A 144,179-nucleotide genomic window follows, 5' to 3' on the forward strand; every position below is an offset into this window, starting at 1 on the left:
TTTTAGGCAATTATACTTACTCTTTTGCACATGTGCTAAAACAAATTCAAATCTGATGTGAACAAGAAACTAATTGTTCAGAGATCTGAACTTATTGTTTTGAGAAAAAAAAAAAAAGTCTAATTTGAGAATTGAGCTAAAACTATTAAAAAAAAATTAAAAAAACTATTACATTTTAACTATACACGTCATGTGAATGTCATATATCCTATCTCTACCAAATTCATAACCCAATAACTATCCCACATCATTATTCTTACCCTTTTTATTGAGATTTGCTATTAATTCCTTTCTATCCTCACTATAACATTTACAGTAATATATTATAATATATCATATCACAGTCCTCACATAAATCATTCTCATGCACTAAAAGCACAATGATGCGTTCAGTTCAGTCGTTATTTTACCATCTACCTGTATAAACTAAGCTACAGATGATCTATAACCAACATTAAAAACTTCATCTTCACCACAGGCGGTTTTAAAGAACCGTCAACATCCATGAAACTGAAATTTATAGCGCAAAAAAGTTCTTTAGATTATAGTTATTCACAACTAAGTGGTTCTCTAAAGCAGTTTACTGAAAGGTGTCAATGTCAATACTGTGAAAACCTTTATTTTTAAGAGTGAAAGTGGATTTGCTTAATCTTTGACAATTTTAACAATGTTGGCTAAAACGATCTACCCAGTTCATTTTACGGCAGATTGTTTTGCCTGAAGATGTTCTAAACCGAACTGATCCTCAACTGGTTTTGCTTCAGGATCCAGATTTGGACCAGTAGCTTTTTCCACAAAATCTGAGCATGTAGAAAAACTATGTAACCATTCTAACAGATTAGAAAACACTGGACTAAATATTGCATTAGTATTAGTTGGATTACCAACATTAATTTGCAGCAAAAAACAAAGAAAACACTTTGACTTAAATAACAACTGATATATCTGATATGTTCATTTATTTATTAACTATCCTAACTACTGCATGCATGATTATATGCTTAGTTTGCTGAATAAAAGCGGATCCATCATCTCAGAACTGAAGTTAAACGCTGTCCACATCCACTAGATGGAGACAAACACAAGCTTCAACAGCACAAAGCAAACAACACACTTTCTGGTTCTTATAGTTTTAATTTCAGAATTTAAATTGTGTCTGTCATGAGAGAAAAAAAAAAACAATACAAAGAGATAGTCTGATTTCAAAGTGCAATTATTGTTTATACAAATAAGTACTATGTTGATCATCCTGTGAAATTCCAAATAACATTGAAAAATATATAGATAAATGTTTCCAAACTATTTATCAGATAAGTGTGGTCCAGGGAATGTATATCTCAGCAATATCCCGTATAATCTCTGTTCATCTGCGGCTGATCTGCTTTCTGAAGGCCTTCAGGGATTTGGCCATCATGGGCGCCACTCCTGTCAACATACAAGACAAACTCACATCACTGAGAAATACAGGACAAACTCAAACCTCTGAGAAATACAGGACAAACTCACATCACTGAGAAATACGGGACAAACTCGCACCGCTGAGAAATACGGGACAAACTCGCACCGCTGAGAAATACGGGACAAACTCGCACCGCTGAGTGAAACAAATCACTGAGAAAAACAGGACAAACTCACTGAGAAATACAGGACAAACTCACATCACTGAGAAATACAGGACAAACTCACTGAGAAATACGGGACAAACTCAAACCACTGAGAAATACGGGACAAACTCACTGAGAAATACGGGACAAACTCACATCACTGAGAAATACAGACAAACTCACTGAGAAATACGGGACAAACTCACGTCACTGAGAAATACAGGACAAACTCACTGAGAAATACGGGACAAACTCACGTCACTGAGAAATACAGGACAAACTCACTGAGAAATACGGGACAAACTCACTGAGAAATACGGGACAAACTCAAACCACTGAGAAATACGGGACAAACTCACTGAGAAATACGGGACAAACTCAAACCACTGAGAAATACAGGACAAACTCACTGAGAAATACGGGACAAACTCAAACCACTGAGAAATACGGGACAAACTCACTGAGAAATACGGGACAAACTCAAACCACTGAGAAATACAGGACAAACTCACTGAGAAATACGGGACAAACTCACGTCACTGAGAAATACAGGACAAACTCACTGAGAAATACGGGACAAACTCACTGAGAAATACGGGACAAACTCAAACCACTGAGAAATACGGGACAAACTCACTGAGAAATACGGGACAAACTCAAACCACTGAGAAATACAGGACAAACTCACTGAGAAATACGGGACAAACTCACTGAGAAATACGGGACAAACTCAAACCACTGAGAAATACGGGACAAACTCAAACCACTGAGAAATACGGGACAAACTCACTGAGAAATACAGGACAAACTCACATCACTGAGAAATACAGGACAAACTCACTGAGAAATACGGGACAAACTCAAACCACTGAGAAATACGGGACAAACTCACTGAGAAATACGGGACAAACTCACGTCACTGAGAAATACAGGACAAACTCACTGAGAAATACGGGACAAACTCACGTCACTGAGAAATACAGGACAAACTCACTGAGAAATACGGGACAAACTCACTGAGAAATACGGGACAAACTCAAACCACTGAGAAATACGGGACAAACTCACTGAGAAATACGGGACAAACTCAAACCACTGAGAAATACAGGACAAACTCACTGAGAAATACGGGACAAACTCACTGAGAAATACGGGACAAACTCAAACCACTGAGAAATACGGGACAAACTCACTGAGAAATACGGGACAAACTCAAACCACTGAGAAATACAGGACAAACTCACTGAGAAATACGGGACAAACTCACTGAGAAATACGGGACAAACTCAAACCACTGAGAAATACGGGACAAACTCACTGAGAAATACGGGACAAACTCACTGAGAAATACGGGACAAACTCAAACCACTGAGAAATACAGGACAAACTCACTGAGAAATACGGGACAAACTCACTGAGAAATACGGGACAAACTCACTGAGAAATACGGGACAAACTCAAACCACTGAGAAATACAGGACAAACTCACTGAGAAATACGGGACAAACTCACTGAGAAATACGGGACAAACTCAAACCACTGAGAAATACGGGACAAACTCACTGAGAAATACGGGACAAACTCACTGAGAAATACGGGACAAACTCAAACCACTGAGAAATACGGGACAAACTCACTGAGAAATACGGGACAAACTCACTGAGAAATACGGGACAAACTCACTGAGAAATACGGGACAAACTCAAACCACTGAGAAATACAGGACAAACTCACTGAGAAATACGGGACAAACTCACTGAGAAATACGGGACAAACTCAAACCACTGAGAAATACGGGACAAACTCAAACCACTGAGAAATACGGGACAAACTCACTGAGAAATACGGGACAAACTCAAACCACTGAGAAATACAGGACAAACTCACTGAGAAATACGGGACAAACTCAAACCACTGAGAAATACAGGACAAACTCACTGAGAAATACGGGACAAACTCACTGAGAAATACGGGACAAACTCAAACCACTGAGAAATACGGGACAAACTCACGTCACTGAGAAATACAGGACAAACTCACTGAGAAATACGGGACAAACTCACGTCACTGAGAAATACAGGACAAACTCACTGAGAAATACGGGACAAACTCACTGAGAAATACAGGACAAACTCACTGAGAAATACGGGACAAACTCACGTCACTGAGAAATACAGGACAAACTCACTGAGAAATACGGGACAAACTCACTGAGAAATACGGGACAAACTCAAACCACTGAGAAATACGGGACAAACTCACTGAGAAATACGGGACAAACTCACATCACTGAGAAATACAGGACAAACTCACTGAGAAATACGGGACAAACTCACATCACTGAGAAATACAGGACAAACTCACTGAGAAATACGGGACAAACTCACTGAGAAATACGGGACAAACTCAAACCACTGAGAAATACGGGACAAACTCACTGAGAAATACGGGACAAAGTCAAACCACTGAGAAATACGGGACAAACTCACGTCACTGAGAAATACAGGACAAACTCACATCACTGAGAAATACAGGACAAACTCACTGAGAAATACGGGACAAACTCACATCACTGAGAAATACAGGACAAACTCACTGAGAAATACGGGACAAACTCACATCACTGAGAAATATAGGACAAACTCACTGAGAAATACGGGACAAACTCACATCACTGAGAAATACAGGACAAACTCACTGAGAAATACGGGACAAACTCAAACCACTGAGAAATACGGGACAAACTCACTGAGAAATACGCGACAAACTCAAACCACTGAGAAATACGGGACAAACTCACTGAGAAATACGGGACAAACTCAAACCACTGAGAAATACGGGACAAACTCACATCACTGAGAAATACGGGACAAACTCACGTCACTGAGAAATACAGGACAAACTCACATCACTGAGAAATACAGGACAAACTCAAACCACTGAGAAATACGGGACAAACTCACTGAGAAATACGCGACAAACTCAAACCACTGAGAAATACGGGACAAACTCACTGAGAAATACGGGACAAACTCAAACCACTGAGAAATACGGGACAAACTCAAATCACTGAGAAATACAGGACAAACTCACTGAGAAATACGGGACAAACTCACATCACTGAGAAATACAGGACAAACTCACTGAGAAATACAGGACAAACTCACTGAGAAATACGGGACAAACTCACTGAGAAATACGGGACAAACTCAAACCACTGAGAAATACGGGACAAACTCACTGAGAAATACGGGACAAACTCAAACCACTGAGAAATACAGGACAAACTCACTGAGAAATACGGGACAAACTCAAACCACTGAGAAATACGGGACAAACTCACATCACTGAGAAATACGGGACAAACTCACATCACTGAGAAATACAGGACAAACTCACATCACTGAGAAATACAGGACAAACTCACATCACTGAGAAATACAGGACAAACTCACTGAGAAATACAGGACAAACTCAAACCACTGAGAAATACGGGACAAACTCACATCACTGAGAAATACGGGACAAACTCACTGAGAAATACGGGACAAACTCACTGAGAAATACGGGACAAACTCACATCACTGAGAAATACAGGACAAACTCACATCACTGAGAAATACAGGACAAACTCACTGAGAAATACAGGACAAACTCAAACCACTGAGAAATACGGGACAAACTCACATCACTGAGAAATACAGGACAAACTCACTGAGAAATACGGGACAAACTCACTGAGAAATACGGGACAAACTCAAACCACTGAGAAATACGGGACAAACTCACTGAGAAATACAGGACAAACTCACTGAGAAATACGGGACAAACTCACGTCACTGAGAAATACAGGACAAACTCACTGAGAAATACGGGACAAACTCACATCACTGAAAAATACGGGACAAACTCACATCACTGAAAAATACGGGACAAACTCACGTCACTGAGAAATACAGGACAAACTCACTGAGAAATACGGGACAAACTCACTGAGAAATACGGGACAAACTCACTGAGAAATACGGGACAAACTCACTGAGAAATACGGGACAAACTCACTGAGAAATACAGGACAAACTCACTGAGAAATACGGGACAAACTCACGTCACTGAGAAATACAGGACAAACTCACTGAGAAATACGGGACAAACTCACTGAGAAATACGGGACAAACTCACGTCACTGAGAAATACAGGACAAACTCACTGAGAAATACGGGACAAACTCACTGAGAAATACGGGACAAACTCACTGAGAAATACGGGACAAACTCACTGAGAAATACAGGACAAACTCACTGAGAAATACGGGACAAACTCACGTCACTGAGAAATACAGGACAAACTCACTGAGAAATACGGGACAAACTCACTGAGAAATACGGGACAAACTCACATCACTGAGAAATACGGGACAAACTCACTGAGAAATACGGGACAAACTCACTGAGAAATACAGGACAAACTCACTGAGAAATACGGGACAAACTCACGTCACTGAGAAATACGGGACAAACTCACTGAGAAATACGGGACAAACTCACTGAGAAATACGGGACAAACTCACTGAGAAATACGGGACAAACTCACTGAGAAATACGGGACAAACTCACATCACTGAGAAATACAGGACAAACTCACTGAGAAATACGGGACAAATCACTGAGAAATACAGGACAAACTCACTGAGAAATACGGGACAAACTCACGTCACTGAGAAATACAGGACAAACTCACTGAGAAATACGGGACAAACTCACTGAGAAATACGGGACAAACTCACATCACTGAGAAATACGGGACAAACTCACTGAGAAATACGGGACAAACTCACTGAGAAATACAGGACAAACTCACTGAGAAATACGGGACAAACTCACTGAGAAATACGGGACAAACTCACTGAGAAATACGGGACAAACTCACTGAGAAATACGGGACAAACTCACATCACTGAGAAATACAGGACAAACTCACTGAGAAATACGGGACAAACTCACTGAGAAATACAGGACAAACTCACTGAGAAATACGGGACAAACTCACGTCACTGAGAAATACAGGACAAACTCACTGAGAAATACGGGACAAACTCACTGAGAAATACGGGACAAACTCACATCACTGAGAAATACGGGACAAACTCACTGAGAAATACGGGACAAACTCACTGAGAAATACAGGACAAACTCACTGAGAAATACGGGACAAACTCACGTCACTGAGAAATACAGGACAAACTCACTGAGAAATACGGGACAAACTCACTGAGAAATACGGGACAAACTCGCACCGCTGAGAAATACGGGACAAACTCGCACCGCTGAGAAATACGGGACAAACTCGCACCGCTGAGAAATACGGGACAAACTCGCACCGCTGAGTGAAACAAATCACTGAGAAAAACAGGACAAACTCACTGAGAAATACGGGACAAACTCACATCACTGAGAAATACAGGACAAACTCACTGAGAAATACGGGACAAACTCAAACCACTGAGAAATACGGGACAAACTCACTGAGAAATACGGGACAAACTCAAACCACTGAGAAATACGGGACAAACTCACTGAGAAATACGGGACAAACTCAAACCACTGAGAAATACGGGACAAACTCACTGAGAAATACGCGACAAACTCAAACCACTGAGAAATACGGGACAAACTCACTGAGAAATACGGGACAAACTCACTGAGAAATACGGGACAAACTCAAACCACTGAGAAATACGGGCCAAACTCACATCACTGAGAAATACAGGACAAACTCACTGAGAAATACGGGACAAACTCAAACCACTGAGAAATACGGGACAAACTCAAGTCACTGAGAAATACAGGACAAACTCACTGAGAAATACGGGACAAACTCACATCACTGAGAAATACAGGACAAACTCACTGAGAAATACGGGACAAACTCAAACCACTGAGAAATACAGGACAAACTCACTGAGAAATACGGGACAAACTCAAACCACTGAGAAATATGGGACAAACTCACTGAGAAATACGGGACAAACTCAAACCACTGAGAAATACAGGACAAACTCACTGAGAAATACGGGACAAACTCAAACCACTGAGAAATACGGGACAAACTCACATCACTGAGAAATACAGGACAAACTCACGTCACTGAGAAATACAGGACAAACTCACATCACTGAGAAATACAGGACAAACTCACTGAGAAATACAGGACAAACTCAAACCACTGAGAAATACGGGACAAACTCAAACCACTGAGAAATACGGGACAAACTCACTGAGAAATACGGGACAAACTCACTGAGAAATACAGGACAAACTCACTGAGAAATACGGGACAAACTCACGTCACTGAGAAATACAGGACAAACTCACTGAGAAATACGGGACAAACTCGCACCGCTGAGAAATACGGGACAAACTCGCACCGCTGAGAAATACGGGACAAACTCACGTCACTGAGAAAAACAGGACAAACTCACTGAGAAATACAGGACAAACTCACTGAGAAATACGGGACAAACTCACTGAGAAATACGGGACAAACTCACATCACTGAGAAATACAGGACAAACTCACTGAGAAATACGGGACAAACTCACGTCACTGAGAAATACAGGACAAACTCACTGAGAAATACGGGACAAACTCACATCACTGAGAAATACAGGACAAACTCACTGAGAAATACAGGACAAACTCAAACCACTGAGAAATACAGGACAAACTCAAACCACTGAGAAATACGGGACAAACTCACTGAGAAATACGGGACAAACTCAAACCACTGAGAAATACGGGACAAACTCACATCACTGAGAAATACAGGACAAACTCACTGAGAAATACGGGACAAACTCACATCACTGAGAAATACGGGACAAACTCACTGAGAAATACGGGACAAACTCACTGAGAAATACGGGACAAACTCACTGAGAAATACAGGACAAACTCACTGAGAAATACGGGACAAACTCACGTCACTGAGAAATACAGGACAAACTCACTGAGAAATACGGGACAAACTCACATCACTGAGAAATACGGGACAAACTCACTGAGAAATACGGGACAAACTCACGTCACTGAGAAATACAGGACAAACTCACTGAGAAATACGGGACAAACTCACATCACTGAGAAATACGGGACAAACTCACTGAGAAATACGGGACAAACTCACTGAGAAATACGGGACAAACTCACTGAGAAATACGGGACAAACTCACTGAGAAATACAGGACAAACTCACTGAGAAATACAGGACAAACTCACGTCACTGAGAAATACAGGACAAACTCACTGAGAAATACGGGACAAACTCACTGAGAAATACGGGACAAACTCACATCACTGAGAAATACGGGACAAACTCACTGAGAAATACGGGACAAACTCACTGAGAAATACAGGACAAACTCACTGAGAAATACGGGACAAACTCACGTCACTGAGAAATACAGGACAAACTCACTGAGAAATACGGGACAAACTCACTGAGAAATACGGGACAAACTCGCACCGCTGAGAAATACGGGACAAACTCGCACCGCTGAGTGAAACAAATCACTGAGAAAAACAGGACAAACTCACTGAGAAATACAGGACAAACTCACTGAGAAATACGGGACAAACTCACATCACTGAGAAATACAGGACAAACTCACTGAGAAATACGGGACAAACTCACTGAGAAATACGGGACAAACTCACGTCACTGAGAAATACAGGACAAACTCACTGAGAAATACGGGACAAACTCACATCACTGAGAAATACAGGACAAACTCACTGAGAAATACAGGACAAACTCAAACCACTGAGAAATACGGGACAAACTCAAACCACTGAGAAATACGGGACAAACTCACTGAGAAATACGGGACAAACTCAAACCACTGAGAAATACGGGACAAACTCACATCACTGAGAAATACAGGACAAACTCACGTCACTGAGAAATACAGGACAAACTCACATCACTGAGAAATACGGGACAAACTCACTGAGAAATACGGGACAAACTCACATCACTGAGAAATACAGGACAAACTCACTGAGAAATACGGGACAAACTCACATCACTGAGAAATACGGGACAAACTCACTGAGAAATACGGGACAAACTCACATCACTGAGAAATACAGGACAAACTCACATCACTGAGAAATACAGGACAAACTCACTGAGAAATACAGGACAAACTCAAACCACTGAGAAATACGGGCAGGGGCGTCAAACTGGGGGTAAAACCAGTACTGATTACCAGGGCCCCAAGGGGAGAGAGGGCCCTTGAAAAGTCTGGAATATATTTTATTTTACCTGTATATTTTCATTTCCTAATTAAATTTCCTAATGAATGTCAGATGAAATGTAAAGTTAGTGTATTGGCTGAATAACTTGGTTGATTGACTGACTGGTCCCACTCCTTGCTAATGTGCTAAATGGTTTAGTCCATCTGCACGCATTTTGTTTATGTTAGTTAGTTGAGCATCTGGTGGAGTGCAAACTTCTGCTGTAGAAAGCCAACTCAGGCCACCAAAAAAGAAATGAAAGACAGGAGAAGGAAAGAAAACAAAATGAGGGGAAACAATTGGTAACTGACTTCTTTTCAAAGAAAGGTGAGCACAAACTAGAACACGAAATCTATAGTGCTAAACTGCTTGAATATCTCCACGATCGTTTGTGCTAAAAATGAACTGAGACGACCCATTGAAAGAGCAGAACACACTTTCAGATGATCATTTGGTTAGGCTATACATGTAATCTGAGGTAAAGGCTAAATAAATAAACTGTACACTAACAATGCTGTTTGTATAAAACATTATAGTAGCCTAAATTGAAACCCGTTTATTAATAGGCTATAATATCTAAAATTAACAATTTTATAGCCTACATTGGGTGTTATACAAAAAAAATATTGTAATATAATTTAGCTTAACCTTAGTAACCACAGTAAAGTAGGCTAGAGAATGTTGGGAAAGGAGGTTTGAAATGTGTGTAGACATATGCACACACGACAAATTATCGGGGGTTGAGGAACATGGGAGCCCATCAGGACTGCCTATGCATAGCACAAAATCCTGGGCCCTACGCCCCTGAATACTAGCCTGGGTGCCAGCCCGAACCCCGCCCACAATATTTTTTGGTCGGGAAGTTCGGTCTGGACTCGGTCCGTTGAGGAGCTATTATGCCCGAACAAAAATTGTTCGGACCAATCAAATTGTCAGGGCGGGCTTTATACGATGATGGACAGATAAGCAACGGTAACGTCATCATCCACGTCATCAACGAGCGCTTGGGTTGAATTCAAATGACTGCCGCTGAAGAATTGAGATTTCACGAGTTCACGCTTACAAATAAGTCAGATAGAATAAATGCATATTTGGCGTGCTGTCTGAGGAGAGGCTTTGCGGGCTCGGTATTCGGCCCGAACGCAAAGTACTCCCCCCGTATTCCTGGCTGTGGAAGAACAAGCCAAGAGTGAGTGCAGGGATGCTGAAAACTGTCATGTTAGGTGAGTTGACCGAGTGAATAAATATATGCTTTCCTCTCATGCTGATAGACGGTTGATTGGATTGATTATTTGAATGTGCTCCTCCTGAAATTTGTTTATAAAACATCATGTGTAGATTCCGCCATCGCGTCTGTTATAGAAGATATCGACAGCGCATTAATTTTAAAAGAGGAACAGAGAACCGCGATCGGAAACATGAATGAAAAACATACGTCACTTACTCCGTTGCTCTGATTGGTTGTAGGTCTATCCAATTGAGTGCAGAGGAATTTTTTTTCCTGGTTCGGTTGAAACACGCCCCATAATCAAAGCTCAATGGAGAAGTATCAGACTCACATTCTGACTAGAATTGAGTATGACGACGTCAGGCTACCTGAATACAGGACAAACTCAAACCAGAGAAATACGGGACAAACTCAAACCAGAGAAATACGGGACAAACTCGCACCGCTGAGAAATACGGGACAAACTCACATCACTGAGAAACACGGGACAAACTCAAACCAGAGAAATACGGGACAAACTCAAACCAGAGAAATACGGGACAAACTCGCATCACTGAGAAATACAGGACAAACTCACATCACTGAGAAATACAGGACAAACTCACATCACTGAGAAATACAGGACAAACTCACATCACTGAGAAATACGGGACAAACTCAAACCTCTGAGAAATACAGGACAAACTCACATCACTGAGAAATACAGGACAAACTCACATCACTGAGAAATACGGGACAAACTCACATCACTGAGAAATACGGGACAAACTCAAACCTCTGAGAAATACGGGACAAACTCACATCACTGAGAAATACAGGACAAACTCACATCACTGAGAAATATGGGACAAACTCAAACCTCTGAGAAATACAGGACAAACTCACATCACTGAGAAATACAGGACAAACTCACTGAGAAATACAGGACAAACTCACATCACTGAGAAATACAGGACAAACTCACTGAGAAATACAGGACAAACTCACATCACTGAGAAATACAGGACAAACTCTCTATTCCATCTACATTTAATGTTAAAAGCTTTCAATAAATACACTACTAGTCCAAAGTTTTTGATCTGTAAGATTTTTAATGTTTTTAAAAGAAGTCTCTTCTGCTCACCAAGACTGCATTTGATTAAAAATACAGAAAATAGAAAAACTAAAATTGTGAAATATTATTCCAATGTAAAACAGCCGTTTTCTATGTGAATATACAGTAAAGTGTAATTTATTCCTGTGATCAAAGCTGAATTTTCAGCATCATTACTCCAGTCTTCAGTGTCACATGATCCTTCACAAATCAGTATAATATGATGATTTGATGTTCAAGAAACATTTCTACTTAAAAAACTTTTTTTAAGTACAGTAAAAAAAAAAAAAAAGATGCATTAAATGAGGCATTAGAGTAACAGTAAAGACATTAATGTTACAAAAGATTCCATTTCAAATAAATGCTGTTCATTTGAACTTTCTATTCAAAGAATCCTGAGAACAAAATCACGGTTTCCACAAAAATATTTAGTAGCGAAAACGGTTTTCAACATTGATAATAAATAACCATTATAAATAAATGAGGACCAATAATAATTGAGGTTCAAACTATCATATTAGAATATTTCTGAAGGATCATGTGACAATGAATATTCACTGAAAATTCAGCTTTGATCACAGGAATAAATTATATTTTACTAAATATTCACATAGAAATCAAATCAGTCACATTAAATAGTAACATTTCACAATATTGCCGTTTTTACTATATTCCGTATCAAATAAATGAAGCCTTGGTGAGCAGAAGAGACTTCTTTCAGAAACATTTAAAATTATTCAAAATTTTACCAATAATGCACAAATTACTGCAATTAGGACAATTAAAAAATATATATATTTCTTAGTGTTTTTTATATTATTTCCAGTCCAAATATCTAAATATTATCAAAAATCCAGATGCCTTTACTAGATGAGTAAAATAGAAAGATATTTTGTCTAGTTTTCTGAATAAATAAACAAGCAAAATGATCTACCAATTGTGTAAGAAAAATTCTCTTGTTTCTGTTTGAATTAAGATTATTTTCATTTAAAACCCCTTTTTTCCCCCCAGAAAACAAAACAATATTTCATACTATTTTACTCATCTTGTAATGCATCTCGATGTAAGAATGTTTAGATATTTGGAAAGACTTTGGTTTAGACTGGAAACAAGACAAAAACAGTAAGAAAAGCATTTTTCTGAAGTGTAACAGTATTCGCACATGTGTGTCAGAAGTGAAACTCACGCTTGATCTTGCGGGGGTCCTGGGCCTGACCGGAGCTGGAGCCGGAGCCGGAGCTGGTGTTGGTTGAGGCTTTTACAGCCTCACTGAAGCCGGATCTTCCCCGGATCTCAACCGGCTTCACGCTACTGTGGGATGAAGCGACACTGAAGGACATTTATCTGTCGGTGACGAGCGTCACACTGACTAGAGGAAGGGAAAACCCTTCATTCACACATGACTGAAATCTTTCCAGCAGAACCGCTCTGGCCCGAATTTATCAAGCTTCTCAACGTGCCATTTTAGTCTTAAGTTTGAAAGGAGGAGTACATTTCATGAATTCTCAGCACTTAAAAGTATAAAAACAAGTTTTCAAATGTCTTAAAGCGTTAGTTCACCCAAAAATGAAAACTCTGTCAGTAATTACTCTCCCTCATGTTGTTCAACCCCGTAAGACTTTCGTTCATCTTCAGAACACAAATGAAGATATTTCTGATTAAATCTGAGAGCTGTCTCACTCCTCCATAGGCTTCTCTGTTATTGAAACTTGCCGGTCCAGAAAGTTAGTAAAGACATCGTTAAAATAGTCCAAGGCTCATCCTTAAGTTTATCAAGCGACAAGAATACTTTTTGTGAGCAAAAATAAGACTTTATTAGACTCTTAATTTTCTCTTAAAGTTCACGAGACGCATGCGCGAGAACTGAGATGACGACGCAGATGGGTCTCGATGTAGTGTTTAAAATGGTTCTAAAGTGTGCATTTCCTACGTGAGAAACCGTAAAAGTGCCTTACCAATGCCGCAAAATTAATGGCTTACCTTTCACACTTTCCCATCAAATGATTGTGAGCGTCATCTTCTCAGTTCTCGCGCATGCGTCTCGTGAACTCACACAGAAGAAAATGAAGAGTTGAATAAAGTTTTATTTTTGTGCATACAAAGTATTCTCATCACTTGATAAACTTAAGGTTGAGCCACTGTAGTCACTCTGACTATTTTAACGATGTCTTTACTAACTTTCTGGACCGGCAAGTTTCAATAACAGAGAAGCATATGGAGGAGTGAGACAGCTCTCAGATTTAATCAGAAATATCTTCATTTGTGTTCTGAAGATGAACGAAAGTCTTACGGGGTTGGAGCAACATGAGCGAGAGTAATTACTGACAGAGTTTTCATTTTTGGGTGAACTAACCCTTTAAAGCTAAGAATCCCTCTTACTCCCCCAGGTAAGACAGCTCGAGAGGTCTCTCTAGTGGTTGTGAGTTGCCAGCAGGAGCTTGTGATGGAGACAGAGACGAGTGGATCTTTCTGGAGAGGAAGAATGAGTCTGAAATGTTTGACGACGAGCAGTCCATCAAACTGAGCATCATGTCAGCGCTGGGTAATGTTGGGCTGAAGCTTTTATAACATGTTTTCACTGTTCCACTAATTCAGAAAGCAGTCGCACTTCTTTCTCCCGCCAGTTCGGTTTTCTTTTGTTATCCATGGTGTCGGATTATATCATCTAGGCTATATCAGTGAACACTTAACACACCGGTTTAAAATGTGTAATTAAGACATGGTGGAAAACGTGTTTCTCTTTCATTTCCAATGTGTATATCAATGTATTCTCTTGAAAATTATTTATTTGTCAAATGTGTTGAATGTAAACTCTCAGGAATTACACCATTCAATGTGAATTTATCCGAGAATATTCTTAAATAAGGAAATCTATTCAGTGATTGGTCCATGCCTATGTCGTCATCCAAAACCCCGTTTGTGGCACAGCAAAGTGTTGTGAATCACTTAAGATTTAGTCCTACACTTCACTTAAAGGGGACATATCATGAAAATCGGACTTTTTCCGTGTTTAAGTGCTATAATCGGGTCGCCTGTGCTTCTACAAACCCAGAAAACGTGAAAAGTGAAACTCCGATCAGATTTCGCTCTCCTTCTGACGTATGAAGAGGATCTTATTATAATATTACCGGCCCTTAATCTGCACGTTTACACACACGACAAGAGACAACAGAGACCAGTTCTAACGCAATGGCAGAAGATCCAGCAGAGCCTGAAGCTGTTCTGTGGTTGAGCACAGACGAGCACTGAACACTATTGACCAGAACATGTCACCGCTGTCTTATAAACACCTCAGGAACTGTGGACACTTGTGGAGAAGTGAAACATGATGATGAGATGATCAATGTAACTCCACAACAACTACAGAAATGTCTCCACTAACATCCAGAAACTCTTCCTGAGTCTCTCCGTAAGGCTGCACTCGCTCCTGGTTATTCTGGGATTCTGGATGAGTGAGATTGGCCTGTGTTGTTATCGCCGGAGTTTCTGAAGCTCGTGTAAAGACTCCGCCCTCTTCTGAACGGAGGCGGAGCTGAAGCTCGTGTAAAGACTCCGCCCTCTTCTGAACAGAGGCGGAGCTAAAGCTCATTTGCATTTAAAGGGACGCACAACCTCACACCCTAAAATGTTTGTCCTCACACCCTAAAAGGGGCAAATTTGACAAGCTGTAATAAATTATCTGGGGGAATTTTGAGCTGACATTTCACAGACACATTCTGGGGACACCATAGATTTATATGACATCTTGTGGAAAGGGGCATAATATGTCACCTTTAAATACAGCCGAGATGCTTGATAACAAACTTTTAAGAGCAGCTTTGAGCCAAGAATGTTTTAACTATTAAGTCGATTGAGTTGTTGTGAGTAATTCTCTGAACGGACCTGGTTCTGTCTGTCGGGTGAGCTTGTGTCACGGGGCCGGCCGTGCCGTGAATCTCCTGCTGGATACGCACGTTTCTCGGAGGCTTAGCAGCAGAGTGAATAAACGCCATCTTCACCTGCCTTCCTGAGAGAGAGAGAGAGAGAGAGAGAGAGAGAGAGAGAGAGAGAGAGAGAGAGAGAGAGAGAGAGAGAGAGAGAGAGAGAGAGAGAGAGAGAGAGAGAGAGAGAGAGAGAGAGAGAGAGAGAGAGAGAGAGAGAGAGAGAGAGAGAGAGAGAGAGAGAGAGAGAGAGAGAGAGAGAGAGAGAGAGAGAGAGAGAGAGAGGAGAAAAAAAAAAAAAGAGTTGCACATGATCAAAATGTTTTGTTCTCTATGTGACCGCAGCGTGAAAACCGTTATAATGCTGGACTTACACAGGCCGTCACAAAACGTGTCCTAAATTTGAACCGGATGCAAAGCTATGGAAGCTTGTTTCCAACATGGAATAAAAAATAAAAAGGATAACTGGGACTTTTGATCTTGAATATACGGATTTATTGCTCTACTTGCAATTGCGAGTTCACAATTCTGAGGAAAAGTGAGATGAAGAGTTGCCCAAGATGGCTGCTGTGACCCCATATATGTGGAAAATCATTGCGCAAAGAATCAAATGTGCCAAAACAGCCCTTTTGTGTTAACGTAGATGCAAAAGAAAGATTGAAGGCATTATTCTAATTATTCATTATTAATCTATTAGAGCTGCATGATTTTGTAAAATTGAGATCATGATTCTGAATAGACAAAGAAGCAAAATAACATGTACTTTACTAGAGGTTCTGACTACATGTTTATTGCTGTAGTCCATTTAAAAATATATTTAATTCATTTGTATGAATTTTCAAAACAAGATTGGGTGTAACTTCCGTTAAGCTGTAACCAATCAGTGAAAGGCTCGCTCTATGAACACGTTTAAAGTGTCCCAATGAGATGACATTAATCTACTCACCCTTCAGCCATCCAACATTAAAAGGACATTTAAAAGTGTAAAAGCATCAACAGGGGATTTCAACAGATCAAATCACCCGCGCGAGTCTTTCCACAGCAATAACGGACGGGTTAGATATCACTGTAGATATCACTGTATATCTTTATTATGTAACTTATGTTGCCTTAATCAAAAATGTTCATTAACTTCAGCATTACGTGACACTATTTAAAGTGATTTCCATAATTTTGTCAGATTATAAATTGCATTTACCTGTGAAAACAAATCTGGAAACAGACGAGAGGATTTGAGGAGAATAACGAGAGATTCTTCGTGTATTCCAGTGAATTATTAATGGAATATATCGTACATTAAATTCGGGAGAACAGTCCACAAATGTGCAGGATATGTTGACCTTTTTCATACTTTTACAGCGGATTGTAAAGGGAAAAAAGAAAATAATCACGAGGAAAAGAAGCAGCGACTGAAAAGAGCTCTTGCCGTAGATATTCTCGTTATAACGTCACGTTAAAATACCAAGTACGACGTTATTCTCATGATGTCGGAACATAAATCATGAAGGGAAACTGACGATCAGCTTTATTTGTACGGCAAACTTATGATTTGAAATGATTCGTTTCAGTCTTTTTGAATGGAAGTTCCCCAAACCGGAAGTGCCTCCCATAATTCAACACGCAGTGAACGTTTGATTATATCAGAACTTTAAACTTTTATCCCAGTACTTTCGTCATACTAGAAACAATATTTCTGTGTGGTTGAAAAGACTGTTTGTGAAGCGGTTTCATATCCATTCATGACAACGGCTCTCTCTGGATCAGAACACAGATCTGAATGTTCCTGTGATCAGACTTATCACAGGTTTAACAGAAAGAGCCGAATCTCTGTGGTTCAGGAATAAGATCATGTGTGTGTTTGAATCGAGATGGCGATCTGTTAACGATTAATCGAGCAGATCCAGGATCTGTCCACTCTGGGTTTTGCCATTAACCCCTCAGTCACAGTTGCTCTTTAAGTCTATTCATAGCGTGAGCAGACAGATGGTCAGAGACGACCCGCATTTATGAGCCATCAAGCACACTTCGAGAGAAGGCTTACATATTACACTTACACATTATCTCCCAACAGTTAGTGAACGTCTGTCAGTACTGAGTTAGATATCAGCCGACAGTCTACAGGAGGACGAAGCAACTTTGAAGTATGAACTCAAATCAGCTAGCATGACGGATTTATAGACCAAGAGTTTAATTTATAGACCTATTTAATGTTTGCAAACAGCGATGACGTTTTAGTGGGCGGAAAATGACAGTTCTGCAGGAGCAATCTGTGCAAGCCACGGAATAAATGAACAAGTTAATTTCGAGTTTTTATCTTACAATTCAGACTTTTTCTTACAAATCCGAGTTTATATCTCACAATTCTTAGAAGGATAACCAGAATTGTGAGATGTACTCGTTATTCTGTCTTTTTTCCTCAGATTTGCATGTTTATATCCCACAATTCTGACTTTTTTACCTTCAGAATTGTGATATAAAGTCACAATTGCGAGTAATAAAGCCCGAACTGGGAGATATAAACACGCAAATGCAAGAAAAAGTCAAGAATTGTGAGATAAAAATGTTACAGGCCATGTTTAAAAGTTATGTTAAATGATATAGGTTTAAATATTATTTCATGCTGTAACTGCTATGCATATATTTCTCCTAAGAACTGCGTATGTGAATATTACATAGACTTACGGTTTACATCAAATTCAGGCTGTAATAGTAGACTAATCATTGCAGGTTTCATCAGTCCAGACTTACAACATAAACGTCTGTGTTTCGCTTCAAAGTGTGTCTTCAACGACGGAATTAAACGAAGACTGTATTTTTTGCATATCGATTCTGACATACAACGAAACATTTCTCTCCTATTCTGTGGATTTTGCCCATTTTCCTCCACTGGTAACCGCTATTGTTCTGCCACCACTATCCGCACGCGCAGCTGAAAGTTATGGAATGACAAACCTGACATAATAATAAATGAATAAATAAATACATAAATAAATATACGAAGAAATGTAAAAAAACTAAGATAAATTAGTATTTATACTTTTATTTCCTTATTTATGTATAATTGTATTTTTTTCCCACATTTTTTTTTCCATTTATTTATTTATGCATTCATTTATTTAGACATTTCTACATTTCTTCCTCTGTATGCTAATGAGGGGGGCGTGTTTTACCTCAGACATTAGCAATCGAGCTCAGAGTGGCTGAAGCTTTGAGGCCACAGTAGGCGTGTTTCCATTACAGATTTGCGCAAAACTTTTGCGTTTTTTTCTAAATGTCGACAAAAAACTAAATGACGACGTTTCCATTAACCGATGTTATGCGACTAAAACTTCTCGCAATAAGTAAATCCAAAAACCATGGCAACGGACGTTGCTAGGATTATGTATATCCCAGCTACTGCACTGGCCATTATCATTAATCAAAGGAGACGTATGTGTGTTTTCCAAGCATTAACGGTAAGGAACGACCCTTATAGGCTACTTGAGCGGCACATATGAGGAGTTTCTGGGTGTTTCTCCCTCAGATCTGCTTCGAGGTCTTGATTGTGGCATTTATTTGAGGTTTAGAATCCATTATTCCTGTAATTCTTCTGTCTTTTATGAGTTTAATAAAGAACACTGTCTCGTATTCTGTCCAAACACACCGTGTCGTCTACGTCAGGTGACTGTAAATGCGCAAAAACTGTTTCCATTGCAGTTTTGCGAAATATTTCTTTTTCGAATTGCCTGAAAAAACCTCCTCATGCGAACGGGAAAACTTGTTTGCGATAAATGAGAGTTTTTGCGAAATTGACCCGTTTCCATTGGGCGTATTTTCAATTCGCAATTTCAATTTGCGCAATTTGAAGGGTAATGGAAACGTGGCTAGTGACACCTTGTGGTTTGACCAAACGTGATGCGTAAGCTTCAGCAAGTGACGTAACGGTGACGTCGACTCCAGATTGGTCAGTACAGATTGAGCACGACGAGAACGCCACTACCTTTGGGCTTCCCGGAGTGAGCGGAGACGATGCTCTTGGTGAGCAGCTGTAGTTTTCTCTCCCTCTCCTCGGACATGCGCAGGTACATCTCTCTCCAGGACTCGTACTCCTCCAGCTGGGCGTTTCTGAAGTCTTTCACACAGTGTCTCTCCCACAGGTGGTCCGTCTCCCCAACATACACCTGGGGCAGAACACACGTTTGGGCACAAATAAATACATTCTGGAAAAAGTAGGAACAAGAAAAAGCTTCCACACACCATGTATTAATAATGTTTTTGTGCTCATGTTTTGAGAACAGCATTAAAGACCAGATCAATTATGTTGCTGGAATCACATTTGTTCATAACTTTACAGTTAGCTGGTTTATTAGTATGGTAGGATAAAAAATAAATAAAAAAATAAAAAAAAAGGGTTAATTAAACCTTTGGAAACTCCATAACGACACTTATTCGACTGTATATTTCTCATGATATTTTTTAACTAAAGGCTTACACTTATGCATATGCTTTCAATCTGTTTTATAGGCAAATAATTGTGCCTACACACATTTTCCTTTACAAAATTGAAAAAAAAATTGATGAATTGGACAAAAAAAAAAAGGGTAAAGTTTTAGAAAACTTTAATTTGGTGTTCACTAGATATATAGCTCTATTCAGAAATAATTAATCATTCTAGAACAGATTTTTTTGTGAATCTGTATAGAAAAACAAATTAAAAGTATAGATAAATACAATAGAACAAAGATACAAATGAAATAAACAGTGCGTTATGTTTTTCAGGTAAGTTTCCAGGTAAAGAAATTTAATAATCAAATGTAAAATAACACTGTATAGTCTTTTACTGTATGAATTTAATATAATTAGTCTTTATTACATCTACAAAATCTATTACATTCTTTTTGCATTTTGTGGTTTAACATTAATGACAGACGGCAGCAGGAATATTAGACTGTCACTTTAAGACTCCTCCTCCTGAAGTGATTTGAGCGATCGGATTTAAATCTGTCTCGTAAGAGTTTCGGAGGGCATTAACAGCTGGTCTTTCACCATCAGATAAAACACATAAGTGACCAGGTGTAAACAAGCCCATAAAACATGCAAAACCCGATTACAGTGGACGGACTGAAACGGATTTCCAGAAACGTGCTTTGAATAGGATTGGAAACCCTAATTTTGCTGTTCAAACTTGTTAAATATGATTGGATTCCTATCAGATACACTACTGGTCAAAAGTTTTAGATCGGTAAGATTTTTAATGTTTTTAAAAGAAGTCTCTTCTGCTCACCAAGGCTGCATTAATTGATTAAAAATACAAACAAAAACAGTAATATTGTGAAATATTATTACAGTGTAAATCAGCTGTTTTCTATGTGAATATACAGTAAAGTGTAATTTATTCCTGTGATCAAAGCTGAATTTTCAGCATCATTACTCCAGTCTTCAGTGTCACATGATCCTTCAGAAATCACTCTAATATGATGATTTGATGCTCAAGAAACATTTATGATTATTATTAATGTTGAAAACAGTTTTTTACATTTTTATTTCATGATGCTATGATGAATAGAAAGTTCAAAAGAACAGCATTTATCTGAAATCTAAAGCTTTTGTAACATTAAACACTACCGTTCAAAAGTTTGGGGTCAGTAATCAAATAAATCAATACTTTTATTCATCAAGGATGAGTTAAACTGATCAAAAGTTACAGTAAAGACATTTATAATGTTAGAAAATATTCTATTTCAAATAAATGCTGTTCTTTTGAACTTTCTATTCAAAGAATACAAAAAAAGAATTTTAAAAAAAGGTACACAACTGTTTCAACATTGAAAATAATAATGAATGTTTTTTGAGCATCAAATCATCACATTATACTGATTTCTGAAGGATCATGTGACACTGAAGACTGGAGTAATGATGCTGAACATTCAGCTTTGATCACAGGAGTAGATTACAGTTTAAAATATATTAAAATAGAAAACATTATCAAATAAATGCAGTCTTGGTGAGCAGAAGAGACTTCTTTTAAAAACATTTTTAAAAAATCTTACCGATCTAAAACTTTTGACCAGTAGTGCACAAAACTGGATTTGGACTGGCAGTCTGAACACAGTAGTCCACATCTGAAGTGGATCAAAACCTTTCATCAAAACATTTCATCAAAGCTATACATGAATTTTGAACAATATCTGTTCTTGTCTTAGGACAACTTTGATGAACTGTTTTGATCCACTTCAAATGTTGACTACTGTATATAAAAAAATTAAGTTAAAAAACAAAAGTTGCATCCAAAAGCTCAGTGTACATTTATTTCTCATGATCTTTTAGAATTAAAGGCTTACACTTGTGCTTGCAATTTGTTTTGTAGACAAATGAACTGTGCTTACAACCATTTTACTTCACAGAATAAAAAAAACTAAATAAATTAGACAAAAAAACAAAAAAGAAGTTAAAATATAAAAAAAAAAAAAATTTAACCTTTAAATTTCTTTAAATGTGTTTTATAGACAAATAATTGTGCCTTACACACATTTTTCTTTACAAAAATGGAAAAAAAATGGATGAATTGGACAAAAAAAAAGGGTACATTTTTAGAAAACTTTAATTTGTTCTTCACTACATATATAGCTCTACTTGAAAATATGATTCACACACTTTCATTGATGTTATTTCATAGATTTGATGACTTCACTATTATTCTAAAACATTAAAATCCTAATAAAAAGAATTCTTCTTACTGGATTGAACTCCTCGATGCGGAGGAGTTGCTCCGGCTTGCATCGCTCCAGCACCGGCTCCAAGATCTCAAACGGCACTCCTCCGATCTCATAGAGCGCTGCGAAACACACACCGGCTTTAAAAGCAGACTCACCTCGCGCACGAGTAACATCAGGAGGAGGATTACGTACAGTCGATGTTGTTCTGCAGCGCTCGGATACACTGCTGGTACAGCGTCATCATCGAAGGCAGAAACATCATCTTACTCCCAGAATACACTTGCATCTTATTCTTCAGCCTCTGGCCGATGAAGACCGGAGCCTCTTCCTCACACACTTCACTCGTCTTTCTGTCAGCTGGGTGTATGAGGAACAAAACACAATGTTTTATGGGATCATCCAGCTATAGAGTGAGAACACACTGTAGATGCAGAGCTTCGACCCACCTTTCTTTTCACTGAAGTACTGATACTGAGACACATCCTCACATTCAGGAAAACTCGTTGGCAAAGGAACGTTTAACAAGTCCATCACGGACCGCTCGGGAACCTGGAGTTAAAGGGAGAGTTCGCTCAAACATAGCTCATGTTAAACCTGTGTGTGGACTATAAACCCCAACATGACCTCACACATCTAGCCCCGGTTCCACAGACAGGGTTTAGATGAAGCCAGGGTTAGGCCTTAGTTCAGTTAAGTAGCTTTTATAAACGTGCCTTAGAAACAGATGGATGGATGGATGGATGGATGGATGGATGGATGGATGGATGGATGGATGGATGGATGGATGGATGGATGGATGGATGGATGGATGGATGGATGGATGGATGGATGGATGGATGGATGGATGGATGGATGGATGGATGGATGGATGGATGGATGGATGGATGGATGGATGGATGGATGGATGGATGGATGGATGGATGGATGGATGTAAAATGTGTGTTTTGGAGAATTATACTTTTAAAGAACAAAACAAAAGGCCAGTTTGGTAACAAAAGGTACCGTCGTCCTTGGCTCTTCTTCCACAGTCTTGCTGGCCTTCAGAGACACACAGGACTGGTCTGTGTGTGCAGGCTTGAGTCTCTTCTTCTGGCTCCGGGCCGCGCTGGCGGCTCTCCTGCGTTTGCTGGTCTGCAGGTCGTAGCTCAGGTAGGCTTCGAACGACATGGAGGGCGTTTCAAAGCCGCCGTCCATCGGTCTCTCTCTCTCCATCGACACGGATCCGTCTCCGGCCTTCTCACGCTTGCACGAGTCTCCACTCTTCTCTCTCTGCGTCTGAGAGGCTTTCAAGGGTTTTTCAAGTTTTGTGTTCTGCTGTTTTTTAGCTATGCCAGAGACCTTCTTGGTCTTCTCCTTGCCGTGGCCCGAGTCCTGATTCACACTCGAATCTTGTTGCGGCTCATCCTTTTTTTCCCCATTCAAGTAGAGTTTGGATTTACTGGGCTTGATTTTTTCTTTTTTGTCAACGGTATGTGATATTTTCTTCTCAGCGCTGGAATTGTCCACTCTTGGCCTCTTTCTAGAGTTCGTGCTCTCCGAGAGACGGCTGTTCTCCTGAACTTCTCCACCGAGCGGCTCGTTTTGGCTCAGGCTTTCCTCAGGCTTTCCTCTCGAACTGCAACACAAACAAAACCAAAACAAGAGAAGAGACTAAGAGTACAACACGCCACATGGAAAACGGCACTTGAATAAAAATGAGGGTCGATTACAGATTTTTAAGACCTTAAAGAGTCTTTTGGAACGAGCGCTTTCCATCGATCCACCAATATTTTTGCCAGCTTTCCCGCCTCATCATGCTTCCGGAAAGAGTTGACCACTTTTCCAATTCCAGTTTCCTGAAATATAAACATTGAAGGTTCAGATAAGATCAGTCACAAGAGGAAAATAACTAGAGAGTTAAATATGATTCATAAAAATACATTCATCTCTTACAGAGAGGATTTCAAGTGTAATGTCCAATGCTTCAAGTTTCTTCAAGATTTTCAGCAGCTGAAATGGAAAAGGTCAATTAAACAAAGCAAGACAAATAATTCACTGATTTTGGGCAAAACTTTGCCTATTTTTCCAATTCATGAGCTGGAATTTCAATTCCAACGAGCTGGTGGATTAGACTTGGGATAAAAGGAGGATTAATGCTGGTGTGGTAGCTGTTGTTTCAACAAAACTGGCCAGAACGAAACTTCTTGGTAGTTCTGGTTAAGATTGCCAGCTTGCAAACCTATTTCATGTTGTTTGGCTCCATTTTTGTAAACCAAGTAAATCAGAGCATTCTGGGAAATGAAGTGTTCTTCCGCCATGGTCCGTAAAATGAAAGTTAAAGACATGTAAATTAAATGGCGTTTCATACATTATGGTATATAACCTGTTTGTCAATGTTTGTACACTAGCGTTGAAATGTTTGAGATGTTTTTGAAAGAAGTCTCTTCTGCGCACCAAAGCTGCATTTATTTGCTCAAAAATACAATTAAAGCAGTGAAATATTATTACCATTTTAAGTATCGGTTTTCTATGTGAATATATAGTCAAGTGTAATTTATTGCTGTGATCAAAGCTGAATTTTCAGCATCATTACTCCAGTCTTCAGTGTCACATGATCCTTCAGAAATCAGTATAATATGATGATCAAGAAACATTTATGATTATTATCAACAGTTGTGTAAAAAATATTTCAGGATTCTTTGATGAATATAAAGTTCAAAAGAACAGCATTTATCTGAAATACAAGCTTTTGGAAAATTATAAATGTCTTTACTGTCACTTTAATGCAAAATTATTAATTTCTTTAAAATAAATAAATAAACAAATCATACTGACCCCAAATTTTGAACGGTAGTGTATAACGTTACAAAAGCTTTCAATTTCAGGAAAATGCGTTTCTTTTCAACATTCTATTCAAGTTTTTTCAAATGTTCTTGAATCTTGATCATTAAATCCACATATTATACTGATTTCTGAAGGATCATGTGACACTGAAGACTGGAGTAATGATGCTGAAAATTCAGCTTTGATCACAGGAATAAATTACACTTTACTATATATATTCACATAGAAAACAGTTACTTTAAATAGTAATAATATCACAATATTACTGTTTTTATTGTATTTTTGATCAAATGCAGCCTTGGTGAGCAGAAGATACTTCTTTAAAAAAAAAAAAACACTTACTGATGTAAAACGTAGCATGGTAGCATGCACACATAAACATGATTTCTGAAGGATCATGTGACACTGAAGAGGTCATAAATGATGTTACTGTATCAATCAAACAGAAATGAGAACTTCTAAACATGGTAAAAGAAGTCCCACCCATTTCCACACGGCCATCTAATAATCTGAATCTGCTGAGCGAGGGCTTTCTCGGGTCAGGCGCTATATATGGAGAACCCTTAGCTTTAGCCGAGGCACTATAAATGGGCCATGCAATAACACTTCAACACACGCCCAATATTCACATCATGGTTGTAAAACACTGCGCATGTGCAACTGAAGGGTCGATGAACTGTGCAATCACCTTAAACAAAATACTTTAGCAAACTACTCTCATTTTACATATTAAATAAAGTACTTTAATGATGCACTATAAAAAAAAAATTAAAACAACAAAATATTGCATAGCAAGTTGTTTAAACAACATAAGCATTGGCCAAACCGGCTGACAGTCAACATGAGAGACAACTGCAGGATTATTTATAGAAAGACCCTCTCAAACACCTCCCTCTTTCAACAGCTGCTGACATCCACAGCTCACCATTACTTTTATTTCACTACCATTTCTGTGCAAACACAGTAGTCAACATCTGAAGTGGATCAAAAAAAGTTCATCAAAGTCGTCCTAAGACATGTGTCATTGGTATTGGTATATAACATTGGTATTGTTAAAGATTCATGTATCAAAGGTTTTGATCCACTTCAAATGTTGACTACTGTATAACAGCCTTAAAACAGCAAAAAGGATCACAAAAACATATGGACTATAAAAAAAATAACTACAAAAAATAAATATATTATTGTTGCATTTGGGTCCTTTGCTTTCTTAAAGCAAACACTGCACAGGCATTTAAAGCAATGGTTTTCAATAATTAATCAAGCTTTAGGCTTAACTTTAGGCTAGTTGTTATACAAGCATTACTGATATTATAGGTTATGTATTTGGTTATGTAAACAAAAAAGCAAACATGGAAATGGTAACATAAGACACGTGACTAATCGCCCCAACCTCACATGAAAAATATTCCTCAGCAGTTCAAAAATGAACCTTCATTATTACATAGTTTCTAAAGACTTGTTTAAATGCATCCCAGTCGTCAGCTGCTACCCAACAGCTCTCACACACCTGGACTAGTTTTCATTAAAGTGTTCATTTGCTTAAACCCAGGCCTGCCGTTCCTCAGATCAAGCCTGAGTGACAACTTGCCCCAGAGGCTTTATCTTCCAGCCTGTTTACATTGAGCATAGCGATTCAAACTGTGTGTGTTGAATCCTACCGTGTGTCCTTCACCGGATTCTTTCAGCTGATGCTTTAATTGCAAAACCTTTTTCACATCAGCTTCGGCCATGTCAGCTCCTCACACGCACGCGCATTTCATGCACTTATTAAAGCCTCGCCATATTTCTTTCGTCACCTTTATATGGGCGGAGACGATGTAAGAGTGGATGTGGAGTTTCATCACCTTGTTGGACAGCATATTCTATAGATTCTAGAACCCGCGCGCGAGCTTTCGGATAAAACACTCCACAAACACAAGCAAGCACACTTTTAAACACTGATCACTGAATGTAAGCGATAATTTACAAGTTTGATCAAATTTGCAGTGCACTGAAAAAACTAAAACACATTTCCTACTGATTGCATTTAATTGTTTGTGGTATAATTTGTGCACGTCAAACACACAGGCTAATATTGGAATTAGTTGGGTTTTGGTTCTTAATTTCCAGGAAACAATTTGGATGAAGTAGCTTGCATTAATAAAGAAGTGAAAATAAATAAATAAGGTAGGCTTTTAGGTAGGCTGTAAAAGGTAACATGATATAAAAGTGCACTAGGTTAATTTACACTTCCATTAATGAAAACATTGATTTTTAAATGTCGGTTTTTAGCTACTAAACGATTGCATGTGTATTTTTATTTTATTTTATTTTATTTTATTTTTATTTTTTTTAGGATTTAATGATGCTTCATAGGCTATAACACAAATAAATTCAAACATTATGAGTATTTTATAGTTGATCTTTTACTGTTACTTTATGTAGCCATTAGTTCAGGCTATAGAACGTTAGAACGTTCCAAAGAACGTCCCACTAACGTTCCAATTTGGTTATTTTGTAGCGGGAACCAAATAAGTAGCTACTATTCAATACTGAAATATAGTATGTGTGTGTTTTTTGTTGTTGTTGTTGTTGTTGTTGTTGTTTTTTTTATATATATATATATATATGTTTTGGTGTGTTCATATTAGTTTGGTGTGTCAAGTTAAAAAGTAAATTAACCTTCTGAAGAAAAGGTAGAGAACGCTTCTGGAGGCGCCTGTTCTGTTCCGTTCATCATACACACGTCTTGCTTTTTCTTTTTGATGTGTTTTAATGTTTATCCTTCTGCCTGACAGAATGCGAGTCCACCAAACGCTCTTCTCCACGCCTTTATGTTTGTGTAATTCTGACCTGTTGCTGAATTAACGGAGCACATTTGCGCAATCACCTTTAGAGGAGGAGTTACTCTGCTGTGTGTTCCTCTGACGGGACACCTCTCTCTTTCTCTCTCTCTTGCACACCAACTTAGGGGTGCAAGTCTGTCCTTCTCCAGCACCCACTTCATCTCGACATCGGTAAGTTCATTATTGTCTTTAAACGTTTTCGGTGGTTCTTTGCAGCAACATGGTTTCAACAAAGAGCATCTTCTTCACAAGCTTGGCTTTGTGGGGTTCTTGAGTTGATGGTTCTTGGGAGTTGCGTTATAGGTGTCAGATCAGAGTGTTCTGGGTTATTTAAAGTAATTAAAGTAACACACACATATATTTACATGTGTGTGCGAACCTAGTCCAAAGACAGCACTTATATATCCCAGGAGTATACATCATTTATTTTTTACACAGATAAAAAAGAAAAGAAAAATGTGTTGGTGCTGAAAGGACAAATGGGTTCCAGTGACTTCGAGTCTATAAAAGGAACAGCAATGAAACACAGCCTGTCTATTCTTGGCCATAGTTGTGATAACTTGTGACAGATGCAAAGAGAGGAATGCCGAGGTGATATGCTGCGATAACAACTCTTAAGAGTTCATTAGTATAAAGCTTTACACTTCTTAGATGACTTTTGGTTTACCTAATTTTCTGTTTGTTTGTTTTTTCGCTTCTTGTTAGAGTGACTCTATTTGTTAAAGGGATAGTTCATCCGAAAAATAAAATGCTGTCATCATTTACTCACCATTATGTTGTTCCAAACCTGTATGCTTTTTTTCTTCTTCTGGTGAACATAAAAGAAGATATTTTAAAGAATGTGTGCAACCAAACAGGTGTCGGACCCCATTGACTTCCATAATAAGGAAAAAAATACTATGGAAGTTTTATGGGGACCATCAACTTGTTTGGTTGAATTTTTGGGTGAACTATCCAACATGAGAAAAGTGTCTGACTGGTTCAGTATGAGAATGTTGAGAAGTTGTTTTTTATTGCTGATAAATTATCAAATTTAAAGGGATATAGTGATGGGGAAAGAAATATGAGATGGGCTTAAAAATTCATTCTAATGCTTTTGCATTCTCTCGCAAATGTTTTGCGCTCCCCCAAAACTTTGCATTTCGAATTCTTTGAGAGTGAACGCAAAGTTTCTCGGAAGCTCAAAAGCTTTGGAATATATCATTTTTCTCCCATCTCATATTTTTTTCCATCACAATGTCCCTTTAGTGCATCCGTAGGGGTCTGATTGTTTAAAGGAAATTGAAAATGGAAGGGTTGTTTTCTTTCTCTTCAAATAAAGCCCTTGATGTTATTTACTGGCAACAATTTGTTCAAAATTAAATGAACATTAAACATTAACAAGTCTTTATCTTTACAGAATAAAACTAAAATAACAGCCTCATGCAAAGCATTCTGGGAACCAAAATCTGAAGGAAAAAAAACAGAAAAAGGTTGATGAAGATTTCTGGTTCCCAGAATGCTTTGCATTAGATTGTTATTTTATAGTTTTATTCTGTAAAGACAAAGACTTGTTAATGTTTAATGTTCATTTAACTTTGAACAAACTGTTGCCAGTAAATAGCATAAATTTAAATCTACAGTAAGTTACTGGCAAACAGCTGCATAACTACAGCAAATTTTTTACAGTGTACTTGCAACACTGCTGAATAAGTGTGTATCTGGATCAGGGTGATCCAATCAAATTTTGCTTTAAAAAAAAACAGCACAAAAGTAAGATTGGTTACCCGATTCTAGATAGAAAAACATGAGATTTCCAAATCTATAAATCATTCTGATCCAAATTAAGGGTAGGTTTACACGACAACGATGCGCTTAAAACTGAAAAAAAATTTCTTTGAGTTTTCCTCATTCAGACGACACCATTGTCAAAACGATCCCCATTCACACGGATCCGCGAAAACGACTTAAAAACGCTGTATTCTTCAGCCAGGCCATTTCATTTACTTTATTTATAAAGCACAATTAAAACAATGTGATGTTGACCAGTAGGCCAGTAGATGGCGATGAAACACTATAGACTGAACATGTAATACGCATGTGCACGACAATTGTCTTCAGAGATTCACGTTTTTGTTGTTTACATGGAGACCATTGTCAAAAACGTGCACTTTGAAACCCGGTTTCAAAAGTTTGCGTTTACTTTTCAGGCACCCTAAACGCCGTTGTTGTGTATACAAACGGCCAAAACGCTTAAAAAGGTTTACGTTTTTAGTTGAAAATGGTGTCGTGTAAACAGACCCTAAATTTGGGCCAAGTCTGCAACCACTATGCACATTTAGGTGGACACATCCTAACCTACTATTTTTATATGGCTTATAAGGCTTTTTCAAAAATCGATTCTTGAGCTATTACGTTTGGTCCACCCAGTCTTGGGTATTGGTTAACATCCTTCATATAAATGGTAAAAAATGTGCTCTCCTTTTGTCAAAATTAGGTCTTGGCTGTGACCCATCACTACAGTCATGGCACCCAAAAAGAACAAGACTGCTAAGAAGAACAAAGCTGATATCAATGAAATGACCATTATGGTAGAGGACAGTCCCACCAACAAAATCAACGGGCTCAACACTCTCCTGGAATGTGGAAATGGCTTTAGTTGTATCTCAACGGAGGTCACCGACCCCGTCTATGCACCAAATCTCTTGGAGGGTCTTGGCCACATGAGGCAAGACAGCTTTCTCTGCGATCTGACTGTCGCAACCAAGTCCAAGTCTTTTGAAGTTCACAAGGTTGTGATGGCTTCTTGCAGCGAGTACATCCAAGCCATGCTCAGGAAGGATCCATCCCTCAAGAAGATCGAGCTCAGTGAGTTGTCCCCGGTTGGTCTGGCTACAGTCATCACATATGCCTATTCTGGAAAACTCACCTTGTCGCTCTACACAATTGGTAGCACTATCTCAGCAGCCTTGCTGTTGCAGATCCATACTTTAGTGAAGATGTGCAGCGATTTCTTAATGCGGGAGACTAGCGTGGAGAACTGCATGTATGTTGTGAACATCGCCGACACTTACAATCTGAAAGAGACGAAAGAAGCTGCTCAGAAGTTCATGCGGGAGAACTTTATTGAGTTCTCCGAAATGGAACAGTTCCTGAAACTCACCTACGAGCAAATCAACGAATTTCTCACGGACGACTCCCTTCAATTGCCTTCTGAGCTCACAGCCTTCCAGATCGCGATCAAGTGGCTGGACTTCGACGAGAAGAGGCTGAAGTATGCGCCCGATCTCCTGTCCAACATTCGCTTTGGAACGATCTTACCTCAGGACCTTGTCAGTCACGTACAAAACGTTCCCAGGATGATGCAAGACTCTGAGTGCCACCGTCTTTTGGTGGATGCCATGAATTACCACCTGCTGCCATTCCAGCAGAACATCTTGCAGTCCAGAAGAACCAAGGTCCGCGGAGGCCTACGGGTTCTGCTCACGGTGGGTGGACGGCCTGCGCTCACCGAGAAATCCCTCAGCAAGGACATTCTCTACAGAGATGAAGACAATGTCTGGAACAAGCTGACGGAGATGCCCGCGAAGAGCTTCAATCAGTGCGTGGCTGTTTTGGATGGGTTCCTTTACGTGGCCGGTGGTGAAGACCAGAACGATGCGAGGAACCAAGCAAAACATGCCGTCAGCAATTTCAGCAGGTAAGATTTTACATCCTTTTTAGTAGGGCTGCACGATTAATCGAAATCAAACCGCACGCGTTTTGGCAAAGGCTGTCATTATTTTATGTGCAGTTTGTCAGTGCAGCGGCTGATCGGCAGTAAATGCTGCTCCATCTGAACACCAGAGTCTCTCTCACACACATACACACACACACCACATATCCCTCTGAACACCAGAGGGCATCTCTAACACAAACACACACACACACACACCACATATCCCTCTGAACACCAGAGTCTCTCACACACACACACACACATACACACACCACATATCCCTCTGAACACCCTAAGCTCTTGCGATCTTCCTACGAATCCGCACTTTCGTGACGTAATGCCACTTTGGCTGTCGGGAAGAAGTCTTCAAAAGTGCGCATCGAGGGCGCATATCGACCGCAAAGAGGGCGCTCGCGAGCACCCTTCTGAAACCTAAAATGACAAATGTGACAGTCTTGTGGCCTTAAGTGTGCCATTTGGGACAGGGGCTGATGGGTAGAAGTCTGCTGCAAGCACCCTTCTGAAACCTAAAATGACAAATGGGACACTCTATGGCCTCATGGACTTAATGGAAACGCTCACGCAGAGGGCATTGTAAGTCCACAAGACTGTAAGGCCCTGTCCCAAATGGAACCGCTCTTGCGATCTTCCTCCGAGTCCACACTTTTGTGACATAATGCCACTTTGGTCCTGTCCCAAATTGCACCCTAAGCACTCGCAGTCTTCCTTCAAATCCGCACTAACTCCGCTTTGACTGTCAGGAAGAAGTCTTCAAAAGTGCGCATCGAGGGTGCATATCGATCGCAAAGGGGGGCGCTCACGAGCACCCTTCTGAAACCTGAAATGACAAATGAGACACCCTACGGCAGTGGTCTCAAACTCAATTCCTGGAGGGCCACAGCTCTGCACAGTTTTGCTCCAACCCTAATAAAACACACCTGATCTAGCTAATCAAGGTCTTCAGGATCACTAGAAACTTCCAACCAGGCGTGAGTTGGAGCTAAACTGTCCAGGTTTAAAATCCAGGAATGAGTTTGAGGCCCCGTTTACATGAAGGGAAGACGCAGATGTTTCCCTGCGGTTTGGCCTCTCATTTACACGAAAAGCCCGTTTTTATCACAGAAAACGATTATTTCTAAAAACTCTGGCCAAAGTGGCGATTTCTGATAACGGCGGTTATGTGTTGCCATGTCAACTGGGAGAAACGGGGTTCTCAAACGTCACATTATGTGCCAGAAAATGCTTAACGTCATGTGAGCGCCCTAGGGAGTCGCTCGTGTTATTCGTTGTTGTCGATTCTGAGGATTCTGATTGGCTTGCATGGCTTTATCCTTCTCCCTACACTGCCGCCCATAGGTTTGGCATAGTTATGATGGCGCACGATGGCGTATTTATGCGGGTTGATGACATTTTTTTAAAACGATGTTGTGTGCACAATGTTATTATTGAAAACGGGGGGATATTCGTTTCTCTAAATACCTGGCTATGTGTGAATGTGGCCTTAGATCACTGCCCTATGGTCTTGTGGACGTACAATAGCGTGTCTGTTAAGTCCACAAGACCATAGGGTGTCTCATTTGTCATTTTCACAAGACCGCATGTGCACGTGTGCCATTTGGGACAGGACCGATATCGCTGCAAGATAGAGGGGAAGTTAATTTGATCAAAGATTACAAGGGAACATAATGATGTGCACAGATAAATCCTTTGTAACAAACACTTGCAATATTCCATAAAAAATAAGATTTGTCCATTTTGATTTCATGGCTTTATCTCATGTCCACTGGCATGCATGCATCACTCACGAGTACTTCTCTCCTCAGATATGACCCCCGATTCAACACGTGGATCCACCTGGCCAACATGATTCAGAAGCGCACTCATTTCAGCCTCAACACCTTCAACGGCCTCCTGTTCGCCATAGGGGGACGCAACTCTGAAGGCTGTCAGGCGTCCGTCGAGTGCTACGTTCCCTCATCGAACCAATGGCAAATGAAAGCTTCAATGGAAGTCCCTAGATGTTGCCATGGCAGCACAGTTATCGACGGCAAGATCTTGGTTAGCGGCGGCTACATTAACAACGCCTACTCTCGCGCCGTGTGTTCTTACGACCCGTCCACCGATACTTGGCAGGATAAGAATAGCCTGAGCAGCCCGAGAGGATGGCATTGCTCGGTGACCGCTGGAGATCGCGCTTACGTTATCGGCGGAAGCCAGTTGGGCGGGCGTGGCGAGCGGGTCGACGTCTTACCGGTTGAATGCTACAACCCTCACTCGGGCCAGTGGAGCTACGTCGCCCCCTTGCTGACGGGAGTGAGCACAGCAGGTGCTGCCACCTTGAATAGCAAGATTTACCTCCTGGGTGGATGGAACGAGATTGAGAAGAAGTACAAAAAATGCATTCAGGTGTTTAACCCCGATCTTAACGATTGGACTGAGGATGACGAATTGCCCGAGGCTACGGTCGGCATCTCATGTTGCGTTGTCACCATCCCCACACGCAAAACACGAGAGTCGAGGGCCAGCTCGGCTTCATCCGCACCGATTAGCATATAATCTGCGAGAGAGAGCAGTGGGGAAATGTTGCGAGTTGTAATTGAGTATGATTTTTTATTACTATTTGTTAAAGGTCAGCTTTTCTCACAGATGCTAAGGAATCTTGGGAATGTTGAATGTCAAATCACAACATAGCAGGGGTGTAACGGCACACAGAAGTCACGGTTCGGTTCGCACCTCGGTTTGGGGATCGCGGTTCGATATGAGTTTGGTACAGTTACACACACTATGTTTAAAATCGAAGCATTTTGAAAAAGAAAAAAATATATATATTGATGTGTATTTAAAGGTGGTTCAAAGGTTGTGGAAACAGGGAAAGTGAGAGAGATTTGGGGGTAGAATTATTGTTTATAATGTTTACGGAAAAGGAAATGCACACACACAACACACACAATACATATCTGTAAAATCAAGAGTTTACAGTTATAATTTTCATTGGGAACATATTTTCCAAGTGGGGCCAGTTCTCCAGTTATGATTCGATTAGTCCCTTAAATGTACAAAATGAGGCAATTACAACATATTAGACATTCTCCTTTGATTAACAAACAATGCAGATACTTATTAAAGCATTACGTTCTAATGTCGCACATGTACTGTACACATGTGAGCTTATTTATGTAGGATCAGCCAGGTTTTTCATTTCACTTTACTCCTTTACCTACTAACATTGTCTTTATTCATTAATCATTAGGCCGCAGGGAGATAACAACGGTTTATAACCCAGTTTGCACTGTAAAAATACAAAGGCAGAAAGTGTGTGAGCAATGATGTGAAGAACACTGAACCGGGAATAGAAGGATTTACAGTGCATTTTTATTTTTTGGGGGAAAACAGAATGAATAGATAATTGTGAACAAGTTTTGGCCTGAACTGTCGAGGACAAACACAAACATCTGCTTTGTTTCCTGATGGTTCATGAACTTTAATGTTCTGATTAAAAACAGAAATGTGATAGCTGAACACACTACTGATTTATTACTTTAAAAAGATATTGCTTATTAATGTAAATCATTGGATTGCATTTCGAATATACATACTGTGATACATGTTGTCAAATAATAAAAGCTCTGCATATTTATTAAAGCTTCTTAAGAAATGTTGCTGTTGACATTTTTTCTATTTCGGACAATGACTGTACAGACCCTTTCCAAAAAATGTGAATATCATGGAAAAGTTTATTTATTTCCATAATTCCATTCAAAACGTTAAACTTCCATAGATTATAGATTCAGGGCCCACAACTTAAACGATTTCAAGTATTGTTATTTGTACATAATTTGGGCTTCCAGCTCATAAAACCCACGAAAACAGGATTTCAAAAAATTTGAGTATTACATGAAATCACACAGTAATTACACAGTGATACCATGGTCATTGAACCAGGTTTTGGTTCTTTTGGCAGTGTGGGCAGGTGCAAATCCTGCTGGAAAATGAAGGAAGCATTGAAGTGCTCTGGAAATGTCCTGGTAGACGGCTGCGTTGACTCTGGATTTAATAAAGCACAGTGGACCAAAGTCCTCTTTTCTGATGAGAGCAAATTTTGCATTTCATTTGGAAACCAAGGTCCCAGAGTCTGGAGGAAGAATGGAGAGGCACACAATCCAAGATGCTTGAAGTCCAGTGTGAAGTTTCCACAGTCTGTGTTGGTCATCGGCTGGTGTTGGTCCACTGTGCTGTCCACTCAACGCAGCCGTCTACCAGGACATGTTCAGAGCACTTCATGCTTCCTTCATTTTCCAGCAGGATTTGCACCTGCCCACACTGCCAAAAGAGCCAAAACCTGGTTCAATGACCATAGTATCACTGTGTAATTACTGTGTGATTTCATGTAATATTCTAATTTTTTTAAATCCTGTTTTCGTGGGTTTTATGAGCTGGAAGCTCAAATTATGTACAAATAAACAACTAAATACTTGAAATCGTTTAAGTTGTGGGCCCTGAATCTATAATCTATGGAAGTTTAACGTTTTGAATGGAATTATGGAAATAAATAAACGTTTCCATGATATTCATGATATTTGGAAAGGGTCTGTATATACACACTACCAGTCAAAAGTTTTAGATCGGTACGATTCTTTTTTTCTTTTTTTTTTAAAGAAGTCTCTTCTGCTCACCAAGGCTGCATTTACTTGATAAAAAAAAACAAAAAAAAAAACAGTAATATTGTGAAATATTATGACAATTTAAAACAGCTGTTTTATATTTTAAACTGTAATTTATTCCTGTGATCAAAGCTGAATTTTCAGCATCATTACTCCAGTCTTCAGTGTCACATGATCCTTCAGAAATCAGTATAATATGATGATTTGATGCTCAAAAAAACATATTATTATTATTATTATTATTATTATCAATGTTGAAAACAGTTGTGTAAAAATTTTTTTTCAGGATTCTTTGATGTATAGAAAGTTAAAAAGAACATTTATTTGAAATATAATCTTTTGTAACATTATAAATGTCTTTACTGTAACTTTTGATCAGTTTAACTCATCCTTGATGAATAAAAGTATTGACTTTATTTAATAAAAATTCTTACTGACCCCAAACTTTTGAACGGTAGTGTTTAATGTTACAAAAGTTTTCTATTTCAGATAAATGCTGTTCTTTTCAACTTTTTAAAATTAAAGCGAGGGAGATTCCCTTCCTGTTTGTCTGACCAATGAAAGACAGTCATTGTTATTTTGCAGTTCTCTTTGGTGCAGCTTCTGGCACAGAAGCCACTGAGTAAACCTGTACAAAAGCTTTGACTTTTACACTTACAAGTTCACAAAGTAAACATACCGATGGGCGTTGGAGCTGGCAGATAACAGATAGTATGACAGTGCAAAATCATAATTATGATGATGACAAAAGTAAATCTGCCGTGACTCCTGACCTAATAATAAAGGCCTGACCCCCTTTACGTTACTGAATTCTGCAGTATAAACTGTGCACAGCTGTCACATAAGAGCATCTACAACGGTTTAAAGGGATAGTTCATCCAGAAAAGAAGATATTTTGATGAATATGGGTGACCAAGCCGTTGATGGACCCCATTGACTTCCATAGTATGAAAAAGAAAAGACATGGGGGTTCATCAACTGTCTGGTTACCCATATTCTTCACAATATCTTCTTCTGTGTTCAGCAGAAGAAAGAAGTTCATACAGGTCTGGAACAACACGAGGGTGAGTAAATGATGACAGGATTTTTGGGTGAACTGTCCCTTTAATAGAAGGTTACATTACATGGTTCTGAGAATAAAACCTATAAATAACCATTAGCAAACATTCTGTATAATCGTTATAAAATAGTAGTAATAATAATAATACTAGAAAAAAAAAGAAAAAAAAAAACATTACAGAACATTCTGTGTAAGTTATTAATTAATTGTTATTATTAAAATAAAATAAAATAACCATTAGGGAATGTTCTGTCACCGTGTAAATAATTAACGGTTATTAAAATAAATAAATAACCAAAAGGGAGCGTTCTGTGTAAGGAATTAATGGTTAGAAAGAAAGAAAGAAAGAAAGAAAGAAAGAAAGAAAGAAAGAAAGAAAGAAAGAAAGAAAGAAAGAAAGAAAGAAAGAAAGAAAATAACCATTTGGGAACGTCCTGTGTAAGGAATTAACGTTTATAAAAAACAAATAAATAAATAAATAACCATTAGGGAATGTTCTGTATAATGGTTACAGAAAAAAACATTGAGAACGTTTTGTGTAAGTTTAGTTATTAATGGTTATTAAAACACACACACACACACACACACAAGTGACGGTAAATCGTGCAGCGAATGTTCTGTGAACGTTATTCATGGTTGTAAAAATAAAACCTAAAAAAACCCGTTGTGTGTTTGCTGACCTTGGTGTTGCTCCAACCATAACCCAAACAATTCACAGCCAACATATTCCAAAATACAAGCAATTAAACAATATATATTATAATTTTTTTGCATTGTCATGATTACAATAGCACATTCAGACTGATGCGCGTGTTATTGCCTTGACCACGGCATCGCCATCAGCGACAACAAAGAGGAGGAAGAAGGAATTGCTGAGTCATAATATGATGACGCGCCCGCAACGACACGGTCACGTGTTTCCAGCGCAAGCAAAGTGTGTGCGCGCGCGGGCAGGACTGACATAACTCGCGCACTCCGATCAAATATCAACAGCTCGCAGCTCGACGCCGCTTTATTCGCGCGTTATAACGTGAGTTACAGTGAAACCTTCCCCTTGAGAAAGCGCTTGGAAACAAAAGCGAATCATTTCCTACTTAAAAACGAATCGTTGAAGGGCCTAGCGCGCGCGCTCGCTCGCATTACAGATCATCGTTTATCACTATCGCGAAACGCGTGACGCGGCGGAGGAGAAGTTGCAAGTTGAAGTCCGTAATAATCATAAGCCGGGGTTTGTAGGTTTGTGATATGGGCTTGCTGTCACAAGGCTCACCGCTCAACTGGGAAGAGACCAAGAAACATGCTGACCACGTTAGGAAGCACGGCATCCTTCAGTTCCTCAACATCTACAATAAGGTGAAGGAGCGACAGAAGGATGTGCTGAAATGGGGAGATGAGGTGAGGATGCATGCTTTCCTTTACAGCCTCAGAAAGCATGTGTTATGACTGCACATGCATGGGAAACACGTGGTTGCGTTGCATTAAATGATGCAATGGAGATGCTGCTTGTGAGCAGGTGCACCTTCAGCTCACTGTGTGTTTTTATTAACTATAATGCACTTTTTCTGGACACCCTTGACTTGATCTTAAAATCCTAATGCTTACAGTCTTGAACTTGGGTTTTGTAGAGAAATGCAAAGTTCAGACTTTATATAAGGTGTGTATTTTACAGCATTGCAACAACAACAAAATGTCTGATAGAATGTGCTTATTGTGTTGATGTTGTATTACCCAAACATTTGCTGTTATTGAGCTGGATATGGTGAGGTTAGAGACTGGTTTGCTGGTATGGGTTGGTTACGGGTGAGTTAAAGGGGTTAGGCAAGGTCAACGGTGTAATTACCCGGTACAACAAGTGTCCAGCTGACCTTTGATCTCCTCCAGGGATGTTTAAAAGTACTCCCAGGATGAAGTCCCCCTGTAGTCAATCATTTTATCCTTTAAAACTCATCTTTGATCACCAAAATGACACATTGAAGCAAATTTAATGCCTTAAAATATCTTGAATGTAACTCGACCCTTGCCTCATTTAGAATGCGCGGTTCTATGAACATGCAAATGAGCCCCGCCTCCACTCACTCACTCAGCTCAGAGATCCACTGGTTGACGATCACACGTTGATCTGATTGGTTACAAGGTAGTTTGTGACGTCAGAAACACCAGCGATTTCAGAGCGTGTTTTTGAGACTGTCTTTGGTTCACTGCAGTTTTAAGGAGGAAATACTCAACAATGGTGTCGACTTATGAACTTACACATGGTTTGTCTTAAAGCATATTAAACACACCACATAAACAACATTAAAAGCTGGATTTTCACCACAGGGCGACTTTAAACCACGTTAAGAGATTGTGCTGAAGATCCAGGCTACTTTAAAGAAGCTCGAATACAATATGTCTTTTAGTTTGATGTCATATTCTCTCATTATTGTTAGCCTATTTCATAGTTTCGGTTATTATTCAAACTGTGTAAAATGAGTGGTGTGTCCAAACTGTCCACTGGTATCTGAGTAATGTGTGTGTAAAGCAGCTCAGGCGTGTGAAGATCTGCCCTATTACGCAGTGATTTTTAGTTCACAGATTTTGTGCAAATATGTCATTTGCAAAATCCCATTTCTTTTGGTTGGATGCAGTTAGTCATCTTTCAGTCGTCCACTGCTCTTTAAAGAGTACTAAACTAAACATTAGGCGCCTAAAAGTGTTTGCATGTGCAAACTCGCAGTTCATGTAGGATCAACAGGCTAATGTCGATTTCTGAACCTCCTATTGAAATGGCTTTTCATTTCATTACCTTTGACCGGCCAGAAGACGTCAATGGATTTACGATAAAACCTGCTGGAATGCTGTTGGTTTAGGTGAATCCTTTGTTCGGCGTTAGTGGATTTAAAAGGGAAAATGAATGGGATGATGGGGGGGGGGGGATGAAGGATGGAATGGCATCCGACTAGGAATGCGTTTTTACTTTCATAATGAATGTGTTTTTACTTTCATAATGAATGTAATAAGAAGAAAAACACTGTGTTTTATCATTGTTGGTTGGTGTTTGCAAGGCAAATGCGCTCACACGTGATGTGCGTATAATACCTCAGCCAAAGCAGGAACTATTTTTTTTTACTTGTGGTCAATATTTTTGCAACATTAGTAATGTGATAATAAACCGCATGATAAGAAGTCTAACTCATCCCGCAGGTGGAGTACATGTTGGTGGAAATGGATGACAAGCATGAAAAAGCCCGTCTGGTTCTGAACGGGAAGGAGGTTTTGGAAATCCTTCAGGAAAAGGGGGAAAAGATCAACCCCAAGTGAGTAACTGAGTGTGTCACAAAAAATATTCTGAACATGTTGGTGTGATGACCCAGAAAAATAAAGTTATTTTATTTTTAGGGATGCACCGATATGAAAATTTTGGCCGATAACCGATAATTCTTTATATTCGGAAGCCGATAACCGATATATCGGCCGATAAATCTAAATCCAAAATTTGTATATAATGTTTTGAGAGACTGATTACAAAAACAAAAGTCACCATTAAAAGCCAAGTCCCAAACACACATTAATATGTTCTCATTATAATGTTATGTGGCCGAGATAACCGAATTTTTCTTTCTGAAGTGATTCCAATCATATTTCAAGCAATTCAAAACCATCATGTTGAACAGTGTGTGAAGAGTATCAGCTGAAGGAAATAATAAATTATTTATCGGCTTTAATACATCTGCCAAATCTTCTTATCGGGCCGATAACGCTAACATTAAAAATGATCATATATTATCGGTTGATGCCGATATATCGTGCATCCCTAATTATTTTGTTCACATACTCAGAGGTTTGTTACAGGCTCTTCACAATCATGACTTCAGTAATAGCAGGTTTATCTGTCGGGATAAAAAGGGTTTGTCCCAATTGTTGATTTATTTGATTTATTAGCTGGTTTGTCCTTTTGCACTCTTTAACTGTAAAGACTTGCAGCCAATCCCTCTTTTATGCATGTGTTTAACTGGTCAACAAGATCGATAGTATCTTTTGTGTTTACTGTTCCTCTCCCTTTGATTAGACTTGCCCCAGTCGTGCTATTTAAAGGCTCCTAATGTTGTTTCAGAGTCTCCTACAACAGGTTTAAACGCATCCATGGTCAAAAACCACTTTATTTAACTCATAATCTCCACTGCAGCGTCGGCTCTTTTCTCTCAGTGTCTGAAAACGCTTCGTTTGAAGATTCAGTCTCTCTAAGCCCCGCCTCTCTGAGAGCTGCTCTGCTCTGATTGGTCAGAAAGCAAACGCTCATTATCATATCTGAATCTCAGCTCTTGATCAGTGAAACGAACAGTAACGATGGCGTGGGTTTTACCGTATCAATCTCAGAAAACAGCGTCTTCTCGACATTAACAACACGAACCAAACTCAGATAAGCTACAGTGTTTGAGGGCGGAGCTAAGAGATGCTGTTCAGCCAATCAAGACCAGAGGCGGGCATTATGCAAATTAGTTACAAACCTACACCGGTTCATCAGGAAGTGAGACTGAATTACTGACGACTCGTTTCAGTTCAGAATCGATTCTATCTTTTAGGAGACAAAAACTCAGTTTATGTGAACCTCGACCTTTGAAACTTTACAGATCTTTTACATTCACAAACAGCTCTATTACACACTACATGAAAGAAAATTTGTGTAAAAATGTATAATAGGGACCACTTAAATCTTTCTTTTGTTTAAATTACAGGCTCACCAGAAGTTAGTTTGGACAGGATCCGCATTATTGGAAGTTTGATGAGTTGTATAGGAGTGAGGAATGTGACCTTTATGATGTTGTCCTGATGATGTGTGTATCTGTAGCTCAGGGCAATATCAGCACACACTGGGAAACGAGAGAGTGGCATTCCTCATTACTGCCTCTCTACTGCACACACTGAAGAGTGTCACAGCACTTTACACTTCACATCGCTGATCCCGTTCACAACGCTCGCTTTAGCCGTACACTGACATAGTCCACCGTGTGGAAAAACACTGATGGAATCCAGTCGGAAAAATGACATTTACTGTGGAATTCTGCAAATTCTGGATGAATAAATCAAACTTAGGGTTGTATAATTATTCAGATCATGACATGGACTAGTGTCTGTGAGTGTTAAAGCTCAAAAAGACTATATAACACACACATTTACACACAGAAACTCTCACGGCAACCCGTCATAAGGTTTAACTCGACTCGTCTGACAAACAATAAAAGGAATTGTTTAATTTCCTTTTGATTACATTTTGAAAGGTTTATTAAATTGCTTATGTTTTATTCCATTGATTACCACCGTTTTTGATAACGAATTTGCATTAGGCTAAATTATAAATCCAGAAAAAAAGAAACTGAATTTCTGACAACAAAAAAAAAGTAATTTATTAAGTTAAAGTTTAATGAATTCGATTGATTCTTTTTGGTTATTAAAATTTAATCAAACCATTCAAATGGATTCCATAACATTTAAAACATTTTAACACTTCTAAAACAGAACTAATAGATTGTTAAATTGAGTGAGTTTCATTAATTGTTTAGACATGCTTTTTGATTACTAACATTAATTTAACCATTAAAATGGAGTCCAGAATTTTTTTTGTGTGTGAAAATTTCTGAATTTTTTAATTTCCAAACTCTAACAATTATGTAATGTATGATATGTGTTCAGATATTTGAGTGATTTTCAATATTTTAGGTTTCTCTTCTTGCTTTATTGTCTATGCCCATTGGCCACAGCGCTCTCTTTACATCATTACTGGCCGTTGTCTGCTGTGTTGACCATTACTTTACATTACTAGATCAAGAATGTAATGGAAGTCACTAATACACGAGTGCTCGTTTATATACCGATGCATAATGGATTAAATGAAGTGCTTCTGCTAGTAATTCACATTTGTAAGTTCCTTTTCATAAAGAGACAGAATATTGATCTTGAAGTGCAGGCCGGAGTCGCGCAGCTACACGATCGAAGGAAGGTTTTATAAATTCAGTTGATTAGTCATGCTTTTTGATTATTAAAATGGAATCAAACCATTAAAATAGAATCCATAAAATTTTAAGTGGAAAAACACAGAATTTAGGGGATTGTTGAGAAAAAATAGGGCCCTATTTATTTTCATCTTTTTTATAGATTGTTGATAAATTGTGTAAGTTTCATGAATTGTTTAGACATGCTTTTTGATTACTAACATTTAATTTAACCATTAAAATGAAATATGAAAAATGAAAAATAATCCAAACTCTAATAATTGCGTAATGTTTGATGTGTGTTCAGATATTTGAGTGATTTTCAATATTTTAGGTTTCTCTTCAGTCTGTATTTCGACTGCTTTATTGTAATGTTATTAGCCTCAATGCCCATTGGCCACAGCGCTCTCTTTACATCATTATTGTCTGTTGTGTTGTCCATTACTTTACATTACTAGAGCAAGAATACGATGGATGTTACTAACACACTCATTTATTTCTCAATGAGCGCTCATGAAATTAATTGCTTTGCTAGTAATTCACATTTATAAGTTCCTTTTCATAAATAGACAGAATATTGATCTTGAAATGCGTGTGTGTGTGTGTGTGTGTGTGTGTGTGTGTGTGTGTGTGTGTGTGTGTGTGTTCAGCCACCCGACGCTGTGGAGGCCGGAGTACGGCAGCTACATGATCGAAGGCACGCCGGGACAGCCGTACGGGGGCACGATGTCGGAGTTCAACACCGTCGAGGACAACATGGGGAAGCGGAGGAGAGAGGCGTCGTCTGTGCTCGATCTGAACCAGACTCTCCTCACAGTCACCGCGTTCCCCAGGTGCGAAACATCTATCAGAGCTGCACGGTTCTGGATAAACTGAGATTCAGGATTTCTTTTTTTTTAATCGATATCATGATTCTCCCATGATTCTGAATAGACAGCGAAGCAAAATAACATGTACTTACTTTACTAGAGGTTCTGACTACATGTTTATTGCTGTAGTCCATTTAAAAATATATTTAATTCATTTGAATGAATTTTCAAAAACAAGATTGGTTTGAGTGAACGATTCAGTGACTCGCTCATAAAGACGTGTCCTGTGTCTCAGTCCGCCTACTTACACTGCGCCCTAAAAGTGTGTCCTCTTCCTGTGAAGAACGTAGATACTTTTGAGTGTGTAGCAGAAGAGTAGACAAGCTTTGGGAGAAACTCACGTCATACAATTGCGTTTTTACAGTCGTCACAGTAAACTGACTTATCAATCATACTGACCTGTCAATCATCCTGTCATAGTAAACTGACCTGCCAATCATCTTGTCAAAGATAAAATGCTCCACATTTAACTTCCTCCCGTATCGGAGAGAAATGCAGAAGCACGTTGATCTGCAGTCGCGGGCGGGTCTTTCATGCGGAGACTCTCCTCATATTCATGCATAACGATGCATTTAAAAGATGGCTAAATGGATATTTTTAAAAGTCCACATTGTTATTGCAGATGAAATATAACACGGATAACTTTAAAAAACATTTTTTATCAGGTTAAACTTTGATTTTGTAAACAAAAAAAAGTGAATCTCTGAAGACGATGACGTCTTGCACATGCGTATTACGTGTTCAGTCTACAGTGTTTCATCGCCATCTACTGGCCTGGCAGCAGAAGACAGCGTTTTTAGTCGTTTTCGTGGATCCGCGTGATTGGGGATCGTTTTGACGATGATGTCGTCTGTACGCGGAAAACTCAAAGGAAAAACTTCTCCGTTTTAAGCGCATCGTTGTCGTGTAAACGTACCCTTATTTGACATTTCTGTGGAGTTTAATTGTGAACAAACAAGTTTACATTCATTCTCAAGGTCAAAGAAATATTTGGAAAGCATAAATATTGATATTGTATGATATGGAAAAAAAATGTATAATATTTTTGGCCATATCATATTTGGCCATAACCTCTGTCCTTATGTCTTAAATTCACTTTTCATCATTTTAAGGCTGTACATATGCTTACATTTCTCAAATAGTGTAATAAATGTCTTAATTACAGTTTGAATAGGTCTTAAATTAAGGAAAGACGAGGTGTGTTCACCCTGCTTAGCGGGATGTGATCAAAAGCCTGGAGTGGAGCGACAGCACCTCTCTGCACTCGTTCTGTAATCACTCCGCTCCGAGTCCACTCCGGGTTTTCCATTCCCGCTCACAGGAAAAACTGCTGTGGGCTGTTCACTCCATTTATATCATGAACGTCTGAATTTATAATACGGTATCTAACATTTATAAAACTATGTAACGGTTTGGAAAGTATTCTACACGTTTAATAAATATAATTACACAAAAATGTCCAAATGTAGTGAACGTGCCTATAGAGAGAAATGCACATTTTATGCTCCAGTTCACAAGCAATGCAATATGGCGCCGGCACCTCCATGTCCTGATTATGTTGTCTGCTATATTTGCTTCTCATTTATGAAATCTGGGCAATTGGTTGATGAAACATTGATTAAAATTAAGATACAATTTATACAAAACGAAATTCATATTAAAGAAAGGCTTTATACAAAACAAAACTTAATGAAGTGGTCAAAATCATGTCTGACCCACTCCATATATCTCCCGATATATTGCGCATCTAATGATCCTATCTTACTCGTGCCCGGGGCCGTACACACCGTTGAGGTCCCAGAGGTCAGGACCTCTGTCATTTTTCGTGCATATAATGAAGAGCAGCAAAACACCCCTTACGGCATTGGTCCTGGCTTTTGTTCACACAGGGCGCGTTCTGGGACTGATCCCAGCAATGTTACTAGGTCTCCATCCCGGCATCAATCCTGGCATCGATCCCGGGACGTGTTTGCGTTCACACAGAAGGCACTCTAGCAATTTTACGGCAATTTCCCGGGATCAACGCGCTGTGTGAAAAGGGCTTAATAGAAATGCAGTTCAGAATGGCCTTTCTTTAAATGCAAATGTTCTTTGAGTATTTCATTTGTGAAGGTAAAGCATGTACTCCCTACACTCCTAATTACAAGAAGAAGAAATAACTGCTCTTAAACTGGGTGTGTGACGGGCTGTGTGTGTCTGTCTCTATCTTCCTGAAGTGCTTCTCCTAGTGTCTGGACGGCGTGTTTATTTCTCCTAGATAAATGGATCGTTTAGTGTTCACCCACATAATTAACAACACGCCTGTTTTGGGCTGCACCTGTTCTCATATAAATGACAGTGATTTATTAAGGCCGTGCCACATAGTTGTTCCAGTTATAAGCAGATTCTTCTTATTCAGTATGTATGTATTAGGGCTGGGTATCGATTAGGATATTTGCAAGCTCTCAATTTGATTTGATTTTCGATTCTAAATTCGATTTTTGATTCCGATACGATTCTCGACTCGACTCAATGAATATAGATTTAATACAAATTCTATATTTTATAAAGAACAGTGAACATAAGTTTACAAGTGGTTAATTAAAGGGGTGGTATAATGCCCTTTTCATAAGATGTAAAATAAGTCTCTGATGTATGTGAAGTTTTAGCTAAAAATACTCCACAGATATTTTTATATAGCATGTTAAAGTTGTCACTTTTGAGCAAAAAAAACCCTGTTTTTGTGTTTGTCCCTTTAAATGCAAATGAGCTTCTGCTCCCGGCAGAGGGGGCGGAGTTTCAAGAGTAGTGTAGTCGTGTCGTGTAGTCCCTATCAGCCGTGTGTTGTAGTCCTTTGAGCGTTGTGACTTTGCAGATGTTGTTTATGCTCAAACAGCAACATTACACACTAACTAAAGTTAGTGTAATCATAATCAAACACCCCTTTAAATCACGTGTAGAGTTGCAATGTACGATGCAAATGTGTTGGCTATATATTTTGTGTGTGTGTTTTGTAGGTTAGGCTGCCCAGGCTTCACACTGCCAGAACACAAACCCACACCTGTTGAAAAAGGGGTGTCGAAATCTCTCTTCTTCCCCGACGAGGCCATCAACACACACCCCAGATTCAGGTGAGAGGTCATGTGACCCAGGCCACTAACAGCTATCGGTTTCGTGTCCAGAAAGAGGCGGTGTGAGTTTACCTTGCAGATGAGTGTGTTTGAAGTGTCATCTGATGCAGAACAATGTGAAGTTGTTTGTGTAAGCTAGAGCTCCGAGGCATTTCAGGGGGGTTGTGGGAAACCGGTTCAACAGACAATGATCTTTCACATACCAGTAACCGAGAGCCTTGTTCATCTGATCTCTCTAAAAGAATTGGTGCTTCCATTATGTTGGCTCATATTTACCCCTCATCCTTTTCTCGCACTGTTAAAAAAAAAAAATAAGTCCAGAAAGCTTATTTTATTTCATTTTGATAATATTTTTTTCAATTTTTTTTCTATTTTCTATTATTTACCTTTAAATTCCTAGATTTGTAATTTAAGCACATTCCTCACTTTCTTTCAACTTATATTCAAAATAACTCACAATTTCATGCATAACTGATAAAATTAAAATGCTTTTAATTCAGCTCAAAATATCTTCCATTGTGTGTCTTTGCCTCTTGTGGAAAATAATAATATAAGATGATATTTCATGACTCTAGATGGCCTTATAGCTCTATATGGAGCCAATGAGCTGTTCCGCTGGGTCCTAAAGTCATTTCTCTTCAGTATGCATTCAGATACACATGTAGACATTATAAAAAAAATTTTTTTGCTAGTTTTAGCATTTTAATTTAGAATTTTGAGCATTTTTAGGTTTTTCTAAGTGTCCTGAAGTATTCCTCGCATTCCATTCACTCCTAAGGGGGTCAAATTGACCCGTGACGGAAGGATTTGTTACTTTTTTTAAATTTCAACCCCAAAACTCCTCGAAACCATTCAATTTTTTGTGTGTATTCGTGGTTCAAGTGTAACAAAAGTCCTAGGGTCTTGGACCCCTCTGATGAACACTCAGTTTTAAAAAAATAAATGAAAAAAATACATTTCGGGTCAAAATGACCCGAGGGAAGGATGAGGTTACAGTAAGTTGAAGATTTCAACCAGCCACTAACTCTAAGCACGTAACTCATCCTGCACTGTGTAACTATAATGTTTCTAGCTATTGGCTGCAGCTGAATGAGGTGTGGATGCTTTGACTAATGCATCAGTGTGTGTTACAGCACTCTGACCAGAAACATACGCCACCGGAGGGGAGAAAAGGTGGCGATTAATGTACCAAGTAAGTCTTTTGATTAGTTTTTTTTGTACATTATAGAAATTAGAGTTGTTTCTGTAAGTCAATCTTGCTTTGGAAATAAACTAAACTCTATATGTCTGGTTTCATTTGATCTACTCTAGACTGTATATTGTTCTGTATGTGTTAGACAGGAAGGGCAACAGGGAAATATGACATTTATTATGGGTTTATGTGAGGATTGTTTGAAGTTCACTTAAATTTAAAGTTATATTGTTTGAAGCCTAATAAATATAAAAAAATAAAATAATTATAGCTTTCAATTACACTGTAATGTTGAATGGCTATAATTAATGTTTAAAATGGGGGGGGGGTTGAATTTAATTGAATTTTTGTAAAATAATAAAAAAAAAATTGAAAATGTTTTCAACATTGATAATAATCAAATATTTCTTAAGCATCAAATCATCATATTAGAATGATTTCTGAAGGATCATGTGACACTGAAGACTGGAGTAATGATGATGAAATGATGCTACTTTTCTATATATATATTCACATTGAAAATAGTATACTAATATTTCACAATAAAACTGTTTCTTACTGTATTTTTATCTAATAAATGCAGCTTTGGTGAGCATAAGGGGCGTTTTGCAAAATCGTAATGTTTCCAAAGCAGGATTTTTGGACCAATGAGATTTCACAGTGGGCGGAGCTACCCAGTGATGACATAAATGACATACAGAAGGCCCCTGTTCACGTTGCAGCAATTTAGTATAAAGATTCCTGTGAAAGAGGGCGCTTTTATCTATGGATGCGCCGATATGATAAATTTGTCCGATAACTCTTTATATTTGAAAGCAGATGACCCATATATTGGCCGATAAATCCAAATCCTTTTTTTTTTTAAATAATGTTTGAAGGCCTGATTACAAAAAGAAAAGTCTCACGATTAAAAGTTATGTCCCAAGCACACAATTATAGTGATGTTCTCATGATAATGTTATGTGGCCGATATGACAGACTTGTTGAACTGAACCGTATTTTCCTTTTTGATTCCAATCATATTTCAAGCAGTTCAAAACCATCAAGTGTGCATCTGAAGAGTCTCAGCTGAAGGAAATAATACATTATTTATCGGCTTTAATAATATATCGACCAAATTTTCTTATCGGCCCGATAACAATAACATTAAAAATGACCAAATATTGTCCGATACCGATACGGTGGCCGATATATCGGCATCCCTACATTTATCTTGCAAGCTTGGGAGGACATGGGAGGGCAAAAAGTCAAATTTGTTTAGTTTCAGAAGCTAAAGATGTGTTTCCCATGAACAAAAAATATATTATTTTTTATATTTTTTTTGCTAGTGGGTGTAGGACACTAGTTCACATAGTTAATGTATGTAAGTGAAGATTGCAAGGTGTCTGAATAAATGCTAGTTTTACTGTATATTGCTGCATGTTTTCTGTCGCATTTCGAACGGCTCATCTTTTGACTTCCGTCTTCTTCTCAGTTTTCAAAGATAAAAACACCCCGTCTCCGTTTGTGGAGACGTTTGCAGAGGACGATGGAGAAGCGGCCCGGGGAGCCCTGCCCGATCACATCTACATGGACGCCATGGGCTTTGGCATGGGCAACTGTTGCCTGCAGGTGAAGTCACGTTCTCTCTCATCGACTTGCATTGGGAATATTGGGGTCATGTGACTGACATCGGATCGATGTTACAGGTGACCTTCCAGGCTTGCAGCATCAGAGAGGCGCGCTACCTCTACGACCAACTGGCCGTTTTCTGTCCAATAGTGGTAAGAGAACACGGGTTCGAGGAATGCAAAGTCTCAGAGCTGTCCATGTTATATTTCAACTGAGTGACAAAGGCAAAAAGTAAATAAAGTGCAACAAGAACCGCAATTACAAACCAAGTCAGGTTACACTCGTTACAGTGTAATTATACATTTAAGTACTGAGTAATATTAAGCAGCTACTGGGGCTGTGCCGGTAAACCCTCCAGCGGTGGTCTGCCAAAACAATTTTTTTTTGTATGTGAACACTGTTTTACATGAATATTATGACACGAGTGAAGCACAAAGCTTTGTGTACAAAAGAAATAATAGGTTAGCAATTAAATGTTACATGGCAGCCATGGAAATGTTTGGATTCATGACGAATGAGAGAGTTAATTTAAGCTTTGTCCGCTTTGAATTCTGGTTTGCGATCCGGTCACCCGATTATCAGCGAATTTAACGATGTTCCATTAGTTATTCCATATAGAAAGCTTGAATTGTCTACTTTTAAACAAAACAATTCAAAACGACAATAAACCGACTAGCATATGCTTGTGAATTCCGTATGAAGTGTGCATTTCTCACGCGCGTTCACCATACCTGTCAACATTTGGATACCAAAATACGGGAAATCTGAACGGGGGGGGGGGGGGGGGTTCTTTATTTATTTTATTTATTTTTTAATTTATATCATGTTTCTTTATTTATTTTTATCAATTGCAACAATTAACTGCATTAATTAATCACGATTAATTGCCCTTAAAAAAAACTTACTTTTTAACATTTTATAATGTAATAATTTCACAATTAATCTCCAAATTAAGGTAGAAAAACATAAAACAGTATATTTTAAATATTTGTCTAACAGGTAGGAAAAATATACAGAAATTGAAGTTATCAAACAGTTTGCACTGCATACAATTTAAATTGTACATAGATTAATCCTTATTAAAGTAAAAAAAGATCTTTAGTCAAGAGCAGTGAGTGCTTTTCTCTGTTACCTTTGTTCTTTGATTAACTTTACTGACAGAAATAAGCTACTGTACTAAAGAGCTACTGTCTCTTTAAAAACAGCCGCTGACGGATCTCACTCGCGTCTCATTCTCTCACAACTCTTTGCTTTCATTTACGACTTTTTTTTAAACTAATTTAAGACTGCTCAGACTGCTCTTATGAGGATACTCGACAAAACGGACATTTTGACATAATTGCGTGTGTTAATGCCATCTCTCTCATGTTCGTCCATCCTCGGATGCTGCTGTTCTTCTTCGCGCGATTTTTTCCCCCTAACTACTTCAGTGGAAATCCCGCCCTGCAGCCGATTCTAAAGATTTTATTGGTCATGTGAATCACAGTACTGATTGCCTACACCAAACACTGATCCCTAAACCTACCCGTCATTGTAACCTTAACCAATGAAATTAGCTGCAGGGCGGGATTTTCGCTTAACTGGTTTGCGCCCATTGGGATTTAAAAAAAAAAAAAAAATTATAGAAAGATTAAAAATACGGGAGAAATACGGGAAAATATTTAAACGGGATGATAGCGGGATAGCAATGTAAAATACGGGAGAATCCCGGGAAAAACGGGAGGGTTGACAGGTATGGCGTTCACTGCGAAGATGACGGGTCAGCACCGCCAACTTCATCTTTGCAGCCGACACTGACACAGAAAACACTAGTTTATTAATAAACAATTCAAATGTCTCCTTTGCTATATGTGACGCATTCATAATCATTACTTTTGCCGGTTCTTTTGTCGTATTCTTTCCTGTGGTAAAGTAGACAAACGCTGTAGGACAGAGAGCCTACATTTTTACTTGTATGTCAAGTTCCTTTTAACACAGTTTGTGCTTGTTATTAGACATATGGTAATTGGTAAGGCGCGTCAAGTTTATTTGTAAAGCGCGGGTGATTTTTGTTCCGCTTTCTCTGGCAGCGCAATATCAAACATAGCCTAAATGCCTTGCCCTTGTGGAGGATAAAATCCGCTTTTCATACCTTTTACAACAAGTAGAAAACATGAAGATATCAGAAAAGAGATCGATGGTCCTGTTCGTGTCCCACATCCCTCTCAAAGCGCAGAGCGGTAGGCTATATCACGCGTCTTTGTGTGGAAATATTAAATTAAAGTTTTTTTTTTTTTTATAGATTCAACTTTATTATATTATTTAAGTTACCAGTATTTACTGATATTTATTTCAATGCTTTACAGGCTTTAGTTTGTCGTTTCTTTGTTTTTTTTATTTCAAAACAACCCCCCAACCACCGCACCACCGCCGGAAGTTGGTCCACTACCACCGTCACAGCCCTAGCAGCTGCATGTACTTACTATAGGGTTAGGGTAGGATTAGGGTTTAGTTGAGGGTTAATTGCATGTATTTATGCATACTTTACTGTTAATACTATGGTAAGTACATGTAGCATATGTAACAAGGACACTGTAAAATAAAGTGTTACCCAAGTCATGTTGAAAATAAAACGGGAAGTGATGTGAATGAATCATATCGAACAAATCATGTGAAACACAAGCTAGCAGAGAAACACACACTTTATATTAGGTGTCTTTAACTAGTAACTACTATGTACTTACATTAAAAAAAGTTAGATACTTTTGTATGTTTGTTGGTATGGGTGGGTTAAGGGGTCAACAGTGTAATTATAGATGCAATTACAGAAATTAATTATAGCTGTAATTACATTCAGGTATTTTTTTGTGTAAAAACATTTTTTTGTGTTCACAGTGTAAAAACATGTATGCACTATAAGTACACATATCCAAGTACACTATAAGTGTATCAAGTGATTAATTTAAATTTGGGCTGTCAAGTGATTACAATTTTTTTATCTAATTAATCGCACATCAATTTTCGCTGAGAAATTACCCAAATTACAAAGATTTATAAATACAGTAACAAATGCATTGCTCATGGTTAGTTCATGTTAGTTAATACATTAATGTTATCAAATGAGACGTTATTGTAAAGTGTTACCAAAGTAGCTTTAGAAAGAAATATTCTGTTTCAACATATAATTTATTACACATAAACTTTTAAGGCTATAATGTGGCCTTAATCTTTTTTCTTTTTTTTTAGAACTGCATCTAAAGTGGCATTTAGGGATATTTACACTGTTTAATGCAGCTCAGTGGTGGCATGAATGAAAAATTATACTCTAAATATGAAACTAAAACCGCCAGCAGGAGGTGGCGATCACTATCTTAATGAGTGAGTCATTGAATCATTCATTCACCCGACTCATTCAAACGGTTGATTCGTTCAGGAACGAAGCAAGTGACCGTCTGTATGAGTGAGTCACTGAATCGATGACTCACTCGATTTGTTAGTAACCGCTGTGTGTTGCTCAGAGACACGCAACAGTTCTGCTGTGGCTTTGTTTCAAACTATTTTATCAGCCAAAATCTGGCAAAAACTGACAAATATTGTCTAAAAAGTAACAATATTAAATTCTTGTTTATTGCATTGTTGCATAAAATTAATATCACATTTGCAATCGTGCTGATGTTCAGAACAAAACTGCTCTTGCTGTGTGATATGGCTAAACTATATCATATAATATAAATGACAAAATCCATACGTGGGCATTTTTTTGCTCTCATAATCATACATTTCAGTGCATTTCAACTGCACGCTAATAGAATTCATCACTCTGCATCATGATCATAAACCAAACTTTATGCAATGTTTTATTTATATTATTTATCTATAATTTATTTATATTAGTACATGGTCGTTGAAGACACTTAATATAAAGTGGGACAGCAGAGAAAGTAAAACTTTGCATCCCAGAAAAAAAATATGATTCACCACTGTATTCAAATTCCTGTTTATACTGTTGTTAAATTAAATGTATATAAATATGGGGAGATGGACTTGCAAACTTTTATCATGATGTTACTGCATGTTGGACTGCTTTTTAAAAATAAAAATAACATCCAAATTGTATTGAATAAAAAAAAAAAGGATCTTCTAACTTTGAACCCTAGTTGACAATTTACCATCTTTACCATTATACATGAAGTAATATATAACCCACGTCATCATTTTCACAGTCTTGTGTGCTTAGCAGTTTTACAACCTTTTAAGACTCTGCTGTTAATGTTTCCAGAAAGGCACAGTGTTCAGCTCTCAGTATTGATGTGTGTTTGTGCAGATGGCTCTCAGTGCCGCCTCTCCGCTCTATCGCGGACTGGTTTCAGACATCGACTGCCGTTGGGGTGTGATCTCTGCGTCTGTGGACGACCGGACCCGAGAGGAGAGAGGCCTGGAGGTGAGGACACCATACACCTCACACCTGCACACAAACACAACTAATGCCCAAGACTTTGGGCCATATTCATAAAGGAATAGTTTCCTTTTCAAATTGGCCTTTTTTCTGGGTTTCTTGCACTATGGAGCAAATTACCTACTGTTTTTAAAGGAATTGTTCACCCAAAAATGAAAATTAGCCCATGATTTACTCACCCTCAGGTCTAGGTGTATATGACATTCTTCTTTCAGACGATTACAATCGGAGTTATATTAAAAAAAATTCCTGACTCTTCCAAGCTTTATAATGGCAGTGAATTGCTGTTTCTGTTTTGAAGTCCATAAAAGTGCATCTATCCATCATAAAAGTGCATCTGTCCATTATAAAAGTGCATCTATTCATCATAAAAGTGCATCTATCCATTATAAAAGTGCATCTATTCATCATAAAAGTGCATCTATCCATTATAAAAGTGCATCTGTCAGCAGTGTGGAGCACTTTTATGATGAATAGATGAACTTTAATGATGAATAGATGCATGGGCGTCGGAACCATTGTATATGGGTGGGACAAGACCCACCCACTTTTTAAGACCAATGATATTATACCCACTCACTTTTACCGTCTCTAATTCAGCGCATTTGTCTGTTCGCTTTCAGAGCGCCGTCAGTCAGATCCATTCCACTTGAGGAATTCCCTAATAAATTATACTCCATTTCCGCTGAATCGCTACATTATATTTCTCAACGAGCCGCAACTGACGAAAGTAACCGCCCGTTGTACCCTTCCAGTCAAATATTGCATTGCAAACATCAATAACAGCTTTAAGTTGTCATTGCTGGCAAATGACCATGGTATTAGCGGGATAATCCACAGATAGCTGTGCATTTAATGCACGACGTGGAGGCAAAGAACCGCCCGACGTGAAGTGGAGTTTAGTTTACTTGTTTAATTAAAAGGCGCCAGAATACATGAAATGGTATTTACTCCAGTAACAACATCTGGTACGTTCCAGATATGCGCACTACCCGAACCCACCTCCAAAACATTGGATCAAACAGGTAAGATCTAACATGTGCTATAAAATGTAAACTCACACACTAAAGAAATAATTTAAAGCAAACAATGGCTCTCTATTATCTTTCAACACTAACACATTGCACACTTGATGTTGGTACTGTCCATCCTCATATACATTGTCAACACACAATATACAATAACTTATTTCTGGACTCAACACACCAAGTAAATTCAGAATAGCATTAGACTGGTACACTAGTGATGATGTAATTGACCTAGCCCATCATCACACATATACACCTAGACTCGAGGGCGAGTAAATCATGGGTAATTTTCATTTTTGGCCGAACTATCCCTTTCAAGTTTTTTGGGCTTAATTCCTTCACTAAATTATATAATTTTATCAGTAACGCCCGTAATCCGTAACGCCCTCACCTACAATAGACTACCGCACTTCAGTAATAATTAGAGAGATCCCAGACCTGTGTGAATCATACATGAAACGACTCCGTTAATCATTTAGAAAGAAAACTAATCTCATCCAAATTGTCCCTTTTGAGAATTTAGAAAGTGAGAACTTTGTAAGTACAAATGTTAATGTCAAATGGCAATAAAAGCTGCACGTGTAATAATTAACAAGGCTGTCGGAAGATCTGACGGCTTCTGATGTCAACTGGTTTACAGGCTGAAGGCTTCTGAAATAAACGTAGTCAAACTTCACTAATTCTGGGTCACTGAGAACAAAAATGATGCTTAAAATTGTCTATTGGCTCTAGATATGCTATTGGGTCCGTGTATATGACCCTTGCCTTGAGAATAGCGGAGGATAAGTGAGTAATAAAGATATGGGATCTCAGTGACTAAAATACATCTTTGTCTGGGTTTGGACAGTACTTGCTTTTTAGGCCAAACAATGAATGATGCAATCTGACACTAGTGTTGCGTCATATATGATATGAATTGCATCATGTTATTCCTAATAATCATGGATGATGCAATCATAACGAAGCTTACATCACAAACGGAAATGGAGTACATCAATGCTTGCAGACAAGAGATGCTCCATTTCATGAGGCCATCCTTAAAAATATTTTGGTTTGCAGTAACAGCAAAAAACAAGAAAAAAAGGGTCGGTAGGTCGGTCTATATTTTTTTATATATAAAACAAATAATATAAAAAAGTATATATTTTTTCATTTAAAAAAAAAAAAAAAATCAGTGTCGGGTGACATTAGGTGACATTTTTCTAAGGGCTGTTTACACCAGGCCACTTCATGCGTTTTCTCAGATCGGATTGCAATCTGATTTATCAAAACGATTCCATTTACACCTGGTTACATAGGCTAAATGTGTGTTGTTTTTTTGCGAATATAAATCCGATCTTCAATTACCGCTATATGTAGATTTAATGGAGTGCATGTCACCGAAAGCAACAGTTATGACTACATTATTTATCATCAGCTAAAATTTCTGAATCAAAGCCCGCAATAAGAGAAAGCGGAAACAGCCCTGGTAAGATCATTTCGTTTCTTTACATTTAATGATGATGATTGTGTGTTAAGCGTCAGCGACTTACTTTCACTTTGATTTGCGATAGTTTGCACGTTGATGCTCAGCTTCTCATCTGCGGCAATGCGTGTTGCAGTAGCGTCGTCATATCTGACTAAAACAAGCCTATAACACGCTCTCGCATGTTTATTTTTTAATAAACTATATTCAACAACATATAAAAATGAAATAATCTTTAGAGTAAAGCCGCAGCCATCATTACCAAGCGCGAACCATTGACAGTGAATGAAACGAAGCAAACTTAGCTTGCAGGCAGTAGTGTGACATGCGTTAACGGTTAACCAATGGTGTAAACATAATCATAGATGACGCGCCACGGGTTTTTATTTAAAAGAAAGAACGTAGCTTATGTTTGTATGTAGGTCTAGGCAATTTATATTCACAATACTTAATAACTAATATTATTTTATTGCATTTGTATTAGTTGTTTGAAGAGTTTTAAAAAAAATCTGTCGGTCTTAACCATAGACTGTAAAAAAATATGGACGTAGTGTCCGTGACGTCACCCGTAGGTTTCTGAAGAGCATTTTTGAAGCCTAAAGTGGGCGGAGCCGTCCGTCGCCATCTTGGCCTGGCGTCACTCCCGGATAACAGAAAATAGGCAAACAGGCGGGGCGTGAGTGGAGCTGAGGAGCCTGGCTATCTGAAATCACCTAGCTCGACGTGATCGAGTTAGCTGATGATGTAAAGCCAATTAAACGTTCCTATTTTTGCCCTTCGAAATATTATAATAGTTAAAAGACATGGCTACAAGTGAGACTGTGTATTACTTCGAGAGTGTTTGTGTGTGACAGTGCTTTATGTGCATACATGTCCGTCACTCTTTCATGGTCCGTCAGCGCGGCATCGCTCAAGTTCGTAGAGAGCTTATTCAGTCCATTTTAAATTCTGATGTTGGCCGTCTCTCAAATGGGTTATGGTTTAACCGTTAAACCATAGATATATTGCCTTTGAAGTGCAAGTAAATGCGCTAGAAAATCCGCGCTCATTCACGGACGGAGAAAGCGCCGACGCCCGCATGATTTCATCTGACGGTATAACTTACATAAGCATATTATAATCCATCTGTTCCATGGGAGCAGAACGAACGAGCATTTATTGACGTTTTAAATTTGAAAACCCCAAAAAGCAACGAAATTGTCAGACATCCATTAGTGCATGTTCACAGAGGAAAACAACTGAAATACAGCGCTGGTTGTTCTCTCGAACGCTAACGACGGAATCCAAAGACGTGGGCTTTGTAAAGTTACCCAAGTATGAAATAATAATCCCGAAAAAAAGCACAAACACTGCAGAGATGGCAAGTTCAGCAGCTAACATTGCTGAGGTGAAGTGACGGCTAGTAACAGCAGACAAACGACTAGCACTGACAGCGGCAATCCATCTGTCACTCAAGTGGCTTGGCCACACCCTTAAATTTAAATATTAATCAACTAAACGGACGAGTTATAAAATAATTCACCCCCCTCACAGTTGTTATGAAGGGCAAAATTAGCTGACCAAATCCACATATAGACACCAGGCTTTAAACACGTTTTTTTCTGCTGTAAAATTTGGCATTTTAACATGGGGAGATACAGATTTGACTCACTTCTGACAACAGCCTCAAGCGGCCAGTCAACGAATTGCAGTTTAACTCACTTCCGTGTTGGTTTCAAGAGAGAGACGGGGAGGTTGCCGCTTGGTCTTAACGCAAGTTTACAACCGGCAAGTCGGTCGGACTGAAAGGGAAAAAAAATAAATAATTGGGTCGGTACTAAATTGACAGGGTCGGTCGGGTTACGGCAAACAAGAATATTTTTAAGGATGGCCTGAATACAAGAGACTAGACAAGAAGACAGGACTGAACTATATACATAATCGGGGTTTTTTCTGTTTGTTTCATATAAATCTGATTTATATTACCCTTTAGCTGATTTTAACGTGCTATTACAAGTGACAAGCACTGTCAACACAATATACATAGACGTGAAATATAAATATCCTAGAACATCTTGGAAACAGTAGACAGTTTATTGTCATATTCTTCACATCAAAATACATAATAAATAGCGTGGTTTATCTCTGAAGCAGACGACGACTTAAAAAAATTGTAGACCAGTGTTATCAGCCAAGGCCAATATCTCAAAATAGACAAATATATCAGCCAGGCCAAGTTTTTGTTTTGTTTTTTAAACCACAGACGATAAAGATCACGTATTGTGCTTTTCCCATGTTCATCTGTATTAAGTGTGTAATGTTGCTGTTTGAGTATGAAAAAGGTTTCTGAACTCCCTGAAACGCCTCCATTGCAGTCTTGAGTTTCTTCCGGGAACGAACACGTCACAATATTCCTCATTATAATAATTAATGCACAGAATAAAGGGGCGGGGCCTGGTTGAGTTAGTTAGTAGTGTGTTAAAGGAGTCATAATGTTGTGTTACCTTGGATACCCAAATGCTCTATTATAGTATTTTAGGCACTTCTAAAAAAGAAAAGTGGAAAAAAAATCAACACAGAGCCCCTCAGACCCTTATTTCTAAAGGCATTATTGTCTCGCGAGATCTGATGCGATGTTTTGGCTGTCGTGGACGGTCATTATAATAATGCAAATGAGGGGCGCGTTGATTGGTTGCAGGAATGTATTTTACTACTTCCAAGCGGTACAAAAACATAGACAAAATACTGCAATAGCTCAATAAATGTGACGGTACTTATTGTTAGTGAAATTGTAATCACAACCAAAGAAAAAAGAAAAAATACACCATTGCCATATACATTCTTACAGAAGCCCCACTAACTGAAAGCTATTTTCAAACTGCATGTTTTGCATGAGTTTGGCTAATAATGTTTAGTGGTATATTGTTTTCATACTTGCATTTAAACAGTTTTAGCCACTGAGCATGGACTCCTGTACCGTCACTACTGTAGCTGCTAGTGTAAAACAAAGTCGAAAGATGTGGCTAGCATTCGTAGAGTCCATTCCCCGTGTTTACCTCGAAGGTAACGTTACATACAATAGCCGCATTAGCTGTTAGCTGCTATTTGTTAACCACAGTAGAGCAATAAAAACACAGTCTTACCTTTTCAATTTCTGGCAAGTCCCTGATGGTTGGGATGGCACCTTTTCCCAAACGGAGCTTCGAGGCCAAGTTCGCCTGATACTGCCCCAAATTTGTAAAAGATTCCGGTGTAAAATGTTTAGCACACACACCTAACGATACGCCACTTGAAAGAGTTGTTGGGACAGCGTCATTAAAAATGAATTTCATCCACTGTTCCCTGATAGTTTCGTCCGTTTTTGTTAGATAAAACACATTTGCATGTTGTTTGTGGCAGTCACCCACAGAGCATCTCAGGTGTGCTCTCGATTTCTCCATCTTTCTCGAGTCAACTAAACTGAATCTGAGGGGGAGAGGGGGAGAGGGGCGGGCTTCCCGCGGCATAGGTTTGCGGTGTCCATATTTGGTATATCCTCCCCCGTCTTGACGTCAAGAGGGGGAAGAAATCAAAATCTCGTTTTTTCGTGCGCGTGCACGTGGCCTATTTTACAAACCCTGAGGTAAACAAACGCTTCACTTTTAAATATCGGCTTCCCGGCCAGTGTATAATCATTATGCAATCATAACATACATTGATTCTCGTGGAAAAGTGAAATTTCTACATTATGACTCCTTTAAACTGGCGGTTATGGTAAGGGGCGGGACATTTCCCAAACACACTCGAAGCGCTCGACCAGTCACAACACACTGATCCAGCCGACCAATCAGAGCACAGTGTGCTTTTCAGAAGGAGGGGCTTCATAGAGACAGGAAGTAAACAGAGCGTTACTGACAGACTGGGAAGAGAGGAGCCGCAACAATGGAGAATATGAGGAAAATAATCAACATTCAAGCAGGAAAACCTGTTCTAGTAGAGCCTGAAAACAACATCAAGGCTTTGTTAGGGGTTGTTAACGTTGCGTCTAAAAATGTGTCGTTCCTCCATCTTGACTGAGCTTTCAGTGTTGTTATGGAAAGGCTGAAGCTGATTGGTTGGTTCTTGTCTGAAAAGTTGGGATTTTTTCTATCATTCTATCATGAATGCGCTCGTCACACATCTACATTTAGAAGGACGAACTTGAGCGCACCAAAAATGTGATGTGAACATAATATGGCCTCTCTAAAATGAATTCTCTATCTGTTTCTTTGCAGCCGCTGAAAAACAACAAATTCAAGATCAATAAATCCAGGTATGATTCGATTGACAGCTACCTCTCCTGCTGCGGCGAGAAATACAACGACATCGAGCTGACCATCGATGAGGAGATCAACAAACAGCTCCTCGATGCAGGTGAACACACACACTGACACCCGTCTGCATCGACCTCAGTGAAGACTTTCCTCACTTCTGTGTCCTGTTGACGAGAGCAAATGTAGACGGCATCTTAGGGGCTTTCGCACCGGAGGACCTTTTCATAGTTCCTCGAACTATTGAGTGGAAGTTCCCGGTTATCGGCACGTTTGCACCGCAGGAACTAGGAGAGTTTAGTTGTAGGAACTCCTTATGGGGGAAATAAATGAGCTCATACTTCAGAGTCTGTCTAAAGTAACCAGCACTATAGGATCTACAGCAGGGGTGGGCAAACTACGGCCCGCGGGCCACATACGGCCCGTTAGGCTGTTTAATCCGGCCCGTCGAGTATTTAAAAAATTGTCTAAAGATCGCATTCATTTTGCCTTTTTCTTGCAATACTTTGCGTTATATATATATATATTGCGTTGCATATATTTGACAATCGGAATATCAGATATTTCATGCCATAGCTAGCAAATGTAAAAAAGGAAAAATGACATAAAAGCAGATCATCATTCATTCAGCGCTGTTGTGGCTGCGGTGTGTCACGTAACAAGCTAGACGCGTCACCATGGAAACCAAACAGACAGCAACTTAAGCGCATAGACTTGGTGCACGTTAATGTTTATTTCTTTTTTTGAAAACTCACAGAGAAAAAAATGTTCGGTAACCGCTTGCACACGTTTAGCTTTTCCTTTGATTTGTCTGCTATTTAGTTTTGCTACTCTGGATTTGTGGATGTATCCTCCTTTATCGCCCGGCTTTCGACTAACGTTACGCTCCCCTGTCTGCCATGTACAGAACCCGGTTTTGTTCATTAAATGTTCTGATCTGCCTTTGCTTTTTATGTTTTATTTTATTATACTTAAAACAAATTTGTATAATCGTTTATTTCGTTTTTTTCCCCACAAATGTATGACTTTTGGAAGTGCAAATTGATTGCCATTCAGTTTTAATAAAGTTGAATTAACGTAACCTTCTGTCATTTTTACTCTTCTAAGTGTACACTTACGTGTTTTGTTTCTAATTTACGGTTAAGCCCATTAAATAATAATAAGGATAAACAATATTTAAAAAGTATAGGCTATAATTATAAAACATCTAATTAAAAATTAACCTCAAAACATAACATGCTAAATGGGGGATATCTAGCATAAAAAATGTATTGTCAGAATGTCGTCTCTCAGTTGTTGAATTTCGCGCAGACGTTGCCACAACGTAAATGTGTTTGCTCAGCCCGATCTCATGAAAGTTCGAATACCATGAATTGTATTTGTAGTTCTTATGAAACGCAGTTTTCGCGTGCATATGATACGCACTTAAAGGGATAGTTCGCCCAAAAATTAAAATTCGGTCATCATTTACTCACCCTCAAGTTGTTTCAAACCTGTATGAATTTCTTTTTTCTGCTGAACACAAAATAATATATTTTGAAAAATGTCGGTAACCAAACAGTTGATGGACCCCATTGACTTCCATAGTATTTTTTTTTTTCTACTATGGAAGTAAATGGGGTCCATCAACTGTTTGGTTACTGACATTTTTCAAAATATCTTTCAAATTATTTCAAATATTTTTTAGAAATTGCACTCCGCACCCCTAATCCTAACTACTGGGTTTACAGTGCGCAGCATATGCACGCAAAAAATATATATTTTTGGCGTATAAATGGTACGAGAAATGTAATTCGTGGTATATATGCACTTTCATGAGATCGTGTTTCATAATCTGCTACTGGGCCGGCCCTCTGTCAAATTTTAAAACCCAGTGTGGCCCTTGAGCCAAAAAGTTTGCCCACCCCTGATCTACAGTGACGTTAGTGTTCGCTGATTGGCCAAAAGCACGTGAAACACCAGCACCCGCCATTAAAAAAAAGCTGTGTAAACCCACAGATTATAGCCTATATATTTACTCCAGAAACTAACTCTATGAACATGTAAAACAGTGATAGATGGAGCTCTTGACTTTTACGCTGAGGAGAAACCCCAACACAACTTCGAGGAGACCAAGAGAAATATTATGTATTTCTGCTCAGCAACACTGGACATCAACCACACGGCACACGCTAATACCTTTTCATTACTGTCTACTTTCTATGTATAACAGTGTCTAATAACATATCAGACAGGAGTGTTAGACAGATCGTAAACTAATGAACACGGAGAGTGCGAGCGCTGTGTGTTCAGTCGTTCTCAGCGACGTCAAAATAAAAGTCACAACAACAAGCGAGACTCACGTCACTTCAGAGTTCCTACTGGCGGTGCGAACGCAACCAGGGAAACGTTCCTAAAGGAACCATTAGTTCTCGGGGAAACTCCCTGGAGGCTCGTTCCTAGGACTACCCGGAGCGAAAGCCCCTGATGTGTTCGGTGTGCGGCTCTCGATGCAGACGGTGTGAAGCGGGTCTGTGCTCTCGTCAGCTCTGTTCAGTGTGTTCAAGCGCTGTGTTTTGCACTGTTGCAGGCATTGACAAACTGCTGGCCCAGCACATCGCACACCTCTTCATCCGAGACCCGCTGTCGCTCTTCCAGGAGAAGATTCACTTGGACGATGAGAACGAATCGGACCACTTCGAGGTATTTAAAGGAGTAGTTCACTTCAGAATTAAAATTTCCTGATGATTTTCTCTACCCCACGTCATCCAAGATGTTCATGTCTTTCTTTCTTCAGTCGAAAAGAAATGAAGGTTTTTGAGGAAAACGTTCCAGGATGTTCCTCCATATAGTGTCTTCAATGGGGTCCAACAGGTCGAAGGTCCAAATGTGAGTTTCAGTGCAGCTTCAAAGTCTCGACACGATCCAGCCGAGGAATAAGAGTCTTATCTAGACAGACCAGCGGACATTTTATAACAAATATATACTTTTTAACCACAAATGCTGGTCTTGCACTAGCTGTGATGCGCCACACATTACGTAATCAGGTTGAAAGGTCAAGCGTGACGTAGGCGTAAGAACAGACCCAGTGTTTACAAAGCGAACGTGCAAAGACTAAACCAAACGCTATTTACCAAAATAATTTAAATAAATAAAATGTTGGACGATGTTGGACGATTTTGAAGTTGGAGGAGAAAATGAGATGGAGTTTTTCGCCCTACTCTACGTCACGCGTGACCTTTCAACCTGATTACGTAATGCGTGAAGTCGTGGATGTGCATGATGAGCATTTGTGGTCAAAAGTATATAAATGTTTATTTTGTTCTAAAATGTCCACTGGTTCGTCTAGATAAGACTCTTATTCCTCGGCTGGATCGTGTCGAGACTTTGAAGCTGCACTGAAACTCACATTTGGACCTTCGACCTGTTGGACCCCATTGAAGTCACTATATGGAGAAACATCCTGGAATGTTTTCCTCAAAAACCTTCATTTCTTTTCAACTGAAGAAAGAAAGACATCTTGGATGACGTGGGGGAGAGTAAATCATCAGGACATTATAACTCTGAAGTGAACTACTCCTTTAAAATGAACATCTGATGTTTACTGTTCTAGCAAATTGATCAACATTAACAAACAAGAAATGTTAATATTAGGCCAATGTTTGCCACATAGTTGGAACAATTTGTTCATATAGCATGTGAAAATGAACTATGGTTTTATTTTGCATGTTACAGAATCTTCAGTCGACCAACTGGCAGACAATGAGGTTCAAGCCCCCCCCTCCGAACTCTGACATCGGGTGGAGAGTCGAGTTTCGGCCCATGGAGGTATTAAACACACACCTGTCTGTGCGCCAAACCATGCTAGCCGACGCGACTCCTCTTAGCTAAGCTTAGACGTATACAGGATGCGGTGTGTGTGTGTGTGTGTGTGTGGGGGGAATGTTTTTGAAACATTTTTTTTTATTCATGAGAATAAACCACGAACCACTGAGTATTTCATGCACCTGTTAATGTAACATTTCGTTAGCCTCATAGCATAGTTGCCTAAGTCATATTTCAATGTTTTTGGAAACCAAGACAAGTTTTGCAGCAGTGGTAGGACAGTAAAGTTAGGCAGATATCACAATTTGGCCAAAAAATGACTTGGTCAGTTATGCTATGAGGCTAACGATTTATAGAATAACTATTAGTGAAGCAATATCAGACCATGGAATATTTTAATCCATTTTTACGTTTTAGTTTATCAAGTAGAGCCAGATTTCACTCTAATGCAGTGTTTCCCAACCACTATTTTGGTAGTATGTTGTCAGGTGTGCCGTGGAAAATTATCAAATTCACAAAAAATATTTAAAAATAAATGCTACAAATAAATGTATTGTGTTATCATCCCCAGCAACATCATACTTATTGTGTTTCTACTAGGGCTGGGAATCGAGTAAAAAAAATTAACGAATTAATCGCACAATTTGCTGTGATTAATCGCAATTAATCGCATTTCCCCCAAGCTTGTAATCATCAATATTTAAATGTAAAATCACTCATTAAATTAAACACACATAAAAAGGAGAAAAAAAGAAAAATGTCCACACAAATTGGACAGAAAATAGCCCTATATTAAGGCGAGACACGGCAGGCAAAAACATCGTTTTTTTTTTACTGGTCAATTTTGAGATTTGGGGATATTTGTCTTCAATAACATGTCTTCTTTCAGACTTGTGTTGAAAAAAAGTCCGAAATACACATTTAGGTCTTTATTTTATTACACTTTGTCTGTTTGCGTCTGTAGATTTCTCATAAATTCAACAAAAGTTGGCGTTCTTAATCAACGTGCTGCTCCGCGATCTCTGCCGTCAGCCTGTCATCAGAAGCACCGTTAGGAAGCTCTCTCTGTTGTGTACAATCCTGTCGGATCCAAATATGGTCATTTCCTTTCTATCAGCAACCAATCGTGAAAGTAAAAGGGCTGAATGCGCAATCTCATTGGCTGATGAAAAATCTTTAAAGCCCGTTTTCTCAAAATGACTTTTCTCTCATACTCCAAGGACGAAATCTCCACTTCAGTAGCACCTATATACACCAAGCTTTCCAGACTTGTACCTAGTTATATTATGAAGACATTTACAGAGGGATTTGTAAATATATTATTCCTAGCCTGATTTATATAACATTTTATTCCAAAAAACATGGCGAAAATCATTTTTTTAAGGCTATTGACAGTATTTTCTGATTTACAGGATAACAAAAGTAGATATCCATAAATCCCTCTGTAATTTTTTTCCCATCTAATATGTGAACACAATGAAAAAATAATTTTTAACCTGGCTTTATCCAATACTCAGATATCGTTTTTTAAAATATATGCAAATTAGTGCATATTTGATTAGATATTGCCTGATTTGCATATTTAAACATTCAATTACAGAAAACTTGTAATACATTTTTTTCTCATCTTAATGTAGGTAATCAACTGGGAAAGTTTCATGGTGATATCTGCTAGTTAAAAAATTTACCCTATTCACCTGTAGTGTCTCGCCTTAAAATATTAAACATCAATATATCAATATATTATTCTTCATTCAGTTCTATGCAACATACTCAGATTTGACAGATTTATTTTTTGACTAATTATCAAAGTAAAGTATAGTCATACAAAGCTATTATTACCAGAGCATGTGATCAGAGCAGGTCATTTGACCAATTTGCCCATTTATCATGGCTATAGCAGCTCAGCAAACAGAATCTACTACTGAGAAATTACACGTTATTTGAGCGGACTTTGCTTTTCCAGTGCGTGATCGCTACATGACTGGAGCGTCTGGGCCGTGAACGACAGAGCAGAACGCGCAGCGCAAACACGGAGCGGAACATTGAGCAGAGAGCGCAGCGCGCCCACACACACACACACACACACGGAACAAAGAGAACGGTGCACACGGAGCGGAACATTGAGCAGAGAGCGCAGCGCGCCGACACACACACACACACACACGGAACAAAGAGAACGGCGCACACACGGAGCGGAAAAGACACGCTCGTGAAGTTACTAAACAAGCTGCGCGAGAATGAAACCTGATCGCCGAACACGGAGGGGCGGGACGGCATATTTTCAGCCTTTTCAATAGCAGTCGCAACAGGAAGTCATTAAAACGAGGCAAAAAAAAAAAGGTGTTGCGTCAATTGCACTTTTTTTTTTTCTTTTTTTTTGGTGCGTTAAACATCTCAAATTAATCGCAAAGATTAACGCGTTAATTCCCCCAGCCCTAGTTTCTACCTGACTTAAGCTTGAGTTTCACATTAAATGCGAGTACTACTTTTAATATAGCCTAATATCAAGATTTATATGCCATTTGAAGCAATGCATGTTTGTGCAGCTTTGTTATATTTTTATATAGCGTGCCACTGGATTTGGGAAACACTGCTCTAATGCCTTGTCCTTTTCTCATCGCTCTTACACATTATAAACCTCTGAACCTCTCGTTGGTTTCATATTGGATTACATAATTGATTTCTATTTAAATTGGTTATTTAAATTTCACATTTCAAGCTTTCTATGTAATTCTTACGGTGAATGAGGCTTGTATACAGAAAGTTTCGGTTCTGATTTTTGTGACGCGCTCCAGAAAGGAGACGATGACGGCATAAAGCTTGTTTGTGTGTGCTTGTTTTTTCTTTATTTTACAAAAGCATTACGTTTCCCCCCCCATCAGTCTGTTATAATTCATAAATCAAAAAGTAAACATTTAGACATTGACAAGAATGCAGTCAAATTTAAAAAATAAAACCATTTATTGTCTTATTTTTTAATAAAGATAATATGGAACTGGTAATATATTATTAAATAAAGCTAATAGATGTATACATCCAAGTGCAGTGTGTTGTATTCGTGTTTTCTTGATGTAATAAAATACATCATCAGCCGGCAGGTCCGGTGCACTATACAATGCGTACATTTTTGAACTCTATTTACAAAAGTGTAAAAACACAGGAATTTTGACCACGTAATCATTCGGTCGATTGTGGTGCGCGCCGATGATGAAGAGTGACAGTCCCCGGCAGACTGTAGACGGTAGTTCATCGTTAACTTCAGGCACTGCCGCCTCAGCTCTGATTGGTTCTGTTCACCAGCTGGGGTGGGACTCACGTTTTGTTGTTATAATGAGAGTATAAAAATAAAAAGATACCCTTTACAGTTTCTAATGATGTCTTCCTCTAATATGTACGACAAAAAAACGACGGAGTATTTTAAGTTCTCTCCACTGTTATGAGGAAAACAGTCCCAGCGTGTTCGTCGAAACATGCCAATATTAAAACCCGATTACAGAACAGAGCGTATCGCCACTCGGCCGGCTGTGCCAAAACACTTATTTATGAGCTTCAATATTTCATACCAAATGCAATAGCACAACATGCTGTCAACACAGACTCCATCCATCCATCCAGAAATATGACATGACATGATCTTGACCGATATTGTGAAATTCACCCTATTGTATGTGAAATTTTTGGGTTTGTTTTGAAATGCATAATTACGTAACACCAATTTTATTTTATTTTTTTTACAGGTCCAACTGACAGATTTTGAGAACTCTGCTTATGTCGTATTCATCGTTCTTCTCACCCGTGTGATCTTGTCCTATAAGCTGGATTTCCTCATTCCATTATCAAAGGTGTGTGTGTGTGTGTGTGTGTGTGTGTGTGTGTGTGTGTGTGTGTGTGTGTGTGTGTGTGTTTTACACGTTTAGCATTTTAACTGATTTATGCACAGCAGAAAAGTGTGATTCTAGGCATGATTTTAACTGGCAGAGATACTGAGCATGTTCTTAAAAGTAGAAATCTGCATGCAAGACATGTGTATTTTTGTAATTTTTTGCAACTCTTCTGGTTTAGGTCGATGAAAATATGAAAGTTGCCCAGAAGCGAAATGCCGTGCAAGAAGGCATGTTTTATTTTCGGAAGGACGTCTTTAAAGGTTAGTTGACGGTAAAGTTAAACGGAGGTCATTATCATTTATATCAGTGTTATAAAGGCACAACTGAACTCATGTGACATTAGTGACAGTGCATGCTGGGTCCACGTTTACTGTATATTAAGTGTCTTTAACTACTATGAACACATTTAAATGAATTATATGCTTCAGTGCACTTGTGTACATACAAGTACAATATAAAAACATGTATTTAACATTATCTGCATGTAGTTAATTTCTGTAACGACATCTATAATTACATAGTGATGGGAAGTCTGATTCTCTTCCGTGAACTGGTTCTTTCGGACAGTTTGTTTCAATGAACTGGTTAAAAAAAAAAAAACCCTGATTCACCAGTTCGTTTACATAATCACACCAATGATGTCACATATACGCAATTCTGTTATTAAAGCGCCTAATAATGAAGTGAAATGCTGATGTTTTACATGTCTAAAGCATATATGTGACCCTGGATCACGTCACCAGTCTCGAGTCGCACGGGTATATCTGTGGCAATAGCCGACAATACGTTGTATGGGTCAAAATTATCCATTTTTCTTTTATGCCAAAAATCATTAGGATATTAAGTAAAGATCATGTTCCATGAAGATATTTTGCACATTTCCTACCGTAAAGATATAAAACATTTATTTTTGTGAGTGAATGCGGCACAATCGCCAACATAAATGAACAACTTTAAAGGAGATTTTCTCAATGTTCCCTCAGATTCCAGATTTTCTATAGTTGTATCTCAGCCAAATATTGTCTATCCTAACAAACCATACATCAGTGGAAATATTATTTATTCAGCTTTCAGATGATGCATAAATATCAATTTCAAAATATTGACCCATGTGACTGTTTTTGTGGTCCAGGGTCACATATAGTGAATAAGCTAGTCTTAATCAGAATCGCACGCATTTTCTCCTGAACCCCCAGAACCCCCCACAGCCGTTTACTTCAGAAACATGTCAGCTTGTTCACCTCTCGTGAGTTTGCAGGTCTGAGTTAAAGAATTAATGCATGATTGTGATTATCTCCAGGCTGTAACCCAGTGTTGGACCCGCCGTCCGCGGCTCAGAACGGGGTGGAGAGCGACGCCAGTGACGGGGAAGAGTTCACACTGATGAGCATCGACACCATCATCAACGGGAAGGTGTGTGTTTCTCTGCTCTCCAACCGTTTTTAAGGGGGTGGTTGATTATGATTTGACTTTTCTAACTGTAGTTAGTGTGTAATGTTGCTGTTTGAGCATAAACAACATCTGCAAAGTTACGGCGCTCAAAGTTCAGAGCAAAGGGAGATATTTTTTATTTTAGTGACATCACCAACCCTAGAATTTACATAAACCCCGCCCCCTGAACACGATTTATAGATTATCATGACAGAATATGCTAATCAGTGACTAGAAGATAACTACACATCAGCTTCATAAATTCATCAACTAACCATTCAGAAATGTCCTGTTGCTTCTACATGTTGTCACTTCTTCTTGAGTCTCTCCATCTTTCTGACTCCGGTTTGAACATAAAAGGCTAAACATTTTTTAAATGTTCAGAGTGTGTGTGTGTGTGTGTGTGTGTGTGTGTGTGTGTGAGGTAAAAGGACACGAGCTCTTGAAGCTCCGCCCCCTGTGCTGGGAGCAGCAGCTCATTTGCATTTAAAGCGACAAACACAAAATGAGGAGTTTTTGCTCACCCTCAAAAAGTGACAATTTTAACATGCTATATAAAAATATCTGTGGGGTATTTTGAGCTAAAACTTCACACACACTCTGGGGAGATTCATCAGAGACTTATTTTACATCTTGTGAAAAGGGCATTATAGCACCCCTTTAAGTGTGTTCCTCTGTTTGATGTGTGTGTGTGTGTTTCACTCATCTTTAAGTGTGTTCTTCTGTTTGATGTGTGTGTTGTGTTCAGGAAGGGGTGTTTCACGGGCTGATCCCGATGTTGAACAGCTACCTGGAGAACATGGAGGTGGACGTCGACACGCGGTGCACGATCCTCAACTATCTGAAACTCATTAAGAAGCGCGCCTCTGGTATGCACATGTTAATTACAGTGCAGTGTTTCCACAATCAATGCAGGTTGTGTTATAGATGGTTTCAGTTCTGTGTGCTATCCATTTAGAGTTTTTAACTTGTGCTGATTTATTTATTTAAGATAGTGTGTTTTTAGTTTTTTTTCAACCACTGTTTTAGTTTTTTCTGTACAATCATGTGTAGTTTCTAACGGTTAAAGGGGTTCTGAACTGCTGGCAAAATGGGCTTTCAATAAAACTTGACTGCCTGTCCACCTTATTCCTGCACCCCATGATGCTTTGTGTGAATTATGGGTGTAACTTCCGTTAAGCTGTAAACAATCAGTTAAAGGCTCGCTCTATAAACACGTTTAAAGTGTCACAATGAGATGACATTAATCTACTCACCCTTCAGCCATCCAACATTAAAAGGACATTTAAAAGTGTAAAAGCATCAACAAGTGATTTCAACAGATCAAATCACCCGCGAGTCTTTCCACAGCAATAACGGATATATACTGTATATCTGTATTATGTAACTTATGTTGCGTTAATCAAAAATGTTCATTAACTTCAGCATTACGTGACTCTATTTCAAAGTGATTTCCGTCATTTTGTCAGATTATAAATTGCATTTACCTGTGAAAACAAACCTGGAAACAGACGTGAGGATTTGAGGAGAATAACGAGAGATTCTTTGTGCATTCCAGTGAATTATTAATGGAATATATCATAAATTAAATTCGGGAGAACAGTCCACAAATGTGCAGGATATGTTGACCTTTTTCATACTTTTACAGCGGATTGTAAAGGGAAAAAAGAAAATAATCACGAGGAAAAGAAGCAGCGACTGAAAAGAGCTCTTGCTGTAGATATTGATAGATTGTTATAACATTTAAAATACCAAGTATAACGTTATTCTCACGATGTCTGAAAATAAATCATGAAGGGAAACTGACAGCGCATCCGGTCAAACTGACGATCAGCTTTATTTGTAAGCTTTAACCGTATGAAAATGATTCGTTTCATCCTTTTTGAATGGAAGTTCCCCAAACCGGAAGTGCCTCCCATAATTCAACACGCAGTGAGATCGTCAGGAATAAGGTGGATAGAGTAGAAAGGCGGAAAAAATTGGGAAAAGGCTGTTGTTTTCCCTTTTTAAAATCAAATCAGTCAAATATCGCCTTGCTTTAGTAGGAAATACTTCTTAGCAAACACTCACTATAGTCATTTTAGAGCAGTATCGTTCCCGGGTGCAAGAACTCTGAGTAAATGTTTAGCAGCGAGTTACGTTCAGTTTCAGTGAAGATCACTAAAGGTTGCAAATCATCATAAATACGGGAAAAAAAACCTGTTTCTAGTCAACATTTCAAACTGGACGATCACAAACAGTGTTTTAGTCCAAACGGAGGGAAAACTGGCAGACCCTGCTGTTCTCATGCAAGTCAACAGTGTCATCATCCAGCGGACTTTAGCTGACACATAAACATGCATTTCTCGGCCCAGTAACACAGAGAACGAGTGAACGTTGTTCATCTACATATACTACCGACTAGCATTGTCGTACTTTTGTTGTAATATCTTACACACAGAACAAGGGAGGCTATATTTGAAGCGTTAAACTACATTTCCCAAAAAAAAAAAAAAAAAAAAACGTAAATAGAACAATCCAGATAAATAAAAAATAATAAAATAAGAACAAATAAACAAATTGTAAACGATAGCACAAATAAATACAACCGAATTAAGAGTGAACTGAAATAAGCACGGCTAAACTACTCGCTGAGAAGAACTACAGTAATGAAAGTAATCAAACGCTGGACACTTTTCATTGTAAAAGTAATTTAGTCTTTTTTTTTTATTTGACAACACTACTACTGACATTGTACACTACCGTTCAAGAGTTTGGGGTCAGTAAGGTTTTTAAAAGAAGTCTCTTCTGCTCACCAAGGCTGCATTTATTTGATTAAAAATACAAACAAAAACAGTAATATTGTGAAATATTATTACAGTGTAAAACAGCTGTTTTCTATGTGAATATACAGTAAAGTGTAATTTATTCCTGTGATCAAAGCTGAATTTTCAGCATCATTACTCCAGTCTTCAGTGTCACATGATCCTTCAGAAATCAGTATAATATGATGATTTGATGCTCATTTATGATTATTAATGTTGAAAACAGTTTTTTACATTTGTATTTCATGATGCTTTGATGAATAGAAAGTTCAAAAGAACAGCATTTATCTAAAATCTAAAGCTTTTGTAACATTAAACACCACCGTTCAGAAGTTTGGGGTCAGTAAGAATTTGAATTTTATTTTTGGGGGAAAGAAATAAAATAAATCAATACTTTTATTCATCAAGGATGAGTTAAACTGATCAAAAGTTACAGTAAAGACATTTATAATGTTAGAAAATATTCTATTTCAAATAAATGCTGTTCTTTTGAACTTTCTATTCATCAAAGAATTCTGATTCTTTTACACACAACTGTTTTCAATATTGATAATAATCATAAATGTTTCTTGATCATCAAATCATCATGTTATACTGATTTCTGAAGGATCATGTGACACTGAAGACTGGAGTAATGATGCTGAAAATTCAGCTTTGATCACAGGAACAAATTACACTTTAAAATATATTAAAATAGAAAACAGTCATTTTAAATTGTCATAATATTTCACAATATTACTGTTTTTTTTTTTTTTTTTTTTATCAAATAAATGCAGCCTTGGTGAGCAGAAGAGACTTCTTTTAAAAACATAAAAAATCTTACTGACCCCAAACTTTTGAACGGTAGTGTACATATATTCTTATTGTACTTTAAGAATGACACACTTCAGATAAACTAGTGATAATTTTTTTTGCAGATTGATTATTTGGATGATTTTGCTCATATTCGCTTTGACGTTGTTGTGTTTTTCTCAGGTGAGCTGATGACTATGGCGAAGTGGATGAGGGAGTTTGTGTCCAAACATCCTCAGTACAAGCAGGACAGCGTCATTACAGACAAGATCAACTACGACCTGCTGCACAAGTGCGACCGAATCGCCAAGGGGGAGGAGAAGTGTCCCGAGCTGATCGGAGAGCCGGTGAACCGGGGGAAATAAAGCCTGCAAATCCTTTATATATATATATATAAACAGCTCCTTTGCATGAGAGCGAAAGACCAAGTATGTGACAGCAGTCCTGGAAAAAAACTAAAACTTCTATTTAAAACAGCATGTGTTGATTGCTGAGGTCAGCCAAAGGTTTGTGGAATTTGTAAATAGCAGATTTTTTTATTATTCGCAAATTATTTTAATAGCTTAAACAGATCCATGATGCAATTGTACCCGAATGTGTACATATTTCACTCCGGTCTGAGTGTGTGGGAGATTATGTAAATGTAGCAAACACTAAAATTGTACATTAGTAATATTTTCAGTGTCGAAATGTAAATACTGTACTTCATCAGGCATTAACAAGTGTACTTTCTTTCTTTTTTATTTTTATGGATGAAACTGTTGATTCTTCTTCTTTTACTAAACGCATGTAGGAGGCCGTAGAAGTGTGCAGTGCGTTGTGTTTTTCACTAACTGTGTCGGATCATTTTATTGTTTGACATTTACATCATCTTGGTTGAGGTTTTGCGGTTGTGTTGAGCTCTGTCCACCACTAGAGGGCGCGGAGGGTCTTTTTTTTAATACAGTAATGGATAAATGAATTTAGATTAACATTATACTGTAGTTTGTTAGCTTTAATATCTGTATATGTCTTGAAATAAAGTGATTCCTGTACATATTTCAGCTTATTGAGTGGCCAACAATGCCTTTTCTAGACCTATCATTCAAGCCTTGTATCTGCAATTCTTTCAATGCTTTTAAATGGAATATAAATCAATGCATTAAATCATTAGCAGTCGCTGACAGTGTCTGCCAGCTGTCGATGCCATGGAAGCAATAAAAGCTGAACATATATTAAGACTTTTTGCTGTGCAACTTATCAATGAACAAATTAAACATTGTGTAAAACACTGCGTTACTGATGTCGGTTTTATTTACAGTTGTACGAGCACTGCAAGAGCCAGTCCCTGTTCACACTGTTCTGCCTTACATTATTACTGTAACTATTCCTTACATTTCAGTCAAATCTAAATCCTCAGGGACGGGCCTGAAGGAAGGCTGTATTATATAAGCTCTCTTAATAACGTTCCCATGTCAGGATGTTGATCGTGAGAATTGACTGTTGTGGATTGTGTGAAATAATAATAATAATAATAATTATATCGTATTGAGCGAGAGAGCAATAAATAAGAGGCCGAGTGCACTTACAACTTTACATAATCACACATCACCATCTAAACTAAGACAACAACTGCAGGATAACCCAGTTTCTACTAGATAGGCTACACGCTACATAACACACATGAAATCAAAATTAGTTTTTTGGCTTTTAGTATGAATATGTTAGCCTTACTGTTTGTTCAAAAATCATATTTAGATGATTCATTCAGAACTTCGTTTCACTTTCTGCCAATATGGATCAGTGATTTTGATGACATCGATGCACTTCAGCTTCTCATTAGATATTCTGTCCAATCAAATGCTCTCTAGAATCTGAAGCTCCGCCCCCTACATTATAAACAGACGCTGCAGCTGAAATTGGTTATTTGTTCACATATTTACTGTTTTATACGTGGTGAATAACACATAGCGCACTATATAGGGGATAGGGAACGATTCAGACAGTGTAAATATGCTTTCCATTGGTGCGAATGAAGTCTGGTTTGTCGTTAGTGTCACGTGAACCTCCACAGCTTCGGTCCAGAGACACGACACACAGAGCGGATCATATGAGCGAGTCGCAGAACAGAAAGCGTATCAGACCCGTTTGAGTTCTGCACAGAATGCTGTATTATAAAGAGATATGGAGGAGATTAGGAGGAAACTGCGGCTTTAATGAACTCAACAGCTCTGGCTGAACTGTGATATAAACTAAACGCTATTGGCTGTTTAAAAAAAGGGGAGGGGCTGTTCGATATGCCCCGCCCTGTCTTCCTGTTTCAGTGGAAATTACGTCAACACACTGAATAATGCTGTCAGTTTCAAAGCACTTCACTGGGACTTTAAGAGGATGTTCAAAATATTGTGTGCTAAATAATAGGACTTTGTATCTCTGCATCATAAAGAATCAGCACACTGAACTATGGCCAGACCAGAGATCACTTATATGTAGGCTATGACCGTCTTTTAATGCTTACCGACATTTTTGTTCAACAAAATACCATAAACATTCACAAGAGCATGGGGGAACTTACAATATCTATATAAAAAGAATAATTATTAACCAAAGCTTTAAGACAAAAAAAGTGGCATGTCTGCGTGACATCTGTGACACTTTCGCTGTGATTGTTCCCTTCAATCAATAATGATAGGGTCACAATTCAATATGATAATTGAATCCTACTTTTTTTTACAAGTCTATGGTTCCCTTCAACGTGGACCACGTGATGCGCTCGATACATGAGAGCAGCGCTGTGATTGGCCAGATCTGTTTCCACATGAGAGCAGCGCTGTGATTGGTCAGTTCTAACTTCAGACGAATGGGGTGACTTCAGTTCCTGCAACAGTTCACGCCTTGTAAAACAAAATAATATAATAAAAATAATATTTCGTAAAACGCGCTGTCAGAACGCGCGCTTTTCTCTTAGAACGCCATAATGGAATTCAGAACTGATACATTTACGTTCTAACACAAGTGACGACATTTCGAATGTGAATACGTCACCACTCGAAAAGTTTGATATTGTAAACGTTCCGAACACAAGCTGTTGTTGTGCTCGAAGAAAGCGTGTCTGATCACTATTTAATGTGCAGATAAAGTGAAGTGCGCGCAGACTTTGCCCTCGCGCGTTCCGTTATACGCATCAGTTTAAAGGCGGACTACAGACACTCATGACGCTCTTTACTTCCCGAGGTCTTTCCACGCGTTCTCACTGACGACACACCCGCACAGCACTGAGCCCCGAGGAGAACATAACCAATATCTGAGAAGACTCAAGGTAAGATTCACAACGCTAAAGAGATTTAAAACACACAAATGTCATCTGAAAGTGCGCGTTCTGGGGCCGAATGACGCGCGTGACCTCGCGAACGCGGACGCGCCGAGCATCATATGACTTTATTAAAGATTAGAAGTGCTTGGGTTTGATAATGTCCCGTGAAGCCGATTGTAGTTGATCTTATGAGGAAGACTTTGATTCACGGTTGAGATGTGTGGTCTAGTGTCAGTTTTGGATCATATGTTGTATAAAAGCAATATGCGAATCAGTGACAGTCCTGCTGTGTGACACATGCTATAATTCATCACATTTTAATTTAATATAATGTAATTTCATTTTAAAACTATCATTGTATATTGGTTTCTGAGTGTATTATATCTCCAAATTGCAATCATAGTCATCATACACAAGTAAAAATTAAAACTTCATAATGAATGCGTGGTAATTCTGCCAGTTTGGCATCAGGAGATTTATTGCTACCATTTTTATTCATCATAATATTTTAATGAAAACCTTTCAAGAACCCTAAAATCAAAAGAAAGAAAATTAAGCCTATTTGTTGCACCAATAGCCTACTTTTTGTTTTTGACATTGACCGTTTCCTTCCTCTTAACGTTACGTAGGCTGTGAAATGTAGCCTATTCTTATATATCTATATATATCTATATTCTTATATATTTGAAGTAAATAGTGTGTCTGAGCCGTTATACACTTTTTTTCTGTGTGGGTTTGAGCCATTGTGTTGTGTAAAGAGCTCTTGTATCCGTGGTAAGTCCTCGTCTGCACATCTGATGGAGTGAAACATGCCTGATGTTAATCTCTATTCCTCTGTGCTCGTGTCCTCTCATGGTTAGTCCCGCTGGGAAAGTGTTCCTGGATTAGGGATCTTTATAAGCACCATTTCTTGACCTTTACTGAGCTACAAACAAGCGAATAAAGAGCAATAAACGTGATGGATGGTAGTCTTTGCTGTAGGCGGCCATGTTTATAGCTGTAATCAATACGTGTTCCAGCAAGGATTTATTAAGTTAACTTCAATTGACTTTTAACGATTTTATTATGTTCTAGGACTTTCTCAGACGTCTTAAACGTGTGTGTGAAAATAATCCTCCTATGATTTTTGTCTTGAAGGTTGAAGATGGAGGCCATTAACCACAGAGTTAACACTTACATCGAGTCTTGGATGGGACCCCGGGGTGAGACCAATACTGAGCTTTACAACTCGTCTTTCTTTATGTTGTGTTCCTGAATCCTACAAACAGAACATATTTCAACTTTATTTTCATAGCTTAAACCACTTTAGTGCACACTTATGATTTTAATAATCTCACACAGCCAAGAAAGGGGTTCTAATGGGTATGTTTTGCTAATCTGTCAAACTTTGACAAATCCAATGATTATTTTATCCTAAAAGTGCTCATTGTATCAAACCAGTATCTTGTAAACTTGTGTTTCAGACTGAAAGTAATAATGAGTAAAAATAATAATGCAACTCTGCCACTCAATTATAGGAAACCATATGAATCAATCAGATTGGAAGCAATTATAGTTTCAGTCTGTATCTGCTGTAAATGTAAGTGTGTTTCCAATTAAAAAGGTAATTGCGACCTTTATCAGAATTGCAATTGCGAGTTTTTTACTGTAAGTAAAATGAGATATATCTAACTCGCGATTCTGAGAAGAAAAGTACATATAATATACAATATACAATGAACATACTACATACATATATATATATATATATACATATACAGTAGTGAGTAGTCAACATTTGAAGTGGATCAAAAAAGTCCATCAAAGTTGTCCTAAGACAAGAACAGGTATTGTTCAAAATTCATGTCTAAGTTTGATGAAAGGTTTTGATCCACTTCAAATGTTGACTACTGTATATATACATATATACATTTATTTATTCTAGCTTCATACATTACTTTTTTTATCAACACTTGAATGTGAATAAGTGTCATAAAACAGCTGAGAAAAGTGTGTTTTTGTCCCAGATGGGATTCAGAACGATGATTAAAACACAGATCGAGTCCATCAACACCCCTAAAGCATCCCTCGTCCTGGGATGACCTTTCATTCAGAAACATTACGCAGTTTTGATTTATATATGCTGTTGAATTTTTGATGATCACATGATTTACAGTGCTTATATTGCTTGCTCAAGAAATTTTTAATTTCAGAAAAAATATTTCTGATTATTATCAGTGTTGAAAACAGTTGTGCTGCTTCATATTTGTGTGCAAAACGTGACCCTTTTTTTAAAAAGTTGCCAGCCACCGCCAGCTTTTTTGACCATTTTCATAAAAATTTCCAGAATATTTTCTTGTATGAATATGAGATATGCTGTTTAATGTTGATGATCGCATTATTTTACATATATGCATCTGCTTACATATGCTATCGCTGGTTTCTGCTGCTTCTTCTCCTGTGTTTTGATCAGGAGATTCTGTACTCTTTCAGTAGATGTGTAATAGCGCCCCCTACTGATTAAAAGGTGGTTAATTCGTACGATTTGTCTAAACCCAAGTGATGTGTAGGTTTAGGGGCGGGGTCAGGGGTAGGTCATTCGTACAAATTCATACGAATTTGGCAACTCGTAAAATATGTTCGATTTAGCAAAACTCGTACGAGTGAGGTCATATGAATTGGCACGAATTAGCCGCCTTGTAAAATTCGTTTGTATAACAGTGAAAACACGTATTGAGGACGCTTGTGCTCTCTCATTCACAGATCCTCGGGTCAAAGGATGGCTTCTGCTGGAGAACTACATCCCCACGGTTACCTTCACCGTTCTGTACCTTCTGATTGTGTGGATGGGACCGAAATACATGAAGAACCGAAAGCCGTACTCGTGCAGAGCTGTGCTAGTGCCGTATAACCTCGGCCTGACGCTCCTGTCGTTCTACATGTTCTACGAGGTGCGTTCCCAATCAACAAGTCCCAGTCACATCATGAGCGATCACGTTTGATATACAGTCAAACCAAACATTATTCAGACACCAGATATCATTTCACTAGTGTGTGCAGGACACTATAGTTCATTTATGTAAGCGAGGAGAGCAAAATAAAGTAAACCGTGACATCATTATACCCAAACACTCTTCATACAGAGACTACCAGTAAAAATGTATAAAAATTTGAGACCAAAAATGATTCAGACACTTTGAGCTGACCATGTTTTGCTGAAGTGTGTTTTCTGTAATTGCTAATGCTCTTTTTACACACACACTGAACAAAATGAAGCATTGCTTGGTGATCGGTTGAGCTAAACTGGTGTTATGTAATGGTGTAGTTAAATTTAACAGCTGACAGATATTCAACATAATTCATTTGTGAAACAGTCTAACAGAAGGACGGACAAAACCAGTGAAACATCAACTGAGTTCTGCTCATATTTCATTACCATTTTCTAAACTATAGCGAATAAACTGTGATAATGTTGAAGGTGTCTGAATAGATTTTGATTTGACTGTATTTTAAAGTTCTGTGAGAGAACATACTGTAAAGTCAAAAGTCAAAACTTCCTTTCCCAGTCTGTTCTCTTGACCGTCGGCGTCAACCACGTCACTCGAGTGATCAGAAACTTGCCATGTCCAGTCATGGGGAGGTAATGTTATCCCCAAACACCAGGAAAACTACAACGAGGGTCGTTTCAGTGCAGATTATTTTATGAATCTGTCAGTCCGTAGCTGGTAGTTCACACGCAACAGGGCGTTTTCATGCAGCAGAAAAAAAAAAAGGTTTGTTTAAAGTTTAAAATCTAAACTCAGAAATGGGGCAGAAAATGGTCTTGAAAAAGTAAATATGAGTGATTTGACACAAAAATACGTAATTTCCTCACAATACGCTCAATATTATAGACTCATTTGAAGTTTTCCCCTTGAATGATTCTCCTTGAATGAATAGGACAAAAGTAAAAACTCAAAATATTAAAGAAAAACTATAATAGCATCTCAAATCAAACTGGCTAGTCCTGCTAACTCGTTCTGTTCTGGAGTGCTTTAAATGCCTTCACTCCCGAAAGCTTGCATTCCCATTGATTTTATGCTGTAACAGATGTTACACAATCGAGATATTTGATTGGGCTCAGGACCTTTAAGGACATGCACTTTGATACTGATGATTTGACTTTTTGGAAACTGAGCCGGTTTGATAAGTCACAGTCCATGTTCACCTGAAGGTTCAGAGTCCTCCTCGCCTCACGCGCTCTCTCCACGCCGTCTGCATTGCAAAACTCACACACTGTCTGGCTGTCCAAATAAGCAGTGTAATAAGTTATATCACAGTCATCGATGACCTTAAAGCTGTTTTACTGCAGCATCAGTGGAGAAAGAACAAAACCTCTCGGCTGCACATGTCCGTGCCTTCTCTTAAAGAGACAGTTCGCCCAAAAATGAAAGTCGTTTACTCACCGTCATTTCACTCCAAACCCATACAGTAAATCATTATAGGAAATAAATACAGGCATTTTTAGTGTAACCTGATTGATTTCTAGCCTGGAAATCCAGACCTAAATCTAAAAGATTAATGGTCTGGCGTCGACTAATGAAACTCGGCCAGCTCGAGGGGCGGCACCAAGCATGCATTTGAAAATCTCACTGCACGCAATTGGATAACACTACGACCAATCACAACAAACCCCATACGCTTAGCTACCAGCGGAGCTAACTGGTAGATTATACTCTTATACCGTATCTGGTCGGCAAAACAGCAAAAACGCCCTTCTTGCAAAGGAACGATTCGAGCGGCGTCTTCTGTTCCTGTTTAGATAAAAAGCCGAGTCTAACTCGTTCATTGTAGCGGCCAAAGCCGTTTCAAACAACTGGTGTTCATCCATAGCCATTTTGCAATGTTTACTAATGACTTCGACGTCTGTCGTCATCTTTAGCTCGCCTCTGGCCCGCCTATATCAGATAACCCGATGTGATTGGTGCAGCTCAGATCGAGGGGTATATTTAATGAGCATCATTACTCGACACCAGAGTAACTCGCTGAGCAAATTCAACTTGTTCTCGTGAGAACTCTGGATTACCAGGGTAATTGATTTCTGTCCCTCCTGAAAGTCTGTTCACCCATTGATGCTTTAAAGAGTTCAAAAACAGTAAACCGTATGAATCAAGTGAAGGGCTGCACAATATATCGAAATTATCAAAATATCGCAAATGTATTACTGCGATATACATATCACAACGGCTTGCAATAACTGGAGTCATGAACAAAAGACAGAGAGAAAATCACTCACTCTCGGCTGAATAACTTTTGTAGCTTTAATAAGAATCAGTATATATTTAATTCATACAGTGAAAACTAAGCAGTTTTTTATTTCTACATTTGATTATTCAGGTTCTGTTGTTTAATAACCCTAATGTAGGATAACCTGAACCCCAGTGATGTTAAAATAACACTTCTTACGCTGCAGTAAAACACTGATGTTCACTTTCAGAAGCTGTAGGGATGTTTTCTAGTCACAAAAAGAATGTGAAACGCATATATAGGTTATATCATTTTAAATATACTTTAAAGATAATTTGTTTATTTTACACACTTTAAGCATTATCGTATCGCATATCGAATATCACATTATTTAATGAATTATCGCATACCGCATTTTTCTTCAATACCGTGCAGCCTGATCAAGTGGTTTAATCCAAGTTTTCTGAACTCACGATTGCTTTATATGAACAGATTTAGGCTTTAATTCACATAATATCAGTGATCAACACTCATACATGGAGCTCATCAAATATGGTCAACGAAAGCTCAAACGTTTTAAGAATTTTATCCGTTTAAAGTTATTGTCGTCTTTATGTTGTAAGTTCAGTGTTTGTCCAATCGGTTTGTAATCACAATAATTTTCACTTAATTAATGTAAACATTTCATTCCTTAACATTTCAAGTATACATTAACACAAGTTAGCTCATCAACATCAACAAATACAGTATTAATCATAATACCTAATCCATTAAAGTCAATATGAAATCCAATTGGACAATTCTTGTTTTTTTTATGCATTCCAGTGTTTATTATAAATGATTAATCTGTGCACATCAATATTGTTTTAACTTCATGTGCCTCGTAATTAGAGGTGGCTTTTGCAATTCGGAGGCTTGTTTTATTATCTTTATGTTTTAACAAAGTTATCTCATATTTCACACGTGATAGTCTATTATTTATATTTATGCAGTCTATCTACCACTATATGCGTACATTATATCTATTCTATCTATGATTTTATTTAAATATGAAATTAAAATAAGCTGCAAATAAAAAAATTTTAACAAGTGAGTTATATTATATTTGTATTATTATTAGTCAAACGATTTAAAATGGCGAATTTATTCAGTGACAAAGCGATCAGTTTGAATAAGGAAAGCGATGTCTTTGTCATAGTTTCCTTTCACTGGTTAAAGTTTCCACAGTCATTGCATGTGCTGCACTTTATTTGTACCATTTAGTTTTATTAGATTATGTTTATTTGCCTTTTTTAGAATTTGAAAGATAATAAAGATATTGTTTGATAAGGGAGATCTCGGATTGAAGTCTGTACGACCCCTGTAAAAGCCCATCTCCCCTCAGCTGATCCTGCTGTGAGTCGGGCTGTGGGAACACCGGAGCGTCTGTAAGTTATCAGATTGAGTGAGAAACGGGGCGAGTCGGAGAGTAAGAGCTGGGACTGTGTTTTAGGACTTCAGAGAGAGGCATTTCAGTCTCTCTAACCCGAGAAGCTCCGGGACAGAGCAGTCAGGGCCATACTGGGACCGTTCACGTCCCCTGAATGTCCTAGAGGTTTTTTTAATAGAGATGTCCTCTTCTGAACGCCGCCTCTAACACGAGGTCAGGCAGTAATGAGAACATTTCTAGGTTTAGGTTTAGTAGGATTTATGCAGTTTACAGGGGACAGATGTGCAGCTTTCATTCTGCATTTGCTTAAAAAAAAAAAAACGTTAGCAGAAAGAACAAGGACATTATTCAGAATGAGACAATGAACAATGACACATTAGAGGCTCATGGGAGATTTTACTGGGGTCTGAGAGGTGAGAACAAGGTCATGGAAGCACTTTTGTTCCACTTTCTGTAGAGGTCAGCAGTAAAATCTCTGTGCATCAGCGGTACACCTGTGAGCCTCCGCATCGGCTCAGATCGGGAATATATGCAAACTTACTTACATAAAGATGACGCTTGTGAGTTTAGATCCATTTGATGGCTTGTTTGTTGAAATTGCAAGAAAGATTGTGATTGATAGCAAGCATCAAATGTTTTGAGCCGTATGCCATCGGTTTCCAGCAGCAGTGCGCATGCTATGAGTTAATTCGTTATGCTAACAGGGAACGTTCTCAGAACTTGAGCTAACGTTGTTCTATGGTTCTCTCGAAGTTATGAACAAATGTTCTTCCAGTAACGCTAATAAAACGTTTTGTTTAGAGTTATCTGGTCTTTAACTTAAAAAAAATAAAAAAGTTTTGATCATTTTCTCAAAACGGTCATGACCCCAAAATATTTTGTTGTATTAATATCTGAACATTAAATATATCAAAAGAAAGAACAAAAACAAAACACAAAAAAAGCCCCCAAAAACTTCTTATTCAAGCTTCATGCATTTTTTTTTATTTTTTTTTATCAACACTTGAATGTTGGTAAGTTTCATAAAAAAAAAACGAATATTCTGTTGAATGTTTGATCATCACATTATTAGGGCTGGGAATCGATAAAAAAAAAAATGAACTAATTAATTGCACAATTTGCTGTGATTAATCGCAATTCATTGCATTTCCCCCAAACTTGTAATCATCAATATTTAAATGTGGAATCACTCATTAAATTAAACAACACACAAAAAAAGGGGGGAGAAAAGAAAAATGTCCACACAAATTGGACAGAAAATAGCCCTATATTAAAATATTAAACATCAATATATCAATATATTATTCTTCATTCAGTTCTATGCAACATACTCAGATTTGACAGATGTATTTTTTGACTAATTATCAAAGTAAAGTATTGTCATACAAAGCTATTATTACCAGAGCATGTGATCAGAGCAGGTCATTTGACCAATTTGACCATTTATCATGGCTATAGCAGCTCAGCAAACAGAATCTACTACTGAGAAATTACACGTTATTTGAGCGGACTTTGCTTTTCCAGTGCGTGATCGCTACATGACTGGAGCGTCTGGGCCGTGAACGACAGAGCAGAACGCGCAGCGCAAACACGGAGCGGAACATTGAGCAGAGAGCGCAGCGCGCCGACACACACACACACACGGAACAAAGAGAACGGCGCACACACGGAGCGGAAAAGACACGCTCGTGAAGTTACTAAACAAGCTGCTCGAGAATGAAACCTGATCGCCGAACACGGAGGGGCGGGACGGCATATTTTCGGCCTTTTCAATAGCAGTCGCAACAGGAAGTCATTAAAACAAGAAAAAAAAAAAAGGTGTTGCGTCAATTGCGTTATTTTTTTTATATATTTTTTTATGCTTTAAACATCTCAAATTAATCGCAAAGATTAACGCGTTAATTCCCCCAGCCCTACACATTATTTTACTTGTGCGTAAGAAATACTTTTATTGCTTGTTTCTGCCTCTTCTTCTTCTCCTGTGTTTTGATCAGGAGATTCTGCACTCTTTCAGTAGATGTGTAATAGCGCCCCCTACAGTATAACAGTGGAAACACGGATGGCTGGAGAACTCCGTCAGTGGCGGGGAAAGAGTTAATAATGTTCTCAATGTTTACACAAAAAACGTATAGGTCACGTTCCCTCAATGTTCGCATAACCCCTCAAAATTTCGACTCCCTGTGGTGAAAATCCAGCTTTTAGTGTTGTTATGTGTCTATGTGATGTTGTTAATATGCTTTAAGACAAAGCATGTGTAAATTCATAAGTCGACACCATTGCTGAGTATTTCCTCCTTAAACCTGCAGTGAACCAAAGACAAAAAATGTTCACGCTTTGAAATCGCTGGTGTTTCTGACGTCACAAACTACCTTGTAACCAATCAGATCAACGTGTGATCGTCAACCAGTGGATCTCTGAGCTGAGTGAGTGAGTGTAGGCGGGGCTCATTTGCATATTCATAGAGCCGCGCATACTAAATGAGGCAAGGGTGTCGAGTTACAGCAGAATGTTCTCGGAGCATATTGTTGTTCACGGGTGCATTGTGTGTTGTGTTAGTGTAAACTGATCCTCTCTGCTCCACAACTACTTCCACAAATGTGTTTGGTATTGTGAATCCTGATTAAAGTGGTGTTGAGTTTATCATTTACTCTGTTGTCCTTCTGTCTCCACAGCTGGTAATGTCAGTGTATCAAGGCGGATACAACTTCTTCTGCCAGGACACACACAGTGCAGGAGAGGCCGACACCAGGGTAACACAACTAAACTGAGCTTCACATGCATGAGATCACACAATATTATATAAAACATTCGATATTATACAATGCAGTACACACAAAAGAAAGGATACATACGATATTCTCCATCCTGTTAGAGAATGGCCCTGTCCCAACTGGGACCCGCAGCGCTCACACTCTTCCTCAGAGTCTGCACTTCTGAAACATTAAACCACAAATGCGACTCCCTATGGTCTCGTGGACTTTTTTTATTATAATTTTTTATTAAAAAGATATAGCTGCATATACAAAGTAATAGACCAATGATACACACTAGAGATGCGCGGTTGGCGGTTACATCGCCCATAGACCTTAAAGGATTAGTTCACATTCAAAAAAGTGTTTGCTGATAATTTACTCACCCCGATGTCATCCATGATATCCATGTCTTTCCTTCTTCAGTCGAAAAGAAATGAAGGTTTTTGAGGAAAACATTCCAGGATTTTTCTACACAGAATGGACTTCAATGGCAACCAACTATACCAGTGTTCAAAGAAGGTTCAAATTAGAGACCTGCGCGGGACACAATTTTCAGTCCCGCTCCCGCCCGCTCCCGCAGTGTTTAGTACCGCTCCCGCCCGCTCCCGCAAAGATTTGTCATTTTTAGTCCCGCTCCCGCCCGCATCTGTGATATTATGTCCCGCTCCCGCCCGCAAATGCCCGCAAGACGGCAGGCAGGATCAGGGGCGGCGCTAGGACGTTTTTAGCCCCGAATAATTTTGTTAAATTGTGTCTCTCATAGAGCAAAACAATTAATCAGAAAAAGAAATGTGAATAAGATTACAGCAGCCGTGATTACCTAATCATGTGCATATTACAGTTTTATTTATATTTTTCCATTTTGCATTAAAGCGATGTGCTTTTTTGCAGCGTTGAGCAGCGTTGCGCACTTGATATTCTTGATGCTGCTCTGATGCACTACATTACGCTCTGTTTGTTGTTAGGATGACTAAAAGTTCAGCGGTTGACGATTTACACTGTAAGCGCTTAGGGCTATATCTGAGGTGCTCTGAGTCTGTTCCTCGTCCATGATGTCTATTTTGAACTTGAATGAAGTATTCGAACACGGAGCAGCGGGAAGGAATTGTCTCTAAACAAGTGTGCGCGAGATTACGCCCCCCTCTACCCCAAACGACAACATCCACAAGTTTAGATTGCTTAAAACGTTTTTATTGCTGACAAACAGAATCTCTCTCACAAGTACAAATTATGAACGCTACTTTAACCATTTATATATTTTACTTTACACTAATATTTAATTTGCGGGAGTGCAGCGTATCATCCCTCCCGCCCGCACCCGCAAGTGCACCGGATCATCCCGCCCGCGCCCGCAATGACCTTTCAAAATTTGTCCCGCGCCGCACTGTTTTGCGTCGCGACCCGCTGGTCCCGCGGGACTCCCGCGGGAGTGCAGACCTCTAGTTCAAATGTCCGTCTCAATGCAGCTTCAAAGTCTCGACACGATCCCAGTCGAGAAATAAGAGTCTTATCTAGCGAAACGATCGGTTATTTAAAAAAATAATAATATATATACTTTTTAACCACAAATGCCTGTCTTGTGCCATCTCTGAGATGTATTACGTCATCACATTGGAAAGGTCACGAAAAATAATAAATTAAAAAATAATAAATTAAAACAAAGATGTCGGACAATTTTGAAGTTGGAGGAGAAAATGAGATGGAGTTTTTCGCCCTTCCCTTCTTCATGAACCGGAGTACACAGACAAATAACTTAGACAGATGACGTGACTCGTGACCTTTCCAACGTGATGACGCAGTGCGTGGCACATCTCAGAGATGGTACACGACGAGCATTTGTGGTTAAATAGTATATATATATATATATATTTTTTTTTTTTTAAATGGCCGATCGTTTCGCTAGATAAGACTCGTATTTGTCGACTGGGATCGTGTCGAGACTTTGAAGCTGCATTGAGAGCTACATTTGAACCTTCTTTGAACACTGGTATAGTTGGTTGCCATTGAAGTCCATTCTGTGGAGAAAAATCCTGGAATGTTTTCCTCAAAAACCTTCATTTCTTTTTGACTAAAGAAGGAAAGACATGGATATCTTGGATGACATCAGGGTGAGTAAATTATCAGCAAAAAATTATCATTTTTGAAAGTGAACTAATCCTTTAAAGCAACCAGCGGATGGCGGGCGGGGCGGCTTTGAAAATTGGTCAAGAAACGTTGGTGCGGACGGATGAGGAGTTTTGTGATGCGGTGGCGGATGAAATAATAGCCCATCCACGCATCTCTAATACACACAAGTACACACAGAGACGAGGAAAAAAAACGTCTATATAGATATAATAGTATATACAGGTACAGTAATCATTTTAATTAATAGCTTATTCCATTGTGATATAACAACTTTTGATTTATATTATTTTTTTTATTTTTTTTGGTGATTAAAAAAAAAAAAGTAAAAGACAGATTAATAGTGAAATAATCATCATCATCATAATAATAATAATATTTGTAGTAATATTAGTGGCCGCAGTAGCAGCAGTGATAATGGTAATATTAACAACACTAATACTGACAATAATATTAATAATAATAATACTATAATTGCAGACTATCACTACTCTAGTTCTGGGAAGACCCGTGGACTTAACGACACTTTAGTGAGTCCACAAGCCCGTAAGTGCACGTGTGCCATTTGGGACGGGGCCGATATCTCCAAAGTTCTCCAGTAGTTCTCTTCCCTGTGTTACTGTATTGTTAGCTAGGATTAGAAGGAGTGATTCCTGAAAACTTTGGATCATCTGGTTCGACACTACATGGAGTCGCCTCATGATCCACAGCATTAGACTATGAGGGTTTATTATTTATTAGAGCAAACGCTGGTCTGATGATATGATGGATTCACAGTTGTGGATTGGTCAGTGTCATTTCTCAAACATGTGACGCCGGTGCTGGTCAGGCGAGGACAGGAGGATCTGTAGCAGCAAACGTTTATTTATATTTACTAACCAAAGTGGAGAAAAAACAAGCGTAAAGGCTTTGAAAACCAAAGACAATACTTGACAAAGGAACTGAGGAAACAGAGGGCGTTACATACTCAGGAAAATGAGGAACTAGACCAGATACAGGTGAGCCAAACCAGTTAACAGATCAATGGAAGAGGAAACCAGTGGAACAAAGAACACAGGAAGCCCAAACGTACACTTTAGCATGCTTTTAAAAAGAGGGAAATATTGTGCTTTAAAATAATATACCGAAGTGCAAACTGAATTTGAAATTAGACATGAAATTAAATAAAAATGTAGGGTAACACTTTATTTTACAGTGTCCTTGTTATATGTTACATGTACTTACCATAGCAATAACAGTAAATTATGCATAATTACATGCAACATGATTATGTAGCCTAGTATAAAGTTGCAAAATGAATGCAGTTAGCTGAACTTCAGTGGGCTTTTTTGAGCCAGAAGGGTCTTTTATATGTAATTTCATTATTTAAGTGTGTTCTGACAAGCATTTATGCTAAATTAAAATTAAAAATATATACAAATAAAAAATATATTTGTAATTGTGTGTTTGTAATGATGAAGTTGCAATTTAAACTTTAAACATAACCCCTAAAGTTAAAATTATAATCAAGTACTTTGCATGTAATTTGACATTACAAAGTACACTTAAGTGGCCTTTTATTTCAATAATGTGAGATTATCTGCACGTACACTTAAGTTTAGTGCACATTTATTAACATTTTTAATACAAGGCAAATTTCATGATGTTATGCTATTATAAAAAGTATGGCAGTGCAACGATTAACCACATCCAAAAATAGAAGTTTGTGTTTGCATAATAAATGGGTGTGTACTGTGTATAATTATTTTGTATGTGTATATATATAAAAACATACACATGCATGTATGTATTTAAGGAATATTTGTTTTTGTTTTTTTTATATATATATATATATGTATGTATGTATATATGTGTATATATTTTTTATTATTATTTTTTTTTAATTATTTATTATTATTATTATTATTATTATTATTAATCATAATAATATATAAATATAAGTATATATAAATAACAGATTTTCCTTAAATACGTACATGCATGTGTGTGTATTTATTTATATATATATATATATATATATATATATATAAAATAATTATACACAGTATATATAATATAAAATAATATAATATGATTTATGTTATTAATCGTTGCACTGCCCTAATAAAAAGCTTTCATTTTAACAGCATTGTATATGTTTTTGATGTTAAGTGTATAGAGACCAATAAAATGAAATGAATGTCACGTAACCTTTAAGTGAAAATCAGAAGTGGACTGAGAATCAGTGAGTTCTTATCAATTCCCACTCCTGACTTCTGTAGAGAATGATAAGGCTAAATGATTGTCTTTTATTCCCTCCTCAGATGATTCATGTTCTTTGGTGGTATTACTTCTCCAAACTCATCGAGTTTATGGACACGTTCTTCTTCATCCTGAGGAAGAACAACCACCAGATCACGTTCCTGCACGTGTACCATCACGCCACCATGCTCAACATCTGGTGGTTCGTGATGAACTGGGTGCCGTGTGGACACTGTGAGTTCCTCAGACTCAGACGCTTATGCTGCATATTATATGCTGAATTATTCAGATGCATAAACACAAACCCACACAGAACAGGGTAAAAGTGCTTGTCTTTAAATAACTGCTTGCGTTATGTAACATGGTATTTAAAGGAGTGTATTCACTCAATCTCTGGCATTAAAGGGATAGTTCACCCAAAAATGAAAATTAGCCCATCATTTAAAAAATATCCTGGCTCTTACAAGCTTCATAATGGCAGTGACTGGCTGTTTCTGTTTTGAAGTCCATAAACTTTTATGATGGACAGATGCGCTTTTATGATGGACAGATGCACTTTTATGATGGAGAGATGCACTTTGGGATGGATGGATGCACTTTTATGATGGATAGATGCGCTTTTATGATGGACAGATGCACTTTTATGATGGAGAGATGCACTTTGGGATGGATGGATGCACTTTTATGATGGATAGATGCGCTTTTATGATGGATAGATGCGCTTTTATGATGGATAGATGCACTTTGGGATGGATGGATGCACTTTTATGATGGATAGATGCGCTTTTATGATGGACAGATGCACTTTTATGATGGAGAGATGCACTTTGGGATGGATGGATGCACTTTTATGATGGATAGATGCGCTTTTATGATGGATAGATGCGCTTTTATGATGGATAGATGCACTTTGGGATGGATGGATGCACTTTTATGATGGATAGATGCGCTTTTATGATGGATAGATGCGCTTTTATGATGGATAGATGCACTTTTATGATGATAGATGCGCTTTCATGATGGATAGATGCGCTTTTTTGATAGATGTGCTTTTATGATGGACAGATGCACTTTGGGATGGATAGATGCTATTTTATTATGGATAGAAGCACTTTTATGATGGACAGATGCACTTTTATAATGGATAGATGCACTTTTATGATGGATAGATGCACTTTTATGATGATAGATGCACTTTTATGATGATAGATGCACTTTGGGATGGATAGATGCTATTTTATTATGGATAGAAGCACTTTTATGATGGACAGATGCACTTTTATAATGGATAGATGCACTTTGGGATGGATAGATGCTATTTTATTATGGATAGAAGCACTTTTATGATGGACAGATGCACTTTTATGATGGACAGATGCACTTTGGGATGGATGGATGCTATTTTATTATGGATAGAAGCACTTTTATGATGGACAGATGCACTTTTATAATGGATAGATGCACTTTTATGATGGATAGATGCACTTTTATGATGGATAGATGCACTTTTATGATGATAGATGTGCTTTTATGATGGACAGATGCACTTTGGGATGGATAGATGCTATTTTATTATGGATAGAAGCACTTTTATGATGGACAGATGCACTTTTATAATGGATAGATGCACTTTGGGATGGATAGATGCTATTTTATTATGGATAGAAGCACTTTTATGATGGACAGATGCACTTTTATGATGGACAGATGCACTTTGGGATGGATAGATGCTATTTTATTATGGATAGAAGCACTTTTATGATGGACAGATGCACTTTTATAATGGATAGATGCACTTTTATGATGGATAGATGCACTTTTATGATGGATAGATGCACTTTTATGATGATAGATGTGCTTTTATGATGGACAGATGCACTTTGGGATGGATAGATGCTATTTTATTATGGATAGAAGCACTTTTATGATGGACAGATGCACTTTTATAATGGATAGATGCACTTTTATGATGGATAGATGCACTTTTATGATGATAGATGCACTTTTATGATGATAGATGCGCTTTTTTGATGGATGATGCGCTTTTATGATGGACAGATGCACTTTGGGATGGATAGATGCTAATTTATTATGGATAGAAGCACTTTTATGATGGACAGATGCACTTTTATAATGGATAGATGCACTTTTATGATGGATAGATGCACTTTTATAATGGATAGATGCACTTTTATAATGGATAGATGCACTTTTATGATGGATAGATGCACTTTTATCAGGGATAGATGCACTTTTATGATGAATAGATGCACTTTGGGATGGATAGATGCACTTTTATGATGGATAGATGCACTTTTATGATGATAGATGCACTTTTATGATGAATATATGCACTTTTAATGGACAGATGCACTTTTATGATGGATAGATGCACTTTTATAATGGATAGATGCACTTTTATGATGGATAGATGCACTTTTATGATGATAGATGCACTTTTATGATGATAGATGTGCTTTTTTGATGGACAGATGCACTTTGGGATGGATAGATGCTAATTTATTATGGATAGAAGCACTTTTATGATGGACAGATGCACTTTTATAATGGATAGATGCACTTTTATGATGGATAGATGCACTTTTATAATGGATAGATGCACTTTTATGATGGATAGATGCACTTTTATCAGGGATAGATGCACTTTTATGATGGACAGAAGCACTTTGGGATGGATAGATGCACTTTTATGATGAATAGATGCACTTTTAATGGACAGATGCACTTTTATGATGAATAGATGCACTTTTATGATGGATAGATGCACTTTTATGGACTTAAAAACAGAATAAAGCTTGGAAGAGCCAGGACATTTTTTTAATATAACTGATTGTATTCGTCTGAAAGAAGAATGTCATATATACCTAGGATGGCTTCAGGGTGAGTAAATCATGGGCTAATTTTCATTTTTGGGTGAACTATCCCTTCTCTTCTTAGAATAGATTGTGGATACTGATCATAGATTGAAGTGCGTTGTGCTGATCATTCATGCAAAAACATGGTTGAACTCGCCTTATGCCATATTTACAATGCAAATGTGGCACAGAAGTGCTTCTGTAGAGGCAATGGCTCCGAGGTGAACAAGAATATCAACTTAGCAGAGCAGAAAACGTAGACAATAGAGGACAAGCCACAAACTCAAACCACGGAAATGAGAACTAAACCAGACACGGACAACCATAGAAACGACAACTCAGGAAACAGGAACTAAGAAACATGAAACTAACACACTTAGGGTGTGTCCACACTTAGCTTGGTCCGATGTGGTGACAAATTGGGTATTCCCTCAAATCGTCTCCGTTAGGAAATAAAAGTGATCCCATTGGCTCAAATTACTTTTAATAGGTACTCTCCTTAGTTCCTGATTACAATTCCTACAAAAACATGTTTTGATAAAAAGTTGTTCTAACTATGGTATAATGTGGGGTGAGTATGGTATAAACTATGGTATAGTGTGTGTGTGTGTGTGTGTGTTCTGGTCAGGTCGGGATCTGTGTAAAGCAGAATGCATGACCTGCAAAGCTGGCACGTACGTGTCAGTGTCAAATAAAGGTGCTAGCGACCTAGAAGCCCACATAAGGAAAGTATAGGCTACAAAAGAACATCAGGAGGATTGAAGTTGTCTTGTACTAAAATAGTGTAGTAGATTTTTATTTTTAATTTTTTTAAACTATGGCCATGAAAAGAAACAGTGTCATGTAAAAGGTGTTAAAAGTGAAACTATATATATATTTTTTATAGTATTCTGTTGTTGCGGGCCAAACGTTGAATGGACAGGATGTATTACTTTATATATTAAAGTACGATAACAAAGTTGCAAGGTTGTGAATGCATTTGTCAAGTATTTTTTGATGCATTCACCCCCCACCTCTTAACCACGCCTCCTCAAACCATGCCCCCACCCCTTAACCACGCCCCCACCCCTTAACAACACCTCCCCAAACCCCCTTAACCACGCCTCCTCAAACCACGCCCCCACCCCTTAACCACTCTGCCCCAAACCCCTTAATCACACCTCCCCAAACCACGCCCCAAACCCCTTAACCACGCCTCCCCAAACCATAGCCCCCAACCCTTAACCACGCCTCCCCAAACCCCCTTAACCACGCCTCCTCAAACCACGCCCCCACCCCTTAACCACGCCTCCCCAAACCATAGCCCCCAACCCTTAACCACGCCTCCCCAAACCCCCTTAACCACGCCTCCTCAAACCACGCCCCCACCCCTTAACCACTCCGCCCCAAACCCCTTAATCACACCTCCCCAAACCACGCCCCAAACCCCTTAACCACGCCTCCTCAAACCACGCCCCCACCCCTTAACCACGCCTCCCCAAACCATAGCCCCCAGCCCTTAACCTTGATTATGGCCAAGCAAGCGCCCTCAAAATAGCATCTGAATAACATGCGCAACGCAGTTTTCTGAAACTGCAAAATAGCTCCAGGGAACGTTTGCGCCGGAACACGCCTCCTCTTTTCGCTGAACCGCCCCCGGGAGCGCAAGTTCATTCCCTAGTTTACCGATGTGCGTCTGTGGAGGGAAAAGTCCGCCGTGCGTCGGGTGCAAAATAGGAATGATGCATGCATCTGTGTACAAAGTCAATTGCGCTGGGTGCAAGATAGGGCCCTAAGAGTCCTTGTCAAAACAGAAACAGATCAGGCTACATGTTACAAATAGATTGTGGTTATTGATCGTGGATTGAGGTGTGTAATGCTGGCTATTAGTGCAAAAACATGGTTGAAACCACCATTAGAATAAATCTAATGTGTTGAATGTATTTGATATGTAATGATGTTACTTCTCTCTTCATCAGCGTATTTCGGCGCCTCGTTTAACAGCTTCATCCATGTGCTGATGTACTCATATTACGGGCTCTCCGCCGTCCCGGCCATCAGACCGTATCTGTGGTGGAAGAAGTACATCACCCAAGGCCAGCTGGCAAGTGCACGCTTTACTACATTCATCTTTCTCCTGCTTTCACTTCATTATAATAACAAGTGCTTTGCTGTAATGGAAGATGTGGTCACTGCTACGAGAGTCTAATAGCTGAACCAATCATCCTCAAATAGAGTTTATAATAAATGGGATACAAAGTTTCAGCTTTTTCAGAAGGTTTTGAGTTGCTGACTTTAACATGTGTAACTGTTCACTAGTAAGATGTCCTAGTATGATTTTAAAGAAAAAACACTACCGTTCAAAGGTTTCAAATGGGTCAAGATGTATAAAAAATACAGCAATATTGTGCAATATTATTACAGTTAAAGTCCGCGTGAACCGGAAGTTGCAAACGACTTTTCTCCAGTGCTGTGACGTATTTCCCTGTGAAAAGGAATATTGAACAGAGGGCAGGGTTTTACTCTAGCGCTCCTCCTCTCCATCTCTCGCTCATTACAGACTAACGGTTTGAGGTGAGTGGTTAAGCGTTTCTCAACCCAAGCCGTCAAGCATACGTCATCAGAGAAGGTCCTCCAAGGCAGAGGGGAGGGGCATTTTCAGATTTTGATTAAAGATTACGAAGCCAAAACATTTTTTTCCATGTTTTAACTTGCACGGATTAATTGTTCACCACAAGACTAGTAATATGCGCTAATAAAGTAAATAGGGTCCATTTTGATTTCAGTTGGACTTTAATAACGGCTGTTTTCTATGTGAATATACAGTAAAGTGTAATTTATTCCTGTGATCAAAGCTGAATTTTCAGCATCATTACTCCAGTCTTCAGTGTCACATGATCCTTCAGAAATCAGTGTAATATGAAGATTTGCGGCTCAAGAAACGATGATTATTATGTTGAAAACAGTTGTGCTGCTTCATATTTGTGTGAAAAACATGACCCTTTTTTTAAGATTTTTTTGATAAATACAAAGTTCAAACGAGCAATAGTTATTTAACTCTTTCCTCGCTGGTGTTTTTTTTTTTTTTTTTTAAGTTGGCCATTTTCACAAAACTGCCATCAGAATATTTTCTTGTACGAAAATCAGATATGCTCTTAAATGTTTATGATCGTGTCATTTTACATATATGCATATGATTTACATATGCTATCGCTTGTTTCTGCTGCTTCTTCTCCTGTGTTTTGATCAGGAGATTCTGCACTCTTTCAGTAGATGTGTAATAGCGCCCCCTACAGTATAACAGTGGAAACACGGATAGCTGGAGAACTCCGTCGGTGGCGGGGAAAGAGTTAAAATGGAAATCTCTTCCAACATTATGAATGTCTTTTTGATGCATCCTTGCTGAATAAAAGTAAAAAAGCAAACCTACAGATCCCAAACTTTTGAACGGTAGTGTATAGATTATAATGGTTGCATTTGCCAGAATGTGGACTTTTTTAAAAAGGGACTGAATGCATGCAATCTTAGTTTAGCTAACCTAACCTAATGGAAGAATCAATGACTGACTGCTGTTTTCTCTCAGGTCCAGTTCGTCCTGACCATGTTCCAGACGTCTTGTGCTGTGGTTTGGCCGTGTGGGTTCCCCAATGGCTGGCTGTATTTCCAAATCTCTTACTGCATGACTCTGATCTTGCTCTTCTCAAACTTCTACATACAGGTAAACAAGTTCTCGTTTTGGCATAAAGAAAGAATATAATGGAGCGCAAGTAAAACTTTCCCTTTCTTTGCTCCACAGACCTATAAGAGGCACGCGGAATCTCGGAAGACCGATCACCCGAACGGATCGATAAACGGCCACGCTAATGGCGTAACATCCAACGAGAAGGTGAAATACAGAAAACCACGCGCAGATTGACGGTCCCGTCGCTGATATCAACGCAGTAGAAGAGCTACATGTATGTGTGTCATCTTACCGCGCTAAAGCCATTTAATCCTTAAGAGAATCCGTACATGTTTGCACACTGCAACTTCATGTTATTCATATTGAATCCAAAAAATTAGGAAAAGAGAGCTACAATTAGGGTCCAAGTTAGTACGTCTCAGGCGTCTAGAGTATTTTTGTTTTGCATATATTTTTCTTGAAATATAAAGATGGCTAACCTTATTACTGTACTCATTTGCACTGGTGTTTTCACTTAACTTTTTGTAGACATAGAGTTTACCAAATATACAGCGGTATGCCACACACACACACACACACACACTTATAGCCTATGCAATGTGTCTTTACAGTACAGACAGATGATCTTACAGTCAATAGATGATAATACAACACAGTCAGGAGAATTTATGGAAGATAATCAGTTTTATTGACTGTTAATTGATTGTTTAGTGAATTACAGTAAGTTTTCAAAAGAAAATGGACTGTTTATTTAATGTTAACACTGATTTAGCATAGTTTGTTGTTAGCGCTGTACTGGACAGGGGAATCTCATTAAAACATATCCATTTCATTCCAACTTACACATTTTTTGTTTGTTTTTCACTGTTCCCATCCCATTTTTTTAAGTATTACAGTACTGTTTTCATTACTGTAATGACTAAGATTATTTGGTGACATTTTACAATAAGGTTACAGTAAACTACATTAGATAACACGAACTTTTAAAGCATTTATTCATCTTAGCTAATGCTCATTTTCAACATTTACTAAATCTTTATTCAAATCCAAAGTTGTATCTGTTAATATTATTTACTGGACCTGAGCTAAAATGAACAGTTGTATGTTTGATGAGTAAATACCGAATCAAGCGTATTATTGCTCATCGCTAGTTAATGCGTTAACTAATGGCACCTTATTGTAAAGTCTTAACAGATTCTTTCCCTTCCCAAATGTGGTCAAATTTCATAAACACAGTCACAACTTTAATAGTTTTTAAAGATTTAGGGTTGAAATATTAGCCAGGCATTGAGATTGATCCATCAGTCCTGTGCATGCAGCGATGAATATATAAAATAAATAAACAGATCATTAATATATACTTGTTTGTTGTATATGAAACTGGTGTTCGCACAGATTGCACTGGCGTCTGCAGATATCGGTGTCAGTCTAATGTCTCTTCTGTTTTAACTGGCTAGTTTTGGCTGCAAAAGAGAAGCTGTGAATAGATTACTTTTTATTTTCTGGTGTCAAAAATGTCCTAATGAACCTCGCTTTAGTGAACAAACTGCTTACGCTGTAATGTCAGCTCATGCATTAGCTCTGAAACACGTTCCTGTGAGGCTGCGTGAAAAAGCTTGTGTCAGTTCGTGAAGGAAATGAGCACAACTCAGCCTGTCCTGTCTTGAGTCACTGAAAACGTGAAATCAACATGTTTCGACAGGTTAGCGCTCTCTGTGCCAGCATTCCTGACATTGTTAAGCAACGATTATGTTGTCCTTTTGTTTGAACAGTTTCCTCAATCTAGCCGGCTGATTCTTTGTCATTTAAGTGTGTTAAAGTTAAACCACTAGCATAGAACTGCAGGAAATCAATACTTGTGTAACATTGATGTGTCATTAATATATCCTTATCAGTTATTGCTGTTAATAAACAAGCCATTCTCTCTGTTAGTGTCCAGTTTAGTTGGAAAAGTGATATCTTGCATTAACTGTGATACTTCTCTGATAAACAATGTAATGCTGTTAATTGATGCTTTTGGTCCCATCCAACGTACAAGATAACATTTGCTATTAATACAGAAGAGAATTAATGAGGTGTATCACAGAACTATTAATACAGGAAGGGTTAACAGACACAATAAAGTGATTTTTATTTGGAGATAAATTTGTGCCAGTGTTTGATTTAAGGTATTTGAAACTTGAATATTTGAATATTGAAAGGTGTTTTTTTGTTGTTGTTTTTTTAACCCCAATTCAACTATAATAAATAGCTTCTTGCCGACAGTACAAATAAATGCAATCAATTGGAATAAAAATTGAAAACACAAACAGTAAACCAATTAATCCTTATTATCTAGCAATATTAATCCACAATTATCATAACGTGGTGTCTACTTACAGCGAGTGCTAATAGTCTGCTTTGTTGGCGGAGGCCGTTTACACTGACTCCTCCCACCATTGTCTGATCGAGCCGGACAAACTCACAAAAGAAATCCTGCTGAGAACAGGATCAGCATGTAAGTGAGGTCACTAGTGGGCGTTCATGGATTACATTTACGGATGACATTCCATGTTGTAGACACCGAATCCTTTTTTTTAAGGGAAAAGACTAAACCGAAACGGAATCAGTGCATAAAATGCTTCATATCAAAGATTAACGAGAAACAGCGTTTTGCCATCGCTGCTATTTTATCTGTGGCGAAAGTGCAACCGCTGGTCAATCTGGGTTCACGAAACCATTCAGTCAGCACAGCAAGTCCCACTGTATTTACACAGAGACAACATAAATTACACACTCTCAGAAAAAAAAGGTACAAAAGCGGTCACTGGGGCGGTACCCTTTCAAAAGGTACACATTTGTACCTAAAGAGAGCATATTAGTACCTTAAAGGTAAATATTGGTACCAAAAGTGTGCATATTAGTTCCTAAATGGTACATTGTAACCTTTTTTAAAGAGTACCGTCCCATTGACAGCTTTTGTACCATTTTTTCTGAGAGTACAGGGAAGTTGCTGACCGCTAAAATAACTTCTCCATCTTGCTGATAACTCCACCACAGGATGTAGCGGCTAATGGCTTCGAAAACGTTAGCACAAAAACATGACATTGTTCATGGAACTTGTTTTTTAAATGTTTTAGTCTAACGTCTTTTAAATCTTATTCCGTGTTTCAGAATGTTCAGAAAACATTCAAATGTAATGTTCCCATAATGTCTGCAACATTTTAAAATGGAATGTTCCTTCCAAGAAATCCAAGAAATAACTTTTTTTTAAACATTCAGAAATAGGCAAATGTTTTAATAACTTAATGGGAATGTTAGCAAAATGTTCTTAGAACATACTTTTGTTAGATGGGTATATATATATATATATATATATATATATATATATATATATATATATACACACACACACACACAGTGGGGAGAACAAGTATTTGATACACTGCCGATTTTGCAGGTTTTCCTACTTACAAAGCATGTAGAGGTCTGTAATTTTTATCATAGGTACACTTCAACTATGAGAGACGGAATCTAAAACAGAAATCCAGAAAATCACATTGTATGATTTTTTAAAATAATTAATTTGCATTTTATTGCATGACATAAGTATTTGATCACCTACCAACCAGTAAGAATTCCGGCTCTCACAGACCTGTTAGTTTTTCTTTAAGAAGCCCTCCTGTTCTCCACTCATTACCTGTATTAACTGCACCTGTTTGAACTCGACACCTGTCCACACACTCAATCAAACAGACTCCAACCTCTCCACCAGGGCCGGACTGGGACACAATTTCAGGCCGGGAAATCCCATGGACCCAAATAAAATTTAGAAACACGGACAACCCTATTTTTTCCTAAATTACATTTATTGGCCTAAATCCTTAGGCTGGGGCCGTGTAAAATAATTAAAGGCTTTCTCTTGAACGGAATCCTCACTTCCCTTTTCCTTCTCTTCATTTTCCCTAATATCTCTATGTCTCTCACTTCCACCAGTATCATCAGCCTCATACACTAATTAAAGTGGAGTACTAGTGTTATGTGTGTGTGTGTGTGTATGCATGCATGCATGTATAAAGTGTGCGTATTTTTCTTGTACCTGTCTCTTCTTCACCTGTCACTTGTTCTGGCCTCATGTTACAAACAGAACTGTCTCCACCTTGGTGTAAAACAACCACCTTATTGTAATTTGTTTGCCCAGAATCTACATTTATTTTAGTAAAAAATCAAAGTATTATATTTATGACAAAATGTTATTGTTTTCATCTTAAAATTACTTAAATATCCAACATTTAACACTAGGCTATATGTCATACAATATGTTTAAAAAAAATTATAATCTTATTTTGCTTCTACATGTTATCTCACTCCCTGGCTGAATGTGTGATCATTGCACCACAGCTAGTGCTAGGTTGACTGTCTCCACCTTCATTTGATTTAAAAAAAAAAAGAAAAAAGTTTTAAACCTCACAAATGGGCAGACATAATTTTCTAAATTGTCTAATAAAATGTTATTGCATTATTTTGTGTTGATGTCTGCACTATCACTCCTGTCTCCCTGCTCCCAGTACCACATAAATGTTAATATTTGTCTGCTACATTACTAATGTAACTTTACACTAAATAATATTGATCTCACCTCGTGGGCCATCAATGATCATGAGGAAGGTGAGGGATCAGCCCAGAACTACACGACAGGACCTGGTCAATGACCTGAAGAGAGCTGGGACCACAGTCTCAAAGAAAACCATTAGTAACACACTACGCCGTCATGGATTAAAATCCTGCAGCGCACGCAAGGTCCCCCTGCTCAAGCCAGCACATGTCCAGGCCCGTCGGAAGTTTGCCAATGACCATCTGGATGATCCAGAGGAGGAAGGGGAGAAGGTCATGTGGTCTGATGAGACAAAAATAGAGCTTTTTGGTCTAAACTCCACTCGCCGTGTTTGGAGGAAGAAGAAGGATGAGTACAACCCCAAGACCACCATCCCAACCGTGAAGCATGGAGGTGGAAACATCATTCTTTGGGGATTCTTTTCTGCAAAGGGGACAGGACGACTGCACCGTATTGAGGGGAGGATGGATGGGACCATGTATTGCGAGATCTTGGCCAACAACCTCCTTCCCTCAGTAAGAGCATTGAAGATGGGTCGTGGCTGGGTCTTCCAACATGACAACGACCCGAAACACACAGCCAGGGCAACTAAGGAGTGGCTCCATAAGAAGCATCTCAAGGTCCTGGAGTGGCCTAGCCAGTCTCCAGACCTGAACCCAATAGAAAATCTTTGGAGGGAGCTGAAAGTCCATATTGCCCAGCGACAGCCCCGAAACCTGAAGGATCTGGAGAAGGTCTGTATGGAGGAGTGGGCCAAAATCCCTGCTGCTGTGTGTGCAAACCTGGTCAAGAACTACAGGAAACGTATGATCTCTGTAATTGCAAAGGTTTCTGTACCACATATTAAGTTTTGCTTTTCTGATGTATCAAATACTTATGTCATGCAATAAAATGCAAATTAATTACTTAAAAATCATACAATGTAATTTTCTGGATTTTTGTTTTAGATTCCGTCACTCACAGTTGAAGAGTGCCTATGATAAAAATTACAGACTTCTACATGGTTTGCAAGTGGGAAACATGCAAAATCGGCAGTGTATCAAATACTTGTTCTCCCCACTGTATAGATAGATAGATAGATAGATAGATAGATAATACAAACAGACATATCTAGATATAAAGAACATATGTACAGTTTTGAAATTATTCAACCCCCATTTCAAATCAGGTTTATTGGCACAAATCTAAAGACTTTCAGCTGTTTGCAATGTACAAATCAAACATAAGTCAATGAAATGGCTCTACACAACAAATGTTTCAAGTGGTTTTCAAAATTATTCAACCTCCTCATTGCAAGCATCTTTAGTCTTTGGTAGAACACGCTTTTGCCGTTCTGACCTGCTGCAAACGAGATGTATAACCAGACAGCAGCTTCTGGCAGCGTTTCTGAGGAATCTCAGCCCATTCCTCATGAGCAATGGCCTCCAGTTCAGTAATATTCTTGGGTTTGCGTGCTGCTACCGGCGCCTTCAAATCCCACCAGAGATGTTCTATGGGGTTCAAGTCACTGGTCACTGTAGAATCTTCCAGGATTTCTTCTGAAACCAAGCCTTGGTGGAATTTGAGATATGCTTGGGATTATTGTCCTGTTGGAAGGTCCAATGACGCCCAATCTTCAGCTTCCTCACTGACGGCAGGACGTTTACTCCTAGGATTTCCTGATACTTCAATAAATCCATCTGCTCTTCCACACACTGCAGGTTTCCAGTGCCGGAGGATGTAAAGCAGCCCCAGAGCATCACGAGCCCCACCATACTTAACTGTAGACAGAGTTCTTTTCAGCATACGCTTCATTCTTCTTCCTCCAGACATACCACTGATCCTTATGGCCAAAAAGTTAAAAAAAAAAATCATCGCTCCACAGAACAGAATCTCAATACCTCTGTGGGTTATTTATATGATTTTGATCAAATTGGAGCCGACTTGTGCTTTTGGTCAGTAGTGGTGTACGTCTTGGAGTTCTGGCATGCGTTTAGTATGAGCCTTACTGTACAGCTCAAACCTTACTCCCTGTTGCCACCAAGCCATGCTGCAGGTCTTTTGCATTCATTTGAGGGTTTTTCTGAACCAGCCTTCTCATAAATCTGGTTGCAGCCGTTGACAGCTTCCTTTTTTCTGCCATGTCTAAGTAGAAGTAGTGTAACCACTGTTCCTTTAACTTTGAACTTGTGAACTGTGCTTCCAACGGTGTCTCTAGGAGCATTTAGTGCCTTCGCTATTTTCTTTTGTATCCTGTTCCTTATTTGTGAAGAGTGATGATGTCTTCTTTTAACTTTTTGGACCATTCTTTTGACTTTGTCACCTTTGACTGCATGCTCGAAACATGTCTCTCAACAAACTTAGCCAGTTCACATATTTCATGTTTTCTAGCTCAAACACACCTGTTGCAACTAATGAAGCCCTTGATTAGTTGCATCAGGTGTGCTTGAGACAACACCTGTTTTGCAGATTTGTGCAACTATGAGGGATTATATTCAGGGGGTTGAATAACTTTGAGACCGCAGAGGTCATTAAAAGTTGCATTTTCATTTGAATTTGAGGAAACCACTTGAAACATTTGTGTTGAGCTATTTCAATTACTTCTGTTTGATTTGTTCATTGCAAACAGCTGAAAGTCTGTAAATTTTGCAAATAAACCTGATATGCAATGGGGGTTTAATAATTTTGATTACATCTGTATATAGAGATGTAGATTGATATTTTTACAAATCAAATGTTCCCAGTGAGAAGGAATCCTCAGACACCAGGCAAGAGCATGTAGATTGCTGTCAAGGACGCTTCTTGCTCAGAACCCATCATGTTAAATGCAGGAGAAATGGTAGAGGTGAGATCAGCAGATGGCACCAACTCTCAAATAAGAACTAAGACCTGCCACTACACAACAAAATACACTGAGGCTGCATCCGAAATCTTAGGCAGCTGACTTGTTGTCTCGCTGTCTTATTAGGCAAGGACTTTGCAGGCAGAATTTTCGCATGAAGGTAGGGCTGGGCGATATGGCCAAACAATCATCACTATATATATTTTTTTCCATGTCAGTCGATAATTATGAAGTTAATGTCAAATCTTTACTTCTTTCAAGTTTAAGAACAGAGTTTTGTGAATATGCACAAATATAATGGGCATAGTATAGATTGACTCTGATTTACCGGAGTCCGAGTGCGTCAACCCCAAGGGTGCATCCGAAATGACTCATCGTCTTTGACCCTTGAGGCTACAACCTTCGATATGATGTTTTATTAAAGTTCGGGAGGAGCACGTTCAGGTAATCTACCCAATCAGCGCGCGAGGAGGCATATATAGAGCTGACTTACCTCTGTTCCAAGACAGTTTTCTAGCATCCATCCTCCAACCCAACTCCTTACTCTGGGTTATTCCTATCCCACCCAGGGATTGGGGGAGTACTCTGGGCTCGGGCCAAATTCCGCGGACAACACAACACCAAATATGCATATTCTATACCCAATCTGATTATATGTAAGTGCAAACTTGTGAAGTTGCTGCTCCTCCAAGGGGGAGCCGACATCCCTACTCTTACTCAGGAAAGGGAGGAAAATGAGAACAGGGTATAACGCAATGTGCCCAGAAACTTTAATCTCCCCAACTTTAAACCCCAAGGGAGTCACAGGGGAGCTTAAGCCCTACTTAAAAACTGGGGGAGAACGCAGCTCATACCCTGCCTTGAGCACTCTACCTAAGATCTGCTATAGCTAGCGCTTTGTCATTATCTTTGAGCACAAGACCACAGTATTTGACAGATAACAATGAGGGTCGCCCCGCAGGTGAACTTCCTCTACTTGTTGGCATTGTAAAACCAGGGCACAGTAGAGCACCCATCACAGGGGACCGACATCCCTACTTGAAAACCAGACAGCAATTGGGGAGAGACGTAAATCAGCCCTCTAGACCCAAGGGCCATCCAAAGGGGAGATATGTCCCAGACAAGAGAAAGGCAGTCTGCTTCTTTAGTTTTCCAATAGCTCTCATGCAGCATAAGCCAACCCCAAGGAGGCCACGGGAGATAATGCCCTACATTACAAAGATAATGTATCACTGGTACTGTGCTTAACTGGTTTAAATCTTACCTCACCGATCGTTTCCCAGTTTGTTGTCTTGGGAAACAACAAATCTGAAATTGGACAAGTCCGCCATGGTGTTCCTGAAGGATCTGTCCTGGGTCCCATATTGTTTAGTGTTTATATGCTTCCTTTCGGGCAAATCATTAGGAAATATGATTTGGGGTATCACTTTTATGCTGATGATACTCAAATTTACATCAGCTCCAAATCTGATCCTACTGTCACCTCTAAAATTCTAAAAGTGTGTGCAGGAAATAAAAACGTGGATGCACCATCATTTTTTTAAATGAAGTCTCACCTGCGGCTATTCACAAAGGGAACATTTTTAATTTGATTATGGATGATAGTGTTTTATTTCCATCTTCTCATGCTCGTAACCTTGGTGTGATCTTTGACACTCACCTAACACTAGACTCGCATATTAAGAGTATTACAAAATCTGCATTCCATCATCTCAGAAACATTGCAAGAATTAGGCCCTACCTTACTCTACCTGACACTGAAAGGCTTATTCATGCATTTGTTACTTCCAGGATTGACTATTGTAATGCACTATTTTTTGGTTTACCTGCTAAATCAATAAAACGGCTGCAGTACATCCAGTACTCAGCAGCATGTGTTCTTACATATACTTCATCACATCAGCACATTACAGGCGTGCTTTATAGTTTGCATTGGCTTTCTGTTCATTCGCGTATTGCCTTTAAAACTCTCACACTAACATACAAAGCTATGCATGGAATAGCCCCTCCTTATATCTATGACTTAGTCAGGCTGTACGCGCCTTCCCGTTCCTTGCGGTCTACTGATTCACCTACTCTTAAGCAGCCTCCCTGTAGATTAAACTCTATGGGGGAGAGAGCTTTCTCTGTTGCTGCACCCATGTTATGAAATCACTTGCTTCTATTGTTAGAGATGCTCCCACATTAGTCAGTTTCATGAAGTTGTTAAAAACTCATCTTTTAAAATTGCTTATATAGACTGTCATTTTACTGTGTTGTACTGTAATGATTATTTTTGTATTATTTTCGTACTTCTGTATTTTATTTGCTCTTATTGTTTGTAGCGCTTTGGGTTTTAGAAAAGCGCATTATAACTAAAATGTATTATTATTATTATTATTACATATACCCCAGTACACTGGGGGAGAGCAGCTCAACCCTGAATAAAATATAGTCACTTCTCCAGGAGCCGCTTTACTCCAGCGCTAACTATAGCATGCAACAGAAAACCAGGAGGGACGACCTGAAGGCAGTCTACCTACCTGTCCGATTCTTGGACATGGGTCATACAAGAGAGACCGTTAAATCACCCATCCCAAGGGAGAAGTATACATCTCTATTTCAAGACCAAACTGTAGTTGGGGAGGGAGGTAAACTAGGCAAATGAAATCTATACTGCCCTACATAACTCTATTCACCCTGCATCAACCCTAAGGTATCTACCAAGCAACCTTTCATAGGGGAGCGTACAATTCTACTTTAGACCTAGGGTGAATATAGCCTAACCCTGGAAAAAGATACTTCAAGGTATCAGAGCAGAGCAAGAAAGATGCCAAAGACATTCCACCTCCACCCACAACCACGGATCAATGCCGCTCTCGCCTTAGGGGCATGTGAAGGGGCAGGGTGTCCTCAGACATGTGCCCATGCCACCACCTAATCTAAAGTATCTTTGCAGAAAAACGTGTCGGCATGCATAAGCCATCAAGCACTGCTCATTGTACAATATGAAACAAGCAACGGCGAGTGTTTTCACATTCCTGTTTTTCTTATAACTAAAACCTCCTCCATTTCTGTGTCGATTCGGCAATGGTTGCTTTCAACTCCTCCTTCAGGAGGGGGCCATGAAAGATAATGTAGAGTCCGTATAGCAAGATCCTCTATATTCTATCAATCCGACCCTGGACCTAGGCCCCAGCGGAGCATGCTGAATCCCAGCAGTGCTCAACACCAGAAAAAAAACAGCAGAACGCAACTTTTTTTATTTTTTTGCAACTGACGCTCTTAATGTTAGTCCATACTCTGTGCCTATCACGCAGGCCCATGAAAGCAGACCTCAGCATAAGCTGGAGGGGGCGGCAACACAACCTTCTGGCAGCTCTAGCTGAGCAGAACTCATGGTGTGCAGGGCCCACAGGCCTGTCTTGCCTCCACATATGCCTTGACATGAGCCATAATGAAAAAGGATGCAGCACCAGGGGAGAGATGGCTTGCAAGCAGCTCTTCAACTGGTGAATGCATCACCACGAGTGCATCCAACTCTATCGAGAGCCAAGCGCACTCGTGCAAACACTATATTCCTATATCTCGGAATCAACAAGAACAGAGATAAATGTATGAAAGAGAAGATCCAAGGCACTTTTCTTCAAAATATTAAAAAAAAAACTTTATTTAACTGGCTATATCATGGTAGAAAATTGAAAAGACATGGGGGGGAAAAAGCAACCCACGCGTAGCGGCACAAACAGCCTTCTTCAGGGTGTGCTTTCCAACCAAACAATTTCCTCTTTTATGTGTGCTAAACACCTGAGTGACATAATACATGCACATACAGAGAAAGTCCACTAGGTGGCTACATTGCAGATTGAATCCGAAGACAAAAAAAATGATGATGAAAGACAAAAGTAGGCTATACACAGAAAGCACATATCACAAAAAAGGACTGAAGTCTATTTCTTCATTCAACCCAGGATATACTGTGGCCTGTAGCTCATATATATAAAATGTTTCTCTCTGTAAAAGTAATTTTAATCGGTCACCACCCCGAATACTCTTTTTAATCGTTTCTAAACCCTCAACCATTAGGCCTTCTGGATTACTACTGTGCACATTTTGGAAGTGTTTTGCCATAGGGTAATCTAAATTAGCTTTTCTAATGGCATTTTTATGCTCCGATACTCTGTCTTTGAGACGTCTCTTGGTCCGGCCTACATAAAAGCATCCACATTTGCATGATAACCTGTATACCACAATAGTAGTATTGCAATTAATGAATGCTTTTATGTTGTACATCTTATGTGTCTTGAAATTCTTTGCATTCATTAATATTAGAACAATGATTACAAGACCTACCTTTGTAAGTAACTTTTAACTGTCTGTAAAGCCAAGTAATCTATTTTTTGGCAGGGATGAACAGAGATAACCTCAGGGATAACACAAATCCATTATAATGAGCGAATCAAGTTCCCTCGGGAGTCAAACATGCTCCAACACGGTGTTTATCTTAGAAGCGGCTCCTGAAGTCAAAAAAGCTGATGATGTGTATTACAGTCGCCCTTTTATACTTATGGGTACTCCGCTTGTGGCGTCATGGACTGTCATTATCCAGTAAAATTGGCGTGTTTGTCACACGAGCTTCAGACACCTGTCACACTGATGACGTTTCCCATAACATCAATCCAAGACGCAGTGTCAAAGTTCCGCTTCGAAAGGGAACAGTAGCATCTGAAAAAATGTATTAATGATTCATCCATTTGTAAGCTTTCTGAAGCAGCCTAAAACTCTCAAAAAGAACCACAGTGCTACCAAGGTTTTTTTTTTTTTTTTTATGGAAGCTTGTTACAAAGAATACAAACTAAAAAGGGTAATTATGAATTTTTTTCTCAGAATTTTGATTTTTTTTTTCTTGCATTTGAGTTTAAATCCCGCAATTCTGACCTTTATTTTTCTCAGAATTGTGAGATAAACTCACAATTGCGGGGAAAAAGTCAGAATTAAATAAAAGGTAACTTTCAAAACTCTCTTCAACACATCTAAATAATGTTCAGGCTTCAAGTCTTGATTGAGCTGATTTTATTTGTGTTACTTTAAAAGATATGCAGAGATCGGAGCACATGCAAAAGTGTGTTGTCACAAACCATCATCAGATATAGATTCGGTGGTCAGTGAGATGCTTTTACAGGGTTAAACATTTGCTGGGTTACTGAAACTGACAAAACATATTCATGGGAGTTCTGGTCTTGGCTTATGCTCTGCTTCCTCATCTTCTATTTTGGCTGTCAAGTCGTGGCGATAGGCCAAACGTCTTTTACTGCGGTTAATCTAAAAAAATCTACCATTACTTTCCTGTTTGGATTCCAAATCTCTCTCTTCAGGGACTTCTAGCCCTTTTTCAACACAGTTTTGCTTAACATAAGATCTGTGAATAATAAGGTGTCTCACTTGCCTGATATTATTACAGGCAACAACCTGGACTTTTGGCATAAACAAAAAAATGGACTTTGTTTTTAATACAATTACTCCCCTGGGTACGGATTGTTTGACTGTCCTCGACTCTCGGGTAGAGGCGGGTGTATCATTGTGCCACTTCATTTGGAAATTAGCATCAGCACTGTGTCTAAACCGATGTTTACGTCCTTTGAATGTCTTGTTGTTTTGAGTATCTCTCTCATTTCCACAGACTATAGCTTGAGGAATCTTTTATGTCTGAATTTGCCTATTTATTGTCTTTGTTGTGTTTTAAGTTTAAGAGAATACTTATTCTGGGATATTTCAATATACACACTGATCAAACTAATTCCACAAAGGCCAAAGATTTTTTGGTGCTATTGGAATGTTTCAGTCTTACTCAGTTTGTAAAGGGCTCTACTCATAGCAAAGGTCACACACTAGACCTGTTGACTGCTAATGAGTTGTGTCCCAGCCTTCTCCTCTTGATATTGCTCTTTCTAACCATTTAGCTGTATTTTTCAACTTGGATTTATTATTTTCATGTGCAACTAGTCTTGCACTGTTAAGTTTCAAAAGTGGAAATCACCTAATCAGACCGTATATGCAACTGCTGCTGTTTCATCTTTCACTGAATTGGGCCCAACGTCCTTAGATGATGAACTTTAACAGCTAAATAATGCATTGGCTACAATGTATGTTAGTACACTGACAGCCTCACATCAACTGTGTAATTATTATTCTTCTTTTTTTAAATACCAGAATTGCTAATGTTCGCAATCAGGTTTCTTTGCTTTCTTCTCCAACAACTGCCGTACTTACTCCAGTTTGTCCAGTTTTTCGGGTGCTCTGTTTTCAAATTTTGTGCAACCTGACTTTGTTATAGTGGAAAACTACCACTTGCATGCTCGATCCCCTTCCTACTGTTTAAATCTTGTTTTTTGAGCATTTATGCCCAGCAGTGCTTAAAATAATGAATGAACCCTTAAGTACTGGTGTTGTTTCAGCTGCATTAAATATTGCTGCTGTACTTACGTAGTGAAACTTAGATTTGGATATTTTAAATAACTACCGACCTATGTCAAATCTTCCCTCCCATGCAAACATTTTAGAATGTGTTGTTGCTTTACAGTTGCATAATCACCTTTCTTATCTTTAATAATCTTTTTGAGCAGTTTCAATCTGTTTTTTTACAAATTCATAGCACTGAAACGACCCTGGTTACAGTGACTAATGACTTACTTTTGGCTTCTAAAGCTGGATCTCCTGCTATTCTTATTCTCTTAGACATTAGTGCTGCATTTTACACTGTGAGAATAATATTTTTCTTAATCGCCTTGGTATTTCTGGCACAGTTTTAAACTGGTTTAGATCTAACCTGACACAGACAGTTTGTTGCTTTAAGGAGATACAGGTGTGAGATTGGACCAGTTTCTACTGGTATCCCACAGGGCTCAATTTTAGGACCCTTATTTTTTAGTCTTTATGTATTCCCGCTTGGCCAACTTTTACAAACTGTGGATATTAAGTATAATTTTAATGCAGATGACACAGATTTAAATTCATTGTAAACATGGTTTTCCTCATCGCCTCTATAAGGCGTGCCAAAGCCTTTTTTATCATTGATGGTTTTGTACTTGAGTTTCAGAAGCAACTGAGGAATCTAAGAGTGATCTTTGATTCTTTATTGACATTTGACCCCAAAATGTTGTAAAGACATTTTTATCTTAGAGATATTGCGAAATTGTGTCCCATGCTATCCCTTTCAGTAGCAGAAAAGTTAAAATAATCTAGTTTTTTCCCTAATTGATTACTGTAATGCGCTTATTACTTACTAAGCATACTCTAATAGTCTACAGTGTGTCAAAAATTCTGCAGTTAGAATTAGGAACTAAACTAGAACCTTTAAAAGGCGCTATAAAAAAATAAAGTTACTATTATTATTCAGCGTGTTCATCAGTACCAGCAAAAGATACAGTTTTTTTAAAGGTACATTAAATGTAACTTTTATTCCTCTAGCACTTAAAAAAGAAAACTGCAGAAGAACATTGCTTTGGTTGTTCTTTGGCTCTGCGTGACTGTGTGGATGAATACGTCTCATAGCTTTTACAAAATGTCAAATCCCTCAGTTCTCGCCAGGCGGGAAGGAAGTCGACCGGAAGTTGAAGCCGGCCGCGTGCCACCATCTTGTAGCAGAACTTCACCTGCAGTTAGCATCCCATTGACTCCCATTCATTTTGGCGTCACTTTGACAGCGAATAACTTTACATCTGAGGCGTTTGAAGACTCCATTTGTCCATTATTTATTTCTAAAGAAACACGACCATGTATAAAATGCTCCAGTACCTTGTAGCTTTTGTTATGGCCCTGTAGAAGCAGTTTTTGTAAAAATAGGCTAACGATTGCGTCATAACCACACGACTCTCTGTCGCGCAGTAGAGAGATTACCGTATAGACAGGAGGAGAAGCTCGTGCGCAATCGGGGGGACGTGGAGGCAAAATGACAATATAATTAATCAGAATACCTAGCAAAAGTTGCTCCTGCTCAAAGCTCATGGACAATTCCTACTCACACTCTCCGTGTCTGCAAGATTCGGAAGGGAATGATTCAGATTTCTCTTGGCACAGCTACTAGAAGACAGACGGGTTGCTCACGTGGTCCGTGTAACGCTTTGCTCGGTTTGAGTCTGCGCGTCAGGAAAGGAAGTGCTAAGAAATCGCTAAAAATGGGCTTCACTTGTCTCAATTGAGATCCAATGAGATGGCTCTGTCCACTTCTTATACTGTCTATGGTTCTCGCCATCTCTGAAAAGCCAAGCCAATGTTGATTCTTGTTTTATTACAAGCTCTGTCTCGTTCTCTTTTCTCCAGCAGACTCTCGTCTTTTCGGCATTTGTTTAAAACAAGTGATTCTCTTTAGCGGCTCCAAGACAACTTTTCTCTCTTGCTGTGACAACTAACCCCTGACACAGACACACACACACACACACACTCAACACACTGCGCAGATATTAACATAAATGAATACATAATCTCTGTATTACATACATAATACATTACATACATAGCCTCCAATGCCATCTCTCTCATGTTCGTCCATCCTCGGGATGCTGCTGTTCTTCTTCGCGCAATTTTTTATCCCCCAAACTACTTCAGCGGAGCCTACACCAAACACTGATCCCTAAACCTACCCGTCATTGTAACCTTAACCAATGAAATTAGCTGCAGGGCGAGATTTCTGCTTAACTGGTTTGCGCCCAGTGGGATTTTTATTTTATTTTTATAGAAAGATTAAAAATACGGGAGAATATTTAAACGGGATGATAGCGGGATAGCAAGGTAAAATACGGGAGAATTCCCACACCAGACACACACACACACACACATACACACACACACACACACACACTCAACTAACCCCTGACCTCCCACACCAGACACACGTTAAAGCAGCCAGAGCAACTTTACTCTATTCACGGAAATGAACCAGTAAACCACATCTAAAATATCTCAAAGAATTAGGTCATTTTGTGTAAACTTTTATTCTAATCTTAACAAATCTAAATATTGCAAGAACTCAGCATTGTCATCTTTTCAGTCTTTAAAGGCATTTAAACACTTTTAATACCTGAACCTAAGAAATACATTATTTGCCACCCAATTTGTCTGTTAAATTGTGATTATAAGATATTAGCTTTGTTACTTTTTGCCAGCAGACTCTCCTCTGCTAAAAGACTTGAAAGTGTTTTGGGCACAATAACAGATTGGTTAGGTCAGGTTTCATCCCAAAGAGGCATATTGGTAACAATATAGGCCTTTGTATTAGATTTGCTGGACTGTGCTGAGCTGATTAAGGAGGAAAGCTTTATTCCTTTTTTAGATTTTTACAAAGCCTTTGATTCCCTTGAACACAAATTTATTTTACAATCCATGTACAAATTTGGCCTAGATGATTTCTTTTGGAAAACTGTCTGAATGTTATATAAAAATGGCAACAATTAATCCTCAATTAATCTTAAATCTGGTCTTCAATTGCTAAGGCAAAGAGAATATAAATTTCCTGGCTCCAGAGACTTATCTCTAAGATGAAGGGCCCTCCTCGGCTAAGATGAGAGTATCTCTAGACTGACCTACCCTGCTCTTTCTTTGCATGTAAGCAAATCTAGTTGTGTAGAGGTTGACATAATGCTTTTTGACTTCTTATGGCAACACAAGAGACATTACAACAAAAAATTCATAGTCATTAAAAGATTTGAACACGAGGGTCTAAATTGTCTTGTCTTTTCTTCTTTAAACAATATGTCTAAAATAAATTAGTTGAGGCAATTCTTGGAAAAACACAAGTTTAATGACAGGGAAACCCAAGGGCGAAGATTTGGTTTGAACATTGGGGGGGTTGAAGTTTGGGTATGCCTCCTTTTCATGTGATCATGGTATAAATATTGGGGGGGTTGTAATACATAGATTTAAATATTGGGAGGGGTTATCTCCCCCCCCCCCCAACCCCCCCACAAATTACGCAACCATACAGTGGAATAATACACATTATGCATTATGCACATTATGAATAGCAACATATGGGGCATCTAGCCCAGTACAAGGACTGACTGACTGGGCATGCATCTCAAGTACTGGGCCCGGTGTTGGATGCCTCCTCCACATCTGACTGCCAAAGGAGGAACTTAATCCAGGGTTCGCCAAGTGGGAAACTTACCTGGAGAGCAAGAAGGCGCTCGTATCCCCCCTTAGAGGGGAATGGCGCTGCAAGCGAGACAAGGAGTGCTTCTCAATATCCCTCCTTGTTTCCTCGATCCTCTGTCCTCCATCCTATGACCCGGAAATCAATTGAACTCAGCCATCTTGAAGGACATCTCAATTCTCTAATTGCACCACAAGGAGTCGAGGATCGAGGAGTGAGGAGCTTCCTGAGGAGTCATAAGCGAGGATACACGGGTGTATCCTTTGCGGAAGAGTTTTATCGACTAAACATGACGCCTTTATTATCATTTATTATGAATTTCTTAAATAATTAAACCTCAACAACAAAAGGGCAGATCCTTTGAGCGCTGCTGATGATGCTGTGAAGTGACGCTCGAGTGATCAAGTATTCCAATGTATAAAAAAAAGCTTTAATTCGATTCCTCTGTCCTCCTTTTCTTCCCTCGCATCCTACAGGGGGTGGAGCTGAGACGCGAGGACAGGAAACGAGGATGCAAAAATAAGAATTGAGATGCACCCAAGGAATGCACCTGCTTGTACCAACACGTAAAGAAATCGGCTCCACCGGGAGATTATATAATCTTGCAAAGGTATTAGGTGTGACTGAGCCCGCAGATCTGCAGGACAACACCCAGGAGGAACCCTCACTGCGAGGGGGCTCGGCTCGCCTTGGGACTGAAATTTCAAGGCAATGGCATCCACTATCAAGTGGGCCAACCTCTGTTTGGAGACAGCCTTTCCACAGAGCTGATCGGGCATTTCCGGGAGTCTTTCAGAGATTCAGGGACGCCAGGCCAACTGAATTGCGTAGCCAAGTCAGAATTGTCCACATATGCCAACGGGACGGGCTGGGAAGTGATAGAGAATTAGACAGTGTTAGGATTGAGGCAGGCGCTGATTAGCACATATATCCATTTGGTAAGGAGAATTAACAAAGCCCAGCATTACGACCTGTACATCTCCTGTTTTTTCTCCCACCATCTCTAACAGCCCTTTCCCGACTTTTCTCTTCTCACTATTACTTCATTTATCCCTTATCTTATCAGCATCAAGAGTCTTCAAGCTGGTTCCATTAAAGGTCACTTAAGCGAAATTAAGACTTATTTTTGGCTCAATTGTGTCAATTAACAGACTTCTCTGCTTATCAATGGCATCCGAAGAACCCAGACGGCAGACAACCCATAACTTCAGACATACTCACATGTATCTCCACTCTCCGCCTAGGCCACCACTCGCTACGCAATGTTTATATTGGCTTTCTTTGGTCTTCTCAGATGCTCAGAACTCGCCATCGCTTCCAGATTCATTCCAAAAATTCAAGCCACAGAGGCTTTCAAGATCTATATTAGATCGAATCGCACCCAAATCAAAAAAGGTCAACAAAACCTTATCAGCTAAATCTTCACTGCCATAGACTTGGTCACCAGACTTGATAAAAAAGCTAAAAAGCAATACTGAAGAACAAACAAAGTGCAAAGTGGGATCTAACTGTATGTGTAATTTCATCAGCATAACCCACACATACTTATACCATTGCATACTGCATCATCTAACAATACCTAACAAGAGTAATAATTATAATACAGAAATATGCTGTAATTCATAGGGTATCTTCATTCATATCTATTAAAATCATCTGTACATGATTATTACTTGTACAATAAATAATATATATTTGCTAACCTGTCTATTAAAACGTGCAAGCTCTGTCAAGCCCAAGTTTGTCGCGAAGCTCTCTCCATCTCAAAAACGGCACGCCGATATTGATCCTTGTTTTATTTCTCCGTTTTTCCCAAAGCCTGCTTGACTCAGTTGATCTACGTTAACATTTTTTGGGGATTTTCTGTACTCGCCAATGAATAATCATGATACATGATGACTGAACGACTCAACAGCGGCATGCTAGATGCTGTAAAATAAACACTTCCGCATTTGTCCACGTGTGTTGCCATGGTTTTGTTGTATTACAACATGACATCATGACTTTGCGTAAACATACACGCCACTTTCAAGTCAAGTGGCGTGTTATCTATACGCATTTTGAGCTATCCGCGTGTATGTCCACGCCGTCATCTTCCGCGTGTATGTCTACGCCGTTAAATGTCCGAGTGATTCCACGTGTATGTCTACGCCGTTAAATGTCCGAGCGAAACGAAGCAAAATGTAAATCTACATCTGGGGAGCGATATTTTTTTACTAGGATGGTAGGGGAAGACTCATAAATGGTATTAACCCCAGTGACGGGTAGGTTTAGGGACGGGGTTGGGGTAAGTCATATATATTTATATAGAGAGTAATGTAACGTTAAGTCAACGGCGTTGGTAAACACGCTGAAAAGCGATTATGCGTGTTGATAGCACGCCAAAAATGGAAATACGAATTGGCGTGTCATACATACGCCATTTCATGAGATCAGTCTGTGTATTACATATTTATTAAATGTTTAATTTAGTTTTTCCACTGCAATAGTATATAAACTGATAAAGTTTATAGACTGATTTATTGAGTCTCCAGCAAGAGTCTCCTTTTCTGCCAGACCTGTTTTCTCTATTGTGTTTTAAATGAGTCAGATCACTTGCTTCTCACCTTTCGGAGCCCAGACGTTGAATCGTTAGGTTGATTGACTTTCACCTTTTGGTTTTAATGGCTCTGGGATGGTTCTTGGAATTGGAGTTCCTGGCCAGTATCAGCATGTGAATAGTTATGCTGATTCAATTGGACTCAGAGTAGGGTGTGTTCCTACTTCATTTGCATGCTTTGTTCAGAGTCTCCACCTCTATGTAATCCCTCCCCCTTGGAATGTATATAACTACAATGCATACTGTATTAGAGTTAGATTATGTTGGAAGCACCGCAGCCGTGCTCAAATAAAGAAACTCTTCTGTTTGAACGTGATCCCAACGTCTCCTGGTCTGCTTTGAAGAAAGAAAAACTTTACAACAGTTTCTACAAGCGGAAACGAGGATAGCACGGATATTATGTCATTGATAGACCGTGTCAAGGGAGGAGCCAATATTTAAAATTGGAATTTCTCTGGATTGACTCCTTGGGAACTTTTGGGATAATGCAAGTACACAACTGCATCACACTGTGCAAGTGGTTTTTAGGATATTTTATTACAAAAATCTTACATATTGTGCTTTTAATATAATAAATCTTAGATAAAGAAAATGTTAAACTCCATTTTATTAAAATATATAAAAAATAAAAACTTGGGCCTTGTTAAAAATGTCCTTATGTCTAAAGGATGAATAAACACATTTTCATATCATTCATGAAACAATTCAGTTATTCTCTTACTGTACACATTGTCTCTTACATTCCACCTCCTCACTTCGAAATACGTAAGCTGAAGGATTGATAATTGTGATTCTGATGATTTATCAATGTCTGAGGGAAAGATCAGATACTACACAGTACAGCAGAGAGCAGTGTCCAAACCACAACACTACATCTTCTTGTAATATCGTAAGTATGGAAAGCAATGTCTTTAGCACCACATGTACATGTTAAAGTGTGACTAATATCATCAGGTCCCAACAGGCGTAGTTGTAACTATAAACATATGACACTTTGGACAATCAAAAAGTGTCACAACACATTCTGGACAGAATTTTATTTATCACTTAAAACATATTGAAATACCAGTTGCTTTGATATTGTGTTTTCTAATGCAACCTTAAGTGTCCAAATAAGAGTCTTGCTTGGTTCACTGTATATTGATGTATGACTTTGGCTAATGTTCTGGCAAGGTTCTCTCAAAGTTATGAATAAACGTTCTTCTAGTAATATTAATTTAACAAAGTTATCTGGTCTTTCTTTAATAATATTCTCAAAACGTTTGCACAAAAATATTATTTATACATTGTTCATGGAACTTTTATCTTAAACGTTTTACTTCATCTAAGGTTTTGTTTCAGAACATTCAGAGAACATTCAAAAGTAACAAAATTATAAATGGATTGTTCCATTAACGTTCGTATAATAAAAAAAATAATAATAAAAAGATTTTTGGAACTTAGCTGGGTATATATTAGGGTGACCATACGTCCTGTTTAACCAGGACATGTCTGGCCAGGATTTCGGGATCGCCCCAAAATGGCCGGGATTCGGCTTTTGCTTTCTACAGTCACCATTCATTATGTTTGCATTAATACGTTATTTGACACTGACACATACGTGCCAGCTTTGCAGGTCATGCATTCTGCTTCGCACGGATCCCGATCGAGACGAAAACACAGGAATTTTCTTAGCAATGCTAAAACGCACATCAACCGATCACTTGTTTAGCGTTCATGTAAACACTACATTCAGATTCACCAATCGGAATTAATTCAGTACTACTGAATCAAAAGGTGTGCATGTAAACAAAATTAATGGCGACGACAAAGCAAAAGCCGTATCCCGGATATTTTGGGCGATCTCGAAATCCCGGCCGGACATGTCCTGGAATATGGTCACCCTAGTATATATACATATATAAAGTATCTATGATTGATATTTCTACATATCAAATGTTCCCAGTTATTTGGTGATTGATTAAAAACCATTAAACTAGAGGATGGATTAAATAAAGTAGAGATTGAGGTTGTTTCTGAAGATGGCACAACAGAGATGTACAGTATTGCGGTGACCAAACTCTCTGCCAGTGATCTGACCTTACAGGGAGGACATTTACTTCAGCCTAATTTCTCTCCAACGGCCTATAACTGCTCATGTGAGTTGTTTCAGGACTCAGGCTTCATTCTCTGAGAATCGCCATTCTCATGGCTGTTCAGTTTATTCAGGTCATTCTGTTTCTGAGATTTAGATCCCATACCTTGTATGGATGAATCCTCAGACACCAGACAAGAACATGCAGATTACTGTCAATGACACTTTTTTGTTCTGAACCTGTGTCATGTTAAAGGAGAACTCCGGTCAATTTTAACTGTTTTCGGTCGAAGTCCACAGTAGTCGATTGTAGTCGACCGAAAACAGGATGTAAATACAGGTATTTGCGCTGGCTGTATAAACATCATTTTTATTAATATCTTTCACATCTACTGCAGTCAGATTCACCCGCGTTCACTCCGAAGGAATCACTCACATGACCTGTGCACTTGTAATGACACATCAAGGATGTTAAGAGGCTAAAAGCAGGTTTAAATATTGCCCCATTGAAGTCAACAGGGTGCACATTTTAAAAAGAGGATAACACGGTGTAGGCAACACCGATTTTTGTCGTTGTTCTCTGTACTGACAGCACTCCAAATGTACCCAAAAAATTAGCTCAATGTTAAAATTGACCGGAGTTCTCCTTTAAATGCGGGAGAAACAGTAGTTATTATAAAGGTGACATCAGCAGATGGCGCCAACTCTCAAGTAAGAACTAAGACCTGCCACTACACAACAAAATACACTCAACACACATTCAAAATACACAGTGGGTGCTCCCTTGTTTTTTTCTATGGAAGCTTGTTTGATACTAAAAATAATAAAAGGTAATTGTGAATTTTATCTCAAAATAAGACTTTTAAAAAAAAAGTCTTTTTCTTGCAATTGCGAATTTACATTTTGCAATTCCTTTTCCCTTAGAATTGTGAGATATAAATTTGCAATTACATGTAAAGTTAGACAAAAATAATAATAATTGCACAAAAAAAATCTGAATTGTGAGCAGACTTTTTTTCTCAGAATTGCACGTTTATATCTAGCAATTCGGACTTTATAACTTACAACTGCGAGTTTATATTTCACAATTCTGCAGGAAAGAAATTAGAATTGCAAGTTTTATCGGTATTTATAACTCGCAACTGACAAAAAGGTAAAAAGGTATTTTGTCGACATCGTCAGCACTTAGACCAGACCAGTGTCAATATATCAGATGTGAGATTAATGATTCTGTTGTCAAACCCCTTCATGTATTCTGACATTATCATCATTGTATGTTTATCTGTCATGTTTGTATGCAGTGAACCCATATAGACAGGCCCATATATTGACATGCTGACACGGAGATGAGCATTTGTGGTTAAAAGGTATATAAATGTTTATTTTTTTATGGTTCTTATGGTTTGTCTAGATAAGACCCTTATTCCTCGGATCGTGTCGAGACTTTGAAGCTGCACTGAAACTCACATCTGGACCTTCAACCCGTTGGACCCCATTGAAGTCACTATATGGAGAACAATCCTGGAATGTTTTCCTCAAAAACCTTCTTTTCTTTTCGACTGGAGAAAGAAAGACATGAACATCTTGGATGATGTGGGGATGAGTAAATTATCAGGAAATTTAAATTCTGAAGTGAACTACTCCTTTAAGAAAAATGGTACACAATGGTAATCTCTGGTAAACGACAGCGGTTGGTGTGTTGTTGTTTCTTCAGGTGACATGATGCAGTGTGATTGAGGACAGTCTCCACTGAATCGTCTGGAGCAGACTGCTAAGCTTCTTCTTTAAAGGTTAAACCCCACCATGCTAAACTACATTTTCTTCTTGGGAAGACACTAGAGGAGCACTACTTCACAACAGAAATGTATGGCCTGAGAAAGAAGTTTGCTTTTTTAGGCCCCCAAAACACTTATGTAAATTAACAATTTTATTTGAAAATTGTGTCATGTAAATGCCCCCTGAATGTGTCAGACAAGAGAGCCAAAGTGCCTGTGCAAAAATCCACACTTGATGTCTTGGTCACTTGATCATATGTGCATGTGACAGGAAGTAAGTGCACAAGACTGTCCAATGTCTTAAAAATACCAAAGCTCAGTGCTCTTAATGTCCACTAAACCCACACCATCTAGAATACCGCTTCGGAATGGTATTCAAGGCTAAGCGTATCCCATCATGCATTGTGTTTGGAAACTTGCATGCCCTGAAATCACAAGATGTCGAGGAAAACATGGTAACACTTTATTTTGAACATTCTGTTGACTGTGTCCCAATTCAAAGCTGCACCCTTCGGAGGCCGATTGCGTCATGACAAAGGCTACCCCGATTCAAAAGCAACTTTACATGCGCCCTTCGTTTCCCCGTGAAATGAAGGATACACACTCTTTCAATTCCATTTTATTTTTGCTGGATGTGTGGTAGAGCAAGTAAAGTTTATTCATGAGGATTTTGAAATGATCAGTTGCTCCAATTTCTTTGAATGTGTCACTCACAGCAAGCTCAAGTCTATGAGCTGTACAATGCCAACCAGTGACACCAGGGAACAGGGCCTGCATTCAAGCTACTTCCCCACTTTAACATCCAAACATCAGAGCTCCATCAGTTGTTTGGAGAGGAATTCCTTTGTAAAGAAACCATTCCCTCTGCACTTCAAGTCACCTTGTGGTGAAAATCAAGCTTTTAATTTTATTCTAAAATCAATATTTTTATTAATAAATATGCCCTCAATGGTGTACAAATACCTATACCAATGATCAGACTAATCCTCGTAAACGAAGAATTTATCATCTTTATATACATGGGACGGGTAGGTCCACGGAGGCTTCCATGTAGTTCCGCCATCTTGAAAAACTATAATAGCAGAGAGGGACAAAAAGTATTTGGCCAACGCGTTTCCGTTCAGAACCAGCGTCACGTGACTGAAGCCAGCAGAAGCGGAGGAGCAGAGCAGTGAGAGGCGCTTGTCACTGCCGTGGCAAGTTTAAAAGGCTGCACTGTACGGTTATTTATACACCGTTAATTCATACATATGAGTCACAGGATGAGTCCTCATCGTCGAAAAAGTCCAAAATAGACCGTAAAAGGAAACGTGACCGGAGATTACAAAAACAAGGGTTAATGTCGGGATAGCTAATGCAGGAGAAAGCTTTCAAAAGAGACCCTGAAGTTGCCTGCTTTCTTCTCGACAGGCAAGTCAATGTTACAGTCTTAATTACAAGCTTTTTTTTTTTCATTGCTTGGTTGTGTACTTTACTATATAGACAGTAGAACATTTATAGTTAAAAGTTAAACAGGCTCTTTGATGAATAGCAGCTATTGAGTGAAGTAACATTAGAGAAGGCTCTGATGATGATGATATCTAACAATGCACGTACTTCAAAAAATATAACGAGTAAAGAAGGCATTACTAATTACCATAGTTAATGTTTTTCACAGTCAGTAATTCATACTGTAATGTTCTTTTTTTCGTTGTTTCAAGTTTCAGTTTGTTTAAAATAAACCTGTTCACCCAAAGAAAAACCTCGAAGTGGTATTATAAGACATCCTGTCATAGCTTTTTGGTACATAACGGCTACTGCAGATGCAATGCGCATTTGAAAAAGTGAGGCGCTGGAGAGCATTATTCTTTTGAATGCAAAATACAATTTCACCACTAGATGGGAGAAATTCCTACACACAGTCCCTTTAAGACAAACCATGTGCAAATTCATAACTCAACACCATTGCTGAGTATTTTCTCCTTAACTGCAGTGAACCAAAAACACGGTTTGAAATCACAAATGTTTCTGACGTCACAAACTACCATGTAACTAATCAGGTCAACGAGTGAATCTCTGAGCTGCTGTGAGTGGAGGCAGGGCTTATTTGCACATAGAATCACGTATACTAAATGAGGCAAGGGTGTCGAGTTACATTCAAGTGGATGCTGCACACGGGTGGTGGCTGAGGAGATATCCCCCTGATATGATGTGAAGCACTTTGGGTGTACTGTAGCACAAATGAAAGTGCCATATAAATGCCTCATTGTAATGATTTTCACCAGGAATTCTTCGGTTAACCAAGTTGTTAAAAAAAAAAAACTTCAGAAGCATAACCTTGAGCTTTCACTAGCAGTCTTTAAAAGGTTCATTTAAAACTCCCTATGGAGAAAGTTTATAACTTCAGGAACCCTATGGTTGCATACTATATGGGACTTGGAAAGTACAGGACGACTATCAGTTTCATCACATTGATTTTAGTAGTTAAACCAGACACACAGCAAAATGACAAGTCAGGTACAACCAAGGATTGATTTGTCAGTTTTATTGAGAACCTCTCTTTTGGCCTTGAACCGTTACAGGACCAAGTGAGGCCTTGCCTTCCCACTGAATGCCTAGAGAAGAAAAGCCAAGTTAGAGCACTTGAATCAAAAGCAACCTTAGAAAGAGCAAACGCTACCGACCTCCATAGGGAGCAGCAAATTCACCATCAGGACCACATGTTGAGTCACAGCAACCACAAACTTGGTCGTTTCCATCAGCAGCAAACCACCTGCAACAAGACAAAGACATGGAACCTTCAACATGAAGTCAACTTAATACCCAAAAAAAAAAAAAAAAAAAAAAAAAAAAAAGTACCCATTGGCAAAGGAACAGGATTTGCGCTGAGCATCACTGGGTGCAGAAGCAAGAGTTGCCTTCAGAATACATGTTATGTAGATCTGCAAGGGATGATAGACAAGTCACAAAACCAAAGCAGATGGGAGGAGAAGTCAAGTTAACTCATTCATAGTACATACGACTATTGCCCTCCTGGAACATAAACGCCTCCAGCTGGAACTGGATCTTGTCATCCTGGGACCGAGGCATGAAGCGGGAGCTGGAAGCTGTAGTTTTGGCATCCACAAAGCACCTGATGACAAAAATCACAAAGAGCAACTCATGAATGTCAACTGTAGAGCATCAAGCAACTAGACCTTACCCATGACTCAAAACTGGTTACAAAAGGCAACTTAAACAGTCCTACCACATCAAGGGCCATGACCTTACCCGTGATTCTCAATGAAGGAATATCTCGGAAGAGAGTTCACATCAGGTACTTGAGTGGCCACACAGCTGTCCACAAACACACGCAGAGGCACATGATTGTACTGCTTCACAGATGCCTCGATGTTAATAACGCCACCCAGGAAATAGGAGTATGAAGGCCTCTGATAGGCCCAGTCATCTACACAAAAAACATTTTAGGCACAGCCACAATAGCAAGGGTAAAGGCTTATTTTATTGAAAGAAAAAACATGTACCAACCCATCATGATCTTCAGGGAGAACAGCAAGACTTCTTCACCAGCCTCTGTTGAGGCATAAGGAACCCATGTTGGCCTCAAGGCATCACTGCTTACATTTTGGAGCCTGCGGTTCATGAAAGTACCCATTAAATGGTCTCCTAGTTGCACGAGAAAGTGCAGAAAGTCACAGAGATCCCCTACCTTTGATAGTGGCATTGAACACCAACAATTGCGCTGTCGGCCCGGGTAATCGGAGTACCTGCAAACGCCTCAGGGGTGTAGGTAAGAGAGAAGGTGTAGACAAGCTCATCCTCATTCATCTGAGAAAAGATTGTGGTTACCAAGATGGTCATCCCAAATACTTTACATACACCAAGACCATGCACTCATATTGCTATGAATGGGAGAAGGTGCACTGCAATATGGTGGAAGTCCTAAAGAGCAAATCACCAATTAGTAAATTCTTCATCACCACAGCTGCCCTCAGAGGCTCAGGTGTTGCCAGAGATAGCTAATGTTTTGGAGAAATACACTAAGGATTGAACATTTTTGCTGTTCCAGGGTAAAAACTACCTTTAACAACATTAAGGCCCAAGATTTGTTATGGTTTCTTAAGCTCCTTTCATACCATTTACAGGATAGTTTACATCAGATGTTGGTTTGAAGGCTTAAAGGGAAGTAGCTTGAATTCAGGATTTACTCAAATAGATAAAAATAGGTCTTAGCTGCCCTGGCATTGTAAAACCAAGTGAACTGACTTTCCTTGAAAAGGTCCTCTGCCACAACAAATAACCCATTACAATATCTGTTCTTACCATCAGCACACTGTTGCAGTCCTGTAATTCATACTCAAAGATGAGCACTCTTGATCCAGGATCCTGACCAACAACAGGACATCCACCTAAAGACAGACCAGTTGGCTGGATCAACTGACCATTGCTGAAGAAGTCCTGCTGGACCTCTACGAGAACCCGGTTCTCGCCACATTGAACCGCTACGCTGCCGGGAGTCACGGGTTGCCTCAACTGGAAGTCCACAGCCAACTCGCTCTGCACCTCAGGAACAATGGGATACCTCCAATCCAAAGGCTTCACTGGACCCTGCAACAGCTGCTTCTCCTGAAGGCCAAAAGGATCCTGCGCAAGGCTTTTGGAGTCAGGACCCAAAGGACTCTGAAACTGAGAAGCCACTTGCAAAGGGTTCCAGAGCCCTAGAGGAGAAAGGGCAGGACTTCTGGAAGCTGGATCTGATTTTGGCCCCATGCTTCTTGGACTATGACTATGCCTCAAACTTCCCAAGACATTAGGCATATCAAATGCAACAATCACAACCACCACTAAGACCACTTTCAGGAATCCCATTCTAACAAATGTTGACACAAACACCAGCACTTGGCTTTGCCATTTTGTACAGCTTTGAGTTAAGTTTGCTCCACCCCTTTTACCTTAATTGATTATCCTTGATTCTCCTCTGGACCTGCAGAGTGTATGCATCTTTTAATGCGACTGTCCAACTACCCACACTTGCCGTCTTTGTACTTAACCACTTGTCTACTTACATGACATACAGTATTTCCATGTGTTCAAGTGGGCTTGAAGACCGCAAGTGTGTGCAGAACCTTTGATTACCCAATGGGACACACTTTTAGTTTTGCAAAAATGAAAGTTTACAGAGCTTTATTTACACATTTTGATTTCAAAAAGAAACTTATAAATGTCTGTTCAGTAGTCCCTATGTAACAAAAGACACAATTTAAAAAATGTTGATGTTTGCATTAACCCTCTGGGGTCTGAGGTGTTTTCTGGGCCCTGGAGGTGTTCTGACATGCTCTGACATTTGTGCTTATTTCTGTAACTTGTAACATTTTCATGGCTAAAGTCTGATTACACTGTATTCAGCACAAAATCTGCTACAATACTATGTGAGCAGCATGTACAGTTGTGGTCAGAATTAATGGCACCCCTGGTAAATATGATAAAAATTGGCTGTACATTGTTTATCCTTTTGATCTTTCATTCAAAAAAATGTACAAACATCTAACCTTTTATTGAAGTAAAAGAATTGTCGGCACCCCTAAAAAATGTTATCAGTAGGAACACGAAATGACTAGGAACACGAAATTGTCTAGCTATGACTTCTTGTTTCACAGGAGTTTAAATATGAGGAAACACAAAGGCCAAATTCCCTTAATCATCCATCACAATGAGTAAAACCAAAGAATATAGTTCTGACGTGCATCAAAAGATTGCTGAGTATCACAAAATAGAAAGTGGCTGTAAGAAAATAGCTAAAGAATTGAAAATCCCCATTTTGACAATCAGAGCAATAATTAAGAAGTTCCAATCAACTAAAGATTTTACGAATCTGCCAGGAAGAGGACATGTGTCTATTTTGTCATAATGCACGATGAAGAGGAAAGTTTGAGTGGCCAACGACTCCCCAAGGAACACAGATGGAGAATTGCAGAAATGACTTGAGTCTTGGGGGGTCAGAAAGCCTAAAAAAATATATCAAACAACCCCTACTTCACCACATGTTGTTTGGGAGGGTTTCAAGAAAAATCCTCCTCGCTCCTCCAAAAATAAACTAGCAATTCAGTTGTCAGACATGAGTGGAACTTCAAAAGGGAAAAATTCTATGGTCAGTTGAAACAAAAAATGGGGCTTTTCGGCAGCAAACCCACTAGATATGTTTGGTGCAAACAGGGATAAAAAGTATCCCATGTATACGGTTAAATATACTGCTGGATCTTATATGTTGTGCGCCTTTTTTTAATTTATTTTTTGCTGGAGGTCCTGGACATCTTGTTCAGATACATGGCATTATGGATTCTTGCAAATACCAACAGGTAAAAAAATCAAAACCTGACTGCCTCTGCTCTGCTAGAAATCTTATAATGGGCCGTGGTCGGATCTTCCATCAGGACAAAACAAACATCAAAATCAACACAAAAATGGGTAACTGAGCACAAAATGAAGCTTCTGCCATGACCGTCCCAGTCCCCTAAACTGAACCCTATAGAAAATGAGTGGGGTGAACTAAAGAGAAGAAGCGTCAACATGAACATGAACTTGTGAATCTAAAGAATCTGGAGAGCTTCTGTATGGAGGAATGGTCTTTGATCTCTTATCAGTTGTTCTCCAAACTCATCAGGCATTATAGAAGAAAACTCTGAGCCGTTATCTTGGCAAAAGGAGATTGCAAAAAGTATTTAATAACAGGGAGCCAATAATTATGGCCAGCATGTTTTGGGGAAAAACATTTATTTCATAATGTGATTTACCCCCCACTTTCAATTCTTTTACTTCAATGAAAGGTTAGATTTTTGCAAATTTTTTGAATGAAAGATCACAAGGATAATCAATGCAGATTTATTTTTTACAGCCATGTTTGATCATATTTACCAGGGGTGCCATTTATTCTGACCACAACTGTATGTAAAAGTGTGTAGTTTTGAAAAAATGACGTTTATGCGTGGTTTGTGAATAAACAAAAAAAACAATTTGTCACTGAAATAAGGCCATAAAACCCATACTGACAATTTGTTCACAAAACTTTTGAAAATTGTATCACGTAGTCTAGAGTTTTTGTTTCAAAACAATGTGAAAATCATTCTGCCCACTCATTCACATAAAATAATATATTGATTTAAAATTTGTAAGACATGTTTTGTGTAAGAAAGCTCTCTGCGAGGAGGCGTGAATCATCATAAATATTGATGTTTCTCACACCTGAGAAGACAAAGACCCTCCCATAATGGCCCTATCAGGTGGGACTGTGAGGGAACTATAAACAATGAATGAGGAGAGATTTAAAAAAGAATGGCTTTTTGATTGTTTGGATTTATTTACAACACAAAAGTCTTTAGATACAAAAGACAAAAAGGCACATTATTGAGCACACTGATCTAAACAGAGAGATGTGGACAGTCACACACCTTTGTGCCCATTCAGTGCAAAAGACACTCAAATAACTTTGTCTATTTTTGTCATACAGGCAAGTTTTATACATCATTTAAAACTGTTAAATGACTACTTTTATTTGTGCACACTCATAATAAAAAAAAAGTTCTGCTTTTCGTAAAATAAAGAAAATAAACAAGATGCACGTTCTGCCGTCTCTCTCAGTGTAAGGATCTTTCTGAAACGCGACAGAAAATGACCTGTAACTCAGCGAATACTTGCCACCCGTATGTGAGAGATATGTTTTTAGAAAGCTTGAAGTGTCTTTTTTAAATGATGTAAATAGAGTGGTTAAAAGGTATATAAATGTTAATTTTTTCCATAAAATGACATGGTTTGTCTAGATAAGACCCTTATTCCTCGGATCGTGTCGAGACTTTGAAGCTGCACTGAAACTCACATTTTGACCTTCAACCCGTTGGACCCCATTGAAGTCACTATATGGAGAAACATCCTGGAATGTTTTCCTCAAAAACCTTCTTTTCTTTTCGACTGGAGAAAGAAAGACATGAACATCTTGGATGATGTGGGGATGAGTAAATTATCAGGAAATTTAAATTCTGAAGTGAACTACTCCTTTAAGAAAAATGGTACACAATGGTACTCTCTGGTAAACGACAGCGGTTGGTGTGTTGTTGTTTCTTCAGGTGACATGATGCAGTGTGATTGAGGACAGTCTCCACTGAATCGTCTGGAGCAGACTGCTAAGCTTCTTCTTTAAAGGTTAAACCCCACCATGCTAAACTACATTTTCTTCTTGGGAAGACACTAGAGGAGCACTACTTCACAACAGAAATGTATGGCCTGAGAAAGAAGTTTGCTTTTTTAGGCCCCCAAAACACTTATGTAAATTAACAATTTTATTTGAAAATTGTGTCATGTAAATGCCCCCTGAATGTGTCAGACAAGAGAGCCAAAGTGCCTGTGCAAAAATCCACACTTGATGTCTTGGTCACTTGACCATAGGCTACGTGCATGTGACAGGAAGTAAGTGCACAAGACTGTCCAATGTCTTAAAAATACCAAAGCTCAGTGCTCTTAATGTCCACTAAACCCACACCATCTAGAATACCGCTTCGGAATGGTATTCAAGGCTAAGCGTATCCCATCATGCATTGTGTTTGGAAACTTGCATGCCCTGAAATCACAAGATGTCGAGGAAAACATGGTAACACTTTATTTTGAACATTCTGTTGACTGTGTCCCAATTCAAAGCTGCACCCTTCGGAGGCCGATTGCGTCATGACAAAGGCTACCCCGATTCAAAAGCGACTTTAAATGCGCCCTTCGTTTCCCCGTGAAATGAAGGATACACACTCTTTCAATTCCATTTTATTTTTGCTGGATGTGTGGTAGAGCAAGTAAAGTTTATTCATAAGGATTTTAAAATGATCAGTTGCTCCAATTTCTTTGAATGTGTCACTCACAGCAAGCTCAAGTCTATGAGCTGTACAATGCCAACCAGTGACACCAGGGAACAGGGCCTGCATTCAAGCTACTTCCCCACTTTAACATCCAAACATCAGAGCTCCATCAGTTGTTTGGAGAGGAATTCCTTTGTAAAGAAACCATTCCCTCTGTACTTCAAGTCACCTTGTGGTGAAAATCAAGCTTTTAATTTTATTCTAAAATCAATATTTTTATTAATAAATATGCCCTCAGTGGTGTACAAATACCTATACCAATGATCAGACTAATCCTCGTAAACGAAGAATTGATTATCTTTATATACATGGGACGGGTAGGTCCACGGAGGCTTCCATGTAGTTCCGCCATCTTGAAAAACTATAATAGCAGAGAGGGACAAAAAGTACTTGGCCAACGCGTTTCCGTTCAGAGCCAGCGTCACGTGACTGAAGCCAGCAGAAGCGGAGGAGCAGAGCAGTGAGAGGCGCTTGTCACTGCCGCGGCAAGTTTAAAAGGCTGCACTGTACGGTTATTTATACACCGTTCATTCATACATATGAGTCACAGGATGAGTCCTCGTCGTCGAAAAAGTCCAAAATAGACCGTAAAAGGAAACGTGACTGGAGATTACAAAAACAAGGGTTAACACTAGAAGTCCCAGAGAGCAGCCATTTGGCTTTTCTACCTATAAAACCCGCAGGACAGCCGATGGGCTGGAAGGCTTTAGGCTAATATCCTTAATCAGCTGTGAACGGTTGCTTTTGTTATGTAAACGATGTGGGGCCATGCTGAGCCACTTCAAGGAAACTTGTGTTTCACTTTGCCATCTTAGGGAGAAATCAACACACATGTTTTTTTTTTCCTTTGTTGCTGAGATTTATTGATAAAAACAGTACAAAATAAAATAAAAACCAACCATTTGTACACATATTTACAAATAATATTAAAAAGTGAGTGAGTACATTCCAGCAATCACTCACAATCCTGTCACTGCCATGGTATCTCCCGTCTGCATTTACCACATGTGTATCTGTAGCAGTGAACACATCGCACAGTGGCATGATTGTTCTTGCATTGGTGTTTGACCTGACACATGGCTCTTTTTCCAGGGCTAGGTGTGGAGGGTTGTGTCCGAAGCAATTGTTCTTTTCTTGCCTTCTTCGCACACATATGAGAGTTAGCCAACTCTCTTGCAAGCTCCATCAGGAAGTCCACCCGTCTTTCCTGCCTTCCGGTGCATGCTTGATACAGCACATGTGCATTCAGTGCTGCCATGTCAATCATGTTATAGAACACGGCAACTGGCCAGCGCCGTGTCCCTGTGCGGACAGTGTACTCCCGCACCATCTGGTCCATCACATCCACGCCGCACTTTGTGATGTTGTAAAGGGTGACAGTGCTTGGCTTCCTTTTGGTGGTATTATCAGTCTGAACCACGCTGTGCACGCTGCTAAGAATGTAGACGGTCTTCTTCCATTTGGCCGCATACGCCGTCAGCGTAGCAGCAGTGGTTGAAAACACCTAATAAATAAGATAAATTGTTATTTTCATAGCACTTTTACACACAATGACACAATGACACACTTGGCGGTGTTGATTCTAAAAATTAGAAACACAAACATAGAACCACAAAAGACCTGCAACATACCTGAGTGGTGAATTCATTGCGATCTGTGTGTCTAGCGGATTGAGGGATTTCCCGGCGAATCTTGTTGACTGTGCCGAGGATGGTGGTTTTCCGGCTAAGAAGTTTATGCGCAAGTGACAGCGATGTGAAGAAATTGTCCGTGGTAACATTTCTGCCCTTGTCTAGGAATGGTTCCATCAGCCTCATCACTACATTTTCAGACAGTCTCTCTCCACTGGGACGACTAGGGTCCTTGCCAAGATATGGGAGGACATTACAAATGTACTTGGATTTTAGGTCGCAAGCCACCCAAAACTTGATCCCAAACTTGTCAGGTTTAGTTGCAATATACTGCAGGAAACAGCAGCGAGTCTTTGACGGGAAAAGCTGTTCATCAACGGTGATATGTAGACCAGGGTTGTAGGACGTGATGCAATTGGTGACAAATGATCCCCACACACTGGAAATTGCAGCAAACTTATCAGTCTTTGCTCGATCACTCCGGGTGGACCTGTCATCAAAGCGTAGGTGTCGCATGATGTCTTGGAAGCGGTTTCGCGGCATTGTTCCAATGATATGTGGGTTTCCCAGGTTTGCTGACCAGCAGTCACATAGTGATGGAACCTTGGTAAGCCCCCGCAAGATGACAATTGCAATAAATGCCATTAGTTCAGGGAGGGCCATGAACCAATGAACATGCTCCGTTTCCTGTGCATGTTGAATAGTCCATTCTTGAATGCTATGAAGCATGTCAAGAGTGATGAAACACTGGAAGCTCTGAAGGCGACTCGAGATACTTTTCCTGGCCTTAGCCGTTGGCTCTTCATCTGCAGCGTACGCTTTTATTGGGGTGAAAGGGAGACGCGTCCCCACCTGTTCTTCACGCCACCTTGTGCCATCTTTCGCTGTCTCTGTCAGGTCAGTCCCCAAACGGGCTCTCTTTTTTGGTTGAGGAGCAGTCTCCTCATCTGCAGTGTGAACAAATTCAAATTGTGAGCAATGGAAAAGTCAAATGATATCACAAATGCATGCATAGATACTAATAATAATTCCAGTATCTCCTTCTCTGTATCGGAATAATGTCTGAAATATCTTCCTAAATAAAAAGATACAACTAAAGCAAAGAAACAACTAATAATGTTTTGCACTTCAGATGGCAGTGAATGTCTGCTAAGTAGTACAAACAAAAAAGTGGACAATACAAAAAAGGCAGAGTAAATATTTATGTCACTCCACTCTGCTTTTTTGGTGTTTTCCACTTACTGGTTTGAAATGAAATAGGAAATAATATGAAATGAAACTTAACCTGAAGACAGATCAGACAGCTCTGAGTCCGAATCCGGCTGAAGTTCTATGTCTTCTCCATCTGAGTCACAAGGGTTTACTTCACTCAGGATCATTTCCAAGGCCTGCCGAGTGGTGAGTCTTGTCTGCGTTTTCTTTTCTTGGAGAGGAGGTTCATACACCACAGAATTCTTGAGGGCACTGAAGTAGTAGGCTATGTGCAGTGAGATTTTACCCTCCTCAGCACAAAAGGAATTACCTCTCATTTGAGAGCAAGCTGCATGCAATTAGATGTGCTAATTCATACCTGTTTACACCTGGGCAAGACCCTACATGCCAATGTGAGACTTGGTCAATCAAGTTCTCTGCTTTTAGCAGCCCTCCCTCCCCCACACATACAAACAAGCCACCAGCAACCATTCACACACACACCCCCAACCCCCCTGCAGATTGCTCAGGTAATGACCACATTTACACATGAATTGATGCTAATGATAGCCTAAAGACTAACCAGTTAGCATCCACTTGGCTAAAGGAGGGTTACAAAACTCTGGGACTTCTAGTGTTAATGTCGGGATAGCTAATGCAGGAGAAAGCTTTCAAAAGAGACCCTGAAGTTGCCTGCTTTCTTCTCGACAGGCAAGTCAATGTTACATTCTTAATTACAAGCTTTTTTTTCATTGCTTGGTTGTGTACTTTACTATATAGACAGCAGAACATTTATAGTTAAAAGTTATTTACATTTATAGTAAAACAGGCTCTTTGATGAATAGCAGCTATTGAGTGAAGTAACGTTAGAGAAGGCTCTGATGATGATGATGATGATGATATCTAACAATGCACGTACTTCAAAAAATATAACGAGTAAAGAAGGCATTACTACTAATTACCATAGTTAATGTTTTTCACAGTCAGTAATTCATACTGTAATGTTCTTTCAAGTTTCAGTTTGTTTTAAATAAACCTGTTCACCCGAAGAAAAACCTCAAAGTGCTATTATAAGACATCCTGTCATGCTTTTTGGTACATAACGGCTACCGCAGATGCAATGCACATTTGAAAAAGTGAGGCGCTGGAGAGCATTATTCTTTTGAATGCAAAATACAATTTCACCACTAGATGGGAGAAATTCCTACACACAGTCCCTTTAAGACAAACCATGTGCAGATTCATAACTCAACACCATTGCGGAGTATTTTCTCCTTAACTGCAGTGAACCAAAAACACGGTTTGAAATCACAAGTGTTTGACATCAAACTACCATGTAACTAATCAGGTCAACGAGTGAATCTGAGCTGCTGTGAGTGGAGGCAGGGCTTATTTGCACATTCATAGAATCACGTATACTAAATGAGGCAAGGGTGTCGAGTTACATTCAAGTGGATGCTGCACACGGGTGGTGGCTGAGTAGATATCCCCCTGATATGATGTGAAGCACTTTGGGCGTACTGTAGCACAAATGAAAGTGCCATATAAATGCCTCATTGTAATGATTTTCACCAGGAATTCATCTGTTAACCAAGTTAAAAAAAAAAAAAAAAAAAAAAAAAAAACACTTCAGAAGCATAACCTTGAGTTTTCACTAGCGGTCTTTAAAAGGTTCATTTAAAACTCCCTATGGAGAAAGTTAATAACTTCAGGAACCCTATGGTTGCATACTATATGGGAAAGTACAGGACGACTATCAGTTTCATCACATCAATTTTAGTAGTTAAACCAGACAAGCAGCAAAATGACAAGTCAGGTACAACCAAGGATTGATTTGTCAGTTTTATTGAGAACCTCTCTTTTGGCCTTGAACCGTTACAGGACCAAGTGAGGCCTTGCCTTCCCACTGAATGCCTAAAGAAAAAAGCCAAGTTAGAGCACTTGAATCAAAAGCAACCTTAGAAAGAGCAAACGCTACCGACCTCCATAGGGAGCAGCAAATTCACCATCAGGACCACATGTTGAGTCACAGCAACCACAAACTTGGTCGTTTCCATCAGCAGCAAGCCACCTGCAACAAGACAAAGACATGGAACCTTCAACATGGAGTCAACTTAATACCCACCCAAAAAAAAAAAAAAAAAAAAAAAGTACCCGTTGGCAAAGGAACAGGATTTGTGCTGAGCATCACTGGGTGCAGAAGCAAGAGTTGCCTTCAGAATACATGTTATGTAGATCTGCAAGGGATGATAGACAAGTCACAAAACCAAAGCAGATGGGAGGAGACGTCAAGTTAACTCATATTCATAGTACATACAGAAGGACTGTTGCCCTCCTGGAACATAAACGCCTCCAGCTGGAACTGGATCTTGTCATCCTGGGACCGAGGCATGAAGCGGGAGCTGGAAGCTGTAGTTTTGGCATCCACAAAGCACCTGATGACAAAGCAATCATAAAGAGTAACTCATGAATGTCAACTGAAGAGCATCAAGCAACTAGACCTTACCCATGACTCAAAACTGGTTACAAAAGGCAACTTAAACAGTCCTACCACATCAAGGGCCATGACCTTACCCGTGATTCTCAATGAAGGAATATCTCGGAAGAGAGTTCACATCAGGTACTTGAGTGGCCACACAGCGGTCCACAAACACACGCAGAGGCACATGATTGTACTGCTTCACAGATGCCTCGATGTTAATAACATCACCCAGGAAATAGGAGTATGAAGGCCTCTGATAGGCCCAGTCATCTACACAAAAAACATTTTAGGCACAGCCACAAGAGCAAGGGTAAAGGCTTATTTTATTGAAAGAAAAAACATGTACCAACCCATCATGATCTTCAGGGAGAACAGCAAGACTTCTTCACCAGCCTCTGTTGAGGCATAAGGAACCCATGTTGGCCTCAAGGCATCACTGCTTACATTTTGGAGCCTGCGGTTCATGAAAGTACCCATTAAATGGTCTCCTAGTTGCACGAGAAAGTGCAAAAAGTCACAGAGATCCCCTACCTTTGATAATGGCATTGAACAACAACAATTGCGCTGTCGGCCCGGGTAATCGGAGTACCTGCAAACGCCTCAGGGGTGTAGGTAAGAGAGAAGGTGTAGACAAGCTCATCCTCATTCATCTGAGAAAAGATTGTGGTTACCAAGAGGGTCATCCCAAATACTTTACATACACCAAGACCATGCACTCATATTGCTATGAATGGGAGAAGGTGCACTGCAATATGGTGGAATTCCTAAAGAGCAAAATCACCAATTAGTAAATTCTTCATCACCACAGCTGCCCTCAGAGGCTCAGGTGTTGCCAGAGATAGCCAATGTTTTGGAGAAATACACAAAGGATTGAACATTTTGCTGTTCCAGGGTAAAAACTAGCTTTAACAACATTAAAGGCAGGGTAGGTAGAAATGGTCTAAAATTTTTATTTTTCAAATTTGTTTAAACTTTATGTACATATCAATACATAATTAAAATGTAAGTACTCTGAAAAAGAAAGTATCAAAATCGAGTGTCTGTAGACCTCTCACGACTGTTTTAAAGACATCTCATTATTTCCATTCACTCCACCCCCTCATTTCTGTGCTTCTTCCAAAGCCACGCCCCCAAAACACATGAACGCGCGACTCCGGCCGCTGAGCTAGAGGACGCATTATTTACCTGAGACAAGCGGAGGGGAAGGGGCATTTTTTTTTGCCTGGTTTGCCTTCACTAACTGCATATGCCGGTACTGTAAATTTAGATTGCTCTTTCTCTGCCATTGTTTTGGTATTCCTAGGTTCAGTGCCTTCTTCTTCGATAGATTTTATTGGCAGCTTGCAAACATAGTGCATTACCGCCATCTACTGGACGGAGGTGTGATCAGGTTCCGTGCCTCTCGCACTCCTCAAATCAAACGGTCGCGCGCAAGTGGGCAGGTGCTGTGTGGCAAAAGGGTGGTTGCCATGGTTGCGATGGTTGCGAGAGAGTGACAGTCGCCTAAGCCAATCCTTTGATTCGTCCCGAATCGAAATAATGAGCTGTGTTTAATACAGATTAAACGGTCTAGAGTCACTTGATTTTTATACTCTTTTTTTCAGAGTTCTTACATTTTAATTATGTATTGATATATATAGAAAGTTTTAACAAATTTGGATCTTTAATTTTTAATAAATCCTACCTACCCTGCCTTTAAGGCCCAAGATTTGTTATGGTTTCTTAAGCTCCTTTCATACCATTTACGGGATAGTTAACATCAGATGTTGGTTTGAAGGCTTAAAGGGAAGTAGCTTGAATTCAGGATTTACTCAAATAGATAAAAATTGGTCTTAGCTGCCCTGGCATTGTAAAACCAAGTGAACTGACTTTCCTTGAAAAGGTCCTCTGCCACAACAAATAATCCATTACAATATCTGTTCTTACCATCAGCACACTGTTGCAGTCCTGTAATTCATACTCAAAGATGAGCACTCTTGACCCAGGATCCTGACCAACAACAGGACATCCACCTAAAGACAGACCAGTTGGCTGGATCAACTGACCATTGCTGAAGAAGTCCTGCTGGACCTCTACGAGAACCCGGTTCTCGCCACATTGAACCGCTACGCTGCCGGGAGTCACGGGTTGCCTCAACTGGAAGTCCACAGCCAACTCGCTCTGCACCTCGGGAACAATGGGATACCTCCAATCCAAAGGCTTCACTGGACCCTGCAACAGCTGCTTCTCCTGAAGGCCAAAAGGATCCTGCGCAAGGCTTTTGGAGTCAGGACCCAAAGGACTCTGAAACTGAGAAGCCACTTGCAAAGGGTTCCAGAGCCCTAGAGGAGAAAGGGCAGGACTTCTGGAAGCTGGATCTGATTTTGGCCCCATGCTTCTTGGACTATGACTATGCCTCAAACTTCCCAAGACATCAGGCATATCAAATGCAACAATCACAACCACCACTAAGACCACTTTCAGGAACCCCATTCTAACAAATGTTGACACAAACACCAGCACTTGGCTTTGCCATTTTGTACAGCTTTGAGTTAAGTTTGCTCCACCCCTTTTACCTTAATTGATTATCCTTGATTCTCCTCTGGACCTGCAGAGTGTATGCATCTTTTAATGCGACTGTCCAACTACCCACACTTGCCGTCTTTGTACTTAACCACTTGTCTACTTACATGACATACAGTATTTCCATGTGTTCAAGTGGGCTTGAAGACCGCAAGTGTGTGCAGAACCTTTGATTACCCAATGGGACACACTTTTAGTTTTGCAAAAATGAAAGTTTACAGAGCTTTATTTACACATTTTGATTTCAAAAAGAAACTTATAAATGTCTGTTCAGTAGTCCCTATGTAACAAAAGACACAATTTAAAAAATGTTGATGTTTGCATTAACCCTCTGGGGTCTGAGGTGTTTTCTGGGCCCTGGAGGTGTTCTGACATGCTCTGACATTTGTGCTTATTTCTGTAACTTGTAACATTTTCATGGCTAAAGTCTGATTACACTGTATTCAGCACAAAATCTGCTACAATACTATGTGAGCAGCATGTACAGTTGTGGTCAGAATTAATGGCACCCCTGGTAAATATGATAAAAATTGGCTGTACATTGTTTATCCTTTTGATCTTTCATTCAAAAAAATGTACAAACATCTAACCTTTTATTGAAGTAAAAGAATTGTCGGTACCCCTAAAAAATGTTATCAGTAGGAACACGAAATGACTAGGAACACGAAATTGTCTAGCTATGACTTCTTGTTTCACAGGAGTTTAAATATGAGGAAACACAAAGGCCAAATTCCCTTAATCATCCATCACAATGAGTAAAACCAAAGAATATAGTTCTGATGTGCATCAAAAGATTGCTGAGTATCACAAAATAGAAAGTGGCTGTAAGAAAATAGCTAAAGAATTGAAAATCCCCATTTTGACCATCAGAGCAATAATTAAGAAGTTCCAATCAACTAAAGATTTTACGAATCTGCCAGGAAGAGGACGTGTGTCTATTTTGTCTTAATGCACGGTGAAGAGGAAAGTTTGAGTGGCCAACGACTCTCCAAGGAACACAGATGGAGAATTGCAGAAATGACTTGAGTCTTGGGGGTCAGAAAGCCAAAAAAAATATATCAAACAACCCCTACTTCACCACATGTTGTTTGGGAGGGTTTCAAGAAAAATCCTCCTCGCTCCTCCAAAAATAAACTAGCAATTCAGTTGTCAGACATGAGTGGAACTTCAAAAGGGAAAAATTCTATGGTCAGTTGAAACAAAAAATTGGGCTTTTTGGCAGCAAACCCACTAGATATGTTTGGTGCAAACAGGGATAAAAAGTATCCCATGTATACGGTTAAATATACTGCTGGATCTTATATGTTATGCGCCTTTTTTTAATTTATTTTTTGCTGGAGGTCCTGGACATCTTGTTCAGATACATGGCATTATGGATTCTTGCAAATACCAACAGGTAAAAAATCTAAACCTGACGGCCTCTGCTAGAAATCTTATAATGGGCCGTGGTCGGATCTTCCATCAGGACAAAACAAACATCAAAATCAACACAAAAATGGGTAACTGAGCACAAAATGAAGCTTCTGCCATGACCGTCCCAGTCCCCTAAACTGAACCCTATAGAAAATGAGTGGGGTGAACTAAAGAGAAGAAGCGTCAACATGAACATGAACTTGTGAATCTAAAGAATGTGGAGAGCTTCTGTATGGAGGAATGGTCTTTGATCTCTTATCAGTTGTTCTCCAAACTCATCAGGCATTATAGAAGAAAACTCTGAGCTATTATCTTGGCAAAAGGAGATTGCAAAAAGTATTTAATAACAGGGAGCCAATAATTATATGGCCAGCATGTTTTGGGGAAAAGCATTTATTTTATAATGTGATTTACCCCCCACTTTCAATTCTTTTACTTCAATGAAAGGTTAGATTTTTGCACATTTTTTGAATGAAAGATCACAAGGATAATCAATGCAGATTTATTTTTTACAGCCATGTTTGATCATATTTACCAGGGGTGCCATTTATTCTGACCACAACTGTATGTAAAAGTTTGTAGTTTTGAAAAAATTACGTTTATGCGTGGTTTGTGAATAAACAAAAAAAACTATTTGTCACTGAAATAAGGCCATAAAACCCATACTGACAATTTGTTCACAAAACTTTTGAAAATTGTATCACGTAGTCTAGAGTTTTTGTTTCAAAACAATGTGAAAATCATTCTGCCCACTCATTCACATAAAATAATATATTGATTTAAAATTTGTAAGACATGTTTTGTGTAAGAAAGCTCTCTGCGAGGAGGCGTGAATCATCATAAATATTGATGTTTCTCACACCTGGGAAGACAAAGACCCTCCCATAATGGCCCTATCAGGTGGGACTGTGAGGGAACTATAAACAATGAATGAGCAGAGATTTAAAAAAGAATGGCTTTTTGATTGTTTGGATTTATTTACAACACAAAAGTCTTTAGATACAAAAGACAAAAAGGCACATTATTGAGCACACTGATCTAAACAGAGATGTGGACAGTCACACACCTTTGTGCCCATTCAGTGCAAAAGACACTCAAATAACTTTGTCTATTTTTGTCATACAGGCAAGTTTTATACATCAATCAAAACTGTTAAATGACTCATAATAAAAAAAAAAGTTCTGCTTTTCGTAAAATAAAGAAAATAAACAAGATGCACGTTCTGCCGTCTCTCTCAGTGTAAGGATCTTTCTGAAACGCGACAGAAAATGAACTGTAACTCAGCGAATACTTGCCACTCGTATGTGAGAGATATGTTTTTAGAAAGCTTGAAGTGTCTTTTTTAAATGATGTAAATAGAGTGGTTAAAAGGTATATAAATGTTAAATTTTTTCATAAAATGACATGGTTTGTCTAGATAAGACCCTTATTCCTCGGATCGTGTCGAGACTTTGAAGCTGCACTGAAACTCACATTTGGACCTTCAACCCGTTGGACCCCATTGAAGTCACTATATGGAGAAACATCCTGGAATGTTTTCCTCAAAAACCTTCTTTTCTTTTCGACTGGAGAAAGAAAGACATGAACATCTTGGATGATGTGGGGATGAGTAAATTATCAGGAAATTTAAATTCTGAAGTGAACTACTCCTTTAAGAAAAATGGTACACAATGGTAATCTCTGGTAAACGACAGCGGTTGGTGTGTTGTTGTTTCTTCAGGTGACATGATGCAGTGTGATTGAGGACAGTCTCCACTGAATCGTCTGGAGCAGACTGCTAAGCTTCTTCTTTAAAGGTTAAACCCCACCATGCTAAACTACATTTTCTTCTTGGGAAGACACTAGAGGAGCACTACTTCACAACAGAAATGTATGGCCTGAGAAAGAAGTTTGCTTTTTTAGGCCCCCAAAACACTTATGTAAATTAACATTTTTATTTGAAAATTGTGTCATGTAAATGCCCCCTGAATGTGTCAGACAAGAGAGCCAAAGTGCCTGTGCAAAAATCCACACTTGATGTCTTGGTCACTTGATCATATGTGCATGTGACAGGAAGTAAGTGCGCAAGACTGTCCAATGTCTTAAAAATACCAAAGCTCAGTGCTCTTAATGTCCACTAAACCCACACCATCTAGAATACTGCTTCGGAATGGTATTCAAGGCTAAGCGTATCCCATCATGCATTGTGTTTGGAAACTTGCATGCCCTGAAATCACAAGATGTCGAGGAAAACATGGTAACACTTTATTTTGAACATTCTGTTGACTGTGTCCCAATTCAAAGCTTTACCCTTCGGAGGCTGCATTCGAAGGCCGATTGCGTCATGACAAAGGCTACCCCGATTCAAAAGCGACTTTAAATGCGCCCTTCGTTTCCGCGTGAAATGAAGGATACACACTCTTTCAGTTCCATTTTATTTTTGCTGGATGTGTGGTAGAGCAAGTAAAGTTTATTCATGAGGATTTTGAAATGATCAGTTGCTCCAATTTCTTTGAATGTGTCACTCACAGCAAGCTCAAGTCTATGAGCTGTACAATGCCAACCAGTGACACCAGGGAACAGGGCCTGCATTCAAGCTACTTCCCCACTTTAACATCCAAACATCAGAGCTCCATCAGTTGTTTGGAGAGGAATTCCTTTGTAAAGAAACCATTCCCTCTGCACTTCAAGTCACCTTGTGGTGAAAATCAAGCTTTTAATTTTATTCTAAAATCAATATTTTTATTAATAAATATGCCCTCAATGGTGTACAAATACCTATACCAATGATCAGACTAATCCTCATAAACGAAGAATTTATTATCTTTATATACATGGGACGGGTAGGTCCACGGAGGCTTCCATGTAGTTCCGCCATCTTGAAAAACTATAATAGCAGAGAGGGACAAAAAGTACTTGGCCAACGCCTTTCCGTTCAGAACCAGCATCACGTGACTGAAGCCAGCAGAAGCGGAGGAGCAGAGCAGTGAGAGGCGCTTGTCACTGCCGCGGCAAGTTTAAAAGGCTGCACTGTACGGTTATTTATACACCGTTCATTCATACATATGAGTCACAGGATGAGTCCTCGTCGTCGAAAAAGTCCAAAATAGACCGTAAAAGGAAACGTGACCGGAGATTACAAAAACAAGGGTTAATGTCGGGATAGCTAATGCAGGAGAAAGCTTTCAAAAGAGACCCTGAAGTTGCCTGCTTTCTTCTCGACAGGCAAGTCAATGTTACAGTCTTAATTACAAGCTTTTTTTTTTCATTGCTTGGTTGTGTACTTTACTATATAGACAGTAGAACATTTATAGTTAAAAGTTAAACAGGCTCTTTGATGAATAGCAGCTATTGAGTGAAGTAACATTAGAGAAGGCTCTGATGATGATGATGATATCTAACAATGCACGTACTTCAAAAAATATAACGAGTAAAGAAGGCATTACTAATTACCATAGTTAATGTTTTTCACAGTCAGTAATTCATACTGTAATGTTCTTTTTTTCGTTGTTTCAAGTTTCAGTTTGTTTAAAATAAACCTGTTCACCCAAAGAAAAACCTCGAAGTGCTATTATAAGACATCCTGTCATAGCTTTTTGGTACATAACGGCTACTGCAGATGCAATGCGCATTTGAAAAAGTGAGGCGCTGGAGAGCATTATTCTTTTGAATGCAAAATACAATTTCACCACTAGATGGGAGAAATTCCTACACACAGTCCCTTTAAGACAAACCATGTGCAAATTCATAACTCAACACCATTGCGGAGTATTTTCTCCTTAACTGCAGTGAACCAAAAACACGGTTTGAAATCACAAATGTTTCTGACGTCACAAACTACCATGTAACTAATCAGGTCAACGAGTGAATCTCTGAGCTGCTGTGAGTGGAGGCAGCGCTTATTTGC

General features: G+C 38.9%; 7 protein-coding genes across 9 annotated transcripts; 3 read left to right on the forward strand and 4 right to left on the reverse strand.

The window, feature by feature from the left end:
- Nucleotides 1-1,117: 1,117 nt before the first annotated feature.
- Nucleotides 1,118-27,467, reverse strand: eloal (elongin A, like). Of its 3 annotated transcripts, none has more exons than XM_084391576.1 (11): nt 27,322-27,467; nt 24,770-24,826; nt 24,560-24,672; nt 23,840-24,452; nt 23,284-23,386; nt 23,030-23,194; nt 22,859-22,956; nt 20,122-20,302; nt 16,105-16,228; nt 13,409-13,533; nt 1,118-1,425 (listed from the first exon to the last, which is right to left on the reverse strand). In XM_084391576.1, exons 1-11 carry the CDS (start codon nt 27,391-27,393, stop codon nt 1,364-1,366), a joined length of 1,713 nt encoding a protein of 570 aa, XP_084247702.1. In that variant the 5' UTR covers nt 27,394-27,467; the 3' UTR covers nt 1,118-1,363. The 3 variants fall into 3 exon arrangements, with proteins under 3 accessions (XP_084247702.1, XP_084247703.1, XP_084247701.1); XM_084391577.1 differs by having other exon boundaries at nt 13,409-13,530; nt 27,322-27,438; XM_084391575.1 differs by having other exon boundaries at nt 13,409-13,551; nt 27,322-27,438.
- Nucleotides 27,468-28,530: 1,063 nt separating this feature from the next.
- klhl31 (kelch-like family member 31) lies at nt 28,531-35,099 on the forward strand. The gene is made up of 3 exons (XM_084391574.1): nt 28,531-28,659; nt 30,965-32,167; nt 34,009-35,099. Exons 2-3 carry the CDS (start codon nt 30,993-30,995, stop codon nt 34,739-34,741), a joined length of 1,908 nt encoding a protein of 635 aa, XP_084247700.1. The 5' UTR covers nt 28,531-28,659; nt 30,965-30,992; the 3' UTR covers nt 34,742-35,099.
- Nucleotides 35,100-38,750: 3,651 nt separating this feature from the next.
- On the forward strand, nt 38,751-75,841 carry gclc (glutamate-cysteine ligase, catalytic subunit). Its single transcript, XM_084391451.1, has 16 exons — nt 38,751-39,301; nt 41,090-41,202; nt 44,526-44,708; nt 47,741-47,854; nt 48,988-49,046; nt 50,521-50,657; nt 50,735-50,809; nt 54,961-55,077; nt 61,818-61,956; nt 64,423-64,535; nt 65,568-65,660; nt 69,398-69,502; nt 69,723-69,804; nt 70,845-70,957; nt 71,724-71,844; nt 74,755-75,841. The coding sequence occupies exons 1-16, from the start codon at nt 39,152-39,154 to the stop codon at nt 74,934-74,936; spliced, it is 1,896 nt and encodes a 631-aa protein (XP_084247577.1). The 5' UTR covers nt 38,751-39,151; the 3' UTR covers nt 74,937-75,841.
- A 1,551-nt stretch (nt 75,842-77,392) lies between these two features.
- On the forward strand, nt 77,393-100,080 carry elovl5 (ELOVL fatty acid elongase 5). The gene is made up of 8 exons (XM_084391463.1): nt 77,393-77,869; nt 79,001-79,065; nt 80,606-80,793; nt 87,170-87,247; nt 91,678-91,849; nt 96,450-96,574; nt 98,054-98,188; nt 98,267-100,080. Exons 2-8 carry the CDS (start codon nt 79,008-79,010, stop codon nt 98,384-98,386), a joined length of 876 nt encoding a protein of 291 aa, XP_084247589.1. The 5' UTR covers nt 77,393-77,869; nt 79,001-79,007; the 3' UTR covers nt 98,387-100,080.
- A 24,498-nt stretch (nt 100,081-124,578) lies between these two features.
- LOC311280171 (zona pellucida sperm-binding protein 3-like) lies at nt 124,579-127,036 on the reverse strand. Its single transcript, XM_084392143.1, has 8 exons — nt 126,444-127,036; nt 125,830-125,948; nt 125,649-125,752; nt 125,391-125,568; nt 125,141-125,253; nt 124,980-125,062; nt 124,805-124,893; nt 124,579-124,735 (listed from the first exon to the last, which is right to left on the reverse strand). Exons 1-6 carry the CDS (start codon nt 126,987-126,989, stop codon nt 125,013-125,015), a joined length of 1,110 nt encoding a protein of 369 aa, XP_084248269.1. The 5' UTR covers nt 126,990-127,036; the 3' UTR covers nt 124,579-124,735; nt 124,805-124,893; nt 124,980-125,012.
- A 4,822-nt stretch (nt 127,037-131,858) lies between these two features.
- LOC311279750 (piggyBac transposable element-derived protein 4-like) lies at nt 131,859-134,217 on the reverse strand. The gene is made up of 3 exons (XM_084391452.1): nt 133,931-134,217; nt 132,646-133,592; nt 131,859-132,518 (listed from the first exon to the last, which is right to left on the reverse strand). The coding sequence occupies exons 1-3, from the start codon at nt 134,172-134,174 to the stop codon at nt 131,985-131,987; spliced, it is 1,725 nt and encodes a 574-aa protein (XP_084247578.1). The 5' UTR covers nt 134,175-134,217; the 3' UTR covers nt 131,859-131,984.
- Nucleotides 134,218-135,598: 1,381 nt separating this feature from the next.
- On the reverse strand, nt 135,599-138,838 carry LOC311279755 (zona pellucida sperm-binding protein 3-like). Its single transcript, XM_084391457.1, has 8 exons — nt 138,245-138,838; nt 136,850-136,968; nt 136,669-136,772; nt 136,411-136,588; nt 136,154-136,271; nt 135,991-136,073; nt 135,819-135,907; nt 135,599-135,750 (listed from the first exon to the last, which is right to left on the reverse strand). The coding sequence occupies exons 1-8, from the start codon at nt 138,788-138,790 to the stop codon at nt 135,680-135,682; spliced, it is 1,308 nt and encodes a 435-aa protein (XP_084247583.1). The 5' UTR covers nt 138,791-138,838; the 3' UTR covers nt 135,599-135,679.
- Nucleotides 138,839-144,179: the final 5,341 nt, after the last annotated feature.

Source organism: Rutilus rutilus (assembly GCF_951802725.1).
Source record: "Rutilus rutilus genome assembly, chromosome: 20".
In the NCBI taxonomy this organism is placed as follows: domain Eukaryota; kingdom Metazoa; phylum Chordata; class Actinopteri; order Cypriniformes; family Leuciscidae; genus Rutilus; species Rutilus rutilus.

Coding starts and splice junctions, on each gene's coding strand:
- eloal (XM_084391575.1), bottom strand. CDS start 27,393: ATGGCCGAAGCTGATGTGAAAAAGGTTTTGCAATTAAAGCATCAGCTG. Junction 13,552..16,104: donor CACCCGACAGACAGAACCAG/GTCCGTTCAGAG, acceptor AATGTCCTTCAG/TGTCGCTTCATCCCACAGTA. Junction 1,426..13,408: donor GGACCCCCGCAAGATCAAGC/GTGAGTTTCACT, acceptor GTATGTTGACAG/GAGTGGCGCCCATGATGGCC.
- klhl31 (XM_084391574.1), top strand. CDS start 30,993: ATGGCACCCAAAAAGAACAAGACTGCTAAGAAGAACAAAGCTGATATC. Junction 32,168..34,008: donor GCCGTCAGCAATTTCAGCAG/GTAAGATTTTAC, acceptor TTCTCTCCTCAG/ATATGACCCCCGATTCAACA.
- gclc (XM_084391451.1), top strand. CDS start 39,152: ATGGGCTTGCTGTCACAAGGCTCACCGCTCAACTGGGAAGAGACCAAG. Junction 39,302..41,089: donor TGCTGAAATGGGGAGATGAG/GTGAGGATGCAT, acceptor CTCATCCCGCAG/GTGGAGTACATGTTGGTGGA. Junction 70,958..71,723: donor ACACCATCATCAACGGGAAG/GTGTGTGTTTCT, acceptor TGTTGTGTTCAG/GAAGGGGTGTTTCACGGGCT.
- elovl5 (XM_084391463.1), top strand. CDS start 79,008: ATGGAGGCCATTAACCACAGAGTTAACACTTACATCGAGTCTTGGATG. Junction 87,248..91,677: donor CAGGAGAGGCCGACACCAGG/GTAACACAACTA, acceptor TTCCCTCCTCAG/ATGATTCATGTTCTTTGGTG. Junction 91,850..96,449: donor CTGGGTGCCGTGTGGACACT/GTGAGTTCCTCA, acceptor TCTCTTCATCAG/CGTATTTCGGCGCCTCGTTT.
- LOC311280171 (XM_084392143.1), bottom strand. CDS start 126,989: ATGGGATTCCTGAAAGTGGTCTTAGTGGTGGTTGTGATTGTTGCATTT. Junction 125,753..125,829: donor GTTCAATGCCACTATCAAAG/GTAGGGGATCTC, acceptor CATGAACCGCAG/GCTCCAAAATGTAAGCAGTG. Junction 125,254..125,390: donor TCCTTCATTGAGAATCACGG/GTAAGGTCATGG, acceptor TTTTGTCATCAG/GTGCTTTGTGGATGCCAAAA.
- LOC311279750 (XM_084391452.1), bottom strand. CDS start 134,174: ATGAGAGGTAATTCCTTTTGTGCTGAGGAGGGTAAAATCTCACTGCAC. Junction 133,593..133,930: donor GCTGTCTGATCTGTCTTCAG/GTTAAGTTTCAT, acceptor TTCACACTGCAG/ATGAGGAGACTGCTCCTCAA. Junction 132,519..132,645: donor GCAATGAATTCACCACTCAG/GTATGTTGCAGG, acceptor CTTATTTATTAG/GTGTTTTCAACCACTGCTGC.
- LOC311279755 (XM_084391457.1), bottom strand. CDS start 138,790: ATGGGGTTCCTGAAAGTGGTCTTAGTGGTGGTTGTGATTGTTGCATTT. Junction 136,589..136,668: donor CTCCCTGAAGATCATGATGG/GTTGGTACATGT, acceptor TTTTTTGTGTAG/ATGACTGGGCCTATCAGAGG. Junction 135,751..135,818: donor ATTTGCTGCTCCCTATGGAG/GTCGGTAGCGTT, acceptor TTTTTTCTTTAG/GCATTCAGTGGGAAGGCAAG.